Source organism: Erpetoichthys calabaricus, chromosome 1 (assembly GCF_900747795.2).
Source record: "Erpetoichthys calabaricus chromosome 1, fErpCal1.3, whole genome shotgun sequence".
NCBI classification, from domain to species: Eukaryota; Metazoa; Chordata; class Cladistia; order Polypteriformes; family Polypteridae; genus Erpetoichthys; species Erpetoichthys calabaricus.
The window spans coordinates 63,187,286-63,307,642 of record NC_041394.2 but is presented as its reverse complement, the minus strand read 5'-3'; the positions used below and the strand labels follow the sequence as shown (position 1 = coordinate 63,307,642).

General features: G+C 36.8%; 2 protein-coding genes across 2 annotated transcripts; one reads left to right on the top strand and one right to left on the bottom strand.

Annotated features, from left to right (window-relative positions):
• Window positions 1-17,485: 17,485 nt before the first annotated feature.
• zbtb12.2 (zinc finger and BTB domain containing 12, tandem duplicate 2) lies at window positions 17,486-36,148 on the bottom strand. Its single transcript, XM_028800915.2, has 4 exons — window positions 35,989-36,148; window positions 29,309-29,549; window positions 21,903-22,346; window positions 17,486-21,691 (listed from the first exon to the last, which is right to left on the bottom strand). The coding sequence occupies exons 2-4, from the start codon at window positions 29,531-29,533 to the stop codon at window positions 20,477-20,479; spliced, it is 1,884 nt and encodes a 627-aa protein (XP_028656748.2). The 5' UTR covers window positions 29,534-29,549; window positions 35,989-36,148; the 3' UTR covers window positions 17,486-20,476.
• An 8,567-nt stretch (window positions 36,149-44,715) lies between these two features.
• Window positions 44,716-113,368, top strand: ehmt2 (euchromatic histone-lysine N-methyltransferase 2). The gene is given in 28 exon segments (XM_051918731.1): window positions 44,716-44,815; window positions 52,600-52,678; window positions 53,045-53,257; window positions 53,431-53,681; window positions 58,062-58,143; window positions 65,002-65,123; window positions 70,993-71,223; window positions 82,869-82,946; window positions 83,360-83,468; window positions 85,385-85,483; window positions 88,862-89,007; window positions 90,636-90,779; window positions 91,276-91,502; window positions 93,830-94,012; window positions 94,844-94,926; window positions 95,630-95,736; window positions 95,884-96,006; window positions 96,104-96,242; window positions 96,315-96,439; window positions 98,776-98,930; window positions 101,327-101,494; window positions 106,891-107,035; window positions 108,483-108,560; window positions 108,878-108,993; window positions 110,562-110,648; window positions 111,464-111,542; window positions 112,221-112,396; window positions 112,992-113,368. Coding segments are annotated over 28 exon segments (3,753 nt in total). The 5' UTR covers window positions 44,716-44,788; the 3' UTR covers window positions 113,173-113,368.
• The last annotated feature ends 6,989 nt before the right edge of the window (window positions 113,369-120,357 follow it).

The following is a 120,357-nucleotide window of genomic DNA, read 5'->3' as shown; positions in this document are numbered from 1 at the left end:
AAAAGCAGTTCTGTTTATAGTGGCAGCCTTTTTTATATAATGTGTCTTTAGTTGAGTTTGTATATTCGCTATCAGCTGTGGAAACCTTCATAATTAAATCTAATATATTTCTAATTTTTTATTTCTTTTTATGATATATGAAATGCTTTGTCCCTTAATATATGTTTTGTACACCGCTCAGTCTTCACACTGATATATCTGGAGTTGCACTAGTTATTTTGAGTGGAAATAACTTAAATAAAGTCATCACTTCATAGAATTAAATTATTCAGTTGCCAACAACAAATTGTTTCAGTAACCTAATGGTTTGAGTTCCAAGATAACAGCATGGTCCGAGACAGCAATTGTATGTTCAAGGCTTAACAGAAGGCAAATAAAGAAATAGTTAATTGACAAAAATATGCAGAAAAGAAGTGAAATTGTCTCAATTAAGAGTAGGAAGCTCTCTGTCCATGGGCACATGAGGTTCTGATCATTGATGAAATGGAAGATTATTGCTGTGGTTTTGGATAATGTGCTGGCAGCCATTTTTAGATGATCTAAAACAGTTTCTAAAATCTCCAGCTGCAATGAGTTTATGAGAGCTCATACTAGGAACTGCAGCAATAACTTTAGTATAACCTTCTTATCATCTGAATTCAGTGTATATGTTGAGCAAAACGTTTAGTTTAGTTTCCCTGTCAATATAATGTAACATCTTTCAGGGTACACTATTGCATCAGTGGATACTGTAGATCAGAATAAAATACCTGCACAATCAAATCTCATTTCAGACAAACCTGATCCCTAGCAGTCAAATGTGTCCTTTGTGAAAATATTATTTCAGGTTTTATGGAACTAAGATCTGAGAGCACTTTCTCCTTTTGAGGTCATGACATTTAATAACTTACTGTCTTTAACGAACATTATGTGTCTTTGACTTCTATGAAGTGGAATGTGAGATTCATATGAAACACAAAAACGTTTCAAAAGTATTTTGTGCTAAAATGAAGTGGACAGGGAAAAACTGTCTAGTAAAAAATATAATTTTGCCCTCAGCTTTTTCTACTATATGATAGAGTCAGAAGACAAATCAATACATTCACTCATTTATTTTTCAAAACCATAAAATTTCAAAGCAGTTCCCAGTGGTGACACTGAAACCAGTGCTTAGCCATCACACTAAAATGGAGAGAAACCCTAAGCTAGTGGTTCTCAGCCTGTGGGGCGGGCCCCCCTACAGGGGCATGAAGTAACAAAAAGGGGGGCGCGAAGATGTGAAAAAAGAAAACAAGAATCGAAAATATGAAAAATCCATCTATTGAAACCAAAACAAATTAACTTAAACTACATTCTGATACTAAGAAAAATAAATATAGAGTTAGATAAATGTCGATAAAAGTTAAGTAGGTATAATAAAATATGCATCTATGATATATCATTAATTAAAAAAGAACAAATTGGTATTAGTGGGCTCCTTTCAAAAAAACATTAGGGGGCGCGATTAAAACTGTTATGAAAACTCGGGTCGCAAATACTTAAAGGTTGAGAAACGCTGCCCTAAGCAAGCACAAATGAGCCAATCAAATTTCAAAGTAAGGTTAATTCTTTTTAATTGTTTGTAAAAAGTAAGGCTATAGAACACATATTGTGAAAATTTCTAAAAACATACCTGCTTATTAAGTGTACAGTACTTATTAATTCGTTATCAGCGAAATAAGGAGATAGTCAGCAACTCAATAACATAAATAAGCAAGCCAAAGAGAGATTAAAAAAAGATGTATATAATTAAACATTAATGTCTGCGTCAGTGTCCAGTCCCTCTGAGGTACTAGGGTGTTGTACTGTGTTAACCATTATGGATGTAATGAGAAGTCAAGCAAAATGACACCTTTTATTGGCTAACTAAAAAGATTATAATATGCAAGATTTCAAGGCAATTCAGACCCCTTCTTCAGGCAGTTTTAGGCAGATTTTTTTATTATTAATTTTATTGATATTATTGAAATCACACAACATTCCATACAAATAAATCAATTTTACAAGAATAGGATTGAAAACAGATCAACCCCCACCACTGAGAAAAAGAGCATGGGCAGAAGAATAAAACTTAAACCTAGTAAAAATAAGTAAATAGATCAATTAAAAAGTGAATATAGATAAATGGAGAAGAAAAAGAAAAAAAAAAGAAAGTAGGGAGAGAATCTGCTTCCTTAGTGCTTTAAAAGCTTATTCTAAAATGTTATTGATTAGATCCTGCCAGGTTTAGAAACATTTCTGCACAGATCCTCTAAGTGAGAATTTTATTTTTTCCAATTTCAAATAATATGAAACAACAGTTACCCACTGACTTAAAAGGGGAGAGTTGGGATTCTTCCAGTTGAGCAAAAAAATTCTGCGTGCCAATAGTGTAGTAAAGGCAATCACAGTTTGTTTGTCCTTCTCTATTGTAAGTCCATCTGGAAGTACACCAAACACAGTTGTTAATGTGTTAGAAGGGATTGTGACACCAAGGCTGTCTGAAAGGCATTTAAAAATTTTGGTCCAAAATGATGTTAATTTGGTGCATGCCAAAAACATGTGGCCCAGTGAGGCTGGAACTTGATTGCAGCGTTCGCAGGTTGGATCTTACCCTGGAAACATTTTGGACAATTTTAAGCGAGACAGATGTGCTTGATATATAATTTTGAGTTGAATAATTGTATGCTTTGCACATATGGAGCTCGAGTGAATTCTCAGCATTGCTACCTTCCACTCCTTTTCTGATATGTTGAGTGAGAGATCCTTATCCCATTGTCCTCTTGGATCTTTGAAAGGGAGGGACTGTAAAATGGTTTTATATATTGCAGAGATGCTGTCTAAGTCCTTGAAATTGATTAATATTTTTTCCAGCATAGAAGGAGGTGGGAGATGAGGGAAATTGGGTAGTTCTGTTTAACAAAGTTTATAATTTGAAGATAGTGAATGAAATGTGTTGCTGGAAAGTTAAATTTAGAATGTAATTGTTCATAGGATGCAAAGGCATTGTCTATGTACAGATCTCTAAGTAATTTAATCCCAAATGTTTGCCACTGCATATATTTGTGATGGTTGAAAAAGGTGGTTCTCGTGCAGAGGTGCCACCAATAGAAGATTCTCTATCTTAAAATGTTTCCTACATTGGTTCCATATTCTGAGTGAGTGAAGCACTATTGGGTTATTAGTATATTGGCGATAATTTGCATTTATTGGGGCGCAAAGCAAGGAATATAAAGATGAACTGCAGGATTCTATTATTTCTATTGCAGACCAAGTCTGCATATGTTCATCTGTTTGTGTCAATGTCCAGGTTTTAATATGTTGTATGTTTGCTGCCCAGTAGTAAAATTGAAAGTTAGGTAGAGCCATGCCACCTTCTGCCTTTGGCCTTTGTAGGGTCGCTCTTTGGATACGTGGATGTTTTGAATTCCAAATAAATGTAGTTATGGTTGAATCTAATTTCTTAAAGAGCAATTTATTGATGTATTTTGGAATATCCATATTACTAACCGAGAATGGTAAACTGGATGGCATGGACGCAGGTAACCGGATGGCATGGACGCAGGTACCTGGCGATGGGGCCATGAGACGTACTGTGCAGGCGCGTACAGCTCAACTAACGGAAATAGCAAATAAAACAAATGTGCTGCTTGGGATTGTACAAACCGCTGAACGCTTTACACCAAATTCAAACACAATACAGCTCAATTAACACACGGCCCCAGAGAACGGCCACAGAACAAACAAACACAACAGGATTCGGCGCCCCGCCCAAAGTCAAACCGGAGAGAGTACGGATGCCGCAAACGTCCACACTACACAGCATAGTGAAACCCGAGATAATACGGAAGGCGCAGGCGTCACCGCCATATTGTGAGTGGCACTACTGCAGAGTGAAGTTAGGAATAATGTGCTGCTTGGGATTGTACAAACCACTGAACGCTTTACACCAAATTCAAACATAATACAGCTCAACGATACACACATGAGCCCACCTGGATAAGATCAATGAACGCAGGCGCCTACAACGCGCTTCTGAAACTGCGGAAGCAAAGCAGGCACGGGTTCAAAACGAATGAGCTCGACTGACGGATATACAAACACGAGCCCGCCTGGATAAACAACGCGCCCATAGCTGAGGACTAACGACACAGCCACACAGAAAAGAGGATTCTGCACTGCACCCCACAGTCAAACGTAAGACACTACGGGGTCCGCAAAGGTCCACAAAGATAGTACGGAATATATAAGAGCACACCCATCAAAAAAAAATCAATCGTGTAAAAGCACATAGTACACACAAATTATCTGCTCTCAGCGCATATAAAGCGTATAAGGACAATACGGAGAATAGAGACCCAAAGGCATTGGAGAGAAAAAAAGGCAGATAAGAGATTATGAAAGCAGTGGAATTCGAAAGGCTCAAACAAACGATGGCGCGATACACATGCAGACAAAGGTACAGAATATGAAAGCGGTAAAATTCGAAAGTATTGTAGCGTCCCAGCCAGGTTGAGGGCTGTTTGGTTTTAAGTGACTGTTAGGTCCGATTGAGGGAAGGCGGAGTACAGCACGGAGGACTGATAGTGGGGTATTGATTTCATGCGGTAAGGGGGGGCGTTGGAGAGGGTGCTAGAAAGTTGTGTTTGGGGTTAGGATGCCAGCGATTGTTCAAGTAAACCTTTTGTGACACTTTATCATGTCAGTCACTACAGTATCACAGAAAAGATAGAAACGATTGCATTACCGCAAACAAAAGGTGATTAATCATCAGAACCAGGTGTAACTGAAAAAATACCAGGACAAATTGAGGTCTGAAAAAAAGAGTAGACAACAAAGTCTTTTCGCATTCGCATCATTCAATGGACAAAACGTGGATTTACACAATAATGGACCATATGCTATGAGAATCTGTGGTCCCAGAACAGTTAAAGGAACGACAAGTTAAATTTCAAAGAGTACACAATTCAGTCGGGTGTATATTGATGATCTCGGAGAAGCAATGCAAATTTTAACAGGCAAAGAGAAAGGTGATGTATATATTCCGCGAATAACATTACACACCAAAGGAGATCGTGATATGCCATTCGTAGTAAAATGTTTACAGTTTACCATGAGAATAACTTTTGCTATGACAATCAATAAATCACAGGGACAAACAGAAAAACTCGGATTATTTATTACAGAAACAGAAACAATATTCACTCACGGGCACTTATACGTTGCGTTGTCACAATGTGTCTCCAAAAAATATTGTTTTTAATGAAGCTTTAAAGTAAAAGTGAAAATAATGAAATTGAAACAATTCCAAAAAAAAATGTAAAATTGTATATCCAATTAACCAAACACAGGGGTTGGCGAGCGAAGCGAGCAGGGGGCGAAGCCCCCTAGTTTTGAAATAAAAAGAGTAGCTTAGGGAGGATATTCATCTTAACTATGTTAATTCTTCCAGCTAAAGTGAGATGAAGGGTTGACCATCTATACAAGTCTTGCTTGATTTTTTCCATACAGACAGCAAAATTTTGTTGATGAAGAGCTTTATGTTTACTTGTGATGTTTACCCCTAGGTATTTAAACTGATCTGCCATGATAAAAGGGAAGGTGTCCAATCTAATATTGTGTGCTTGAGAATTCACTGGAAAGAGAACACTTTCAGTCAAATTAATTCTGAGACCAGAAATCTTTTGAAATTCTGTTAGTGCTGTTAGGACTGCAGGCACAGTATTTTGTGGGCCTGATATATACAGTACCATATCATCTGCATATAGAGAAATTTTCTGTTCAAGTCCTTTATCTCATAAGCATTTCGAAAGTGACCTGCCAGTGGCTCAATGGCGATTGCAAAAAGTAGTGATGACAAGGGGCATCCTTGTCTGGTACCACGATCTAGTATAATTCAAAGAAATATGAATGTAACATCTTGGACATTTTTAGCACTGCTCTATCACAATTCTAGACCCTTGAGTTCAAATCCTAGCTCAGTCACTATCTCTGTGGAATTTACACATGGTGTGGGCTTCTTTACTGGTATTCTGATTTCCTTCCTACATCTCAAAAGTGTGTGTTAGAGACTTTGAACTGGCCCTATGTACATGATTGTATAAAGAAACCTCTCTGCTCATGGATCAGTGTGTGTCCCTGCTTAGAATGGAAAGATTTTGTCTTCCAAGAACCCAACCTCAATTAAGATGGTTTGATGGTGAATAAAAAGGAATCTGGTGTACTTCCACATACAAAAAACATGTAAGTTTGGTTGACAAGAAGCTGTGAATTGTTCGGATGGGTTCCTTTGTGATGAATGAACATGTCTTCTAAGGTTACTTCCTGCCTTGGCACCCTGCAGTCCTGTACTGGAGTATACAGCTTGCAGCATGCAAACCAACAATGAATGACTCTTATAAATGAAACAAGGCTATCACCACCTATTCATCCACTTTCAAACTGGCTTATTCATTCATTGTCAATTTTAATGACATTGGTTTTGTTTATAGCATAACTGGTATTGTACTACTGTCATAATCTGTAAGAGACATTCAAGGTAGAATTTTAATTTACTATGTGCACATGACAATAATTCTAAACATGAAGTTCATTTTGATTGATTTTGCCTTCTGATATCTAATCCTGTTTTGTTTTTGTTTTGTTCAGTTTTAAGCCATGCCATATTCTAAGAGGAAACACAGCTTGTCATCACAAGACCGGGGGAGTTCATCTTAAAAAGGGAATAGTATGTCATTATTTGATACCACTGTTCATGAGTAATTTAGAAAGGTCAGTCACCTTAAAGAACCTCCCTGAAGTGTGATGAAAAGGCTGGAGATACTGGATGAAATCCACATATGTAAAGGAAGAACGTCAAGCTCAATAAAAGCCCAGAATTGTACCTATGCCAGGAGAATTTCAAAAGACAAGATTACGTCATATTTTTCACTATATTATTTGAGCTGTTCAGAGTGTTTACTTTTTAATTTTTTTAAACTTATATAAATGAGAGGGAGGTCAGTGGAATGGTGAGGGAAGGTCTACAGGATGGTAGTGAGACCAGCTATGTTATATGGGTTGGAGATGGTGGCACTGACCAGAAAGCAGGAGACAGAGTTGGAGGTGGCAGAGTTAAAGATGCTAAGATTTGCATTGGGTGTGATGAGGACAGATAGGATTAGAAATGAATACATTAGAGGGTCAGCTCAAGTTGGACAGTTTTGAGACACAAAGTCAGAGAGACGAGATTGCGTTGGTTTGGACATGTGCAGAGGAGAGATGCTGAGTATATTGGGAGAAGGATGCTAAGGATAGTGCTGCCAGGGAAAAGGAAAAGAGGAAGGCCTAAGAGAAGGTTTATGGATGTGGTGAGTGAGGACATGCAGGTGAAGGGTGTAACAGAACAAGATGCAGAGGACAGAAAGATATGGAAGAGGATGATCCACTGTGGCAACCCCTAATGGGAGCGGCTGAAAGAAGAAGAAGAAGAGTACACAAAAAATTAAAAAATAAAAGTTTTAAGATGTGCAAGCAGGTTTCAAACAGTTCTTAAATGTAAAATTTGTGAAGGTGTTCTTATTGGGCCAGTGAAGGACCTGTTCCACACAGCAGTGTTAGAGTGGCTGCCACAAGTAACTGACTGGTAATCATTAATTCTGGAGATGAAGACTCACTCTCAACCATTGGTCAATGTGCCTATAGTCAAGATGGAATGGTGACTGGAAAGCAACAAGAAAAAATTGGAGTTGATACATCTTGTCCAGCACAAATGTCACATGGTATAGCCACAGTAGTGATAATGAGGCAACTATGATGGGATTGCTGGCATATCAGTCACAGTTAAACTCCTGGCCAAGGCTGCCTTCACCAAGAATGAAAACCGTCATTTAGCTAAAGGAATCTCAAGTGGGGTAACTGGTAAGAGACAATGAGTACAGATAAGCAGAGGATCTTCCATGTGGATGAAGGGTATCAGTGGAGTCCATCAGGTGTCTTTCTTGGAACCATTACTTTATCGGATTTATATTAATATTTCGATTTCTGTATAGTTTATAAATTTCTGAGGACTTTCAGCCAACAAATTATTCATCAAAAGTGAGTCAAGAAAAACTACTTGGACTCCTTTACACCAACAGCAGTACGCTTGCATAATGCCTTGCTGTGCCCGCGACTCACAAGTCAAATATTTTCTTTTCTTTCTTTTTATATTTTCGTTCTTTTTAGTCATTCTGGTGTGTGTTCAGACCACAGTGTGTGTGTTTATATTTATTTGTCTACCTATTTATGTATTTATTTATTTAAAGAGCTTCTGTAAGAAGCCAAATTTCCCCCCCGAGGACAAATAAAGTTGTATCTAATCTGTCTAATGAAGTTCTATCTAAATGTGCAAGATGATTCTAAAATTGAAGGAATTGCAGGGACTGAAGAGACATCAGAAACAATTAAAGAAGATTTGTATGAGCATCACAACTGGCTGAACACCTGGAAAATGCAGCTTAACATTGAAAAGTGTAAAGTGTTACACATGGGCAAAAGGAAAGTTAGTTAAAAACAACAAGATGGGAGACATTGTCCTAAAGGCAGCAATATCTGGAAAGGATTCAGGGGTTTATGTTGACACTTTCATCATAAATGCAATAAGCAGAAGCAATGAAAAATGTAAATAAAATGTTTAGTTATATCATAAAAAATGTTAAATATATATACAGTCATGTGAAAAAGTTTGGGAACCCCTCTTAATTCTTTGGATTTTTGTTTATCATTGGTTGAACTTTCAAAGTAGCAACTTCCTTTAAATATATAACATGCCTTATGGAAACAGTAGTATTTCAGCAGTGACATTAAGTTGATTGGATTAAAAGAAAATATGCATCATAACAAAATTAGACAGGTGCATAAATGTGGTCACCCCAACAGAGATATTACATCAATACTTAGTTGAGCCTCCTTTTGCAAATATAACAGCCTCTAGACGCCTCCTATAGGCTTTGATGAGTGTCTGGATTCTGGATGGAGGTATTTCTGACCATTCTTCCATACAAAATCTCTCCAGTTCAGTTAAATTTGATGGCTGCCAAGCATGGACAGCCTGCTTCAAATCATCCCGTAGATTGTCGATGATATTCAAGTCAGGGGACTGTGACGGCCATTCCAGAACATTGTACTTCTCCCTCTGCATGAATGCCTTTGTAGATTTCAAACTGTGTTTTGGGTCATTATCTTGTTGGAATATCCAACCCCTGCGTAACTTCAACTTTGTGACTGATGCTTGAACATTATCCTGAAGAATTTGTTGATATTGGGTTGAATTCATCCGACCCTCAACTTTAACAAGGGCCCCAGTCCCTGAACTAGCCACACAGCCCCACAGCATGATGGAACCGCCACCAAATTTGACTGTAGGTAGCAGGTGCTTTTTTTTTTAGAATGTTGTGTTCTTCTTCTGCCATACAAAGCGCTTTTTGTTATGACCAAATAACTCAATTTTTGTCTCATCAGTCCAAAGCACTTTGTTCCAAAATGAATCTGGCTTGTTAAAATGAGCATTTGCATACAACAAGTTACTCTGTTTGTGGCGTGAGTGCAGAAAGGACTTCTTTCTCATCACCCTGCCATACAGATGTTCTTTGTGCAAATTGTGCTGAATTGTAGAACGATGTACAGATACACCATCTGGAGCAAGATGTTCTTGCAGGTCTTTGGAGGTGATCTGTGGGTTGTCTGTAACCATTCTCACAATCCTGCTCTTATGTCGCTACCTGTATTTTTCTTGGCCTGCCAGACCTGCTGGGTTTAACAGCAACTGTGCCTGTGGCCTTCCATTACCTGATGACATTCCTTACGGTTGAAACTGACAGTTTAAACCTCTGAGATAGCTTTTTGTAGCCTTCTCCTAAACCATGAGACTGAACAGTCTTTGTTTTCAGATCTTTTGAGAGCTGCTTTGAGGATCCCATGCTGTCACTCTTCAGAGGAGAGTCAAAGGGAAGCACAACTTGAAATTGAGCACCTTAAATACCTTTTCTCATGATTGGACACACCTGTCTATGAAGTTCAAGGCTTAACGAGCTAATCCAACCAATTTGGTGTTGCACGTAATCAGTATTGAGCAGTGACATGCATTCAAATCAGCAGAATTACAAGGGGACCCACATTTTTGCACAGCCAGTTTTTCACATTTGATTTAATTTTATACAACTAAATACTGCTTCACTAAAAATCTTTGTTCGGAAAACACCCCAGTACTCAGATGTTCTTAGGAAATGAAAGACATACCACTGTTCTCTTTTTTGTTGAAAGTAGAGTCAATTATTATGCAGGCTGAGAGAGGTGAAGATGCTTACATAGGAAAACAGTTGGCAAACATTGAGTTAGACTACATCTGGAGTATTGTTGTCAGTTCTGATCACCACATTACAAGAAAGACATAGCAGCACTTGAAGGAGTGCAGAGGAAAGCAGCCAAGTGCATCCCAGGACTCTGTACTCCAACAGACACAGAATTAAACTTGTTAGTCTCGAACAGAGGAGACTGAGTAGGGTCCCAATCCAGATATTCAAAATCTTCAAGACAAAAGTAAATGGTGAGTCACATATTCGAGGAGAGCAGTGAAAATTAAGGGGAAGTGCATTTAAGACTGAGGTTCGGAAGCACTTCTTTAGTCAAAGAGCAATGGGGCTCTGGAATAGACTACTGAGACATGTAGCCGAAGGAAGCAGAAACCTTGACAAACTTTAAGCATCATCTGGATGAGATATTGGGACAGTTTAGCTATTAGATAAACAAATGGGCTTGATGGACAAAATTATCTTTTCGAATTTGTCAAGGTTTATATGTTCTTATGTTAAAAAATGTAGCATGTCATATTTTTTAAAAACACGTGGAAGTTCTTTGTAGTGATGTGAATTAGAGACATAAGTAGAATTGATTTTACGGCTGTGGTATGTATTACCTGTGTTAGGCAGCTACAGAAACAGAACACTCAACAATGCAGTGTAAATGAGGCTCCAGGGAGCAATTGGCTTTCAGCCCAAAAAACAAACCTTTACAACCCCAGAGAAACTCTTTAGTGAGTTTTGCATTTCATAATTGCAAAATTGTCTGCAAAGCTAATTTTTGCATCAGTTTTGCGAAACTATGTGCTCTCTGAAACTTCCCTCTTTCACTCACCACTAACCGTGACTTTTTTGTAGATTAGAGGGTCATTACAATATTTTCTCCTTCCTTTGACAAATTTCATTCCCATTTCAATAACCACTGCCTTCTGGCAATTTTCTTGAAAGAATGTCAGTGTGACTTTCTCCTCTGAACTATCAGAACGATAACTGTGTTACAGTGTACTCACTAATGTATTAAAACTTATTGTTTTTTATGTTAGTTATTATGCTATTTTAGCTCTTTTGAGGCTCAATCCCTTTTTCTTCCTCACAGTTGTATGATGGATTTTATTCAGAATAACTTACATTTTGTGAAAAATCTGAACATTCTTTTTTATTTCCCATATTGTAAAAAAAATACAAGTAACAAGTTTATGAGCACTCTATACATGATAATTATGAAGTGTATGATACTGTTCGGGTAGCACTGCTGCCTCACAGTTAGGAGACCTGGGTTCGCTTCCCGGGTCCTCCCTGCATGGAGTTTGCATGTTCTCCCCGTGTCTGCGTGGGTTTCCTCCTGGCGCTCCGGTTTCCTCCCACGGTCCAAAGACATGCAGGTTAGGTGGACTGGTGACTCTAAATTGGCCCTAGTGTGTGCTTGGTGTGTGTGTGTGTTTGTGTGTATCCTGCGGTGGGTTGGCACCCTGCCCAGGATTGGTTCCCTGCCTTGTGCCCTGTGTTGGCTGAGATTGGCTCCAGCAGACCCCCGTGACCCTGTGTTCGGATTCAGCGGGTTGGAAAATGGATGGATGGATGATACCGTTCAAGACAACCAATTGCATGCAATGCTACTTGCTTTTGGCAATATGTGCTGCATTGCAGATGCTGTTTTTAGCAGCGCTCTCTTTTGGCTCTATTGTAACGGCTCAAAAACCCGTCTGACAGAGCAGAATTTGAGTCATCAACATTACATAAAACATCTTCTGTACAGGATTTCTTTTGATGAGGGTGACTACCAACATTTGATGCCATGTAAAAGTAAAATGAATGTTGATTCAACTTTACCTTGTAATCTTTGCTGCCATCTAGTGGATAAAAGTAAGTAATGCATTCTAATCACTTGCTTCAACTGCTCATGTTACATTTTAGCTGTTAGGTTGCAGCCTTTGTTTTGTTCCCAGGCATATCTTTCCTTTCTGTTTTATTGTTATTTTTGCTGTTTTTAATTATTCTTTTATGTTCTGCATTTTTATGTATTTTTCTTAATATTGCTATGTTTATTTTTTTCTGATTGAATTTCTGATTTGCTTTTAGTTATTAATTTTGTTTTTGCATATTCTTATTAGTTTTTGCAGATGCAAATTGTCTTTGCATTTTCTAACTTGCATTTGTGTTTCTAATATATTTTTGTGTTTTCTGGTTTGTTTTTCAATGATTTAACTCTTTTTTGGTTTTTGCAAATTGCACTTCAGGGTAATCTGAGTTTTTGCCATTTGTTGTGCTCATTTTACTACAAATAAATTCTTAATTTACAAAGATTCTTCATTGACACTGTTATTTAAGGCAGATGTCCTATGGTTTTAGGCCTAATTTATAGTGTTTTTGTGCATTTTCAACATTTAAAATATTTTTAGCATTGGCCACCTATTGACATGAGTTGACATTTTTTTTCCTGCCCATCACTACAAATGAAATAGAGTAAGAAACATTTTTGTTTTAGAGAAGGATAACTAAGGAAAACTACAGAGGTGATTAAACCTTATTTTTGTTTTGTTTTCAGAACTTTGAGTTGCCTATTAAATAGTCTGGTACCCCAACCTTTATCCTGTGTTCGAGACAACACACTGCACATTTAATTATACATTATGCCAGTAATAATATTGCAGAGTATCACTACAACAGCATTAATAAAAAAATAACAAAGACCAGCATCTTGCCATCCTGGATTTCATGAGCACAACCATTTATTCTGTTGCTATAATGCAGCTTGTTTGTTAGGCATGCAGTGCTCATGCCATGTGACTCTTGACATTATGGTGTCCATTATAAGATGGCCAAATTTGTTAAACAACATCTGGACATTACACAAGAGAGGGACAGATTTCTAAAGAGACTTGCAATCAAGTGGTTTTTGCTTAACTTTTGTTTTGTTTTACCTTTGACTTTGGTTCTGATCTTAAAATTTTGGTGAGTGGTCAAGTGACTTTTGTGCACTAACTTTGTTAACATCAACAACATTCCTTTTGTTTTAAATTACTTCTTTTGATCTCAGAATGAAAATGTATCTAATAGGACATACAAAACGCCTTATTCAAACATCCCAAATAGAAAACAGAACAAAGCAGAGCCTTAAATTATTAGAAATAAGAAACAAGAGTGCCAAAGCAAGTCTAAAAAGTCCTCGCTCATGTTAGAAACTGATCTGAAATATTGTTCTACTTTTTGCATTTTAACTTGGAAAAGCTAAATTGTGAATAACTGTAATTGTTTATTGGAAAATTTGACATAACAAGGTGATCGCAGTGTGATTACAAAGTAACTATGAAGAAAATTTGGGGGGATTATGGAAGAGGGAAACTAATATTCAGTAAGTATTTCATAAGCAGAGATAAAAACATGGTTTGTGACACTGAAAAACACCCTGGTCAGTGATAATAGACTGTCCATCAATCTATACATCTAGATAGATAGATAGATAGATAGATAGATAGATAGATAGATAGATAGATAGATAGATAGATAGATAGATAGATAGATAGATAGATAGATACTTTATTAATCCCCAAGGGGAAATTCACATACTCCAGCAGCAGCATCTATTTTGTTACGCCACGTAATCTAGTGCAAGGGTTGTGACAACCACAGTCGGTCCCAGGAGTGCCAGTCAAAAAGCATTAAGCACATAGTAAACAGTTCATTAATATACTTCACTATCATATAGCAGATTTATTCTAAAAATATTATTTCTTGAATCCAAAAAGTACAGACAACAAAGCAGGATAAGCACTAAGCTTTAGTACTAAGTGTACTAACTCTTTGTGTCTTAGTATCACCCAATCATTTATGCATAAACGAACACAGGTTACAACAGAACAACATGAAGGAAATTTGGAATGGGATAAGAACTATTACTGGCTACAAGTAGGCTGTAAAATATGCAGAGAAAAGGAGCTATAGGTATGGCTATAGTGGTAAGTGCATCTTGCATTATTTTAACATACATAAAAATGAAAGTACCAGATGAAAACCCATACAGACACGAGGCAAATGTGCAAACCTCACCCAGGCAGTGGAAGGGGCCATGATAAAAATAATCATAATTCTTTACATTTATATAGAACTTTTCTCACTCAAATACTCAAAGTGCTTTATATAGTGAGTGGGGAGCCACTTCAACCACCTCTAATGTGTAGCGTGCACGAGGATGAAGTGACGGCAGCCATTTTTGAGCCAGTATGCTCACCACACATGAGCTGTTAGGTGGTGAGGTGGTGAGAGAGATAGCCAATTAGAGACAGGAGATGATTAGGGGGTGCAGAATGACTAGGCCATGGAGGGGAGTTTAGCCTGTCCATCGGGATGCACCCTGCTTTTATGAATGATGTCCAGGGATCTTTTATGACCACAGAGAGTCAGGACTTTGGTTTTGCATGTCATCTGAAGGATGGCGCCATGTTTACAGCACAGTGTCCCTTCCCATCACTGCACTGGGGTATTGGGATCCACATTCTGACCACAGGGTATTCAAATCAAGAATTCAAACTCAGGCCCTTGAAGCCATGAGGCAGCATACTTACTACTGTACCATCCAGCCACCCAACTTCAGTTTAACATTGAAGTAAATAAATGACTGTAAAATTATTCATCCATTATCCAACCCGTTATATCCTAACACAAGGGTCACGGGGTCTGCTGGAGTCAATCCCAGCCAACACAGGAAACAAACCAGGGGCAGGGTGCCAGCCCACCGCAGGGCACACACACACACACACACACACACTAGGGACAATTTAGGATCGCCAATGCACCTAACCTGCATGTCTTTGGACTGTGGGAGAAAACCCACGCAGACACGGGGAGGACATGCAAACTCCACGCAGGGAAGACCCGGGAAGTGAACCTATGTCTCTTAACTGTGAGGCAGCAGTGCTACCACTGCGCCACCGTGCCACCCGTGTAAAATTATTTTCGTTTTCGAATCATTTATATGGAAGAACTGCACCAAGCCTTTGACCCTGATATCATTAAACATTTGGTTTGTTCTATTAAGATGTTTGACCAAGTCTGTATTGCAGCCATTTTAAGTTGCTATTCGTTTCAAAGAGTTTCTGAATTTGGCTTGTCTGATTTGTATAAGTGGGATAAATTAGCCCTGCTATGATTCTTCTAGTTTTAATCCTTGATGAACTCCATCGATGTGACAGCTGCATGTTTTGCGTCAAACGTAATGCTGCATGATAATGCATTTGGATACATTTTCTCATACAAAAGTAAGCAATGTGCTTGTGTACATTACAATCATTATTTGTATAAAGTACATCGTAAAGTCAGCCAGTTCCTGGAGTGGGCATACATGAAACACCCTCCATTATATTACACAAAAGAAACAGTATGTTTGGGAAAGTCTACAGTTCATTACTTTAACAAAACCTTCCCCTTGTCACCTTGTACAGTTTTATCTTTCTGTAATCTGACCATGGCACTTTGTTCTAGAAATCTCCTGACTCATTTTGTTTAATTTCTTTTTTTTTTTTTCCATTCGGTTTCCAGCACGGCTTTCCTATTTTTAATGCTGTTGTGAGGTTTGCATTTTATGGTGTAAGCTTAATAATTCTGTTGTTGAAGTTGTCTAGAAACATTAAGACATATGTGGTGAAGAAACTCTTGGATTTCTATCATACTTTGGTCGCCATCCTAGAGAGTGGCAATTGTTCAGTACACCATTAATTTCTGAAATATTTCAAATTGTTGATTTTTACTTTGATTTGTTTCAGTGAGAGGATTCTGAGTGGAGGTTTGAACTGCAGCATCCATATTAATTACTTTGCCTTTATTGGTTCTCTAAGGCTGTGCTCACACTGCAGTGACTCAAATCCAATTTTTTTTTAGTGTTTAGCTGTTCAAATTAACCTTTGCAAGCAATCCAGGTTCTTTTAACATTGTCCTGAATCTGCCCCATATGCACACATTTTATAAAACATTATTATGCAATAAATGCATTTTTGTTGTTTTTTTTTTATTGAGCCTGCACAACCAGTTTATTACATTGCGTTTCAATGTATAAATTACTAAAAGTCTGAAAATACACTGAGGTGCAGCAGATCACACAATAATGCAGATCATTAAGAGAAAATTGAATATTGTTCGTTGTTTATTATTATTGTTATTATTATGGCCGGCGCAGTGGGTAGCAATGCTGCCTCACAGTTAGGAGACCCGGGTTCGCTTCCCAGGTCCTCCCTGCGTGGAGTTTGCATGTTCTCCCCGTGTCTGCGTGGGTTTCCTCCCACAGTCCAAAGACATGCAGGTCAGGTGCATTGGCGATTATAAATTGTCCCTAGTGTGTGCTTGGTGGGTGTGCCCTGCCCTGGGTTTGTTTCCTGCCTTGTGCCCTGTGTTGGCTGGGATTGGCTCCAGCAGACCCCCGTGACCCTGTGTTCGGATTCAGCGGGTTGGATAATGGATGGATGTTATTATTATTACCACGCTTTACATTAACTTCACCTGTTTGTTGTCTAGTACAAATCTTGTAATCGATATTTAACCCACTTCTTATTGTCCAAATAACTTGAAATTTTCATTAATTGATCAATTAATCCATGTTAATTAAGAAATGAAATTTTCATATGAAGAATAGTTCAAGATTTCACCAAAAGATGGCACTAGTAACGGATAGAACTAAAACAAACCCAAGACTAAAAAGTTGAAAATACTATATACTGTATATAAAAAATACTTTTTTAAAAACTACGCTTATATTAAGTTAAAAAGTGGACTAAAAAGTAAAAAATAAGTCTCTCGTATATCACTCGTAAAATAAAAGTGTGGGCGCTTTTCATCAATCAACATTCAAAAAACACTTATTAAAGCCCACACTTTTATTTTACGAGTGATATACGAGAGACTTATTTTTTACTTTTTAGTCCACTTTTTAACTTAATATAAGCGTGGTTTTTAAAAAGTATTTTTTAATATATATATATTTGGATAAAAATTAATTTAGCCTTGTGTTTCTATGGCCTGGTCCATTAGAGCTGCTCATTGTGAAATATTCTCAGATGAATCCAAAGCTTGCAGACAGGAGGTGACAATTTAGAGGAAGATTTTTAGAAAAACAAAAAAAAACAACTATGGGTCCAACCAGCAACTTTAGCAATGTGTTCAATAAAGAAAACGAGGTGAAAAAAATGACAAATTGAAAAAAGTTTTATTTTATGAAATGTTTGTTAAAAGTATATTTACATGTTTAAGAAAAATAAGTCTAATACTGTAAGTTTTAATACATAAAACAAAAACAACAACATGAGAACAGCTATTTTTCAGGGAGTTCAAAAGAAAAGGCATCTCCAGCACAAAGGATCAGACGGATTCTTTTAAAGATGTCTCAAAGGCAAGTAATCATGAATATGTAAAAATTCAGGATATGTTAAAATTAGCCAGTCCGTCCAAACAACACTATAAAGATAATACAAATAACATTAAAATTACACAAACAAAGTGTTATTTCAAAATTGATTCATGTGGACCTTTCAAGGTGTACGTACTAGTGGCTACAGACTTTAATTTCGAAATGGCTCATCCATTGATCAGTTAGACAGATTACATCACTTCAATAGTTTACATACGACGTGATTTAAAAGGCCCGGTAACTTGACATGTGCTCTGAATTTCATACAGAACGTTCTTACCAAACACAGGTTTTGGATGTTAGAAGTAGTGAGCCATGCTGTACCGAGATTTCGAGACCACTATATTTGCATCTTAACAGAAAAAAATTAAAAAATCATGAGAAATACTACACCTGGGCTCATCCACATACCAGCTAGTGGCAAATGGGCTTTACAGTTCTGTTTTTGGGTTAACTTTGAGCCTTATCAGGTTGTACTGGAAGACAAATTCACTACAGACTGATAAGCGGTTTATAAATGTTATGTTTACAACATAAGTGGCAAGATCGTTGTCAACTGTTGCATTTCACCTTTTCCAAACCTATGTGTTTTCTTAAAAGTGACTTTATTTCACTTTGCAAAGGAGAAAGGTTTTGGTTAACCAGCTTCATGGTTGATCGATTGTTGCCTAAACAAAATTTGTACGTTTCTTTAATATACAAAATAGGTTGATACAGCAATCTCCATGTCATAGTACTGGGATTTCATCACTTAATATATTAGAAAATCTGAGACATGCAACAGTAATTTTTATGAGAATACACAAAAACTTATTTTTTTTAATTTACATTTCTTAAGCAAGGCTAGTGTTTTAGTGATTAACACGATTAGTAGTGTTATGGAAACCAGATTTTCTGAATGATATCTGATCTGTAGGTTTTGTTCTGCATATAAAGATCCTTTACATTTTCAAAAGTCATTTCAGTGACTACGTATTTACATTTTGCATTTAAGATTCATTGGTTAAAGCTATGAAACACACAGTATTAAGCACTCCATCAACAGGGTTTGGCATTGAAGAGTTTGCTCTATGAAATCTTTATATCTCTTCCCTTCAGGCTTTATTCCTCAATTCCGTCCTATTGTTGACAATTAAGGGGAGCTGTGTCTCTTCAACTTCAAACCGATCAAACAATAAATGGTACCCCTAAAACTGACATAGCACAACAGAATGTTGGCTGAACAATATAAAGAAGTATCTTCAATTACATCACAATTTCTACTGAAGAAAGGGTTAGTACTACAATGGCCATCAAGGCTACTAAAAGCAAAGTACTTGCTTTACAAACGTAGATAAAATGAACAGCCAAACCAGTGAAAAGTGAAATACTGCAACTTTTTTGTTCTTTTGTAGCTTAGGTATCAAGTACTGAAACAAAAGTTGTTTCAAAAGTTTCTTATGGCTGAAAAATTTTTTACATTTTAAAAATTGCCTTACTGTAGTGTCATGTTATCTATCGTTTCAAATCTGTTTTGATTAAGTTTATTTTATAATGATGAAAATGTATGATCTCTAACGAGCCAGCCTTGATTAATGTTAAGAAGAAAGCGATCAAACAAGGAGACCACGGACTGACCATGATTCCGTGCCCTGCTTGGCCCTGAAGAAAATCAAACAACTGACATATCGTAGACATCTAGAGACGAGTGGGTTGAGGGATGGTGGTGGGAAGAGGGCGTACCAAAAACAGAAAAATGTAACAACATCTTCAGATGTTTTTTTTCAGATTCCTTGAAGTTCTGCCCTAGAATCACCACAAGATTGAATTCCAAGCAATAAGCTGTTTTTAACGGTCAAACCAAACCTGGGGAGAGTGTTCACTGGAGAAACTGTAGTGATTACGGCCATGTGCTGCTCCTCCCGCAAGTCACTGCCATCACCAGACCATGCATCTAGCTCTGTTCACCTCCATTGTTCTATCTGTTGTATTGTTTTGATAGCGGTCTTAAAAAAACAAGCATGCAACTACTCCTGGATTTCTGTGAATCTGCTGGATGCTTTTAGATGGATCAGTAAGACATGCTTTGAGAACAGAGCTCTCACATGCGAGCCTGTAGTCCACTACTGAACAGTATCTGACAGTAATATCCAGGTCAATACTGGAGGGCTGCTGAATGAATTATCATTTTACTCATTACTGAATAGAGTTCTTTGTTATCCAGTTGTTGTAAAATGTGTAGGGTTCTCAATATCATATGCTGAATTTGCCTGCCATAATGAGGGCAAGCACATCAGACATCCTAGTGGCATGTGGCAAATAAATGATAGGTCCCCAGCTGCCCATAAAAAATATTTTCATACTCGAGTATGAAGGCTACATCTCCTCTCTTTTTTGTACTATATGTAATTGTTAAGCATTATTTACAATATGTATGAATTAGTAGGATGTTGTGATGCCTTTCATTCAAATAGTCTCCCTTGAAGGCAAATAATCAGCACTCAAAGATGGTGTTCATCCATATTGAACGAAGTTCCCTAATTATACTGACTACTTATCAAAATATTTCTCCCCACTCCACCCTACCTCCCCAATAAAATCAGAAACACACACACAATATAATGGAAGTCAGGTTTTTATGGTTCAGTTTCTGATGTAGGCTACATTTTCTGTTTTGCTTTAACTAAACTGACTTATTCCAGAGTATCTGATTACTCGGTCAGTCCACTGTAGTGTATAATGAATAGCCAGGTGCAGTTGTTTTGAGGCTTATTCATCCTATACTTTAAATTTAGCGAACAACTACACTTATCTCTGCCACATTGTTTGCATCCATGCAGTTTTCTGCTGTGGTCTTGCCATGTTGTTCTTTGAGATGACGCCGGATGGCTGGTTTATGAGCAAACCGCACATCACAGTATGAGCAACGGTAGGGCCTCTCACCACTATGCAGGTTCATATGGTCATAGAGTGTGGACTTCTGTGTGAAACTCTTCCCACAGATGTGGCATGAATGGGATTTTACTCCACGGTGCACGTTCATATGACGGTTAAGGTTGCTACTATGATTGAATTGTTTTCCACATCGTGGGCACATAAAGATATAGTGAATAGATCGCATATGGGTGACCAGCTTTTCAACACTCTGGAAGAACTCTTCACACTTATTGCATTTGATTGTCTTAAGCCCTAGACTGCTAGCAGCAAGAGCAAGTTGCATACCAGATCCGCACGTTAATCTAGACAAGCTGGCAGCTGAAAACAAATCCTTAGAAGTACTGAAGCTGTGCCTTATCTCTTCATAAGAAGAAGTGGAACCAACCTGTACCGTGTCAGTTGAACCCCTATCTAAACCAAGGTTGCTACAGGTATTTTCATCAAAGTCATCCTCATCATCCCTAGAGAACTGACGTGGTATAACAAGCAAGCCCTCAGAGTCTTCAGACAGACTGTAATGAGCTTTCACCACTCCCTGCTGATGGTACACTCCTTTACTAATGTAACCCTGCTGGTGTTGAGGACGGTCTTTTTGGTCTCCACATTCATCTAAACCTTCATCTGGAAGGTGACTTAGCACATTTAAATGATCATTACTAGCCTCCAACTCTTCACCACCCAAACCCTCGCCAGTTGAGTGAACATTATCACCCTCTTGATTAGATTTCTCTTCTCTACTCGCCAGAATGGATTGCTGAAGACTGTATGGACGCCTGTATTGCCACGAAGAAGCTTTCTGGTTGTGAATCTTGGTTTTGGTTTTAGTACTTGTAGTTTGAGCTTCAGTAGTTGTTAATCCTGCATCATCTTCTAGAATGCCTCCCTCCATTTCAACTTCTCCATCTCCATCTCCTTCTTCCCTGTCCCCCTCCCCTTCCTGTTCACCATCTGCCTCTGGACCTCCTGCTACACTTCCGCCATCATCTTCCACAATGCAAATGTCTGATAGGTCTTCATAGTCTTCATCATAATCTTCTCCACATTCTTCAGCAAATTCTTTAATCTTTACCTAAAATAAAAAGCTAGATAAGTAAATAAACTGAAAAGCTGCAAAACTATTACAAATCAAACATTTCATAATATTAAATGTATCCTGTGAGATACACATTTTAGCACCCTTCTTCAAAAGTCAGACAAAAACATCTGGATGGATCAGAAATTAGTTACCTAAATTTGTGGTTTATTAATAATAATTATATTAGAACTTGCTTGGCTACTACCTTAATATCTTCATCATCCTCTGTGGCCACCACTGTCTGCTGAAATCGTGACTGCTGGTGGGCATGGTGCAGATGAGGCAGCTGCAGATTTGGCTGTGTTGGCATTTGGCTTGAAGGTTTTCCCGAGTGCATCAGGGGCTTGCATAGTCCCACTCCCTTTCTGCTACGATGACTACTTGTACCTGCAACATTACCCTTGGCCCTGGAACATGAAGCTGCAATTCCTATAGAGCAAGAGGCTCCACTTCCCTCTTCTTTTATTCCAATTTTTGGTTCAATGAACTGTGTTAAAGCATTGCGACACTTCTCCACCACATGTTCCATCTGCAGGTAGCTAGCTGCTGTGAGGTAGTTGACAATGTCTCGCACTGCAAATTCCAAGAATCCAGTGTAGCAAGACAGCAGTAAATCTGCCACAATCCTAGAACTGTGCAGAAGAGACACCTGTAAGAAATGTAAACAATTAAATTGGCTATACACTTTGACTTGCAATTAATTCTTTAATCTGCCACTATCTACTCCATGAATAATATAATGGGATTTAACAGTAGTGTTAGTACAATTTCAAATACATTTATAAAACTAACTGTGGCAGAAGTTGGTTGTAAAGTTTTTTTTAATCAAGGTTAATGATGTGTGACAGGAAATTTACAGTAAGTACCATTTCTGAAGAATAGAGATGATTATAAGAAAGAAAGAAAGAAAAGACTTAAGTTCCAGAAGAGAGACTGACTTAGCAGAGCTGTCTTAGGTAAGAAAGGTATTTAAGAAAAAATTGAAGTTCCAGGTGCAGTATTTTTTGTGAATTCTAAAATGTTTTACCACATGTTTCTTTGTAAGTGGCTTGGGTTTTCTAAAAAGGTAACAAATGTGCCAGAGAAAAACAAATCTTATTTTACTCAGTTAACTGAAAGTAAAGTTACACACGTTCACATAGGGAGTATAATCTGCTTTTTGGCTGTATTGCTAATTTTAGAGGCTCTGAAAACAAACTGCATAAGCACATAGGTTTGTTTATAACTTGTAAACTCTAGCCAAATGACAATGTGATCAAGTTGCCTCAATTATAGAATTTAGACTAATTAGATGAAATGTCATTTTATAGTGAACAGCTCAAGATTTGTAGCTGTGCCAAGGAAGACCATATAGCAACAAATTTACAACATCCAGTACTGAAAACAGACATTTGGAAAGAGATGACATAGCGATTTAGGATACAAGCTCTAATGAATATACTGGAAAAATCAGAAAAGTGAGGATAAAGAAGTTGAAAGCATCAGAAGAGAAACAAAAACAAAATGAAAGAAGATGAAGAAATAAAAAAGAAAAGGCTGAAAATATGCAACATGTACAGTAATTAAAAACAACAATATGAAGAACGAATAAGAAAAAGTAGATCAAAATAAGAAATAAACAGGAAGTAGCATTAAAGAGGAATTATGAAGAAAAGATGTGACTTCCAAAAGACATGTGGTATATGATTACGTAAAAATAATCATCTTATAAAAGTATGAAGTAAAGGAAAAAAGTTAAAGAACTAAGAAAAATGGAAAGGAATAAATGAAACAAGAAAAGGTACAGAACAACCTAAAGATTATAAATGGATACACAATGCACAAGATAGATATTAGTTAGCTGATGATATTAGAAACAATTTAAAAGGTAAGAGTGAATAAATATTTACTACAGCAAAACAGGCAGTAGTGGAAACCTCCAATCAAAAAATGGCAATTGTTTATAAATTGGATACAAAGAAATTCTACATTATGGGAAAATAAACTTTAATCCCCTCAGATATTCAAGTAAGGAAAAAAGATTAGTCATTTGTAATTTCAATGCCAAAATATATGTCATTGATACTAATAATTAAAACACCACAGACATGTTTTAAAAGCCACTGGCAAGATTAGAAGTATTATTTGAATACCACAGAAAGAATGAATTCAATGTTTTCAGGAAATAGTAAAATTGCTGGAAAAAAACATTTTAGGAAGGAAACAAATAAATGACAAGAAAAAAAAGCTCTAGCAAAGTAAAACATACAATAAGGAGAAAAGAAAAATCACAAAAATGAAATAAATTCACATAACAGAAAATGTCAATGGACAAGGAAAGGATCAAACTTAAACACAAGTTATTCTAAGCATGGGTAATAAAAAGGAGTTGACAAGGAAGAAAGAACATAGAAAGTGAAAAAGAAGAAAGTCGATCAGACTATAAAGCGTCAAGGTACAATCGGAAAAATGTGGAAAATGAGGCAACAACAACCATGAAAGTGTCAACAGAACATAAAATAATTTATCAAGGAATGGGTAGCGTATACACAGTAAATAAAGAATATATATCAACTCATTTCAGAAAATAAAGAAATTGTTAAATACTGTTACGTAGAAAGAAACAAAAACATATGATGAGACAGGTACACATATAAATGATAAAAATCTACAAAGCATTAATAAAAAAGAAAAAGGAGGAAAAAAGTGGTGTAAATTGGGGGGGAAATGGCAGCAAATATGGTGCACATCTACAAATCCACATACGGAGAACATGCAAACTGCATAACTTCTTTGTAGACATCTATATGAAAGCAGCTTGAGCGTGTTTTTACATTTGTTGGAGTTTTTGCCCTATTTCTTAGTTCCAAATCTGACTGTCAATGTAAATTACATGCTTGTTATTACTACTTTCAGTGTCATACTCTAAGCACTCCCAGACATTTTACAGTAGATACATTTCTTTCATTCATGTCTATGTTCAAAGACATTTTCTTTCTAGGTAGCGGACAACTACTATTTTCATTAGGCTTAGGTAGCCACAAACTGGGTACTCAGATAGTGAAATTAGAAGGACAGTCAGTCAATGGCAGGCTACCAGCAATTGGTTTATTTAAAAAATAAAAAAAATTTCCATCTATTTTCATTTTTTCTTTCAAATGGGGTTTTAGTTTTGTTTTTACTTTGATTACTGAAATGATTTTTCATACATTGTAGTTACAGTTTTCATTAACTATAATAACCTTGGACAAAGGTTTAACTAGCAAGAGCAAGTGAATCCAGAATTGTGAAGTGGCAGGTATGGGAGATGAATACGGAAGTGTTTTGGTTAGTATGGTGTTTGGTAAGTGCATAAGAACCCAACCTGGTTAGTCAGGGGTTCAAGACTTATTAATCTGATGATCTGAGGGGCAGAAATGTATCGCTTTCTTCAGTGTATTGTGTATTTTGATTTTCCCCTTTATTTATTCTTTCCTAGTTGTATTATTTTGTCAATAAACATCTTCTTGTTACATTTATTTAGCCCCCTTGGCATTATTTGGGTTTAGGGACAATTCAAGATCACACCCTAGTGTTCACATTGAAAATATCAAAATAATTAATGAGGTAAAAGAAGCCTTATATTGGTTAAGACAGTAGAACGATTTTAACAAGAACAGGCTATTCAACACCAACAAAGTGTGTCAATGCTATTCACCTAAAAGAAAAAGCACCACAATAAGAAATTGAGTTTTGAAGGTCCCCAAAGTATTACTAGAAGTTAAATCCTGTTACAGTGAATACTGAAATAATGACATTTTCAGAATACTTTTTGTTGGCCCAGACAAACATTCATACAACATCATGTTTAATGGATTTCATTTTAATGAAATATATATTTAAGTATAACAAACATTTTTTCGACCAAACATGCCCACCAAAGATAATAATGAGGTAAAACAAATACTTCATGCCGAACCTACACTTTTGCCACGTCTCAGGAACCCTGCAACAGGCTGCCTCTTTCTTGTTATATCAAAAGAAAGGGACAGTCTGTTGCAAAATTTCCAGTCTTGGGCAGTCTCAGAGAGGCTCATCAATAGTATAAGTGCGACATCATACACATAGCCAAATTCTGAGTCAGTGCTACACTGAGTGTCCATGTGGGCAGTTGCTTTGTGTGCAGATATGTACTGTTCTGAGTTTCATAGTGCTTCTCAGTTTTCTTTGCAATGAACAAAAAAAGTGATAAACTCAGTTTAAGCTGAAAAAAGTTACACCTAATGTCTCATTTTCATTCTGTATACATACCTGTGTTTCTATTAAAAAAAAAATCTAACATCTCATTTTCAAATAAAAGATTTTTAGCAGTTTAAGAAGTGTTGTTTTTTTTATACAGGTATTATCAAGCTTGGGTCACAGAGTTACACAAGAAACAGGAATGTAAGTCCAAGTTTCCAAGGAAAATACAGGTGCTTTATTACTGTATAGAGTAGGCAGGTACAGCCTCAAGACTGAACTCGAAATAGAGGCTGTTACTTAAGCACTCAAGCACACAAGATAGGAGCCTCAACACAGTGATCATCCTACTTTTGCTGTCATCTTCAGATAAGAAAAACACCAGCAACTTGGAATCATCGCTGTGGCAGACCAGGAAAGTGCAAGGAAGAGAAGGTCTAAGCCTGTTGTTAAATGTTCTAAACATCATGTGCCAAGCATGTTGCACAGTAAGCCTGATCTTGCAGAGGACAACCAATTGCGTTAACCTGGGTTTACTGTTTTCCAGGCGCAGCAGAGCAGCTAGGGAAATATCCTTGTGCTGCTCCCATTAGAGATGGCAAATCACCAGCGACCCAAGGTCACAGTTGTATACATATTTTCCCCATATTCATTATAATGAAATTTCTGTTATAATAAAATATTTTATGGTCCCATTAATTTCATTACAATGGGTTCACTACTTTGTAAATTTATTCCAAGTGTTCATGGTCTTCTGTTCAAAGAAATTTACCCTTAACCATTTTCTATCTGTGTTCAAATGTTTTTGTTGAAGAATTAATTTTAAAATTGCATCTGCTGGGATCCATTGTATCAATTTCCTTCATAGTTCACTTCTATCCAGTCGCCTGCTAATATCTGTTTGCTTAAACTGTAAAGGTTTAACACCTACAGTCTTTCCTCATAATTCATACTTTGGAGTCCTTCAATCATCTTAAGTTATTTTTCTCTGGACTTTCTCTAGCACCTTCATGACTTAGAATAACGAAGTAAAATTAATAAGAGAGGTATTTTACAGCTGCTGGGCTGGATACAAGAAAGGTAACAGTCAAGAGAATAAACACTGCATAATAAACAAATGGAACAGTGGACTGCTTAACTGAGTGAAAATTAGTAGCAATAGACTAAGAGGAGAAAAAAAGAAGAAAGGGTATAGATTGTAGATTAGTACAAAATGTTATTTAAGTGGTGATGTTTTGATAACTGGTGCTGTTACAACAGTAGACAAAATGATACTATATATGTTTTAAAAGGAATAAGAGCTTGTGAAAGAAGACCAGACAATACATATCAGGTATCCAATGTGATTTACAGTAAACATTATCACACACATCTGCATGGGAGGAAGCTAAAAGGACCAATAGAAGGTAACTCCAAGCCAGGCCAGGGGGTGGCGGGGTGCGCTAAACCTTTCTCTGCTATCCCTACCGGCCAAACACAGGAAATGTTGCCCGATTCTGGCCCCAAAGATGTGTCAAGGCTATTCATTTCACAAAATAAAAACAAAGATTTCCTATCTCCGGACAGTATTGAAAAATCCAAGATATCCATCTCTTTAATGCAGGTATTTGCACCAGCTTTATGTAGTGTAAGGATGGGAGGGTTATTGTGTATCCAGGAAGCATCATAAAAATTTGTGTGTCTATATTTATTTTTTCAGACACTAGTCCTTTTATTAAGGTAGATATGTATTTATTAACACTTACATCAGCAGATCTAAGTCTGATTGGCGATACTAGGACTCCACATTTACAAGTGTTCATACACAGCAAAATAAGACCTTCAAGTTCAACATTTTGACATGGCAAAATCCAACACTTTACACATTGAGAGAGTGTTGTGCATTGGATATAGCTAAAACTAAAAAAAGATGAGTCACCTTGGTAGACTATTTGAGCATTCATTTGTTTAATTAAACAATCAGTGATCAGGATCCATAGATCAGAAGTACAGTATAAGAGTAAGGTGAACTACACATTAACATGCTCTTTGTGTGTAAAACTACACATTTGCCTAACCTACTGTAATCATCTCTATGAAAATGTGTATGGTCAGCACAGCAGGACAGTGATTAACACAAGTGTCTTAGAGCTCCAGGGGTCTGGATTCAAAATCTGGTCTATTCACTGTGGAATCTCCACATTCTTCATGAATCTACATGAGTTTTTCTTCAGGTATGCCGGTTTTCTGACACCTCCATAAGATTCACGTATTAAGTTATACGTAGCTGCTCTAAGTAGGCCTCATACAAGTGAGCATAAGCGTGTGAATGAGGCTGCCCTGCGATGGAATCGGTCGATTCCCGTGTTGTGCACAGTGCTGCTAAGACAGGCTTCAGCTCTCTCCAGTCCAGGTCTGAGCCAGATATGAAAATAAACAGACACTGAGATGGATAGACAGGCACAAGTGTATCACTTCAGAGACTAGTTTGGCAAGACTTCTTTATTAAGCTACATGAACACAGAAGTAAAAGAAATTCATGGCTCGTGTGAATCACTGTTTCAAGCAGACAAGGAAAACTTTATTATAAGTTCCTAAATATCAGAAAGGTTTGGAGCGTCAATGGTTGCCATAACTTTGTGGCAGTGCATGATTTACATCTAGGCTGATTCAAGTATATCAAGGGGTTATATTTGTTTACTTATTTGTAAAAATTGCATTTCTGTGGAATGGAAAATGTTATTTTACCATTAACCAGTTTTAAATGTTCTTGAGACTATCTAATAAACTTAGATAATGAAAGACAGCCTGATTTTTTTTTTCCCAGTAATACTTCCTTCCATCCATCCAGTATCCAACCCGCTATATCCGAACTACAGGGTCACGGGTGTCTGCTGGAGCCAATCCCAGCCAACACAGGGCACAAGGCAGGAAACAAACCCCGGGCAGGGTGCCAACCCACCGCAGGACACACACACACACACACACACACACACACACACACACACACACACACACACACAAGCACACACACTAGGGACAATTTAGGATCACTAATGCACCTAACCTGCATGTCTTTGGACTGTGGGAGGAAACCAGAGCACCTGGAGGAAACCCACTCAGACACGGGAAGAACATGCAAACCCAGGTCTCATAACTGCGAGGCAGCAGCGCTACCCACTGCGCCACCGTGGAATGGAATCCAGTAATACTTCATGGGAACAAATTAAACCCTATATATTTAGCAAATTACAGTAACAGTTCACATACATGAATTACTCAAGGTATTTTGCCTAATGAAATCACTGCATATTTTTTGCCTTTATGTATAGTAACTAAAAAAGGATATCCAAAATAAATAACTGTACATCATCTCAGAGAATTTATTAAATCCTAAACTTAAAAGCAAAAGAAAAAAAAATAAAGCCTTTGTACCTGCAGCTCTGAGGAAGGATTGAGAAGAAACTGGTCACGCAAAAAAGGTGAACAGGCAGCAAAAATGACTCTGTGGCCACGGAATTTAAGGTTGTCATTGGCAACAATTGTGATATCACAGAAGCGCTGATCAGAACGTAGCTGGTTCATGTTCCTTAGTGTGGCAGCTCCATGACCAGGAAGTTGGAAACGCAGAACCTCAGTAGGACCACCAGAAGGCATCATTATACTTTTAGTTTTACTGTTGAGAAAAAAAATTAAGTTAAAAAAAAAAAAAAAATCACTTCTCCCTTCAACTCATCTACTCAATAAAAAAATTTTCAAAAATTAAAGATAAGGTAATATCAACAGAAGTCTGAAAAGTCAATTAATCAATGTCATATTGTTTTCAGTTTGCACTCTTTCTGGTTACTTACTTAAAGCAGACAAGTGTTATGTAAAAACAGCTAGCATTAGTGCATGTACAGTATATAGTGCGAGTCTTACTGGACACAAAGAACAGATGATCTTATACCTAACAAGCCCTGTTCACTTATTAGAAGAGCATTCTAATTGTTTGTGTCCCTTTGTTTTTTGTTAACAACCACCAGATTATGAGTTTACATTAATAATGGATTTGACACAAGTCAGGGGTTCTCAGACTCGGTCCTGGGGACTCACTGTGGCTACAGGCTTTTCTTCCAATCAGCTTCTGTTTTTAATTAGACTCCTGGGCTTATTAAGTGAAATATTATTTCCCAGATTCTGTGTTTTGGGGACAATATAGAAATTAGAAAACTAAGCTTGGTTAAAAAAAAATTTAAAAAAAATGTACTAAGCAGTTATATGGGAATAATGTTTTTTTTTTTTTTTTTTTTTTTTGCTTTTTAACGATATTTTCATCTTGATTGTCATTCTACTTTTCCAGGTGTTCTAATGGTTTAATTAATCCATTATTTATAATTATTTACTAATTAGTGGATCTGATGCTAAACAAGTTGCAGCCTCTCACTATTCACTGTTGTTTGCCTGGGTATCTACTCTGCTAGTTTTAACTGAAGGTGTGATAATGAATGTTGTTAGTGCATATGCACCGCAAGTTGGGTGTGCATTGGGTGAGAAAGAAGATTTCTGTGATGAACAGTGTACCCAAGGGACAGAAAGTGGTGATTGGAGCGGATTTCAATGAACATGTTGGTGAAGGGAACAGTAGAGACGAGGAGGTGATGGGTAGGTATGGTGTCAAGGAGAGGAATGAAGAAGGTCAGATGATAGTGGATTTTGCCAAAAGGATGGACATGGCTGTGGTGAATATGTATTTTAAGAAGAGGGAGGAATATAGGGTTACGTACAAGAGTGGAGGAAGATGCACACAGGTAGATTACATCCTATGCAGAAGAGTTGGTCTGAAGGAGATTGAAGACTGCAAAGTGGTGGCAGGGGAAAGTGTAGTTAAGCAGCATAGGATGGTGGTCTGTAGGATGATGTTGGAGATTAAGAAGAGGAAGAGAGTGAGGGCAGAGCCAAGGATCAAATGGTGGAAGTTGAAAAAGTTGAAAAAGGAAGACTGCAAGGTTGAGTTTAGGGAGGAGGTGAGACAGGCACTGGGTGGCAGTGAAGCGTTACCAGACAGCTGGGAAACTACAGCAGATGTAGTAAGGGTGACAGCAAGAAGGGTGCTTGGCGTGACATCTGGAAAGAGGAAGGAGGAAAAAGAAACCTGGTGGTGGAATGAGGAAATACAGGAAAGTATACAGAGGAAGAGGATGGCAAAGAAGAAGTGGTATAGTCAGAGAGATGCAGAAGGTAGACAAGAGTACAAGGAGATAAGGCACAAGGTGAAGAGAGAGTTGGCAAAGGCTAAAGAAAAGGCGTATGATGAGTAGTATGAGAGGTTGGACACGAAGGAGGGAGAAAAGAACCTGTACCGATTGGCTAGACAGAAGGAGCGAGCTGGGAAAGATGTGCAGCAGGTTAGGGTGATAAAGGATAAAGATAGAAACATACTCACAAGCGAGGAGAGTGTGTTGAGCAGATGGAAAGACTACTTTGAGAGGCTGATGAATGAAGAGAACGAGACAGAAGAGGTTGGATGATGTGGAGATAGTGAATCAGGAAGTGCAACGGATTAGCAAGGAGGAAGTAAGGTCAGCTATGAAGAGGATGCAAAATGGAAAGGCTGTTGTTCCAGATGACATACCTATGGAAGCATGGAGGTGTTTAGGAGAGATGGCAGTGGAGTTTTTAACCAGATTGTTTAATGGAATCTTGGAAAGTGAGAGGATGCCTGAGGAGTGGAGAAGAAGTGTACTGGTGCCGATATTTAAGAATAAGGGGGATATGCAGGACTGCAGTAACTACAGGGGAATAAAATTTATGAGCCACAGCATGAAGTTATGGGAAAGAGTAGTGGAAGCTAGGTTAAGAAGTGAGGTGATGATTAGTGAGCAGCAGTATGGTTTCATGCCAAGAAAGAGCACCACAGATGCAATGTTTGCTCTGAGGATCTTGATGAAGAAGTTTAGAGAAGGCCAGAAGGAGTTGCATTGCGTCTTTGTGGACCTGGAGAAAACATATGACAGGGTGCCTCGAAAGGAGCTGTGGTATTGTATGAGGAAGTCAGGAGTGGAAGTGAAGTACGTAAGAGTTGTGCAGGATATGTACGAGGGAAGTGTGACAGTGGTGAGGTCTGTGGTAGGAGCGATGAATGCATTCAACGTGGAGGTGGGATTACATCAGGGATCAGCTCTGAGCCCTTTCTTATTTGCAATGGTGATGGACAGATTGACAGATGAGATTAGACAGGAGTCCCTGTGGACTATGATGTTTGCTGATGACATTGTGATCTGTAGTGATAGTAGGGAGCAGGTTGAAGAGACCCTGGAGAGGTGGAGATATGCTCTAGAGAGGAGAGGAATGAAGGTCAGTAGGAACAAGACAGAATACATGTGTGTAAATGAGAGGGAGGTCAGTGAAATGGTGAGGATGCATGGAGTAGAGTTGGTGAAGGTGGATGAGTTTAAATACTTGGGATCAACAGTACAGAGTAATGGGGATTGTGGAAGAGAGGTGAAAAAGAGACTGCAGGCAGGGTGGAATGGGTGGAGAAGAGTGTCAGGAGTAATTTGTGACAGACAAGTATCAGCAATAGTGAAAGAGAAGGTCTACAGGACGGTAGTTAGACCAGCTATGTTATATGGGTTGGAGACGGTGGCACTGACCAGAAGCAGGAGACAGAGATGGAGGTAGCAGAGTTAAAGATGCTAAGAACTGGGTGTGACAAGGATGGATAGGATTAGAAATGAGTACATTAGAGAGTCAGCTCAAGTTTGGACGGTTGGGAGACTAAGTCAGAGAGGAGAGATTGCGTTGGTTTGGACATGTGCAGAGGAGAAATGCTGGGTATATTGGGAGAAGGGATGCTAAAGATGGAGCTGCCAGGGAAGAGGAAGGCCTAAGTGAAGGTTTATGGATGTGGTGAGAGAGGACATGCAGGTGATGGGTATAACAGAACAAGATGCAGAGGACAGACAGATATGGAAGAAGATGATCCGCTGTGGCAACCCCTAATGGGGGCAGCCAAAAGAAGAAGAAGAGTGTTATCAGTTGTTATCTCAGATTATGAATCTGGTTGAAAAAAATCCTGAAGCCCCAGTGGGTTTCCAGGACCAAGTCTGATAACCCCCGACTTATTATATACACATATATAAACAGCACCTTCTGTTAATTCAGAATCATGAAACATAATAACTTAATACACGGTTGTTTTCTGTTTTGTACCAATTTTGAAAATCTGATTATTATAATAAAAGGAATACCTGAAAATAATTGTGATGTCTTTGCTTTAATCTGTCACCCATTTCTGGTGATTAATGAGCTACACAATCATACACTGTGAAGGCTGTTTTATTCCTCCATATACTGTATAAATGTGTACAACTTACTGATACTTACATGTGACTGAATAAAGTAGGACTCTTATGTTCCAGTTCTATATGAGCAAAACATTTCGCAATATTTCACAATGATGGCTCATTCTGAATTTGACAGATGAATGCAGAAACTGGACAAGTGTTTGGTCAGTTGGCAAATTAACCAAAGAATCTGACTTAAAAGATGAATGAACAGCCAGTTAAAAGGCAGGCTGTAACAAAAACCTACATGTACAGCAACCCTGTTGATATAGTGTTATTTCATGGGTTCGTTCATGAAAGTCATTTTCTTTGGTCTGAAATATATTTATCATTTTAAAACCAGGTTTAGTTCTACTGCAAAACTACTACCTACAGCATTTTAAGAATTTGAAAGTTAGACAAAATTATACTCTGTAATGAAAATGTTTTAATTATAAACAAAAAATATTCATTACTTTAAAAGCCCTTAAAACAGCAAAAATAAACATTTACAATATTTTATTTGCTGATTAAAATGTATGTCACAATGCTATGCTTACACCATTCTGATGATGTAGTAAAACAAACTAGAGTAACGAATATTTTCAGGTTCATATTACTGTTTCTGCTTAACAAATTCCATTAAAATTAAGGCCCTCATTTTCCATTCAGTAACCTCATCGATCTCAAGTTTAGGCTTGATACAATGTCAAATAAATAACACCACTGCAAAGATCCATCCATCCATCCATTTTCCAACCCGCTGAATCCGAACACAGGGTCACGGGGGTCTGCTGGAGCCAATCCCAGCCAACACAGGGCACAAGGCAGGGAACCAATCCTGGGCAGGGTGCCAACCCACCGCAGCACTGCAAAGATACTCCTGTAATACTTATTTTGTAATATGCCACCACCACTACTGATGGTACAGGCTTCCATACTTCTGTTTTGTTAATAATCGGTATCCGTATCATGATGAGATACTGGTGTGAATCAGCAATTAGGTAATGAAACCAACTTGATGGTCTGAATGGTCTCCTCTCACTTGTTAAAGTTCTTATGTAAGTTCAATAAAAATCCTAACATCTTGATTTTTAAAACAGTACATTTTCTATTTTTTATTTTTTTAAATAAATGATATATGATTAAATGATATATATCTGAAATGTTACAAGGAGAGCACTAATCGAGATGCATGTCCCTCATTTCTGAGCGCATATTCCACCGTGCAAGAGTACACACTATTATGGGATGTTAGCTGAGAGAAAGATAAATGTGTGTTAGTTTTTATAGTACTTTGTAATAACCATTTGTATTACACAGAATGAAGAAAGTGGACATTTAATAAAAAGAAACTGCACATATAAACACACATACATATTTAATTATATGTCATCCAGTAAACCATCCATAAATTCCTTCCAAGCTGCTGTGTGGAATGCTCCAAATCTTCTACCAGTACTCTGAGCAACACTCCGGCATGAACACCATGTGTCCTGAACTAGTTATAGATATATATTTGATGTGGCAAAGGAGGGACTGTAGAAGAAATGCTCTGCGTATTTCATTATGTACTACAAGCTTCTCATAGCATCTCTCCAAAGACACATTTCACAGCAGTGTGAAAAAGTCACTTTTATTGACCTGAAGGAAAGTTTCTTTCTTTTGCAGCCTTGATAAACCACTTACCAGCTGACCTGGAGATAAGTACAGTAAATGCAAAGAGACAGACATGATGAACAAAAATGAATTATGAATCACCTAAAGGTAAAAGTTAATTGTATTAAACATCGGCCTAGTATGCAATATTCTTAAAACAAAAAAAAGCTATAGATGGAGCTATAATCTCACTAATCAGTATGTTTCCATATTTAAAGAAAACAAACAATCAACTCTATATTCACTTTTAAAAATAAACATTTTTGGAGTGAGTACATTAATACATTGAGTTTTTTTAATTTTGAAAAAGGCATGCAGCCCTACCTGAACAGTGTACAAAAAAGGCCACTGAAAAAAGCAGTACAAATACAAATACTGTATTATATATACACAAATATTTATTATAAACATATACACACTAATTAACACTGCTGATCTACATGTATCTTATCATTAAATCTTTCTGTATTTCTAGAATATGTAAACGTTGACCTACTGTGTGACATCTTGCAGCGATTCTTAATCATGAGCAAAACAACTGAATCATTAACTAAGAAAAGCAGGTACAAAATTAAGCACGGGTTGGGATTAAGGTCGCAAACACTTAATTTTAATAATATCCACACAAGAATTCGCCCACTTCAAATACCCGATCGCTGCCAAGCTGGTAGCTCTGATGTTTTTCTGGCTCGGGACCCTGCAGCAGCGTGAACATGACGCCAAAACACAAAATCGCCCCTACGTGTTGCACACAGCGGCACGCAGTCCATGTTCCGCTTTTTCTGGGGTGCATAGTTCCACACCCGGACAATACGATGCAGTTTTCAGGTACTGTATACTATAAACGAATTAACGCACCCTTGGATTTGGGAACCGTCCGCTCCAGTGGATGGATTTTACCCACCCACAAGGAGCGCCCTTCAGCTCCGTCGCCTCCAAGTAAACGGTGCAGAGCCACTCAGGAATGGCTGCAGGCTGGCTCCGGTATCTCGTTCATCGCTCATGCTTACTGGGACACAACTGGCAACAGTCTTCCCAAACCGGGAGCACGCATACAGTTCATTTATAAGGTACCCACCCACCTTTGCCGGCAGTCCGCTAGCAGCTTCAGGCCTCACGGAAATTTAACGCAACGATGGCCATTCTTACCTTTTTAACGAAGGAAAGTAGCGAATCAAAAGTAATACCAGTCTCCTGCAATCAATGCAGGTATCAATGTATTGATTAGTTTGGCCAGATTGATTGGCTCGTCCTCTACCCGACTTGTAGCCGTGCGCTGCTCTCCAAAAATAAGCAAAACACAACACGCGCCCCTTAAAGGGTTTGCACGCGCGGCGCTAATTTTCTGTCGGCCAATCCCGCCTAAAATCTTTAAGTGAGTCGTTTTAGATCTGCATTGGATGAAGACGGCGAATGAGGAATAAAAAAATAAACGTACTTGGGTTTGTGGTGTCATTCCACCATGTTTATGACTTCAAAAAGTCTGAATTATGCAGCTGTAATGTGCGGTGTTCATATGAAATAAATATGAGGTAGAAGTGCATAATAAACAATATTCTTGTGTTAAATATTTGAAATATTAAAATGTGTGCTTCAATTTATGTTTAAAGTCTAAAAATTCTTTATTGTAACAAACACAAAAACAAAAAAAAAAACATATGCCTAATTACTGACCCTGCTCACAGTGGCTCTTAGAGGGCTAGGACCCTATAAAAAAATGATAATTTTTTTTATCATATTTGTGATCAGCAACCTCAAAGTACAATAACACAGCACTCCACATGCCTATTTTTACTAATCTCCATTTTCAAAATTTTGTCAAAAAGAGTAACGTTTTTGAAAAGGAGTAACTTTGACCCCTCGTATCCCATTAAAGGATGAACTCCTGGGGCTAGATGATGCGACATGCACAAATTCAATACTTCTGATTAATTTTGAAGATTACATCTAGTGGTTTTCTTTTAATCATAATATAATTCCCTGCACATAAATGTCCTAAAAATGTGTTTTTCTTAGGTCTAGATTGTCAAAAATATGAGGGGAACCCCAAGAAGCTTGATGTTTTGCATAACTAGACATCAAGAAAAGTCAAATGGTATACCGTATGTGGAAGTGACTCAGGAGGTGTCGGGCACAAAAAAACTTGAAGTGATCTCAAAGCATTCATAAGTAAATCTTCTTTTCTTCTTCTTTTTCTTCCTTGTCATCTTTTCCCATTTGTATATGGGGTCAATATGCTGTGTCCAAACAGTTCGGCCCTGCACCTCCTCGCCAGTCAAGCCCCTTTTCCTTCACATCTTCTTTTACTTTATTCATCCACCATCACTTTGGCCTCCCTCGCATTTGTTTCACCTGTACTTCCATTCACGTCACTCTTTTGCCCACATATTCATCAGCCTACTTTCCTGTATTTTCTTAGATATCTCTCCCACTATACCTCTGATTGTCTCATTTCTTATTCTGTGCTTTTTTGGGGGCTCCACACATATATCTCAACATTCTAATTTCTGCCACATCTAAAGTCTTCTCCTGTGTTCTCTTTACTCCAGTCTCAGTTCCATACATCATTGCTGGTCTTACCAGTGTCTTAAAAACCGGACCTTTAACCTTTGCCTTAATTTTTCAATTGCACAATACTCTTGATACCTTCTTCCAGTTATTCCATCCACACTGCACTCTATGGGTTATCTCTGAATCTAGTTCTCTATTTCAGGCTACCATTGATCCTAGATATTTAAACCTATCCACTCTTTTTAATAACTCTCCCTGCAGGCTAACTTCTGAATCTTGCTCATCATTAAGCCTATTTTATCTTCAACTATCTATCTTCCAAAGCCCTTCTCCATTCTTCCAACTTCCTTCCCACTTCCTCTTTTCTGGTACTAAACAAAACACTATGTCATCAGCAAAAAGCACCCCATGACTCAACACCTCCAATACAGATTGAAGAAGTAAGAACTTAAAGAAGATCCCTGGTGCAGACCTCCTCTAACTGGGATCTTGTCTGTTACCCCAACACTGCTTTTAACTCGAGTCCTCACTCCCTCATTCATATTCTGGACAATTCTCACATACTGTACTTCTCTGATACTCCTTTCTCTCTCATGCACCTCCAGACCTCTTTGAACACAATACTGTTTCATGGTGGAATGTCAGTTAGGTACTTTTAATACATTTTTTTTTTTTTTTATTTTTGCCTGCAATGCATAATTCATTTATATTTTGAACCGATCGCAATTGTGGTGAAGTATCTTTTGGAAACAGCAGGCCCCTAAAAAATAAGAGACTCTGCAAAATCAATTAAAAGGGGACTGGGGCAACAGACAGCTACAGGTGATGATGCCCTGAACTCAGCCATTCTGCTAGTGTGCCATTAAAGACCTTTGTCCAGATTGCACTGTTATTTTCTGTATGGTGTGTATTGACCTGGCTGACATCAAATTTTAGGACAAAACACTTGCTTATACACTTCCAAACTGTGTTTAAAAAAGAAAACTTAGTGAAATATTAGACTCTTGAGTAGTATGGGTCAAAAAACTAATTAGACTCTTACCCTCTAATTATTAATATTAAGTAAGTCAATTTTAATTTTGCCCTGTAAGTTTGTTTATTTCCTTTAATGCACAATAACAACCCCTACAATCATCGACTGCTCTGTTTGGCTGCCCTTAAAAATCTACCCGCTTGATTTTCTAATCTGTCTCCATCCTGCTTCTATTAAAACTGAAATGGTATGTGGCCTGCATTGGGTGTCTCAAATCCCCAAACCCCAGAAACAACTTCACCACAACAATCCCAAGTTCAAATGAACCATTTTTATTAAAGAAAAATGCCTTGTTACATGTTTCTTCAATTAAACTTCCACAATAACTCCTCCACCATTTTTACCCTACTCTGCTCATAAATCTCACTTCCCTAGGTGAAGCGGCTCATTTTCAAGCTGGACCTGGAAGCACTTCTGGCAAGTAAGCACTGTAGCCAGGAAACAATTCCTTGTTAGGTGAAACCTTCACCTGACAGAGAAGCCTTTCATCGCCATGGACCTCAAAAGGGCTTCCCTCCAGAACTACAATTCCCATACAGCCCCATGAGTGTGCAAACGAGAGGTATGCCATAGGGATGCTGCCACCCTGTGTACTGGGGAAACCCATGGTCCTGGTAGGCAGTCTGCCATCATCCATCCATTATTCTGGCATCCTTACCAGGAAAGTGTACACTGTTCCTTCCATTCTTCCATCTGGGATGCCCATCCATCTAGGCTGAAAATCTATTATGCTGGTCTCCCAATCAGATACAGAACACCATCACACCTGACTGGGATGCCAGACTCTCTATACCTTCTATTATAGGATATTAAACATTATAGGTTAACCTATTCAGAGCTATTTAATTAATAGCATTCAATCACTTTGGATACATTTTAGTTTCTTAACACATGGAAAAGATTATGAACAAGCTTGGAGAGTTGAAACTGCATCAGCAAGTTCCCAAAAGAGCTACAAACAGGTAGATTAAAATGTTGTATTTATAAAAGGACTAGAAAGAGGCCAGTCTGTCATATATTGCTTCAAGAAAGTAAAGTTACTTTGGTCTGTGACTGCCACAGAAACACTACAGAAAATCACACTTCAAAGATTGCACAATGAAGGTAATTTGATTTTATTTTTAAAGAATAAGCACTCAAAATTAACCTTGTCTAGAATAAAGTGTTCTGGAACAGCACAGTGCAAAGTCTTGAACTTCTCAAAAAACAGAAGAATAGATATGACTAAAGATTGTGCCTGCATGATACTCTTAATTGCTGGCCAGTGAAAACGAAACAGATGAACCTTTGGTCACAAGTAGTCCTTACATAATACTGACATAAAACTGTTCATGCTGTTTTTTTTATTAATTCTTGACAATCTACAGTCTCCTGTTATAAATTAAATGCCTATGAAATTCACAGTTTTCATGTCGACATTAAAGAAAGTGGGAGTGTTCATTGTTGTGAATACAGTATCACTTCTTTCACCAAACCAACTGATTTTACCATTGACTATAACAATGAATGTTCCTTGTTCAAACCAAAGGTCCTTGGACAATAAGCTCTGAAGTTGCCAAAGCAAAAAGAGAACAAGACGTGTTCAATAATTCAATAACTTACCAGAAACAAATGTAAAACACTATGAAGCTGCAGAGAGAACAAAAAATCAAGAATGATTCTGTTTGTGTGGACCAACTCTCTGTCAGTGAACTCTCCCAAAACCAAAGTCATTCTTTCTAGAGTAGAAATAACCATTAGTAATCACATTATGAAGAGCCAAGTTCCATACCAAACAAACGAGGTGGAGAGGATGTGCTCTGTTTTTGAAATAAAATAAATATATTTTTATTATGCTACCTCCTGTGGTACAAAGAAAAGTCAGATAGTAAAGAAGTATACAGGTAAACCATCGCCAAATAGTGCATGTCCTTCATTTTCAGGATAAGCCAAGAACAGGCCATCCTACAACAAATGTGATAAGATGACATCTGGTGAGATTCTGTAAAAAGGCACAAACATTGATACTATTTAACTTTAAAGTCTGCTTGCAGAAACTGTGGTCAATGTTCTGTCTTCCTTTGACTTGAATAATGAAACATAGCTCCCCTCGCATTCTCCAAGCTATCCTTAAACAAGAAAAAGATGAATTTGTAAAATTGAAACAGTGGATACCCCATCCTGAAAAAATTGATAGCAGAGGTACTTTGCTGACTTTAGTCTGTTACTCTGCTCAGTGATTACTAGCTCATCCCAAATTAGAAGTCTACCCCAGTAATCCTGCCACTTGAGGCACACTCCATGGAAGAACTCCTCATGCATGAATATGGAAATGAGAACACATACATTATTGCTTTCAACAAAATATGGTGCAAGGTTAATGAAAGTATTAAATGTCATCTTCCTTCTTCTCAGGTGTTTTTACAAATAATTCTGAATCTGAAGCATTGTGACATGCAATATGCTAAGTATCACAGTTAAGGTAACAACCAGAATCAGAAGGAACATATAAATTATTTTTTAAATAATTATGTAGAATGTTCTTTTCTGGGCTCACCATTTTCTTCTGGTTTGTGTTGCTTGAGGCAATGACTGATGTCAATGTCTTCTTGCTGTGTTCTTGATGGAGTAACTCTTGATGGATCAATGTGTGTGTGGAACACCCAGGTTTTCTTCTTGGTAAGAAGGATCTAGAACGTTCACATCCATTTGAAGAGGACTAGAGAGGTATCCAAATCTTTAATCAATATATATTGTCCTGGACCATAGGTATGTACACATTTTTCAGAAAGAGCCCACGCAGTTTTTTACTGTGAGTCTCTAAGTTTAGGTAATATCTTTGCAAAGGGACAACACTGAAAAAGAGAAAATATGCATATTAATTAGCCTTTAGTTCATTGTTGCCTGCATAGTCATACATCTAATGGTAATAATTTCAGAAACTCTTAACCCTGTGGGTATACTACTGTTCTCAGTAGGTGCTATGAGAAGTGCTAGAAATGTTTTTATCCATTTCTCTCAGTCAATGTTTGCTTCATCATTTCTGCTACTTCAGTTCACTGTGGGTTAACTGGTTCATGAACAATAATTTTATAACCCTAGCAAATTAGAAGTTTCTATAGTAACTTTTCAACTAAAGTGGATGCCTTGATCTGATTCTGAATCAACTGTCATATTCCCCATCTTGATATGTTTTTTCTACCTAAAATTTTAGTTGAAGGGTCTATTGTTTATGTGTCTTATCCAGAAAGGCCTCCACCCATGTGGAGAACTTGTCACTAATGACTAGCATACCATCTTTCATGTGAAAGGACTCAATGACAAATAACCTACTTTAATAAAAGGTAAGTGTATACAGTACGTTTCTGTGAGTCAGTCTGGTTGTACCAAATGATATGTAACAAAGACACAGCAACCGGGCTAACACAGTGCACTGTAAACGTTAATGTTTGAAGTCTACGGTAATTGCTTAGATTTCCACCCATCTCAGACAGGTAGCACAGCTTGTTCATCTCTAAATGTCTAACAGAATCTGGGTTCGGCATGTGTACATTTCCCAACTTACAACAAAGGCTTTAATTATAATCACTTGCAGACATATTGAATGGTCAATAATCATTTGTTTTGCCCATTTCTCATTTACCTACAGAAAAAGCCCACACATTTTTTTTTAATGTTAAGACATGCAGAGTAACCAGGGCTAACTGAAATAGGAAGTTCCACAAAGTGTGACTCAAAAGAATGGAGTACTTTGGAAAGATAAGAAACCTGGCATCCAAGGATTTCAATGTCCACATATGATACAATGTTTAGAAGAATACTGTAACAACCCATTGGGTGATAGAGACAGTGGAATGTAATTAAACTCTTTCATGCTGTTTGCTAGTGAGTGGCCCTAAAAAGGACATTGGCTTCTTCAGCGCCACTTCCGTTTTGCCCCTTAGATGTTCTGTGCTCCCAGCTGCTTTGCCCCTTTGTCCACTCACACATGATGCCTGGCTTTGCCTCACTCCGCTCTCCCAGGGTCAGAGGCAACTCACTGGAAGCCATGCATTCAGGTTGATGGGATTTAATGGCCAGGAGGAGTGATTAACGTTCTCTTTAAGTGCTGTGTCTGCATACCCCAACACTATCACAGTTTTTGTTTTTTTTTTATAGCTAGCTTCTCTAGGTATTCCTGGATCCTTGACCAGGTCCTGGCCACCTGAGGAACATGTCCCTCTCAGGTCCAGACTCTGGTTTAGCTACACTATTCTCAGTGCATCAAATTCACATTTAATTGAGACGGCAATACATTTTGATTTTCTCAGAAGAGCAACACAAAACTTGCATTAATCAAATACATCCATTAAATTATTACTAAACAACACACATAACATTCTCAAATCCGCTTACCCTAATTCAGTGTCAGTAGGGTCAGGGGCCATCATGGCAACACAGGCAATGGCAAGGTCATCTCACACATGCCAACATCAGTGTGTAATCAGACCAACTCACATTTGGGGATATGACTGGGAAGAGGTGAAAGACTGTGCAAATTCCACACTGACAACTTCTAGGCTTGCAATCCAAAACGAGAATGCTGAGTTGGTGAGTTGACGGTGGTACCAATAGTGATTTCCTTCTGCTCTTAGCATAAATATTTTTTACAGGGAACTAAAGATTTACAAATAAATGTATAATCCCAAAGATGAGTTTACCAATAAGAATGTATTTAAATCTAACAACATCTTCTGGCCACAAGTAAACCTCTAAGCAGGGACCTTTCTCCAGGATCGAGATATACAGAACAGAGATCGAGTAGTAAAGCAGACGTCTACATCCCCTTTAATTTTAAGGTCACGTGGGCCGTTCTGCGAAAGAAGGAGCGCAAGGCTTATGACGTGGACGAGTAACGTGGAACAAAGCTACTTGAATACCGTTAACAAAAAGAGGAAGAACAGCATTTTGCTTCCCTTGAGCTAACCCCCTTACTCCGACACATCTATTCCCTTGATAAAACGAAACATACGTGTCATCTTTTAACGTGATCACCTAAAATATTTTTCCTCTAGTAGCCCAGGAAGCTGTATTTTCCGAAATCCACGTGTGGTAGATAGGTCACCCGGGAAGCTGCATGATTTATACGCGTAAGGCGTGGACTATTAGGAGGGTGACTGACTGGGGGGTTATTCAGAACATTTAAGGGGGTTTAAAATAAGTACAGTAATCATGGATTCCATCCATCTGTTTTCATAAGACAACTTTGATCACCACAGCCAGTCTTTGTAATCTGGGGAAACCAAGGGAAGAAATAGGGCGCACCCAACTCAGAATCTCAGAGGCTCCAAAATAAGTGAATGGATATAACTTTAGGAATGTTATCAGGTCATGGGTTTAAACTTTGCTGTCGCATTGCACAGATCCTACAGACGAAGGCTTTCGCTGCTCGGAGCCCTGCAGCCATCAACTGACAAAAAACATCCACAGAGCATCGTAAAATTATAATAATTAATAAAACGTACAATACACGTTTACTCCTTGATATATAAAGCGAATTCAGACTGATAACAACGTCCGCCCAACCCTTTAAAATTATACAGATCAGGGGGCACCCTTAGCCGTTCCAATTAATGTATTTCTGTCGATTTTTTAAAGATTCGTATCTTGTACTTTTTTTTTCGTTGTTCTTTTTTTCCCCGTAACCGTGCCCTTGGTAGAAAAAAATGACGCATTGAGCTATTACCTTCAAAAAGAACAGGAAATATTTTTCCCATGTAGGTAGTAATCACTTTTACGACTAAAACACTATTTATGCACGAAGACGGCATACACTGGAAGTATATCTTACTAGTGTACATGGACTACCATCTTATGTGGGGGAAGCATCTGCATCATTGATTATTAAGTAATTTATCAGTTTTATATATATTTGGTATTGTACTTTGAAAAAGTGAATCGGTCGGTGTAAAGAATTAATTAAAATGGTGACAATAGCATGCATACCTTTCTCAGTTACTTTGTAGTACTAGGGTGTTGTACCGTGTTAGCCATTATGAATGTAGAGAAAAGCCAAGCAAAATGACACCTTTTATTGGCTAACTAGAAAGATTACAATATGCAAGCTTTCGAGGCAACTCAGGCCCCTTCTTCAGGCAAGATGAGAACCCTTCCCTTACCCAAAATGGCGATATTTTAGCTTCAGAAAGTGGGCGTTACCAGATTATAATAGGTTATTCTTAACCTTGACATGGAGCGGCAGCGAATGGAGCTTTTCATATGCCTGTAGTACCCCCAGAAATAGGCGGGCTTTATTTTTGTGTCAAGATAGGGATTGGCAGCGCGAGCGTTGGAGGCGTGGTTATTCCCGGGTTTGGGCGGTTCAAAGAATGGGGCGTGGTTATAGTGCAATGACGCTTTTAGAGTGAGACACCCGGCGGACCAGCTATGGCTTCTATACCGCGGTCGGTGGAGGTGAGGAATGGACAATAAAGAAAAAAAAAACAAAACATAAATTATAATATGCTTTTAATTGAAATATGTGATTGCATGTCTGTTTTTGTCTACTAATGAGTGTTGCATGCAAAAGTAAATCGAAGTAAAACAGTTAATATTACTGAGGAGCTCCAAGACTAGTTAGGAGTTTTTGTTGTGGTACATGGCAGCGATGCTGTGAGAGTGGCTGCATTTGCATTTTGGAGCGCTTGCGATTGTGCGCACCATGCCCGCAGTAGCTATCATCAGCACCGTGTAACTGCAGTTGTACTTCATAAGCTCAATGTGTCACATTATAAAAGCCAACGGATTGCAGGATGGCATTCCCTCGTGCGTTACCTGAAGTCAGTCCTGCAGTTTTTTTGGTATCCAGCAGAGTTGTCGTGGAGACGTGTTGCTGATTAAAGCTACTAACGGCATCTTTTATTATCCTGTTATATTTTTCCAATGTACTTTCACTATTAGACGAGTCTTTTATGTGAATCAATATAAGGGTAAAATGTTATTTAAAGTAAGACGAAAGATGCAGCGTAGTGGGCTTTGTTAATGATAACGTCCAGATGTAATGATGAAAATGCAACTGTCCCAGCGATGTAACTTGCCTTTGAAATGAATAAAGAAAATTAAGTTCTCAAGTTAACAATGCATGAACACGCGGTCCTCTTTTTGTATTTTAACAAGAAACGTTCAACCGTCATGCACATTCAATAATTAGACGTAAAAACAGTTTAGCAAGCCTGACTAGTAACATTAAAGTATTTGGAGTTCCTCTAGTAGGTGCACGTGGTTGTATTTTTATTATTATACTGTGGACCAACGTGGTTATTTATTGAATGACTTGTACCTTTTTTTTTCTCGTGACATCTTAGAATTTTTAGTTTTCCACACCTGTGTAATTTATTCAACCAGTGTTTAAATGTAATGTTCTTTTATGTCGGTGTTTTCAACTGTTTGAAACATATATTTATCTAGCTTTCTATGTATGTGTGTGTGTGTGTATATATATATATATATATATATATATATATATATATATATATATATATATATATATATATATATGCATGCGTGTGTGTGTGTATATAATATAATATATATGCATGCGTGTGTGTGTGTATATAATATAATATATATGCATGCGTGTGTGTGTGTATATAATATAATATATATGCATGCGTGTGTGTGTGTATATAATATATATATATATGCATGCGTGTGTGTGTGTGTGTATATAATATATATGCATGCGTGTGTGTGTGTATATAATATATATATATACGCATATATATATATATATATATATATATACACACACACACACACATACTCATATATATACACACACACACACGCATATATACACACACATACTGATATATATACACACACACACACACGCATATATATATATATATATATATATATATATATATATATATGCGTGTGTGTGTATATATATCAGTATGTGTGTGTATATATGCGTGTGTGTGTGTGTATATATATATATATATATATGTATATATATATATTATATAGTTCATCCGGAAAGTATTCACAGCACATCACTTTTTCCACATTTTGTTATGTTACAGCCTTATTCCAAAATGGATTAAATTCATTTTTTTCCTCAGAATTCTACACACAACACCCCATAATGACGTGAAAAAAGTTTACTTCAGGTTTTTGCAAATTTTTTAAAAATAAAAAAACTGAGAAATCACATGTACATAAGTATTCACAGCCTTTGCTCAATACTTTGTCGATGCACCTTTGGCGGCAATTACAACCTCAAGTCTTTTTGAATATGATGCCACAAGCTTGGCACACCTATCCTTGGCCAGTTTTGCACATTCCTCTTTGCAGCACCTCTCAAGCTCCATCAGGTTGGATGGGAAGCATCGGTGCACAGCCATTTTAAGATCTCTCCAGAGATGTTCAATCAGATTCAAGTCTGGGCTCTGGCTGGGCCACTCAAGGACATTCACAGAGTTGTCCTGAAGTCACTCCTTTGATATCTTGGCTGTGTGCTTAGGGTCGTTGTCCTGCTGTAAGATGAACCGTCGCCCCAGTCTGAGGTCAAGAGCGCTCTGGAGCAGGTTTTCATCCAGGGTGTCTCTGTACATTGCTTCAGTCATCTTTCCTTTTATCCTGACTAGTCTCTGAGTTCCTGCCGCTGAAAAACATCCCCACAGCATGATGCTACCACCACCATACTTCACTGTAGGAATGGTGCCAGGTTTCCCCCAAATGTGACGCCTGGCATTCACACCAAAGAGTTCAATCTTTGTCTCATCAGACCAGAGAATTTTCTTTCTCATGGTCTGAGAGTCCTTCAGGTGCCTTTTGGCAAACTCCAGGCGGGCTGCCATGTGCCTTTTACTTCCGTCTGGCCACTCTACCATACAGGCCTGATTGGTGGATTGCTGCAGAGATGGTTGTCCTTCTGGAAGGTTCTTCTCTCTCCACAGAGGACCTCTGGAGCTCTGACAGAGTGACCATCGGGTTCTTGGTCACCTCCCTGACTAAGGCCCTTCTCAGTTTAGATGGCCGGCCAGCTCTAGGAAGAGTCCTGGTGGTTTCGAACTTCTTCCACTTACGGATGATGGAGGCCACTGTGCTCATTGGGACCTTCAAAGCAGCAGAAATTTTTTTGTAACCTTCCCCAGATTTGTGCCTCGATACAATCCTGTCTCCGAGGTCTACAGACAATTCCTTTGACTTCATGCTTGGTTTGTGCTCTGACACGAACTGTCAACTGTGGGACCTTATATAGACAGGTGTGTGCCTTTCCAAATCATGTCCAATCAACTGAATTTACCACAGGTGGACTCCAGTTAAGCTGCAGAAACATCTCAAGGATGATCAGGGGAAACAGGATGCACCTGAGCTCAATTTTGAGCTTCATGGCAAAGGCTGTGTATACTTATGTACATGTGCTTTCTCAGTTTTTTTATTTTTAATAAATTTGCAAAAACCTCAAGTAAACTTTTTCACGTTGTCATTATGGGGTGTTGTGTGTAGAATTCTGAGGGGAAAAAAATGAATTTAATCCATTTTGAAATAAGGCTGTAACATAACAAAATGTGGAAAAAGTGATGCGCTGTGAATACTTTCCGGATGCACTGTATATAGGTGTGTGTGTGTGTGTGTGTGTATATCTCTTATATATATTTCTCTTCTGGTTCGTCCTGCTTCCACTTCAAAACCGGTCCTGCCCACACACAGCCGACACAGCATTTCTCGATTCCTATTCGTCGTCTTCCATGTCATGCACTATACTGGCCTGCTGAGCGTGATACATCCAACAAGTACTCGAGGTGCTGCCACAATGGTAAAGTAGCTTTACCACCTTTGCTGGAGCCACCTGTGTCTTTACATAGCTTCTTACACAGCAAACATCAGAAGCTAAAAATTATCGTGAACACATTTGAGAATACAACTCTTCTCTAGCGTTTGCTTCCATGGGTGCATAGATAACTCAACCTCCTGGCCACGGACCATACTGTATTAAAATACACGAGCAAATTTATCACCAAATATCTCCACTATACATTAACACTTCTACCTCTCCAGGATATGGACAGTTGTATGTTTTTGACACAGCGCAAGCTACTGAAGTACACTTACAAAATAAAGCAAACTCTGCATGCAGCGAAAATGTACTTCTCCAGCTAGATTCCATGCTCAGAACCATCAGCCCCTTCGCTAAATCATACAAACACATGCATGAAATTGCTCAGTCCAATCCAACAGCATCTGTACGAATGGTTTTCAAGGAAAACTCTGGGCAGGATTTACGACGATACAATGCCCCGACATTGCAGCGATTTTTGTTGGAGAAGATGGAGAAACGCCTGCCGAAAGGGACATTTGCATCTATCCCATACGCAACACCTGTAAACAGATTTCCACGCTCAATATGAATTGCGATCCTATGGTTTACCCACTTTTATTCTCTTATGGAGACATTGGCTGGCACAAAGATTTACAACATGTTCCCGATAAAAGAACTGCCAAGTGAATAAGACTTACTCAATACCAATTTTACGCGTACAGATTAGCAATGAGGACTACATTTAGTATTTTGCACTCCAGCGGCAAACTATTCCAACAGTACATCGTAGATGCGTATGTTAAAACAGAGGGCGCACGTCTCAACTATCTCAGATTACATCAACAAGGTCTGTGCGTGGAACAATACAATGTCTGAATACAGACGCACTGCAAGCAAATGCTGAAAATAATGTACGTGTAGGCAAAATTATCATAGTACCATCCACATTTCCAGGAAGTCCAAGATACATGCAACAAAACTATCAGGATGCCATGGCCATCCATCCATCCATTATCCACCGCTTATCCGAGTGATGCCATGGCCATAGTACGTAAATTCGGACAGCCTGATTTATTTATCACTTTCACATGTAATCCTACTTGGTCGGAAATTCTACATGCACACTGCGTCTTTCAAGAAGTATTTATTTCTACTTGATTTCTGAATTCCTTTCTCACCGTTTTCCGTTCCTATTCTTACACCGCCATATGCTACGGCAGGCGTCGGCTAGTATGTATATATAGCATCTATGTATGTATGCAATTCCACAATATGTTGCAGTAATTCGTGATTTTTGTTAGGTTCCCCATTCAGGGTTGGCCTTTGCTTTGTGTTTGATGCTGTTTGGTTAGCTAGTATATTCAGAGGATGGATGGATAGATTAACATTATTGTGCAACAACAGGTATATACAGTGGGTACGGAAAGTATTCAGACCCCCTTCAATTTTTCACTCTTTGTTATATTGCAGCCATTTGCTAAAATCATTTAAATTAATTTTTTTCCTCATTAATGTACACACAGCACCCCATATTGACAGACAAAAAAAAGAATTTTTGAAATTGTTTCAGATTTATTAAAAAAGAAAAACTGAAATATCACATGGTCCTAAGTATTCAGACCCTTTGCTGTGACACTCATATATTTAACTCAGGTGCTTTCCATTTCTTCTGATCATCCTTGAGATCACCTTCATTTGAGTCCAGCTGTGTTTGATTATACTGATTGGACTTGATTAGGAAAGCCACACACCTGTCTATATAAGACCTTACAGCTCACAATGCATGTCAGAGCAAATGAGAATCATGAGGTCAAAGGAACTGCCTGAAGAGCTCAGAGACAGAATTGTGGCAAGGCACAGATCTGGCCAAGGTTACAAAAAAATTTCTGCTGCACTTAAGGTTCCCAAGAGCACAGTGGCCTCCATAATCCTTAAATGGAAGACGTTTGGGACGACCAGAGCTGGCCGTCCAGCCAAGCTGAGCTACCGGGGGAGAAGAGCCTTGGTGAGAGAGGTAAAGAAGAACCCAAAGATCACTTTGGCTGAGCTCCAGAGATGCAGTCAGGAGATGGGAGAAAGTTGTAGAAAGTCAACCATCACTGCAGCCCTCCACCAGTCAGGGCTTTATGGCAGAGTGGCCTGTCGGAAGCCTCTCCTCAGTGCAAGACACATGACAGCCTGCATGGAGTTTGCTAAAAGACACCTGAAGGACTCTGAGATGGTGAGAAATAAGATTCTCTGGTCTGATGAGACCAAGATAGAACTTTTTGGCCTTAATTCTAAGCGGTATGTGTGGAGACAACCAGGCACTGCTCATCACTTGTCCAATACAGTCCCCACAGTGAAGCATGGCGGTGGCAGCATCATGCTGTGGGGGTGTTTTTCAGCTGCAGGGACAGGACGACTGGTTGCAATCGAGGGAAAGATGAATGCGGCCAAGTACAGAGATATCCTGGACAAAAACCTTCTCCAGAGTGCTAAGGACCTCAGACTGGGCCGAAGGTTTACCTTCCAACAAGACAATGACCCAAAGCACACAGCTAAAATAACGAAGGAGTGGCTTCACAACAACTCTGTGACTGTTCTTGAATGGCCCAGCCAGAGCCCTGACTTAAACCCAATTGAGCATCTCTGGAGAGACCTAAAAATGGCTGTCCACCAACATTTACCATCCAATCTGACAGAACTGGAGAGGATCTGCAAGGAGGAATGGCAGAGGATCCCCAAATCCAGGTGTGAAAAACTTGTTGCATCTTTCCCAAGAAGACTCATGGCTGTATTAGCTCATAAGGGTGCTTCTACTAAATACTGAGCAAAGGGTCTGAATACTTAGGACCATGTGATATTTCAGTTTTTCTTTTTTAATAAATCTGCAACAATTTCAAAAATCCTTTTTTTTGTCTGTCAATATGGGGTGCTGTGTGTACATTAATGAGGAAAAAAATTAATTTAAATGATTTTAGCAAATAGCTGCAATATAACAAAGAGTGAAAAATTGAAGGGGGTCTGAATACTTTCCGTACCCACTGTACATATGACAACAGTTTGTCAAGTTTTAACTGTTGCTTTAGGGTGGGCCTGTTATTTCTAAAGCATACTTGAAAGTAACTTTGTTTGGTTTATTCTCCTCCTTGAGGCATATGATAATGTATTAAGATTTATAATAATATTCAAACCTGCATTTTTATTATATACATCAATCTGTTTTTATCAATCAAAACCTGTTTGAAGCCATCTTTAGATGAGTTAATATGGTGTTGTAGACTATGCACAAACAAATAATTTAAAAGTGTTCTTTAGACTTTCAATATGTATTTGGACTAATTTTGCTGCACACAGATTACTTGCCAATATGGAACTGATTCTCCTTGGCTAAAAATGAATAATATTGGCCAAACATTGTGTATCACAAAACTAATATATTTCCTGTATCTTAATTATTCTTTCATTAAAAAATGAGTGCCTTCTACACTTACTACGTTTGACAGATGCTTGGATGCTGAAAGGTGTTGGTGATGTACATTTTCATTAATGTTGCTCATCTTGTATAGGCAAGCACTTCTCTTATAGCAATCACTTTAATAAACTGGTAAGTATATGTGTGTCTGCCCAGTTACAATGTCTCTGTCATTCCAATATATAGCACATCACAAACATTAGCAATGCTTTTACAAATCCCGTACCAAATGGCATACAGTATAACAAATTCATATATGCATTGAATTTGTCATTCTAACAGTTGATACATCACCTACATTTATAGTCATGCATTTTCTTACTACAAATGTTTGTGATATGCCATCAATTGGAATAGCAAATGTAATGCATTTTATTACTACATGCATTACAAAATACATACTAATAGGCGGTGCACTGCGCACCTGAACACTGAGGTGCACATGATTACTTACATTTCTAAGATAGGTAGAACAGCTAGTGTGTCAATAAAAGAACAGCATTGTGGTAGAGTAGTCATGGTTCCAGTATATGTAGGTTGTCTTTTGGGCCCAGTTCTTGTTCATTTGTATTCTGCGTCCTCTCATTGCCTCTGTGTTTCTTTTCTATGGGTTATCCAGCTTTCTGCCTATAACCCTAATGACATACAGGTAAGGTCAGTTGATCAGTCTAAATTGTGCTCGTATGGATGTGTGTACAATCCCAGTGCTGGTTCCTGAATTCATAAGCTCTAGCCCTCCCACAACCCTAAATTTGATTAAATGAATCTATTATATACTTGGTAAAAGCTATGCTTTTTATTTAAAAAAAAAAAAAAAGACATAATACTTTTTCTAGCTTAAAATGTCCAAATATATCACCCGAGTCAAATATGTGTTTGAGTATCTCATTTGCAATTTTGTTTGTTGCATATATCTGTAACAATTTAAAAGCATGTTTTGCTTATTATGTGCTGCTTATTTCACTCTGCTAGGGTGATCATAAAGGATCAGAAGACAGTCCTGTGGTGGATGATTTGACTTCATCTCACCATAGCTCCACTGACGAAACAGGCAAGTGCTTAATGCAGAGTCTACTTTGTGACATAAGGAAAACTAATATTTGATGTGTGAAATATTTAAAGGTTAAATTGATGTTCTGATGATGAGCATCTTTTTGATTTTGTTATGAGAGCTGCAGCTCATGATACAGTGAAGTAGACAGGTAGTATAAGTTTATGGTAGGTGTGAAAGAGTGTTAAATTTGTTTGCAACCCTGAACATGACAGATTCAATACTCAGAAGTTGTTAATTTTTCCTTATACTTTTTGCTATAAAATATATTTTTAAAGGGTATTGACAAAAAATAAAAATCAGTAGGTGGGTCGAGTGAGCAATAAGGATGGTCAACATTCTTTGTTTCTTTCTGTTTTTTTTTAGGTACAGTGAAGGGGGCTGTGGAAACGGTTTGGATGGGAGGTCTAATGTCACAACAGGTTGACTGTACAAAGGATGGGGAACAGCAAACGGTTGATACTGCAGGAGAAGGGAGGGAATTTGACAGTTTAACTGGAAGAAACAATCAGAGAGAGCTGAATGAAACAGGCAGTTTGAAGACTGCTTATGTAGGTGCGCCAAACAGGGGTCTGCCAGGTACTGATAATCTTTGTAATAAATCAGATTAATCAAGTGATAGTTTAATTAGGAAACCAAAAATACAGATATTTGGGAGGTGCACTTTTTTTGTTGTTTGACGTATTTGAAATGAGCATTTTAGGTAAGGTTATTTTGCTACAGGATGAGAAATTCTCTCTGCTTTACTTTAGGTCATGCAACTAAGACCATGGCATTCACTCCCCCTGCTAAAACCAGTATTGGCAGTGCTCCAGGCCGTGCAAAAATGTCTTTGACAGGAACTGGAAAGTCACCCCCTTCAGTGCAGAGCCTGGCAATGCGCTTGTTTACCTTTCCAGGGTCAGGTGGGCCTGGAAGAAGTTCTCCAGAAGTTGCTGAAGCTCCTGTAGCTCCAAAAGTACACCGAGCTAGGAAGACTATGCATAGACAATCTGGAGGACAGGTCAGTTGGGGTTAAATTGTGCTGATTATAACAAATTTTGCATATACTGTGTGTGTGTTTGTGTATGTATGTATGTAAGTGTATTTACAGTGCCATGCAAAAGTATTAAGTCAGTTATGTAATTTTACAGATTGACAAAATCAGATATTATGTTGGAAAAACCCTCAAGAAGAAAAAAAGATATGTTTGCATAAGTATTGGCACCCCCACACTGTAATATTTTGCAGTGAATATGTATTAGCTAAAATAATTTTTAAAGAGTGCATTATTGTAGGCAGATTTGTTCTAGATTGCTGAAGTTAAGCTGATGTCACATTATGAGACTTCTAGTCGTGGGGTATGTCAGATTTGCCAAATGCAGAACTTTAAGCATCTAAAAATCACTGCTCATGTTACATTTAGGGTTCATGTGCTGATTTTCCAGCATGGTCATGATTACCCCTTTTTCTGACAGCTAGTAGCTCTGCTGCTTGACAGGGCTGTGCTGTATGAAGCATTGATAGGTACACCTAGTTCGGCCTCAATCTCTGCCTCTCTTTTTTTTTTTTTTTTTTTTTCTTCCCTCATTCTGTTGTGGTACATAAAACACAAGCTTCTCTTCTGTTTGTGAGATTCAAAACCCCCATATTCCTTGTTGCTGCATTACATGCTTTGTACTTCCAGGATGAGTTTTCATTGGCTGTCAGCTCTCATGCATACAGAGCCTGGCTCTATGACTAAGGACAAAATCAAACCTGTTTAACTTTATCAGAGTGAGTCACAGACTCGTTGGAGTGAGTCACTGGATAAGTCACGTTATGCACTCACCTCAGACTCGCTAAGAATATGTAAATTAAGAAACTGAATTAAAACCGAAAATGTTCTGGAAATGTCCCTAATGTGACTTGGCCTTTATTCTATAGTGTGCTTTTTACACAACAGTTTTCACACTAGTACCACACATTCTCGGCTGGATTGAATTCAGGGCTTTGAGTTGGGCTTTCATCTTTTTTTCTTGAACCACTCCAGGGTAACTTTGTTTTAGATCATTGTCCGGCTGAAAGGTAAACTTTTCCCTAAGCTTTAGTAATGTTGTTTTTTTCAGACTGAAACAGGTTCTCTTGCAGCATTTGCTCGTATTTTCTACCATTACTTCTTTCTTCCAATTGACCCAGACATCCAGAACAAAACACTGTCTCCATTATTGTCCAACCAATATGATTTTTTTTTTATATCAATACCAAAGGAATGGATGTGAAACCAGTAGAGGGCATCACCAATCTCCAAAGGCCAGACATCATAAAACTCAATACAAATACGAGTTTAAATAATGTCTCTTTTATCGCTTAAATACTTAAGTCGACAGTTAAGCATAGCCATACACTCAGACACAGTTGTACAGAATTCTTCCACTCGTTCCAAGAGCATTACTCCTCTGTCTCCTGATGCTGAGTCCCTGGGCAAAGTGAAGTGGCTCCTTTTATCTTTGACCTGGGAGTACTTCTGGTACTAGGACATGTTCTGTTGGAAGTATTTCCGGTTCAGATGAAAGTCTTTCAAAGTAGGTACCATATCTTTCTGCAGCACCCATGAAACTCAACAGGGTCGTACTCTGGGACGGCAACTTCCATCATGCTCTGATGGTATCCAAAGGGGTCCTGAATCTCTGGAAGGCTGCCCCTTAGTGTATTGGGGAATACAGTACTGACATGCTGTTGTTTCTTTCCGTCCTTCCAACATATTGGTCTCCATGCTACATAAGGATTCCTGTTCCCATCCAGTTGGAAAGTCTGTCCTTCCATTCTCCATTATTGTGGCTTCCTGTCCAGGTATGGAACTGCCCTCTGTGACGCCCATCTATCCATTGTGGTATTCGCTGGGTGGCATTTCCCAAAATCAATACATTTTCTGATAGTTTAGCTAGATACCAGTGCAATTTATTTGTATACACTTCACTCTGAAACTTTTTTTTTTTTTTTAACAAAAAGAAATATGTTACTGATTAATGTAATGGTTAATTTAACGAACACAAACATGCTTCCTATGTACCAAAATGTTTGTTAATGTTCTACTACTCAAACAGCTTTGTGTATAGGTGATCGCCTCTCTTTAACTGACAAAAGTACAATTTCATTCTCTCACTTGCTCGCTCACACATCCTCTGCCAAGCAAACGCAGCACAACACATGGCTTCTTCCTGGACTCCTTTTCTTTTTGCATTGATTCACGAATCAGGGTGAACCACACAAAACTCTGGCTAATTCTCTTAAATATGGTAGGCAAACTTATTACACATAATACATGTACATTTCCTTAAATAAACACACTACCTTTAAAACACACATACAACAACACAAAACTTGATTTCCCATTTTCTTTTGCATTCATGTTTTGTGTTTAAAGTTTAAATGTGTTTACAAGTTTTTCCACTTATTTTTAATGTACTGGTAAAACAGTTTTCTCAACATCCATACCAGAAAAGGAATTTTATCCAATACACTGGATCAACCTCTATATCGTCCACTAGAACAATAACGACATTGATATGTAGGCACTAATACAGCTAGTGTATTTAAGATATTTTGCTGGGGCAAAGACGTTTTTGAATGAAAAGAAAGATACTGTTTTAAATGTATGTTGTTTTCACAAACATTTGCATATATTTAAATATTAATATTTAAACAGGTTAAATAGCAGTTGCTAATAACACCGATTGCAAAAATTATAATGGTCCTTAGAAAACACAATACTGAAAATTTACATACACTTTAACATGAACCTTTGACAAGACCTTTCTCTGTCTTCCTGTCTCTGAAAGAAATTTGCTTATATATATAATAAGACAATTCAACATCTCCCTACTCCTAGTTTACCAGTGGTAGGTTATATTCGAGGAAGTAGAGAATTAGGAAGATTGGCAGATATCTAGTGAAAATTGATAGACTACTGAATGTATCAGAAACAGTAACATGACTTTAAAAAAAAAAAACTGTCTAAATCATTAAGTTTCAATATTTATAAACAGAAGGTGATTTTTAAAAATACTGTAGATTTCAGCATTTTTTATTAAAAGAGCAGAAATAAAGTTTGTTCATAAATTGTGGCAGAACATACAACATTTTTTTTAACTTAAGTTAATAAATGTTGAAAAGAAAATACAAAATCACCTATTGTGATTAAGTTGAATTGTTATTCCAGTTTAGAGTAATTTCCCTTAATTAGAATGAATTGCAGATAAACATAAAAAGCATACATACAAAATGTATGTAAACACTATCACACCTGCTTAACCCAAATCAGAATTGCAAGGGATGGAGTATATCAAGCAGCACTGATAATAAGGTGGAAAATAACCCTGGACTGAGTACAAATTCGTAGCACATTCCACTCCACATTTACATCTGCACTTGCGTTGAATTTAAATCTGTATTTGCCATTACCTATATGACTTGATGTGGGAGGAACACCAGGAACACAGGCAGTGAAATAAAAGAAGATACAGAAGAAAGTACAGACTCCATAACGCCCAAAACTTTTGTGATATTTGAATCCCAGATGCTGGGTCTATGTAGTATCACTGCTAACCATTGCACTGTTTTGCTGCTCATCAACATAATATAACTCGACCAAATTTACTGTATTCCTGATGTTTTCTCAGCAAAGAAGAAAAACATGATTATGTACTATTTTTATTGAATTAAAGACAACTTGAGCTTTCTCTCTTCATTTTGCAGTTGACTGCCCTCTGTGAACTTTAATATTAGTTACTGCCTTTAAAGGTTCAGGAAGTAATACACAATATGCATTTTAATATTAGTTACTGCCTCTAAAGGTTCAGGAAGTAATACACAATATGCAAAGTGTGTGTTTTAATTAAAATCATATGTGATAGTGCATTGTAAGTATGCATGACTATATTATTTGGTTTAAAAGAATGGAACCCCAACTTTTGTTTGACAAGTACAACTAAATTCACATTCAGCAAGGCAACCTGGAAAGGTTTTATTTTTTTGCAAATAAAGTAATTGAATACTCTAGTGTACATGTGAGAAACCTTTCCTAATTCTTGAGATGTAATTATAAATATGGATTACCATTTTAATTATACAGTACTTTTTCTTAAAAACATCTACTGTGTGACACACAAACAAATAATAAACACAGTATAAACTTTAAAAAAAAAAAAAACTCCAATCTATCAAATGTTGACAAGATGCTTATCAATAAGACGCAAAGCTGACATACTTAACAAGTTTACAAGTAAAACAGACAAATTTTGTTGTTTAGCTAACCAGCCAATTATTTATTAAGCAGCAAATTCAAAATTTTCTTTATCTCTTTATTATATCTGCAGTAATTACTGTTCTTATATGCATGTTTTTATTTCCTTTCAATCTGAAGGCCCGACGACTGGAATCTTCCTTCGTAATGACAGACAACTCTTCGTCACCTACTAATGACCTTCTAGAAGCGGATAACTCTGGTAGGAAAATGCTAGTTTGATTGCATTTCACTTCTGCATTAATTGTTTTAGAATTTAAGTTTTAAGTAGAATTTTACAGTCTGTATTTGATGCTCCATTCCTTTCACAAAAATAATGGAAAAATATAAAGCAGTGATAAGAGTGCAGTCAATGTAATGCTTTCTGAATTGGTTGTTTTGCTTGACGATAAAACTGTGTCATCTTAGGCATAAATATGTAACTAACATTAAAAGATATAAAAATGTATATTTTTGGAAATTATATAAACGCAGTGAATTAGAAGAGCAATGGAAATGACTAGTGTATGAGAAAATTTGAATTAACTCACCAAATTAATGGTACAAATGTGGTTGTTGCTGTCACAATTTTAAGTACAGGTGGTTGAACTGACTTTGCCAGGGTCTCAGAGTGAGCTAAAGAAGAGTAGTAACCTTATGGAGTGTCTTGTACAGTGCACAAAAAGTCCAGTGCACTAGATACTGTGTAGTGATGATAGCCTGGTATCTCAATCCATTCATTTGTAAACTCCACCTAATTTCTTCGCTACCTTTACTGCTTATTTAATGGTTTCAGCTTTATTGTCATGTGTACTATTACACTATATCCATCACTCATCTTTTTTAAATAGAGAGGTGACATTCCACGTCCCAAGAGCCAGCTTCTGTAGCCGAGGATCGGACTGCCAAGGTCCCCGCCTTCGGCCACTACCCAACTCACACTGCACCCGACCTCCTTGGCCCCTCCCATAGGTGGTGAGCCCTTGGGAAGGGGGACCCACGTTGCCTCTTCGGGCTGTGCCCGGCCGAGCCCCATGGGTGCAGGCCCGGCCACCAGGCGCTCGCCATCGAGCCCCACCTCCAGGCCTGGCTCCAGAGTGGGGCCCCGGTGACCCGCGTCCGAGCAAGGGAAAACGCCATCCAAAATTGTTTTTCATCATAGGAGGTTTTGTTTAACCGCACTTTGTCTCATCCCTCACCTAGGACCAGTTTGCCTTGGGTGGCCCTACCAGGGGCATAAAGCCCCGGACAACAGAGCTCCTAGGATCATTGGGACACGCAAACCCCTCCACCACGATAAGGTGGCGGTTAAAGGAGGGGAATGAATGAATAACTAAATAAACTTAATGCTACTGACTAATTGGAAATGCAAACATGCCATGACAAAATAGACGGTGTTTTAGCATGTTGTATATCCATAGACCACAATGCTTATCTAAATTCTCTTTGCCGCTGTTATGCCTTATAGTGATGCAATAGTTAAAATGACAGATAGATATTGTAGCAGAAAGAGGCACTTTTGAAACTTGTGGAGCCCAGTAGCTGCAGTGGTGTGTGTGTGTGTGTGTGTGTGTGTGTGTGTGTGTGTGTGTGTGTGTCTGTCTGCCCGTCTCCACTGTTGCAGTGCTCATTTCAACGTGCAAATTAATTATTAAGCTTCAATTACCTTGTGCTTCTGAGCTCCTGAATGGATAACAGAACTTTTATCTTTTTGTTTTCCCTCAGAGTCAAGTCTTTTCTTCAGTATCTTTTCCTGTCTTCATGAAGTCTTGGGGGCTTGTGTTTTAGGAAGAAGCCCTGTAGGTGTAGCCTTTGCAGGGCAGGATTGTGCCGCTATTCAGTACACATTTTTTAATGGGTTGTCCCCAGATGTTTCTTCTCATTTGACAATCGCATCTGGCCCTACAAGAGTAATGTTTAAGTAATAAAAGTTTATTAGAAGCTTTCAACTGAGTCATTTACAATCTGATTTTCACAGGTCTCTGAATTTTTCACGATAATGGTTATATCACCTACCATGGGATTTATCACAAAACTTTAGCGACTTGTAATTTGCTTTTTATGAGTGTGGCATTCAAACTTTGCAAAATGCAGTTTAGCAATTTAGATGCATATAGGTAAGGAGCAAAATACAGGCTGTGGAAAGCAACTCTCTTACAGATACTTTCTTCGAAAATGTTTTTCTTCCATGAAGGGTGGCCAGTAATGGAATTAGCTGTTATAATGAGCAGGATCCAATCGGGAAAGGGCAAGGAAAGGATAAACCAATCAAACCGCAGTTAGAGTCTTGTTTTCAGAAAACCTTGTTTACATTCATCCATGCCAAAATGCTGACACTATGTTTTCAGAAGCATATAGCTCTAGAGGGCGTTTTTAAAAGTGTTTGTTTCCAGGGTTTAAAAATGACAGGTTAGTATGGGTGAAATTTGAAAACTTAGACAAATGTATCCATTTTGAAATTAAAATGCATTCATGTGGACAAGGCCTAAAAACACATTCACACTTGCGTGCAAACTCACACTCATAGGTAACTCAAAATGTGTTCAAATCTGTTCAATTGCAGTGAGGTGCAAGTGCCACTGTGCTACCAATTCATTTTTAACTATTAGATATTGTTGGTTTTTTTTATATATATAATTAATCAGCAAGTTAGTCTTTTAATACGTTTTGACATTTTTTTGCTTTTCATTTTCATTAACAAATTCTATTTTGCTCTGTAGTTTTTTGCAGTGTACTGTATGCATTCATTTTTCCTGATCTTAACAATCTTCTACCTTGATGTTTATGTTACTGCTTCTACTAGGGATATATACTGGTAACTGTTAGTCAAATTACTTATTAACAAAAATATTGTAGTAATCAACTACCTAATGCAACAATTACCAGTTAATTTTAAATGAATGACTGTTTTCTACACCAGAAACTGTGAATTCTTTTAAAGGCCATCCACAAACTTCTCAATGATATCTATCATGTTGCAGAAATGGGCGAAGCAGCGTCTTCTGAAAAAACTGCATCTGGCCTTAAAGAGAAAAACTCTTGGCTAACTAAACAGTAAAGTCTTTTCTTCAAAAATACTAAAAATATGCTCTATATAAAAATTTGTTAATTGATTTATTTTTTCATGGTGAAAAAAATTGTAAAGCACCCTCTTGAATGCTACTATATAAATGAAACATTGTTTCTTTGCTGTCAGCAGTATGTCTGAAGCTAATTGTGAGTGGGCTGCATAAATTCAAAACCTAAAGCTGTCTTCCTACTGAATTTAAAAACTACACACACATTACTTTTGATTTTATTTTCAAATGTCTTTGACTGTCTCTTGTAGCATTGCCCTTTTAAAAGTAGGTTGGAACCTTTTAGGCAATCCACAATGCATGCATAGTATCTGAATCAGGATGCTAATTTAAAGACAAAGAACAAAATATACGTTCTGAAATTGTATCCTTTATTGCAGAAATAAAAATAAACAAATAAGAATAAAATAAAACCGCACCACAAATAAAACAGGAAAACCATAATGCCTATGAGCATTAACAAAAGTCATTTTACAGTCCTTCAATATCTTGTGTCTTGCTGCCACCATTGCTTGACACTAATGGCACACAGAGCTAATAAACCTCTGTTAAATCTGCAATTTTGAGATGTTAACCCATTTTTGCAGAAGGGCCTGACAAACCAGCTGACCATTGGTGGGCAGATTTGTCTGGATGTTGTGATCCATGGCATTTCAAGTGCCCTGTGGGGTTGAAGGCCATGATGTTAGGGAGGACAAGGCTGCACCCACACACCAGCATTCTTTACCGAGGATAGTAGTGACTACATTAGCTCAGTGTGGCCTGTAAATATCATACTGTAGAGTCAGGACTTGCGAGCAGAGGGCCTCTAACAGATTGCCTTGCTTTAAGACAAGCAGCATGGTTCCTGTCCTTCACTGTCCTCACACTAAAGCTGGCATTATATCAGATGGCAGTTTCAGCAGCAGTATAGAAGGCAGATCTGAAATGATCTTTGAGATGGACAAGGCTTATTTGTCATTCCTGCTCTGTGGATGATCATGGACGAGCACCTCTTGTGCTGGTCTACTGAAACCTTTCCTGCAGTTGGGCACAGGGGAATGGTATAATCAGTAGTCTTCGGCAAAGCTGGTATATGATATGCCCTACCTAATTGTGATATTTGAGGCATTATGGAATATACTTAAAACTAACCAACTGTGGCATTTGTCATTCTGAGTTAGTCTTTTTAATGGTAACTTGATCAGCAATTGATCCACCTGGACCTTACTAGATAAAAGTGCGACTAAGTATCTATCTATCTATCTAATGAATTGTTTTGCTTTTGGCGGATAACAATGCTTCACTGTAGGAGGTGTACTGCTTTTTCAAAGGCTAAAACTAAACTGACATGTTTTTATGAAGGTACACAAGCTCTTACTGTAGTTTTCTCATTTCAGAAAATTGTGAGTTTTCTACCAGTATACTGTATATTAAAAGATTTAACGAATTAAAGGGGAGAAAGAATATTCTACAGGGGAAAAAAATCAGTCTTTCTTTCTCCAAGTCTTTTGTAAAAAGAGATGAAGAGGAAATCTGAGAAAGATTAATTAGTTAAACCCTTTTCTTACACATAATCACCTGCTTTGTCTCCGCAAGGAAAATAATGCTTCTGCATGTGAGACCTCCTATAGTATCTGTGAGAAATGAAATCACTCCTATGAATACCTCTGATTGAATTTGAGGATGTTAGGCTTTACACTGTAAGGGTAGTGTTTTAGTCCTCATCTTTGATGCAGTGTGACCCTGGACAAGTCATTTTAATCAGTCTTTGCTCTGATTTAAGCATTTGCAGTATGCACTGATTTTGTAGAGTCACTTTGGATAATGGGTTCTGCCAAGAAAATAATTATTTGTTGAATCGGTGTTTAGAGTAATGAGTCTTTGTTTTTACTAGAGTAGTTTCTCTGATACTGTTGAAGAACTACTCTGACATGTCTTGTAGTGTGCGCTTTAGTCTATTTTTCACAGATTTTAGATGCTTATGTTTGAAGTTCTATGAGAATAGATTTTTAACAAATCTAAAAATATTGTTATTCATGTCTTGCACAAAGCAGTGGTGAAGTTTAGCTTTCTCTTGGCAGGACATAGGCAGATGTATTTATTGATCTTTTCATTAAGAATGCCCTTGTATGAAAATGTAAACCCCTTGACCTTAAGTGTTTAATAACAAAAAAAAAAAAAAGATTTCTCATTCACACATTATTAACATATACATTTGTACCTACCTTTGAAATATTTTTACATACAGTGCATCTGGAAGGTATTCACAGCTCATCACTTTTTCCACATTTTGTTATGTTACAGCCTTATTCCAAAATGGATTAAATTCATTTTTTTCCTCAGAATTCTACACACAACACCCCATAATGACAACATGAAAAAAAGTTTATTTGAGGTTTTTGCAAATTTATTAAAAATAAAAAAAACTGAGAAATCACATGTACATAAGTATTCACAGCCTTTGCTCAATACTTTCTCGATGCACCTTTGGCAGCAATTGCAGCCTCAAGTCTTTTTGAATATGATGCCACAAGCTTGGCACACCTATCCTTAGCCAGTTTCGCACATTCCTCTTTGCAGCACCTCTCAAGCTCCATCAAGTTGGATGGGAAGCGTCGGTGCACAGCCATTTTAAGATCTCTCCAGAGATGTTCAATCAGATTCAAGTCTGGGCTCTGGCTGGGCCACTCAAGGACATTCACAGAGTTGTCCTGAAGTCACTCCTTTGATATCTTGGCTGTGTGCTTAGGGTAGTTGTCCTGCTATAAGATGAACCGTCGCCCCAGTCTGAGTTTAAGAGCGCTCTGGAGCAGGTTTTCATCCAGGGTGTCTCTGTACATTGCTGCAGTCATCTTTCCCTGTATCCTGACTAGTCTCCGAGTTCCTGCTGCTGAAAAACATCCCCACAGCATGATGCTACCACCACCATACTTCACTGTAGGGATGGTGCTAGGTTTACCCCAAATGTGACGCCTGGCATTCACACCAAACAGTTCAATCTTTGTCTCATCAGACCAGAGAATTTTCTTTCTCATGGTCTGAGAGTCCTTCAGGTGCCTTTTGGCAAACTCCAGGTGGGCTGCCATGTGCCTTTTACTAAGGAGTGGCTTCCGTCTGGCCACTCTACCATACAGGCCTGATTGGTGGATTGCTGCAGAGATGGTTGTCCTTCTGGAAGGTTCTTCTCTCTCCACAGAGGACCTCTGGAGCTCTGACAGAGTGACCATCGGGTTCTTGGTCACCTCCCTGACTAAGGCCCTTCTCCCCTGATCGCTCAGTTTAGATGGCCCTAGGAAGAGTCCTGGTGGTTTCGAACTTCTTCCACTTACGGATGATGGAGGCCACTGTGCTCATTGGGACCTTCAAAGCAGCAGAAATTTTTCTGTAACCTTCCCCAGATTTGTGCCTCGAGACAATACTGTCTCGGAGGTCTACAGACAATTCCTTTGACTTCATGCTTGGTTTGTGCTCTGACATGAACTGTCAACTGTGGGACCATATAGACAAGTGTGTGCCTTTCCAAATCATGTCCAATCAACTGAATTTACCACGGGTGGACTCCAATTAAGCTGCAGAAACATCTCAAGGATGATCAGGGGAAACAGGATGCACCTGAGCTCAATTTTGAGCTTCATGGCAAAGGCTGTGAATAATTATGTACATGTGCTTTCTCAATTTTTTTATTTTTAATAAATTTGCAAAAATCTCAAGTAAACTTTTTTCACGTTGTCATTATGGGGTGTTGTGTGTAGAATTCTGAGGAAAAAAAATGAATTGAATCCATTTTGGAATAAGGCTGTAATGTAACAAAATGTGGAAAAAGTGATGCGCTGTGAATACTTTCCAGATGCACTGCATTTGAAATGAGCATTTTATTTAAAACAAATTCATGCTGTAAACCTAATGTGAGAATGATATTGTACTGTATATACATTTTCTTGCATTCCAGCTATAAACTTCATAGTGTGTACTTTTTTTATTCTATTAAATTTTTACATTAATATGTTCTTTGTATTTGTTAGTGGCTGTTAAAAGACAAAGACTGGATGTTTCTTCAGATACTCTACAAGTGATAGACCAAGAACCTATAGCAGAAACGGTTGAGTATACTGTTGAAGGAAGCCCAGACCCTTCTTTAATGCAGGTGGGAGTTTTCATGTTGTCTTTTTCAAACTGTATTTCCTTCTCATTTAAAGTAATACTGCATGTTAAAATATTGTTAAAATAATCGATTCTCATATAATTTTCAATAATATATTTACCATTTGTTGATATATTTCCTCAGATTTCAATTATGAGATCCTATCTATCTGTCATTCTGTCTGTCTCGCTTTATTTTACCTTTGATTTCAGTGTTGGGTACAAGCAAAAATAAGTGTTTTTTTTTTTTTTTTGCTGACAATTGTTCCCTGTGAGGTGTGCGAGTGGGGACAACTTTTAAATTTCAGCATCTGACCTTTAGTAGTACTACACAAAAGGTGAGTCAGGAAATCCCCACCACCAAAAGTTTACAAAGAAAGGTCAGCATTACAGCCCTCCCCCTTGAAACCATTTTAGTAAAATATGAAATAGGTGAATCCTTTGAAAATTAAGTTTGTCCTTTGCACACATCGTGCATTTTGTGTTATTTGTTTTGAAATTACCTTGGTTTGTGAAATATGGAATAGCAGACCTTATTCTGAGTGTGATTTTTAGCCAGTCTAAATCAGCTTTGAATGATATTTAAAACGTAAGTTTGGTATTTTTCAAGTCAAAGTTATTTCTTCACAATTATAGTATGTATTCATTTGCCACATAAAATTCTGTGTTGTAAAGTGAAGATTTCTTTTTTTTATAAATTATAAAAATACCTTGTCCGTTCTTGCACCTCACAAAAAGGGTATTAGGAAACCAAGATCCAAGCATATAAAAGGCTTAAACTTAACAAATACATCCATGTTTTAAGGCAAACTTTTGATAAGACAAAACTTTCAGCTATCATGAATCACAGTGTCCTTGAGTAATTTTTCCACTTTCCAAAATTAAATTGAAAGAAATGATCAAAACCTGAAGGACCAAATGGACAGCTTTCAGGTTTACTTATTGATCTTATTTTTTTGCAGTGTTAAATGCTTACTTAGCATTGATGCATGACAGATCTGAGTGACCATATACAGATTGTTGTTATTTATTTGAACAACCAGACACATGATTCAAACACATGGTGCTAGGTACATGAAGCAGCGCAAGTAATGACTATTCCACTTTGCCCTACATAAGAACTACTTATGTATACAATATTTAGTTTGCTAGTGAAAGACATTGCTATTGTTATTATTTTACAGCTCTAAATTTCAGCATGCTTAGTTGGACCTAGTGTGAAAAAACCCACCTGAAATATTTTTAGAACTGCATTTAGCTTCAATATTGGGTAGTCATTAATGCTTTTTTCCCATCCTTGGCTTCAAGTACTTGTCCACAGAGAAATGAGCACTAGAAACTTGCAGATCTGCTTTCAGTAGGTCTTCCATTCGAGTACTGTCATCTAACCTAAGCACTACAAGCCATAACTTTAAGGTATCGTGGTTACCATGAGGAGGTTGATGAAAATGCTTTGCTTTCTAAATGTAGGGTCACATCCTGGATATTTCAAACCATTTTCTCGAAAGACAAAACTGCTCTTAGCAACTTCAGAAATGTATTTCATTTTGTGTTCATAACTTCCTTATTTACGTCTAAATTCCACCCACAATGGTGGCTGTGAGCAGATGAGCGAAAAGATAATGTATTCTTATCTCAAGGAAAACAGGTAAAAAGGTTTCCTTTAGTTATCGCAAGAATGCTTCATAAATGTAGAAGCCAAGTTTTCTTAAATCAAAAATTTTGCTACTTCAAATTGGACATATTTGTTAAATTTATTGCTTTTAACGATTTATCATTTATCAATTTTCTTCTTTTCATAAGCTGTATTATAAAGTGCAAGAAACGACCAAGTATTTTTAAAATTGATAAAAGAAGCTTCATTTTAGGACACAACTTTATGTGATAAATGAATATATACCATGATTGTGAAGAAATAAATTCAACTTGAAAAATACTAAACTTACCTTTTAATAATTTAGTTATATGTAATAAATTTTGAAAAGATACATCGTGAAGCTGTTGATATTTTTTTTCTTTTTTAAACTAATAATTAAAATGTTTGTGTCTGAACAGTTTAAATAAACATGCTACTTTAATAAATACATTTTCTGGTGTGTTCTATAATGCATAGAAATTTTAGATTATTACATACGAATATATAATTATATAGCATAATAGTAAGGAATGCTCACTGTGTAATATAACTGAAATTTTCTGCCCACACCAACCCAATCTTTAGAGTAAATGTTGCAGAATGTCCCTCCATTTTCACTTAACAAGCTGGCTATTCACTGTATGCCAATGTAGTCTACTAAGCATAATGGCTGTTATCTACCAAGGCAGAAAATCTCTTTGAGCATAGAGACATAGCAAAGAGTTGGTTGTAAATGGAAATGGTTGTTCTAAGAGTACTTCAAGAATGATCCTGACAGTAAAAGTAGAAAGTGCATAATTTATGAAATAGCAGTCAGGTTTGGGTAGCTTAATTAAAGGGTAAAAGCCTGACAAATTTAAAAATACACAGAAACAGCTTTAATAAAAATGTTTATAAAGAGGTTGAGGACCGTGATAATGTTGAAATACAGTAGTAGGTAAAATAACGGGCTACACTGGTCAACAAACTTAAAATTTGTGTCTGTAGAAAGCTACTGTCTGGTCACCTCAGTTGTTTGTACTTAGCACCTTCAGCACTGTTTTTCTATTTATAGAGTATATAGAAGGTTGTGTGAATTACCTGTCTTCACAAAGTAATATACTCCTTCAAAATATGGAATCTGTTACAGTATGACTGGGGCACATTTTCTAAAACATTCAAAATATAACACTGTATAGATAGCTGGAGCAAAAAGAGGCCCACTTTTATGGGCATATATGCATGGTCCTACAATTCATTTGATATGTAGGCACACTGTGCATTTCTTAATCTTCATTTTTTTTAAGCCAAAATGAAAACTAAACTGATGTGATTCTTTCTCTCAAAAACTAGTTGAAGTTTCCAAAAATAAAAACTAAAATAGAAATTGTCAGAAGTTCTTAAAACTAAACTGAAAATGAAATGAACATGACAGGTGAAGATAGTATATGAATAAAAAAACTAATAAAAAAGGAACTAAAATAATTGTAATTGTTTGTGTATGTGTATATTAGTATATAGTCATACCTGCTGTCAAACTGATCTAAAAAGTTACCATCTGTCTGTGACTTGCCTCTAGATTAATGACAAATGCTTCAAACTCCTGTTAGCAGCAGGAAATGGAGAAATATAATTTCCTTTAAATAAATGTAAGAAAAAAATGCATAAAATATTGAAAGGGAAGTTTTATTTCATTATGATATGGATATAAACAAATAAAGGATTTCTGTAATACTGATCACTTTTATTTTTCTGATTTGCTTGCATTATTTTTCCCTGTTTTGTAGTATGAATTCTGTTTCACCATATGAAGCAGTTCTGAAAATGTGTCTTGTATATTGTTGTATGCATGTTCCTTATAGTGATGAATGGTAACTTTGAAGAACTACATAAACATAATAGTAGCCACCACCAATGATTTGTGTAAGTTCTTATTTTGCTGCATAATCTTTTTTTCCTCTGTTCCCTTGTTCATACTTTTTTTTTTTGGAACTGCATGCCTCTATTGAAATAGTCTGCAAAACGATTTCTGTCATTTCTTTGGAGAAAGCTGACTTGCGAAGTAGTTCAATTTGTTGTTGTATACAAATATTGAGCAGGTTAGCCCAAAGTGTGCACCTATCAGCATGGGAAGTAACACAAATCAGAAATTAACCTATAACTGTTAATTATTCCATCCTTCTGTTAATTTACTGAATCAGCATTTGATAACTTCACATTAAATTAAGTACAGATTTGTCACTACAATAGGCTACACACCAGTTGGCAGTATAGGTGAGGTAAACCAGTTTGATTTCTAGGTAATGACAAGGTGCGAAAAGTGTCAGTTTCAAATTTGCTTAACATTGGGTAACTCTTTGCTATTTAGTATTTTTCAGGCGTTAAATTAGGTAGATAAATCCACATAATTACAATGTAACATAGTTAGCACTCTATGACTCAGTTCTAGATTTTCTAAATATTGCACAGTTAATGAGCTAAGTAGTTATGGAACCTCTGTAGATGTATAATTGTCATACATCTAGTACCAGTTACATACAGATTAGAGTGACAAGCCAAGTGTCTGATGTTTTTGCCTTGATCTATACTAATAAAAGGCAAAGCACTCACTGCCTCACTCATCACTAATTCTCCAACTTCCCGTGTAGGTAGAAGGCTGAAATTTGGCAGGCTCATTCCTTACAGCTTACTTACAAAAGTTAAGCAGGTTTCATTTCGAAATTCTACACGTAACATGTTAAACTTTCTTATTTATGGCCCCATCTTCACGAAATTTGGTAGGCGGCTTCCCTGCGCTAACCGAAACCGATGTACATACTTATTTCGGTGGTATGACGCCACTGTCGGCCGCCATATTGAACTTTCCAACGGTCTTTGTTAGTTATGGGCCCATCTTCAAGAAATTTGGTACGCGGGTTCCCAACGCTAACTGACTCCTACTTACGTACATATATATGTCCATAGCCTGCAGCTCGTTCGCTGTGTGAGGCGGCATTGGGTCCCCCATCCCCACGCCTCCCACGTAGATGGCTGCCTGCCAATATAAGGTCGTCCGTCGCTCCGTTCTCTTCATTCCCTTCCTTGCTTCGCCACGGTATTCACATCTCCCTGCTGATAACTGCAGCCTTTTTATTTAATCCATGGCTTCTCCGGTGTTTTATTGTTCATTTATTACGATTATAGTTATTGTGTAGGTATTTTGGACTTAGTTTACATTGTTCAGGTACCCATTTCCTTTATCGTTCCAACCGTACCCCCATTAACATGTCTATCGAGGTGATCACCATCAATCAAAGAACTGTCACTTACCGAGTGGTTTCCATGCCCGGAGATGGCGACTGCCTTTTCCATTCTCTGTGTTACATATTCCACGGCCATATCAGGCTCACTCTTGATATCCGGAGGAACATTGTGTCTTATGTATTGAATGACTGGGACAGGTTCAAGGTGTGGACTGATGACGGTACAGGAGATAATTATACTACACAGGAGCACTATAAGTGAAATGCTTAAGCCCTTCACCTATGGTTCTGCATGTGAGTTGATGGCTGCTGTTGAATTGTTCGGTTGTCGCTTTCAAGTGTACCAAAATGGCCAAATATTTTACACCTTTGAACAACCGCCAATGCCTCTTAAACATCTTAGATTCACAGGTGACGATTTGAGTAGTGGACACTTTGATGTTTATGAATGTTTAAACTCTCAAAAGCTGGATGCGAAGTTATCGATGAAACCCATTTCAATTCAAACGCCTCCAATTTCCTGTAAGGCTCTGTTTCACAATGACACTTAAGTCTCAGGGACAGACCCTACAAAAGATTGGCATTGATTTGAGGCAAGATTGCTTTTCACATGGCCAACTATATGTTGCATGCTCAAGAGTAAGCTCAGCGCACAGCTTGGTCATATTACAACCGGAGGGCCGAACTGACAACGTGGTATACAAAGAGATCCGTAACAAATAATTATTGGTATATTTTCCCTCAGTTTAAAAAGGTTTACTTTTCTTCTTAATAAAAATTTTAAGGCAGTACTTCGCCGCTGTGAAGCGCGGGTATTTTGCTAGTTTAAGATAATTCTCTTTTGTTATTTATATTTTACTTGGTTCTTCATTTATTGCTTTAGATAGGTATACATTATTAATTTCATATTTTGACTGATTGATTTAAAAATTGACTTTAAAAAAATGTACTCTTTAAATAATTGTTTTATGTTATCATAAAAGGCCCCTTTAATCAATTTTAATATTTACTTACAGGAATCAGGGCTTTCTCCAAGGGAGGAAGAAGATGCAGAAAATAATTCACCCAATGTGGGGGATCCTGATCCAACAATAACTGGTATGGAAACACTTGGGGCAGAGCCTGCTGAAAATGATCCTGATGAAGAGCAAACTGATCATTTTGAGGACTGGGAAACCGAAGTTGGAGAAGAGTTTCGTCTGTTCTACGACTATTCAATGGATGAGCGAGCTGATTCAGACAGCAAGGTTAGTCTATTAAGATGTATAAATGTCAAGTATTATTTTAGGTAACTCTGAGTTGGTAATTTGTAATCTGCTTACAGTACTTATAAACCTTCCATGTTGTGGGACATATTCCAGTTTACTGTGTTACAATAGGAAATTGTAGTGTAATTACGGCATATGTTTTTTTGTTTTTTTTGTTTCCTCCTAACCTAAAATGGTCAAAGAGAAACCAATTTCTACAACCCTTTTGGTATTCTGTTAAAAGTATCAATCCATTTTCTAATCCACCTAAATAGTTCAGGGATACAGGAAGCTACTGCCTATCAAGGATACATTAAGTACAAGGTGGGATCCAGTCCTGGTTAACATTATGGATCATAACTGTGTGCAGGTGTAGTAAATAATTTTATTAGCATTTGAATAAAGTAAATATAAAAGAAATTAAAACAGAGTTGTTATTTACTGGACTTTATATTAACTGCAAATCATTAACCATTCTTTATATCCTTGGTGAAACTGGACTATGCACTCTTAGATTTATAGATGATTACAGTAATCCCTCGCTATATCGCGCTTCGCCTTTCGCGGCTTCACTCCATCGCAGATTTTATATGTAAGCATATTTAAATATATATCGCGGATTTTTCGCTGCTTCGCGGGTTTCTGAGGACAATGGGTCTTTTAATTTCTGGTACATGCTTCCTCAGTTGGTTTGCCCAGTTGATTTCACACAAGGGACGCTATTGGCAGATGGCTGAGAAGCTACCCAACTTACTTTTCTTTCTCTCTCTCTTGCGCTGACTATCTGTGTTCCTAGACCATATGGACGCTTGTCTAAAAATGCTGAAAGATTATCTTCACGTTGCTACCTTCTGTGTGCAGCTTTTAAGTATGCTGCACAGTGCTTCGCATACTTAAAAGCTCAAAGGGCACGTATTGATTTTTTTATCTGTCTCTCTCTCGCTCTCTCTCTCTCTCTCTCTCTCTCTCTCTCTCTCTCTCTCTCTCGCTCTGCTCCTGACGGAGGGGGTGTGAGCTGCCGCCTTCAACAGCTTTGTGCCGCGGTGCTTCGCATACTTACAAGCCAAACAGCCCTATTGATTTGTTTGCTCCTTTGAAGAGGAAGATATGTTTGCATTCTTTTAATTGTGAGACAGAACCGTCATCTCTGTCTTGTCATGGAGCACAGTTTAAACTTTTGAAAAAGAGACGAATGTTTGTTTGCAGTGTTTGAATAACGTTCCTGTCTCTCTACAACCTCCTGTGTTTCTGCACAAATCTGTGACCCAAGCATGACAATATAAAAATAACCATATAAACATGGTTTCTACTTCGCGGATTTTCTTATTTCGCGGGTGGCTCTGGAACGCAACCCCCGCGATGGAGGAGGGATTACTGTATTGTGAAATAGTAACGTAATGGCAGCTGACACCCAAAAACTACATAAAATACATTCTAGATAAAAGAGTAATAAATCAATAAATCAATCTAGTCTTGTCAGTCTGTTCAGCATTGTGAGTTTAACAGGGTGTAATATGAAAAATATCTCATAACCACCTTGAACCCTGAACAGCAAACAAGAAGGAGAGGATGTGTGTGTTGAGAAGTTATTGTCAGGCAGGCACCTATTCACAGGGGTTAATGCCAAAATGGAATATATAATTATGGATTATATATTTAAGATAATTGTACTATAATTTATAATCTTTTATGATCATTCCATATATCGTATTTTTCGCTCCATAAGACGCACTTTTTTCCCCCAAAAGTGGGTGTAAATGTCTGTGCATCTTATGGAGCCAATATTGCGTCAAAGACCGTGATGTGTATTACCTGACCTGTCAGCGGTTGCGACAGCTTTTAGAAGAGGAAGTGGTAGGCCCACGAGAAACCCCTGGGGACGCTTAAATGTCCCACTTTACTGCTGACTCCCAGGGCATCTGGTCAGTTGCCATCAGCCTCTGCCCATCACCTGGGACCTGTGAGAGTGCAGAGCGCTGCCTTACACTCCCAGCTACAACCGCTGACCCGTCGAATCAGCTGAGGCTAATCTCTCGTTCGCTAGCTAAGCGGGGTTAAGGAACACGCCCCGAAGCTGGCGAGTGAGTGAGTAAGGCCCCTCCCTTCAGCCGGATTCACACAGATAAATCGGTACCACAAGCAAACTGTGATACACAGAGAAATGAGAGAAGTCGCAAAATCAACTGGAATGTTCAAGCAAGTTATAGAAAAAACCCTATCTAAATCCGTTAAGTAGTTCTCTCATGAAAAGCAGACAGACATACAGACATTAGATTTTATATATTCTTAGACAATGACGGTGCACTGCACGAATACACTTGACTTGAGCATTCCTAGTTTTCCTACTCTTTGTATGTTTAGCATTTGTTTGCTCAAAGGTTGATGCGCTTGCTGAGTGGCCTTTTTCTTCTCTTCTTTCGTCTGCATACTTTTGCGTTAATATTAAATATATTAGTACACCATTTTGGTTCAGAATATTTTTTTTTTCTTGTTTTCCTCCTGTAAACCTAGGTGGGTCTTATGGTCAGGTGCATCTTATGGAGCAAAAAATACGGTAGTTCATACATAGTATACATGACAAATTATAAAAATATTGTACCCATTTACTTTTTTCTGATTTTCAGGATTTTAATAAAAAGTGCCCTTCTACCTGGAGGATGCTGTACCAAAAGGAAATAACAGCATGTTTTTCTATTTTGGCATCCATTAGTATTGTAAATGAGATGGTAAGATGTAATGACAAGCGATGTTTCCTAGGAATTAACGAAAATCATGTATGAGGACAGTAACTTACTGTGCTTTTTGTTTTGTTTTTATAACACATTAAAGAGCTTTCTAATTGGGTGTAGTAATCACAAATTTTTAACTCTCCCAGTAACCCAGCTGTTTAACCAAGTCATAAGTAGAAATGGGTGCTGGGAAAAACATAGTTGATTTCACAAAAAAAGAGGTTATAAAGTGAACCAGTTCAATAGTAAAGTCAGAAACTGCAAATGTTTAAATGAATCAAATATGTGTTATTCTTTGCGTGCACACCTGAGGCACATTCCCCTTCATCTACGGGTGTTGTAGCAGTAGCATAAAACACTTTATTTTACCCAGTAACTAAAACAACAGTTATACGTATAATATAATTTTCTATTTTTGTGAAGTAGCAAAAAACACAAAATAATATATGTAACTGCCACAGATTAAGCATCACTCAATCCTGCTTGAGTTTTCAGCCATTGGTTTTGTGGCTGCAGCTGTCCATCTGTTTGAAATGAAAATATGAGGCATTAAACAATTTTTAATGATAATGTGAGTCTTAATAACTGAGAAAAACTTTGTTAAGAAAGCCAGAGTTTATCTCATTAGGATCAGGAGTGAAGTGGCAGTATTCAACCCTGCATCATTATACGACATACTCCTACTCTTGCCTTGTTAATCTGTAGTTAAAAGTCATCCTAACTTTTCACATCCTTTTAATGTGGTGGGAAACCAGAGTACAGGCAGTGAAAATCCACAAGGAGAACATTTTAAACTCTCTACTTACAGCAACAGGATTAGAAAACAAACACAGTACTTTGAAGAATTAAACTACTTCACTACCGTGCTGTAGAGTTGTCAAAAGTACTGGAATATCAAGTATCAATTTTAACATTTTAAAATTACTTAAGTTCTTATTTTTCATAGCATCAATTCTCTAGTCTGCATTACAAATGCACTTCCAGTTCACCATGACTAGAGTTGCTGCCCTGATTTCCACCCACTTACAGGTGTTAATATGGCAACTTCAGTCGCTTTGGAGTCTTTACCAGCACACTTAATTGACAGTGAGGGAAATCGGAGTGACATCTGGAATTACTTTGGCTTTATGGCAAATGAGGATGGAAAAACACGGTATAAGATGCTCAACTTGGGTTTCAGGGTGTCCGTGAAGGTCAGCTAAAAATTAACATTTAGATTCACTGTACAGCCTGGTACTGTTGATATAGAGTAGAGGTAGTGGTAGTGGTGGTGGTGGTGGTGGTAGTAGTAGTAGTAGATCTGTTGTAATTTGCATAAGAGCATTGAATAAAATGAGTGGCCATTACTTTTTGCATACAAAAGGAGTGTTTTTTTTTGATTGTTTACTTTAAAGTTTAATAATACTTTGTGTATATCATATATGTACGAGACAATTGAATTAATTAAAGCACATTATATTCAATTGCACGCAAAGTTGTCTTTATGTGAATATTTCTGGGGAAGGGGGTCCATAGCTTTCATCAGATTCTTACAGTGGTCTGTGACTCAAAAAAGGTTAAGAATCACTGCTCACCTTTATGCCTGACTTGCTCCTCCATGTCTTTTCTTGGTGCCCTTCATGATCAGGCCTCGTAAGACTGGTGACGTGACCAAGTGTATGACACTAGTTATGGATAAATAAGAGTAAAACGTGGCTGTGATTGATTAGGCATATTTTTACATTTATCTTTTTACTAAAATATTCTACTAATGGATTGTAGCTACAATAACTACAGTATACCTAATAATGTTGTGTTAGTCCTTGTCTTGCTTCTTTTGTCCTCTAACAAAGAATAAAGAAGAAAAAAAGAAAATGGCAACAAAGCAAAGTGAATAATGTAAATTGCTGAAACATTTTTAAGGACTTCTAAAATCTGAAGCAAATTAAAAGATCTACTGTTCATTTAGATAGTGCTGGTAAGAGACCCTAATGATGAAGGCCTGCCATGTATTAGAAAATGCAAAGTCAGTTTTTTTTTTCCTTTCTTTCTATGTAGTACTGCGTATGCAGCTCTCATTGTGAAATATAAGACTTGCTGGGAAGTTCTAGCTAAGCAAAATATTTTGAGGGTGGGGAGTTTGGTGCTCACTGGTTAGTATAAAAATCTTTTACATTATAGTGTTTATGGTTTTAAGCATGGGTGTTTCATGCAGTATACACTATCGTGAAAAAAAAAAACCTTCTTTGCCCTTTTGAAGCTAATAGAAATCAACAATTTTTTTCTGATTTAAGGAATTTCCTTTGATTGAACTTTTATGCTGGTAACTTCACTGTAATGTAGAGTCAAAAAAGTTAGGGTTATATTAAGGAGAGCTGGCTGTAATCTAGTGATTCTTATTATTATTTTGATTAGGGTGAAATTACTTTTTCGCACAGTACAAGTTGGTGTTGGATAACTTTGATTATTCAGTAAGTGTCCTATGTAAAGCAAAATCTGCTATTTGTTCTCTCTGGTACCATTTTTATCTAATATTACATTTTGGCTAAAAGTATATTATTTAGTGTCAAAATTTGCACTAACCGAGGAAATCAAATTGTACACACATACCTTTTAAGAGCTCTGTGATTTCAAAAGAGGTTATTAATGTATAAGGATTTGTTTTAACTTCAGTTGTATCTGATATGTAAGCAAACACTGCAGTCAAAAAGAGGAGGAGGCTTAATAGCATCTCTTACAAGTAGTATCTAGTCCTGGATAAATTCATAAAGTTGTAATTAGTATGGAGCTGAATTCATGTGTGGCACACATTGAAGAATAGTGTATTTAGTCTTAATAAAGAAATTATTTGCATTTGTTATCTTAAAACTGTACGGTTCTGTGGTAGTGTGTTATAGGAAAACACTTGTTTTGTTTCATTGTAATTCTTTTTTCAATGATTCTGCCTTGCAATCAAGTGTTTACAGCTTACAGAAAAGAATGGAGTGGAGAGTAAAGTATTATATTGGTAGGAATTTTAATCTTTTAAGTGTTTCCTGTGAAAGAAAGACCATTGTGAAATATTTTGTTTAATGAAAAATTGTAAAAAAAAAAAAAAAAAAAAAAAAAAAAAAAAAGTGCACAAAAGAAGTATTAATATACCTGCTCTGATGGTCTTTACACTGTATGTGTACCAACTATGCTATATAGGATGTTTAGAAAGATGGAGTGGTGGCTCTGAGGCTAAGGATCTGTGCTGGTATCCAGAAAGTTGCCGGTTCGAATCCCCATCACTGCCAAAAGAGATCCTACTCTTCTGGGCCCTTGAGCAAGACCCTTAACCTGTAATTGCTCCAGGGGCACTGTACAATGGCTGACCCTGCGCTCTGACCCCAAGGGGTATGCGAAAAACTAAGTAATTTCCTTCGGGATTAATAAAGTTAAAAAAAAAAAAAAGACGTTTGTTGTAGTAGTAGTAGTAGTATTAGTAAAGCGGGCACTGAAATCAGTTTCTCTGATTTGACGTGCCTTCTGCATTGTTCAGTTCAAGATTACTGTCATGCGTACATAGTAATATGTATTACAATAAAACTTTCTAATGAAATGCACCAGCTTGAGGAGACCTGATTCTAATTTTCGACATTTCATACAATGATAAAGGCAGTGAGTATACTGGAAAATTGCATTTCTATTGATTTTTTTATCAATATGAATGAGTGTAAAATGTTATAAATTTCATCACCTTATAGCAGTATTATTGAAATAATGATCAAATATACAACATATAAAAAAGGCCAAAAAAAAGTTTCATGGGGTGTACTTATTGTTTCACATTAATGTACAATATAGCTGGGGTGTCCCTGCAGATCAGAGTACATGGAGCCACTATATCTCTTAAATGATGAAAATGAATAATTCTTAGGGAGGATCTGGGCTCAGTTGCTATGAAATGGTTTATCAAACTTCTAATGTTGCTACCACAATCCTTGCCATGAAAAATGACCTGAAGTGGCTGGTTATAAATTCAGCTATGTGACTTCTCTTGAGCCCATCATGCCATGAAAGCAGATAGGTTTTTCTTATGTGCTTTCTGAACAAACTGTGTGTTAAGTTAGAATATTTCTGCTTATCAAGCCTCAGAACATTAAATGTCTGCAAGTAAAACTGCTTAAAAGGGACTCAAGCAGAAGTACAGTTATTGAGGAAATAGTCAGCAATATGTAAATTTATTAAAAATGTCCCCAGGAGCAACAGTATACTAATAACTATCAGGTGTTTTTGCTGATAAACACATAGGCTGGTAAAACAACTGATGGGAGGTAAGTTGCAGTCTTATCATGTCAAAGATTATAAAAATACTCTGTTTTTGTAAAGCATTGTTTTCCAATAAAGTGTCATGTTTTACTTGTACTCTAAAAGCATTCAAATACTTGCAAAATTACATATTTATTTTTATTTTAGATTTGTCAATCAGAATAATCATTTAGTACATATATACAGTATATATATGTATGACATTTAACATTCAAATAATATTGTGTTTGTTGTTTCAGACAAGTAAGCAAGTCAGCTGTAGAGCAGTGACTGGAAGGAAGTGTCATTTTAAGGACGAATGGAAGCAAGATCCAGAGTATAGAAAGTGGTTAGCTGAAGTGAAAGGTTGTGCATATGAAAATTTCTGTGATTATAGTACAAAATTATTGATGTTAAAAGCTCAGGTATTTCTTCTGTGTGAGAGCCATATTCATGGACAGATGAATTTTGAATCGGATGATCAGTTAGAAGGATAAGGCAAGGAAAAGTAGAGTCTTCACATTCTAGATACCAAGTTTAAACTGATCTTGTATCACGTGTTTTTCAAGCTAAGGTGTATGAAAAGTAACACAGTATTTCATCAATTTATACTTTTCTACTTTTTCTAATTTTGCTAAAGCTTATTTTGAGAAAAACAATGGCTGTTTTAATTTGTTGCATTATTCAGTTTGTTGTTGTCCACCATGTTTTGATTATTATACTAAAGTTAAAAGTAAGTTGTATATGATAGGTGATATAAATGCAGCAACCAGTAGTGAATACTTTGAACGTTTCGTTCATTACAGAAATGAAGAGCATTCAACAAAAGCAGTACATTTCTTAGATTCACAATACAATGCACATGTAAAAGAAGGACATATACATTTGATGAATTCAAATTGAGACAGTCCTTTGTAAATCCCAAACTAAGTTGATGATCCCAAAATAAGCATAATTTTTCTGAGACTTGTATTAAATGGCATGTTTGTAATGTGGATATATATCCGCATTAGTTTCAAGTTAAACTACATTGCAGTTAACTGTGTGCAAGTATAAACATTTTCTGGCAGTATTATTGTACAGTACATTTAAACCATGGTAAGTTGCAGTAGTTCTCACAACAACTTTCTGAAAGATCGTTCCATATTTCAGAGTTTATGAGCTGTGAATGTTTAAATTGTTCTTTAAAAAATTTACTTAAACATTATTTTTAGTCACTGAAGTCTAACATTAAGCATTCTTCCGCCAGATCATTGAGGTTTATGTAAGCATGCCAGAGCTAAACAATTAGTGTAATGATTTGGATTATTTTTTAATTCTTGAGTTTTGCTCTCCAGAAATACTGCGCATTTATCTTAATGTTCCCTCGTGAGAAGTGTGTAGTGTTTGAGACTATAGACATTACAGTTAAGGTGACTCTGTAATTAATGTTTATGGTACCTTTCGGTTAAAGCATTATTTTAGTATAAGCTGTGATAGTTGCTGCTGATATTAAGTCATTAAAAAAGATTAAATTGGTTAATAAAATATATTTGTAACATATTATAAATTTGATCAGTGACATACAATATCAGATATAATTTACTTGCCTAATCTTCAGATTGATTTGTTTATTCCATTTTAAAGAACTCTTAATGCATCAGTTAATGCTATTTTTTAGTAATAATAACTTAAACTTAAGTGGCATAGTGACAATGTTGTTTATAAAGTTGTGATGTAGTAGAGCCAAGTCTTGAGTTCAGATTTTTTTCCTGTCTTCCACATGCAATGATCTTCTCATGATATTCCTTTGTCTGTATGTTTTTTCTTCTAATAAGTTGGTTACTGCCCACATTCTAAATACGAGCAGTTTAAGATTGAGTACCGTGTGTATGCATTGGCCCAATAGAATTGTAAATAGGTGTGTGTATGTTTACTTTGTGTTGGTCTTACAGATTAACCTGGATGATTTCCTCCTTCAACTCATTGCAGCTCTGATAATCTCTTTTTACCGACATCCTTGTATTGGAATAAAAACACGTACCACCCCCACCCCAATATACGTTATGGTTTGCTTAAATTGACAAGCTTGTAATGTTCCATTTATCTACTGTACTTCTAGATAGTTTTATTAAAATGATTTGAATTGTGTGTATATTGTGCTCATAACATTAACATCTACTTAATTTTTTTAATCTGTATTTATGATTATGTTTACTGTGAAATGCAATAGCAAAGAAGCTATTAGTTACCGCTATCCAAAATCCTTATTATGGAATGATTAATAAGGTACATAAGACTTTTAAACATTGCTCAGAAATAAGACATATTTGTGGTCCTGCTGCTGTATGGTTCAGGAATTTTTCTGTATATCACAAAGCTGTTGAAAAAGCAGCAATAGTTATACATTTACACCTTCACATTTAGCAAAAAATGTTATGTGCCTCAAAGTTCTGAAGACAAAAATGATTTTAAGCAAGCTGTGAATTGAAAGGTTCTTTGCAAAAAGTATTCTCAGAATTGCTAGCATAAACCTCTAGTTTTTACTTGAAGTAAATTTAAATTTAAATGTTTAGACTGTGGATATAAAATAGACTGTGTGAGAATGTTTAAATGATGGCTGGGCCGAATTAACTATTTCCTGCCTTGAGCCCTTTGCTGTTGGGATAGGCTTTGGCTCCCGGTGAACCTGAGTTGAATTAAGTGGAGCTGAGTACATCAAGTATAGAAATTCATACATATAGACATACAGTGGTGTGAAAAACTATTTGCCCCCTTCCTGATTTCTTATTCTTTTGCATGTTTGTCACACAAAATGTTTCTGATCATCAAACACATTTAACCATTAGTCAAATATAACACAAGTAAACACAAAATGCAGTTTTTAAATGATGGTGTTTATTATTTAGGGAGAAAAAAAATCCAAACCTACATGGCCCTGTGTGAAAAAGTAATTGCCCCCTTGTTAAAAAATAACCTAACTGTGGTGTATCACACCTGAGTTCAATTTCCGTAGCCACCCCCAGGCCTGATTACTGCCACACCTGTTTCAATCAAGAAATCACTTAAATAGGAGCTGCCTGACACAGAGAAGTAGACCAAAAGCACCTCAAAAGCTAGACATCATGCCAAGATCCAAAGAAATTCAGGAACAAATGAGAACAGAAGTAATTGAGATCTATCAGTCTGGTAAAGGTTATAAAGCCATTTCTAAAGCTTTGGGACTCCAGCGAACCACAGTGAGAGCCATTATCCACAAATGGCAAAAACATGGAACAGTGGTGAACCTTCCCAGGAGTGGCCGGCCGACCAAAATTACCCCAAGAGCGCAGAGACGACTCATCCGAGAGGTCACAAAAGACCCCAGGACAATGTCTAAAGAACTGCAGGCCTCACTTGCCTCAATTAAGTTCAGTGTTCACGACTCCACCATAAGAAAGAGACTGGGCAAAAACAGCCTGCATGGCAGATTTCCAAGACGCAAACCACTGTTAAGCAAAAAGAACATTAGGGCTCGTCTCAATTTTGCTAAGAAACATCTCAATGATTGCCAAGACTTTTGGGAAAATACCTTGTGGACTGATGAGTCAAAAGTTGAACTTTTTGGAAGGCAAATGTCCCGTTACATCTGGCGTAAAAGGAACACAGCATTTCAGAAAAAGAACATCATACCAACAGTAACATATGGTGGTGGTAGTGTGATGGTCTGGGGTTGTTTTGCTGCTTCAGGACCTGGAAGGCTTGCTGTGATAGATGGAACCATGAATTCTACTGTCTACCAAAAAATCCTGAAGGAGAATGTCCGGCCATCTGTTTGTCAACTCAAGCTGAAGCGATCTTGGGTGCTGCAACAGGACAATGACCCAAAACACACCAGCAAATCCACCTCTGAATGGCTGAAGAAAAACAAAATGAAGACTTTGGAGTGGCCTAGTCAAAGTCCTGACCTGAATCCAATTGAGATGCTATGGCATGACCTTAAAAAGGCGGTTCATGCTAGAAAACCCTCAAATAAAGCTGAATTACAACAATTTTGCAAAGATGAGTGGGCCAAAATTCCTCCAGAACGCTGTAAAAGACTCATTGCAAGTTATCGCAAACGCTTGATTGCAGTTATTGCTGCTAAGGGTGGCCCAACCAGTTATTAGGTTCAGGGGGGCAATTACTTTTTCACACAGGGCCATGTAGGTTTGGATTTTTTTTTCTCCCTAAATAATAAAAACCACCATTTACAAACTGCATTTTGTGTTTACTTGTGTTATATTTGACTAATGGTTAAATGTGTTTGATGATCAGAAACATTTTGTGTGACAAACATGCAAAAGAATAAGAAATCGGGAAGGGGGCAAATAGTTTTTCACACCACTGTATATTTGAAATTTAAATCGCTATTATCACAGGTACTGAATACAGTGAAATTCTTGCTTGCCCATGTGGAAAAATGCAATATGTTATAACTTTAGCTTACCTTTTAAGCCCTGATACATTTTAGGTCTTTTTTTTTTAACTATGTAAAATATATTAGATGTTACAATGCACAAGTTTTCACTTCATTTCTTTTCATCAAATATTACATTCAAAAATTTTAAAATTAAAATGTTCAATGCCTTGTTCAAAGGAACATTATGAAAGTAATGAATAAATAGCGATAATTATTTTTTCCCTCCACTTCCAACATTTTTATAGTCAACAGAAGATGGTGCAGCAGAAGACAGGCTTACAGAAGGAGATGAAGATGAAGAGTCAGAGAACCATTCTGATAGAGTATGTAAAACAATCTGCTAGATAAACCAGTTTCTTTTTCTAAAAACTAAGTGCTAACTGTTGCAGTAATACTAGAATGTTTGTGTAGAAACAATATTTCTATAGTAGTGAAGTCAGACTTGTTTCATGAAGGCGCCAAAGGTGTTTAGTATCTGTTATTCCTTGGACAATTTTTGTTTATAGGTATAGCTCCTTTCAAGGATGTTGAATATTGTACAGCTAAACAAATACACATTTTAAAAACAAAGTACTTTTCTGGAATAGAAATGGTACAAATTATTTTAAACTGGAGACCACTGATTGTTTAGCAAAAAAAAAAGATAAAATGCATTGCTATTAAGGAGAAGAAGTTAATATTTTATGGCTAATCATTGTCCCCGTTATATAGTTTTGTTTTTCTTCACTGTTTTCAGAGCTCAGGTTCAGGTGTAAGAAAGAAGGCAAAGAAAAAATGGAAAAATGAGAACCCCTGGATTAAACCAACTCGTAAACGAAAGAAGAAAGGAAACCGTGTAGTCACAGGTGAATTTTTGAGCATGAGAATGAAGTTTTTTATGTGTAGAGTTTCAACACTAAATGTGTGCGTTTATGAAGAGAATTTTTTTATTTTAGATTTTTATACAGTCTGAAACTTTAATTCTATATATTTGTCTTTTTTGTTCCAGTCAAACTTCTAATGAAAGGCTAATCCTACCTTTTAATTAAAAATAATTCAATCAATCTTCTTGTTTCCATTTCCATATTCTGTGTGTGGGTTTAAAATGGAGGAGTCAGATTATTTTTGTGTAGAACTAGTCCGCTCACGTTAATTACAACCACTCTTTTTTAATTAAAAAAAATGTTTCACATTTACTTATTTAAATTTGCTTGTTTTCCTGCTTCCGTGTGTTGGTGGGCAAATCAATAAAAAATTCTGCTGTGTTATTTCTGTTAAATTCATTAAAGAGTGTTCTGATATTATAAGTTCACCTATATTGGACTATATTGACTGTTACACAACCACTTAATTAGATATATTTTTATTTATTCAAAAATAGTTTATAAACTTTGAGGTGTTTATGAATCTCAGTGATAACAACAACAACATTTATTTATATAGCACATTTTCATTCAAATAATGTAGTTCAAAGTGCTTTACATGATGAAGAAAGAGGAAAAAAAGACAAAATAAAGATTAAAATAAGAGAACACTAATTAACATAGAATAAAAGTAAGGTCCGATGGCCAGGGAGGACAGAAAAAAACAAAAAAACTCCAGACGGCTGGAGAAAAAATAAAATCTGCAGGGGTTCCATGCCACGAGACCTCCCAGTCCCCTCTAGGCATTCTACCTAACATAAATGACCTCAATCAGTCCTCATTGTATTCAGGGTTTTCATGGAAGGACTTGATGATGACGACGACGGTCACGTGGACTTCTGCTCTTTAATCCATCAATGTAGGGACATCACGGTGCTTTGATTAGGTGGTGGAGGGTGCAGGTCGCCACTACAGAAAACCAGAAAAAGAACAGAAGAGAGAGTAGGGGTTAGTATGGATTTTGGAGCCACCATGAATAATAATGATAATTAATTGAATATACAGAGCATCAGGATTAAACTAAAATGAAGTTATAAGAAAGCCATGTTAAAGTAATGTCTTTTCAGCAGTGTTTTAAAGTGCTCCACTGTATTAGCCTGGCGAATTTCTATTGGCAAGCTATTCCAGATTTTAGGTGCATAACAGCAGAAAGCCACCTCACCACTTCTTTTAAGTTTAGCTCTTGGAATTCTAAGCAGACACTCATTTGAAGATCTAAGGTTACGATTTGGAGTGTAAGGTGTCATACATTCCGAAATATAAGATGGAGAGAGATTATTTAAGGATTTATAAACCATAAGCAGTATTTTAAAGTCAATTCTGAATAGGAGCTGATTTATATATTGGAAAGGACCCTATTGTCAAAAGCAGTATTTAAATAGGAGAAACAATGGATAGCTATTTTCAAAGAGTACAAAAAGATGCAGTAAAAATCTGTTTTAATTACAACAGGCCTTTCATCCAAACTTAGCTTGCCAGTCTCTCTTCTGCTGACTCTTAACAAAGAAAAGTTGAGATCTGAAAGTTTCCCAAAGTACCACTTTCAAAATAAGTCTTTCAGTCTCTTTTTAAACCCACATACTGAGTGCAGAACCTGAAGTGGGGGGAACAATGTAAGAAGTCTAAATAATAAAACATTAGCAAGCCTTTCAATTAAAAAGCAAGATTAGCAATTAATTAATTAAATGCAGAATTTAAACAAAAATAAACTGCAAGTGCGGTACTTCAAGTATCAAAACCTTTGCCTAGTTGGTTAAATGGTATGGCTTTATTTCTTATCTTCTAAAATCTATCATATGTATTCAGTTTTTTTTTTTTTGTTGTTTTTTACTTCACTCTTTTATATATACGACTGTCAGGTGCCAATGGACCAAGTCCAGTCACCAGTGAGTACACAGAGGTGCCATTAGAGTCACTGGAGCTTCACCCTGGAGAACACCTATCGCCCCAGCATCCAGGTACTTGGCTGGTTTGGGGATGCCATTTCATACTTTCAGTGATAGCTGAACTTGCATCTACTGCATGACTAAGGATTGGTTTTATCGAAAAAAAATTTTGAAATTGTTTAAAAATTAAACTTCATATTCAAAGCACAATGCTGGTTATATACGTTTGTAATCCTTTATGACAACTCACATTTAAAGGAAAGAGTAAAATATCTTCTTCTTTCAAATTAGAAAGAAGAAAATTGCAAGGTGGAAAGTGTAGATGATGAAGAATGTACTTAAAATTAACCAGCCTGCATTAGCTTATTAGCATAAAAAGAAAGAAAGAATCAAGAGTGGAAGAATGCTAACAGATTGTCATTAATTAATTAATTAGCACTTTTTATCTATAGCCATTATAAAATTACGAAATACTAGTTTAGAAGTTTTTCTAGCTGCAAGTAATGCATTATCTCTGTGCCCCAACTCTATTTGTAACTGTGTTCACTTATATTGCAATAAGCACTTATTGCAGCTGGCATTTCCTTGTCTGTCTGACCGCATGAAATGACTCAGTTTTTTGTAGAGATATGTCAAATAGAGCGCAATGTACTAATTTTTGGAATTTCAAAATCTCCAGTTGAAAAGCATTAGTGAATCTGCGAACTTGCTTGTTTTCAAACTGAGAATTGCTTTGTGCAAATTCAGTTAAGGATTAGTTTACTGTTGCAGATTTACTTGTATATTTTATATGTATGCAAGCCACAACTCTTCTACACCAACTCACTTCTTTTGACACTTGAGGTAAGTTAACCGTAAAAGTAAAAAAAAAAAAACTAGAACTGATAAGAGGAAACAAATTATGTTAGTGTTACTCTTTAAGCACAGAGTTAACAAATACTGTATGTACTCAGCATTTCTGTTGCAGCTATAATGTTTAAGAAATGTTGAACTACACAGAGCCTCTACAATCACTAACAACAGAACATCAACTGGTGCAATTCCACCTGAATTGGAATCTAATAATCAAATACAGTGTAAGTTGAGATGTTGGTGCTGGAAAGCAGAAAAGAGTGCAAAATGGCATCTCAACCTTGGGGACTTGATTACCTAGGGAGTGAAGCACAAATGCTAGGAGAGCAGGTGAAAGTCAATATATATTTAAAGTTACGTCATTGCAGATAGTCTATAAAAACATATAAGCTCCTTCTTAGACAAGACAGACCCAGAAAAATCTTACTACTTTAATGTTTTGTGCAATTAGAGTTACTAGTACCCAAATAAATAGAATTCTCTTATTTGATACTGGATGCACATTTACTTTTAGTATGTTTGAGCTTAACGATTTTTATAACATTAATTTCCAAAGAAATTACCCATTAGTGTGGCAGTTACTGCTTCATTTGAGGATTAATGTATATTTTTCCTTTTTTTTTTAATCAGTGGATAACTGGTATAAAAATGTGTTTTTAAATCCAGCTTGGGCAGTTACTGCAGACAAAACTACTTCTGGCCATAGAATTGTAATTGGTAGGAAATCTAAAAGGCAGCAGATCACATTTAATATAATAATGACTTTTATAGGTAAATAAAAGCCATTAACACTTTTGCATGCTTCAGGAAATATAGAATAGAAAAAGAGGGGAAAAGAGAGTGTAACACAAAGCTTTGATGAATGCTCTTTCATTGTGTTGGGAAAGTAGTATGAAATAGAAGCCTTGGTACTCATACCTGAACATTGACTTGCAACTAACATTTACTTAATGCAAATTATTTTTAAAGTCACATTCATTCATTTATTAGATTGCACATTTCATTTATCATTCTACTTGTACAAATATTAACAATTAATTTTCTCACAAAGTAAAACACAGTAATCAATATGAAAGTATTTTTAATTAAGTCAAGAAGAAATTTTTGAATGTATACTAAGATGGAAACTAAATAATTCAAAACAAACTCTGTTGAATGTGACTAAACATTTCTTTCAAGGGATATTACCTGGTAAATGTTTGTTGCTATGTTTATATAAGGTTTTATTTTACACTTTTATTAAAGACTCACTCTCTTACATTTATTACCCCATATTAATAGATTAATTACATTTGACTCGTATGGTTTGAATTTTGGAAGTCTCTGGACATTTCCCTATCAGTTTGTTACATCAGCCTAAAGTAAATGTTCTATCATTGGCTTCATGTCTTTTAGGGTACCATGTCACTATGTTTTTACTATGCAATATTAAAGTTGCTAGTAAACTGCAAAATCAGCCTCCATGCCACATGTTGAAACTCTCTTCCTACTTTACCACTTAACTTTGTATAATGGACTTTGCATGTTCAACATAAAACAACTTTTAGTGATACCTAGACTCACTATACAACTGTAACACTACAATGTGCCTTGTAAAATGTGGTTTCTGTGAATGCTGTTGTGTAGAAGAGCTGCATAATAAGAATTTTAACTACTAGTTAAGCACAGTTTTATTGAGATACTATTTTTAAAAATAAACATTCAAGGGTCCACAGCCCTAGAATCTATACAGGGCTGTAGGTTTTGTATGTAATAGATTTTTTGTCCATTGCTTCTCAGATTCAGTTTTGGGAAACGCATTGGGCTATAGCTTTTTGTTCCAACCAGTTTTACAATCGGCAAGTCATTTTACCTCTTAATTCAACGAGATGGTATTTTTTGTCTCCTGTCTTATACTACATTAATAAAAGCATAGCAGTGTGATTTTTTTTTTTTTTTATTTATAAGTCATTTACAAATATTTAGTATTTTTGATATAGCTTTAAATCTCACTTTTTTTTTGTTTGTTTGTTGTTTTCCTAATAATCTGACCTTTTTCTGTGTAGTTTGCTCCCTTAATTGCACCCTAATAATGACAATTAACAACAAGAAAATTAGACACCCCAACAGACAATTCTTGAAAGGCTACAATTATTTTGGCATCAGATGCACTAAGGTGCTCGGTAGTAAATAATACATTAAATAACTTGAACGCCAGGATAAAAAAAAATGAAAATCATGATGATGAAAGTCCTAAAAACCACAGAAACAAACAAAATTATCCCCATGTAGCATACATTAATGTGTTGTGCATTATAATAAAAATGTACTAAATTTAGTGTATTGATTTCTGCATTTTCTGCATTAACCTGAAATTGGGAAATAACAGCTTGCTTTTGCTAAGAGTCCCAAAGCAGAAATTGATTGAAACGAAAACCTACAGCCACATGGGAACCCCAGGAGTGACCACTGCCTTAGACTTTTTTTTTGCCTGCCCTACATTTGTAACTTATATTGCAAATGGATTCTTTACTAGTTTACTGCTTCTCCTCCAGTAGTTACTGCTGGGACCTCATTTGGTAAACTCATCTGGTTTGGCCTTTTTTTTTTTTTTGACAGGCGTGTCCAATGATGCCAGTTCAATGGAAACAGACAAACTGGAGGAACTGCCTCTTTGCAGCTGCCGAATGGAAGCTCCTAAGATTGACCGTATCAGTGAAATGGCCAAGAACAAATGCATGGCAACAGAAAGCATTGATGGTGAGGTCAGTCCATTATGCTTACTTTCTGACTTGAGAGAGGTTGGGAGCATGTACTGATAGTGCATTGCCACACCCACCACACGACAAAGCACCTGGATTGGGGCCTGAGTGCAGCAGGTGACATCTCAGCACCACACTGTAAGGACTCGTTTATACTTCATGCTTAGAACGCGTACGCACCCGCATCATGGCTGCCACGCATTCCCAGTGTTCATTTGATGTGTCCTCTGAGCAGGTCCTCAGAAATTAACACGATGCGTGTGCGAGTTGCAGTACCAGCAAAAAGTCGGGGGGCGCAGTGTGCTAAAAGTTGGAATGTGACGTCAGAGTCTCTGTTTACTATCTACATGTGATAGAAAGCCGCTTTGCGGATTCTACGAGATCGGTGTGCGCACTTCGATGTTTGATGTATGGTTCGATGTGGTGAAGCAAAATGCCGACATACAGATGTATTCGTGGTGCTTTTATATTCAAGTGTTGCATATTCCCAATTCGTAATGACACGATACATTTTAAAAGACTCGCATGCCGTCTTCTATGCCATCTTTTTTTCTAGGGCTTCTTCTGGTCCTGACAGCAGCGGATCGCCAGCAATAGATTGCCACACTGCGCACATTAAATGTGTGATCTTCCAACTCTCTGCACATTTATAGATTATAAATCTATAAGGATCTATAGATTTATACTTGATATCACTTTCATGATGAAGTGCATTCAAGTATGCAGAGTATGTTACATTTTACGGATAAAATTGGTAATTTCATGACACGGTGGCAGAGCGTTAGCGCTGCTGTCTTGCAGGGAGTCACGTTGCTGATATTCCCTGCCTGGAGTTTACATGGTTTCCTGCTGGGTTTCCTTTCAAAGATATGCAGATTTGGTTACACTAAAATGATGCTAGTGTATGTGAGTGCTTGTTTTCACCTTGCTGATGCCTTGTCCAGGGATTGTTTCAGCCTCGTGCCCAATGCTAGCTGAAATGGACAAATCCCTGGACTGATGGATTTAATCATTAAACATCCTTTTCAGACATATTACGGTAAGGTGTCATCGGAATTTAATGGGTGTTCCAGGCAATTCAGGACACAGCGAAGCCGAACCTGTTCTCACCGTGATAATATCTCGCACTGCCACCTGGTGGATTCCTCCAGGGTTACGTAACGTACGTGCGCAAGTATAAACAGTACAACGCTTGCATAGCAGGAGCGTCAGCTGCAGCATGTGTCGCGTCACGTGAAGTATAACCCCGGCGTTACAGTGATTTTTTTTTTTTTTTTTTTTTTTTTTTGGTACCAGTCCTGCCACCAACCTGTTTTTCCCCTAAAGCTGGAGGACCTGCTTTTAGGGCTGGATGCAGATTAACATCATACCCAGGATGAAGCAATTACAAGTTAAGGGCCTTGCTCAAAGGCCCAACAGAGTAAAGTCATTTGTGACGTTTACGGGATTCGAACTAGCAACCTTCCGATTGCCGGCACAGATCCCTAGCCTCAGAGCCACCACTCCATCCATATCGTGCAAATTTATATTTTCTGAAATAAACCATGCTTGTGGTAACTGAATTTGGTGGGGGTGATGAGACAATAGTTTACTAGTAAATTCAGAAAATTTGTTTTTTATTTCTTCTGTAGCTGAGTGGTTGCAATAACACTATTGTGAAAAGAGAAACAATGCGTCCTTCTAGCCGAGTTGCCCTGATGGTTCTCTGTGAGCAACACCGGGCAAGAATGGTCAAACATCATTGTTGTCCAGGCTGTGGCTACTTCTGTACTTCTGTAAGTATAATATTGCCAGAATGTGACATTATTCTTCCATTCTGTTGATGTACACACTTTTTTTTATAATTTAATATCCAAATCAGAATGTGATATTCTGTATGTGTGAATTTGTATTGGCTTCACTTAAGAGTTTAATCTGTGTGTTGTTCATCACCACTTTCTTAATTTCAACTTTATTTCTCCATTTAATTTAGCCCTAGGTGCAGTTATTTGTTTTTAATTATAATGGCTTCAAATGAATAATCAATTGCTTTACAAGGTTTTTATCATGTTTTAGTATTGTTTAAAGTCAGGGAGCTGATACAGGACTTAAATGTCAGTGGCGTCATATTAAAAGTATAAAGCAATAATTCTAGGACAGAAAGTACTAGAGTTGAGTTACTTGGCAATACCTACTTCTTTTCTGTAATGAAAATCTAGTACAAAGTAAGAATGTTAAAAATTCTAAGCAATGAAGAGGTGTAAAACCATTTTTATTTAATTTTTTTAACAGGGAACTTTCTTAGAGTGTCATCCAGACTACCGCATTACCCATCGGTTTCACCGCACCTGTGTGTCCCAACTTGGTGGGCTCCTTTTCTGCCCACACTGTGGAGAAGATGCCTCCGAGGCTCAAGAAATCACCGTGGCAAAAGCCGATACCTCTAGTGCTACAGCAATCAGTGCTCCACCTCCTTCCAGGGCAGAAGGGGATGGACGACCAGACTCCACACAAACCAGGTCAGCCTACTGAGAAGTGATTTTTCTATACTCAAACTACTATTTTATGCAGTGTGACCCTTTAAATTCTAAGAAGCTAACAGCAAATAGTGTTTTACAAATGAAAATATAACCTTATATAGTGAATTGAGTATTGGACATATCAGTTTTAGAATCATCAATTAGTTTAGCTCTTTTTGACTATCCACAAAATAAATACAAAGAAAGAGTAGGCTGCAACTGAAAAAATTAATTCTAGGAGCACCAACATGTGTCTTTTGATAACCAAGACCTTGGAGAGTAGAGAAATGCAGTAGATTTGCGGGTGTTTAAGTTGCTTAAATAAAAACTAAACTAAAGATGGAATCTTTTACTCTGTTATATTCCTATTATCACAATTCATGTGCAGATGTTGATTATTCAGTAGAATGTTTTACAGTGGCACAGTAGTGGGTGCTCATGCTTTGTGAACTCATCATCTGGTATTCATCAGTGTGGAGTTTGAATATCCATCCCCAACTCGGAAGTTACGTTAATGATTAATCAAAATCTATGTGGGTATGCATGATGATGCCCTGCACTGGGCTTGATGCATTGTTACAAGTTGTTTTCCACCTTAGAACCAGAGCTGCTAAGATGTCATCCAGCATTCAGCAACTTTAGAATAAATTACATAAGCCTGAGAATGTATGTACAGTTTGCAGTACTTTTTTTTTTAAAAAAAGGAATGGTTTGGTGTGAAGTAACTATGGATGCACTTTATTTATAATCTGTGTCATTTTTATGAAATGTCTGATGTAAAAAATTTTGAATTTGTGCAGGCTTGTATTATTGGGGATTTGATATTTAGGTTATCAGACTTGGCCTTATTTAGTGTACTGTCTTTAGTTTTTAACTATGTAGTTTCTGCATTTTTTAAGGCAGTGCCCTATAGTTGGACATTTGGAATAGAATCACGAAATGTCCATACAGCAAAAGCATGTTCCACAGTTGAAACTGTTGAAAAGCTGTTAGTTGACAAGTTAACTGTATACTAATATACTTTCAATTTTAAGATTTTAGCCTTTCATTACATTCACAAATTGTACATCAATGTGCATTCTGAGACTCGAATCACTATGCTTACTTTTAAACTATACTTAATTTTTATTTGTTTGAAACACAAAAAAAGGTAACATTAGATAAATTATAGGTTTTTTACATAGCACCTCTGAGTTTGTAGTGAGACATTTATAAAAACAACACAAGACGATAATTGGTAAAAAAAAAAATACACTTGGTGAAACCTATGGACAAATTTTACATTTTTCAAATTATATTTCAAATCAGCACATCAGAGAACTTAAAGGTGAAGCAGCATGTTCTTCATTTTGATGAGTTTTATGTTTATGAAAACTGTTGTAAGTTCAGATTTAGACACATCATAGTTAAATTTTTCTAATGGAAGGATTCTCAATATCCACTTTAGTGTACTAATTTGGTTGATAGTTTAGTGATACTGTGGTATTGCTGTCATTATTTACATTAATATTTCAAGTGATCATTTTTATTTCCTTTATAATGACTTTTCAGCAGGAAAGCATAACTGTTAATTTATTTTTATTTATGCTCTCCTATTACACATAGCTAGAATGTTTCCTTTATTTTCAGTGTATATGTTCTTATTGACAACTACCTGATATCACTGTCATATTAATGCATTATGCTGTAGGACAACATTCAGACAATCTTCAAAATAAATTAACAAATGCGCAAATGAGCAAAGCTCTGTTTCACTTGCAGTATGTAAATTCTGCCTCCATACTTTTCAAACATTCATTCATTGTTTCATTATCTGTACCCTTTGTATTAAGTACTGTATGAATAGCTGGTGTCTATCTCAGTGACATCAGACATAAGGCAGAAACCAAGTTTTGATTGAGTTCAGATCCTTCGCAGGGCACACTCTCTCACTCGTATACTCGCACTAACTAATACAGGAACCATTTTCTAAGAAATGTAACATGCATGTCTTTGAAATGTAGAAAGAAAAATGGAAACCTAAGATTAACCAAAGATAACTCATGCACATACTAAAACAGTGTACCAAATGCCAAATATACAGAGAATATGCAAACTTCACATTGAAGGTGACCACTCAGTTTCAAACCCTAGTTTCTGTAGCTGTGGAATATCTCTGTTAACTATTATGCTGCTTTCATTTTTGATTTTTGGATCAGAGCTTCACCTAAATAAACCCATCCTTTTTTTTTTTTTTCTTTACAGATGTGATATAGGGTATTTGTTTTGTTACATTTTTAAATTTTACTTCAGATACGCTAATATGTTTTATTTGGCTTCTTACAAAGTGCTAGGATGCGAGGTTGTGGTGAACTTCGGAAAGGTCCTGCTCTGGTTACTCCTGACAGTATTGATAGCTCAGGTCCCAGTGTCGCACTCCCTTCAACTCTAGTATTATCAGCCAGTGGACTGCCCCCAGGACCTAGCAGGATAGCTCTGGAGAGAGCACTGGTCACTCAGGAAGCAGAAAGGTAAGACCTGAATGGGGATTAACAATGGCAAGGAAAGACTTTTTGGTGGTGTTTAAAATTATATGTTTTATTTTTATGTATTTAGGTGTGTGTATATATAACAGAACAGAAGCACACACACACACACACACACACACACACATATATATATATATATATATATATATGTATATATATATATATATGTATATATAAAATATATAATATATATGTGTGTGTGTGTGTATTCATTTTATGTTTTGTTCCACTGAAATGTAATCATCTTTAACTCAGAATCTTTGAATTAAATACATAAATGTATTCTATAACAATAAAGCATAAAAAAGAAATTTATCAGATAATTCTCTGCTGATAGAATAAGAAACGATAATCAAGTTAGGTAGGTCCAGTTGGTAAGAACCACATGCAACTCCAGCAGCAGCGGTTAAAATTTAGTAAAACAGTTGCTTTGCTGTAGGGCATAATCAGATTTGATTACACATTGACTCACACTTGTAACATGTACACTTGACGTTTCACATAACACATGTTTTTTGGGTTTTTTTTTTGTTAGTTTTTTTTGTTTTTATATACTGCTTTTGAAGTAAATGACTATCTGTTAAGTTATTGTTGCTTGTTTGAGTGAGTAATTTAAAGTAATTTAAGTAATTTTAAAAAAGCATATTTTGGATGGTTAGTTTAAATCAGCCTTCACAGTGAGTACTTTCTTAAACACTTGAAATGAAAATTGTAAAAATGAAACCACTCTGTCTAGAACCAAACTTGGGGTTGACTGTACAATGCAATTGCAATACCTCACTCTGAAAGCTCTTAATGCCTTCACGCCTTTAGGAGGAAGAAACTACGTTTTCATCCAAGACAGCTTTACCCAGCTGCCAAACAGGGAGAACTACAGAAAGTTTTGCTGATGCTGAGTAAGTGCACAGATATGTCATGCATGCATATACATTATTGTGGTATTGTGTACATTTATTCATTAACTGAATATTAATTTTAGGTGCACTTGTAGATATTAACTTCAAAAATAATGTACACATAAAAGCAGTAATACTAAGAAACATCTGAATACCATCTTTTATTTAAATGTACCTTAGCGTTTAATAATATAGTTAAAATACATATGATGTCTTAAGCGAAAGAGAAACATAATATTTTCTTAAAACAGAAATCATTGCATCAGTGTATACTTGTATAGTTTAATGTAGTACAGAGTTAAACACATACCTTAACTTCCTGAGGCACATTAGCAATGAAAAATGACTGGAAACCATGTGGTTCACTATATTGCATTTAATTGAATAATTTGGTTACCATGCATCTGCACAGCTTAGTCACTTTTGTACAGTTACATCAATGTTTTATATTAAACCTGTCGTTTAGGTAACCCTTGTGTTTAATTTTTTAATATAACCTTTTGCTTCAAACTGATTACGCATATACTATGTATTGTGCAGGTATATTTTAGACTGAGAAAAGAAACTACACTTGGATGTAAAACTTCCAGTCTTCAGTATAAATAAGAGAAATGATACATAGTTGAGTGGAAAGGCTGTTTTGGAATGGTTGTGTTTAATCTATATTTATTTAAAATATAAACTTCTTCCTTGGCTTTTCCAGTTGATGGCATTGATCCAGGTTATCAGACTGATCAGCATAGTAGAAGGACGTCTCTACATGCTGCAGCACAACGTGGCTACTTAGCAGTTTGTCATATTTTGGTGCAGGTAAGGCACCTCCATTTATTATTGCTTTCACGTGTACGCATTACTTTGTCTTTATATCTTACAAATGCTGCTATCACATGTTGTAATAACTGTCTTTCTGTTTTACTTTTTGACTGCAGAACCGTAACTTTGAGAATTTTCTTGTAGGCAGGTGCAAATATTGATGCTAAAGACAAGTCTCTGAAAACTCCTCTTTTGGAAGCTATTGCCAACAACCACCTGGAGGTTGTGCAGTATCTGGTACAACATGGAGCATGTGTCTACAATGCTGTAAGTCATTTTAGGACATTTGCTATATGTTGCAGTTCACTCTCTTCGTATTAATAGAAACTAGCCTTACATGTTTGAATATTCTTTTTTTGTTTAGGAAGAAGATGGCTCGACTGGTCTTCATCATGCTGCTAAACTTGGAAATCTGCAAATGGTTAACCTGCTACTAGCCACTGGCCAAGTGGAAGTGAATGCTCAGGCATGAACTTTTTCATATGAAAAATTAATGCAGAAATGTTTGAGCATCATCATTTTAAGTTTACATGTTTTTATATGTTTAAAAATCATGTTTACTGTATATAAAATAGTTTTCATTTTATATTGACAGGACAATGGTGGTTGGACTCCTATAATCTGGGCTGCTGAGCACAAACATATTGATGTAATACGTGCTCTTTTGGCCAGGGGAGCTGATGTCACCCTTCAAGACAAGGTTAGTGGCACGTTTTAATTAAAATGTGCTGAAAAAGTAATGTTACATGTATAATGATTGAAACATACAGTTGTATTTGAGCACTGCATATTTTTATTTTAATTGATCCCTTCATTAATTTATTTTTTCCTAACAAATCAGAAATATGCCATACAAAACAAGGTGGTCTTCAGGAGAGAGACTAACCTGGCCATATTTGTGTCTCTGTGTGTTCATAAAGGACATGTATAAATACAGTTTTGGTAAAGAGAAGAACATTTGTGGGATTGAGCCATATTTAATCCATTTTAGTTTATCACATATCTGATGTAGTTGAATGAAAACAGGAAGAACAACACATTCCATCAACAAAAAGAGCTGACTTTTAGTCAATATGCAGGTTTTAACAAAAACCTGTATCCAATGTAGTCAACCAAGAACTGAGTTAGAGACACTGGCTTGTACACGGTTTCAAGCACCTGGGAGCACTGTAAAAAATATTGCACCTTTCAGTCTAACTCTAAGCATCATCTACTTTTATAAAGGGTTCAAAGTTGTTTTTTCATTTTAAAAATGCTCTGTTGATAACATTAAGAAATTTCCTCCCATTTGCTATGAATTAACTTTATATACTGTATTTCTGCTTGTAGGGCCAGAAATGTAATAGCAGAAAACTATTAAAATATAACATTCAAATTTCTTCTGTGTTTAATTAGATGTATCACTTTGTAAATACCACATTTTTTTATTACACTTTATTTGTAATTCTCACAGGTTTTTGTACATTTAAATAAGAATGAAATGAACTGAATGGTATTTTCTTGAGTTATTGGATAACCTTTAATCCAAACTAGCTGTAGTACTCATCTAAGAAAGCTAAGTAATCAACGTAAACCTCAGCATTAACAATTGTAATACACTATCTGTTGTAATGCATGTAGTAATAAAAAGCATTGCTTTTTTCAGTCCATCAGATGGCACATCACATACATTTGTAGTAATAAAATATATTACTTCAGATGTTTGTGATGTGCCATTTGTTGAAATGACAAAGGTCATACATAATTTTTGTTACATGTTACTTGGTATGGGATTTGTAAAAGCAGTATTAAAGTTTGTGATGAAATGACAAAGGTAATTCATTTTATTTTTTTTTTTTTTATTAAATATGTTTTTGATATGCCATCTGTTGAAATGACAGAGACAGCAACTGGACAGACACATAAATACACAGACACTTATCCTTTTATTAAGGTAGACTAAATCTTCTACCCTTCAAAGATGGGCTGAAATCTAAGTAATCAATGTAGACCTCAACATTAATGTTTGCTTTGCACCATGCAGTGCACATGTCTCTGTTATATGCCATTTTGTACCGGATTCTTTAAAGCAGTGTTAATGTTTATGAGGTGCCATCCGGTCTAATGACAAATGCACTTCATGTTATTACTAAAAATGTTTGTGATGTGCCATCTTTTGGAATGTCAAAGACTTAGCAACCGGAATGATGCGCTGACAGAGTCATAGATATTTATGCTTTTATTAAGGTGTCAACTGTTCAAAGTTTCTCCAGTGTCACATGAAGTGCATTTCTGTTTACTAAAACCAGCTTCTTTACTCAATACCCATTTTTTTCTCTATTACTTGTCCTTTTCTCTTCCTCGATAATTCTGTACTTGTTGCACATTTAGTGATTGGCTATAGTAGCTCAATAAAAAAAATCAGCCAGTACAACTATATTAGCTATCGTATTAAATGAAATGTATGTGTTCTTTGCATTTTTGAAAGAAAGAATAATAATATTCAGCAGGCACAAATAAAGTAATTAAAGTGCAAAAAAAACAATATTCAGATAAATATGCCTTTTCCGTTTTTCAGGTGTGTAAATTAAATTCTGTTCAATTTGAAGTTTGGTGGTAGTTGTAAGAAATGTGTCTCTAGATGGAAACACATGTAATGTTTTGAAAATGCTCTTTTGCGTCATGAAGAGTGTGAGTCTAATTTTTATTTCACAAGAATAATGAATTCTATTGGGTCACAGAGTAAGTTTAACAGGCAAACTTGTGATTTCCAGCACCTCGGCTGATGAGATAAACTGAATGGCCACGTGATACCTTCACTGATGAAGACAACATGAAAATGAAATCTATTTCTTGAATGTATATGTTTCAAAATTTGCATTTTTGTGTTTGTCAGTTGCCATTGTAAGTGCTTAAATGGACAGATAGTCCTTCAATTTCACTTTTAGGTTCTGAAAAAAAAGAGACACGTGTTGCTATGTGGTTTTGTTTGTCTTGTAAATGGAGATGTTATACTGTATCACTTTATTTAAATTAAGATGGTGTCTCTCACTGTAGGAAAGGAACATTTGTCTTCACTGGGCTTCATTTGCTGGCAGTGCAGACATCGCTGAGCTCCTCCTTAATGCACAGTGTGATGTACACTCAGTCAATCTTCATGGAGACACTCCACTCCATATTGCTGCTCGTGAAAGTTACCTTGAATGCGTTGTGTGAGTATAAGTATTTTTGGTTTGGATTAAATATTAAGTGAAGTACCAGATGTTTGTTTTGGTCTGTTAAAGAAAACTTCTTTTAAGGTCATTATTCTTGTTTTATTATTGTATATTTTCTTGCATTAAGAAAAATATTATAAAAGATGATATATACTTAGTAAATAAATATTGGTGACCTGCATATTAAGTAACATGTGTTTAAGCCAAATAAATCTTAAAAAGCTAAATTGGAAAACAGCTGATTTAAAGAAAACGTGTGATTTTGTCAGGGATTCTTGTTATTTCTTTAGGAACCCCATTAATCTTTCGTTGTTTTGCCAAATGTTTTACTTAATGAGGTAAAGAATGAATTTAAAATCCAGTATCTTGTGTTTTGTTCATGCTATAACAGATGTACTTCAGGTGGGGAAATAGAGCTAAGGTAGTAGGGTTTTATTTTTTTTTTTGTTCCCTCAGTCCCCACGTAAGAAAACATTTTACTGTTTTGCCACATATAAAGCCTGTGGTTAGTTCAAAAGAAAACATGCTGATATGAGTAATGGGAAAATAAGGCACTGACTCTCCTCTTGGTGTAAAGCTTGTCTGTTTTTTACATGTGTGATCTAAAATGCATGTAAATATGTAGCCAGTTTAAGTACTCGGCGTCCAGGATTTTTTTTTTATGCTTATTTCTTAAAAGTAATAGCAAAGTGAAGATTTGATAAAGCTGTTTTTCTTCATTTTACACAGGAACAGATACAAGGGACAACCTTAATTGAGATACATTGAGTATGACCATTTTCTAATTTATTGATAATGAAATGTAAATTCAGTTCACCATGTAGCATAATTTCTGTGCTAATCATCATTTTTATTTAGTTGTGATAAATGATGAATATAAAAAGAGTGCAGTACTACAGTCCGGCATTCTGGGTTCATAGTCCACAATCAGTCAGTGTCAATATGGAGTTTTCCTGTTCTCCATGTTTCTAAATGTGTTCTCCTATGGGTACTCCAGTTTTCTCCAAATTCACAATTCCAGATTTTTTCTGTTTGAATGTGGGGTATATGTGAATAGGCCTGCAGTGGATCACTGCTGTGTCTAGGGTTGCTTCCCCATTTTGTACCAAGGAATACAAGAGTAGGCTTTAGCCTCCAGTAACCCTAAATTGAGTTCACATTTGGTTTGATCATATCAAGTAAGTCTGCTTAAGTCGATGTCACATTACATGGCTACTAGCTGTATGTTTTGTCAGACTTGCTGATCTAGTTATTGGACCATGTCGATTTGACTGAAAATTGCGGTGTATATCAAGTTTTGTGACTACATAATGACTTTCCAGCACAATGTTTCTTCCCCCTTTAACTAATAGCCAATGGTATGCTGCCTGGTGGAACTGGTGCTGTACAAAGGGTTAACAGGTACAAACACAATCTCTGCCCTTTTTTGTCCTTTCTGTCATGGTATGTAAAACAGGAGACATTGTACAGAAGAGTTGCTCTTCTGTTTTTGAGATCCAAAACACCTGCATTCCTTATTCCTTGACACTGTATATTATATGCAATATGCATTGTACTTCCATATAAGCATTCATTGGTTGTCAACTTTCATGCACACAGAGACCACCCCTGCGACTAAAGATTTTGTTGGGTGAGTCATGGACTATCCATCCCAAGGAAAATAATTAAAATATTTATGTTCATCACTAATGGCTTTTTGCATAAGCCATGCCTCCAGTTTTGGTGAATGTGTAACATGTTATTAATATGCAGGGAATAGCCAGTTTTGGCAATAAATTTCAGCTTCTCCTTTATCAGGCTTTTCGGCAGACCCTGTGGTAAGCTTTATTTTTGCCCGGTCCTCAGTTTTTGATGAATGTTGTAATATTTGGATTGTCCTGGTGGTGCCATATATCCTACACTTTTTCCTCCTCCTAATCTGTGGCTGTGCAGATCATCTCTGCACCATGCAACTAAGAATCATACAAAAGCTACTGATATTATTAGGTGCTAATCAGAATTGTTTCATGTAATTATCAGAAGAGGGCAAATTACCTTTTCTACAAGATTTGCAATGTAATTTGTTAAGTTTTAAAACCATCACAGTATGGTTATCTATTCATATGTTAAAAAAAAGTATGCATTGCTGAACTCACTTAATACTTGTTTATAGTTTAGATCTTTGCTATCTTGTGAGGAGTGATGATATTTAAATTTAATTTGTTAGCAGCAATCACCAAAAAAGATCATTGCATCTTTTTTTTGTTTTTGTATTCATGAATGCCTGTCATAGAGATTTTCTTCACTCTGCTTAACTAACGTGGGGATTAAAAATGCTTCTTTTTATCATATGAAAAAAATTGTGCGTCTTTTAAACATTTTTAGAATATACTTTGTGTTTATTTATTTCCAAGTTTGTTCCTATCACGAGGAGCTAGCATCAATGTTAAAAACCAAGAAGGTGATACACCTCTGGACCTTACATTGGCCAACACACCTGTGTGGTTCGCATTGCAGTTAAACAAACGACTTCATCAGGGTATAGCCAATCGGTCTGTACGGACAGAGCGGATTATCTGTAGGTGAGTATTTCTCTGTGTGTTTGCGTGTGTACAGTATGACAATGAAATCTTGTATAAATCCAACAGCAAATTAAATCAATGTTTACAGGGAAACTGTGATCAATCTTCTAATTAATAGTGTATCTTGTTTAATATACCTTTGAAAATTTGGCTTTATAAACTATATCAGAATGGATGAATTAGAATTGAGCCAGACAGTAGTTAATTATGGTCAGATCCAAAATCCCATTCCCAAGCTTACCATACTGCAGAAAAGAAAACAGAATAACCTTGATAAAAGGATGTTTGTGTACCTTTGTGTTTATCTGTTTGCTATGTCTCTGTTGTTTCAAATATTTTCAGTAATAAAATGCATTGCATTTGCTATTCCGATAGATGGCGCATCACAAACATTAACACTGAGGTCTACTGTGATTACTTTGATTTCAACCTGTCTTGGATGGGTAGCACAGCTAGTCCAACATAATGAAAGGACAAGTGTCTGTTTACCTGTGCATCCATCTAGTTGCTGTGTCTCTGTCATTCCAGCAGATGGCACATCACTGACATGTGACTATGCAATATGGGTAACTTTAGATTTTATGCAAGGACATTTTAATACTGTTCAGCATTAAAGCCCATTATATCACATTGTCTCTGTTGTCCATAAAAACATGAGATTAAAAATTTTTATCGGCCACTGCAAACAACACAGATGTATAATTTAAAATTTTTGGGTGGAGTATTCCTTTAATTAATTAATTAAGAAACTCATTAATAAAATCTTCTGTATTCTAAACTGCTTTGAACAGGCACTTGTAGAGAGAATCAGATTCCACCATAATACCCCCCCCCCCCCCCCCCACCCCCCCTAATTTTAGTCAAATAGGATATGTTATGATAGGTGGATTAGGGTTCATCCAGTTGAGAAAGATAAGGCAATGGGCTCGCAGTGAAGTATAATTTATCACTATACATTGTTCATTTGGCAGTGAAATCCCATCATGTATTACTGCAGATAATAATGTTTGGGGGTTAGGGCATTACTGTGTAAACAAAACTATCTAAAAGATGTACTTCAAAAAGATCTTTCATGTAGGGCATGTACTGATTTCCATTTATTATCTGCATTTTTTTTTTATTAAACAGCCCTTTGCTCAAAATATCCATAGATTTAAGGTGTGCACACTTTGATGAAACAAGAAAAGTTTGTAAACTTGGCTTGGTTCATTTGTAGCAAAATATATTGTACTAGCTATGTAAGCCCGTGCTGTAAAAAGCATGGGGTCCTAGAAACTATTGAAATCGTCAGAAAAAAATTTGAAATGTAAAGATGTCAGGTAATTGAAAGGAACTACTATGGGCATCTCTCTTCTAGGTTTCATTTTGTCGATGTGCTCTCCTCACTTGTGTATTAGTGGCGGGAGGAAAAGTAAAAGGGATACTTCTCACTTCTCTATTAGCGGCTATGTGAGTGACTCTTTCTTCAGAGGTTTCGTTTTGCAGACATGCTGGCCTCACTTGTGCATCCTCGGTGGTGGAGCCCTTACCCCTACTCCACCTGTCACTTCCGGGCCGGACAGACAGACACAAACACTTCCACACATAGACATTTATATATAAGACTAGGGGGTTTCATCCCCCCGGCCTGTGCTACACGGCAGCCGTTTCGCATCTCTGCCGCTCTAGCGTTGTGAAGAGGTGGGCTGAACGCACCCCAAGGAGATGTGGTCGCTCCTTCGAAACCCCCTCTTAAACGGTGATACAATGGGAAACAAATACTTTTATTTATATATATATATATATATATATATAGGTGTGTGTGTATATATATATATATATATATATATATATATATATATATATATATATATATATATATATATACACCTCCTCTTTGCTCGATCAGCTGCTGGCTTGCTGCTGTGGTGCATGATCTGCATCTCGCGCGGTGCTTTGAACATTTAAAAGCCTGTATAGCAGCTGTCCTTTTGTCACACTGCCTTGACTCTCTTCTCCCCCCGACATCCTCTTCTTCTGTTGGGGGTCCCGCTGTGGAGGCGCACCCCTATGAAGAGGAAAGAGTTTCTATTCTTTTCAGTGAGAGACGGAACTGTCCCCTCCGACTACATATGGAGCTTGATTCACTCCTGAAAGAGACTTATGTTTGTTTGAAGTGTTTGAATAACGTTTCTGTCTCTCAAATCTCCTGTGTATCTGTGCAACTCTGTGACCCAAGTGTGACAGCGTATGCATATTTCACTTTCACCAAATAACAAACCTTTTAATTCTTGCAGATATGCCTCTTCATTGGGAAGAAACACTACTTTTCTTGTTTGAAAGTAGGGCGTGACTTGCAAAAGTCACAGTCTCGCAGGACTTTCTTCCAAAGGTTGTATGATGTGACTTGACCGTCTCGCGGGACGTGAAAGTGTCTCTCTTCAAAAGATTACGTCTCGTCACAGGATAAAAAGTCTTGTCTCGTCCCAAGATTTTTTTTTATAATACAGTGATCCCTCGCTATATCGCGCTTCGCCTTTTGCGGCTTCACTCTATCGCGGATTTTATATGTAAGCATATTTAAATATATATCGCGGATTTTTTGCTGGTTCGCGGATTTCTGAGGACAATGGGTCTTTTAATTTCTGGTACATGCTTCCTCAGTTGGTTTGCCCAGTTGATTTCATACAAGGGACGCTATTGGCAGATGGCTGAGAAGCTACCCAACTTACTTTTCTTTCTCTCTCTCTCTTGCGCTGACTATCTGTGATCCTGACGTATGGGGTGTGAGCAGGGGGGCTGTTCGCACACCTAGACGATACGGACGCTCGTCTAAAAATGCTGAAAGATTATCTTCACGTTGCTACCTTCTGTAATATAATTTTTTATAATAGAGAGACAAGAAATGTGTCAATTAAAGGTTATATACTAATGTACAACTGTTCACATGATTACACTGTTAACATTAACAGTTCAGTCTTAAAGTGTCTGCTATATGGGTTGCACTTTTTATCTGCTCATTTGAGAATAATTAATGGCTTATAGTGCACAGAGCAAAACTAAAATTAGATAGGAGTTAGTGCAGGGCTTCTTGTTAATGGCCAACGAAGCTGTTATGTGTGTATATTAATGTTGGGCGGTATGACCAAAATTCTATATCACAGTATTTTTCAATATTGTACCAGTTTCACTGTATTCGATGGTATTTTTTTCCCAAGCATGAGTGGATGTTAACCACATTTTCCACTGCAATTACTGCAGTAGACTGGCTAAGAATAACCTATTCCACTGTCATAAAAATTGTACATTGTACAAAAAACATTTTAATGTGCACACAAGAATTAATACAGGTTTGCATGGCCCCATAATGTGATAGTTTTCAGGGGGGTGGCACTAATGAAGAGAAGGAATCGCATTGCATGACAGTTGCAGTCAAAATTTAGAACCTTTTTATTGAACAAATTTTGCAAACAACTTAAACTATAATTTTGACAACATATTTTCAACCATCCAAAGAAGCATTTAGACTTAGTAAAATATCCAGAGGTGCTTGTCAAAAGTTGTATTGTACTGAACATGTCTTAGAAAAGGAATAAATAGTAAATATTTTTTGTAAACCAACTACACTTTCTGTTAATGTTAATTATCTCTGCCCACATTAGCTATATGGATTGTAAGGGCGTTGGTTATCTCGATCCACCGCTTTTTTTTTTTTTTGTCGTAGGCAGTACCTCTAGCAAATGCGTCTACAAGTGACATCTGACTTGAGTGTCCTCTAGCTTTTTCAGTTTTTTACCTGAGGACGTGTTGGGTGTCAATCTTCGTTCCATACATTCATGGTACTCCAAAGCATGTTTGCAGCTAAGATGGTGCTGCAAATTGCTTATGTTGCCGCCTCCAGCAACAACTTTAGCTCGACAGCATTTGCAGTAAATAGTTGTTTGGTCCACATCCGACCTTTTAGAACCAAAGTATCTCCAGACAACAGACACGGCTCTTTTTTTCAGCAAAAGTTCTTCTGTGTCATCATGTTCAACTTTATCGTCTGATACAGCTTCAGTTTCAGAATGTTCTCTGTCCATTTTCACCGCTCAATACCTCCACTAACGCATGTACTCCGTTGCATGCGTGTTTAGCGGTGTAGCAGTGAAAATGGTCCCCCCCTTAAACAGTTTCCCACTGCACCACGTTTCAAAAGTTGTTTAGGCAATTTAAACCGGTGTTGCGGTATAAGAAAAATCCATATCATAACAAAAATAAAAAACGACTGTGTATATGTATATATATGTATATGTATATATATATGTGTACAGTATATATATATATGTATATGTATATGTGTATATATATGTATATGTGTATATATGTGTATGTATGTATATATATATATATATATATATATATATATATATATATATATATAGTCTTATTTTAAGTGTATTCAATGCCCAGACATATTGTAAATTGGTCGGTGCCATACTTGCTCTGTTTTAGATTTAGTTTTTTTAGCCCTTGGCCTCTTTACGTTCTAAACAAAGTTATAATTTAAGCCAGTTTTTCAAAGAAGGATCTGGTAATATATGCAGGGATACACAGAGAAAGATGCAAAATTTTTGTAAGGGCAGCAATTTTAAAAATTTTACTTTTTCCAGCGATTTTAAGATGAAGACCTACCTAACTAATAATGTATTCTGTAACATTTTTCTTCAGGTTAGTAAAATAAAGCATTAACAGATCTTTCACTCATTGTAATTTCTAAATAGGTTAACTATTGCAAGACTGTTAAATTATAAAATATAAGCAGATGTAAAAAGCTTTCCATTAGAAATAATATGCTTATTCCAATAGATTTTGATCCTTGAAATTGTATAGAATTCTTTAATGCGTTTAGTCTATATGAGGATAATAAGTGTTGGTCAGTCAAGTATAGTGCCATATAGTGCATAGAAAGATATTTTTTTAAAAATCATTTCCTTAAATCCCTGAATGTCTGTTTGTTAGTTTATGCAAATATTGTAGATAGTGAGGGGTCCATTCGAGATGGTCATTAAAATTAGTGACCAGCAACAACCCTGTCTAAAGTTAAATAACCTTGATTTATACAGTGTATACATTAAACTGTAATGTGCTGATTGAACAACACCAGCAATTTATTTTAGTATTATTCAATTTAAAAAGTTTGTATTTACTCTTTTTGTTATAATAAAATTAAATTTTAACATTGTACTTCTGACAATTTTAAAACTGTTTAAAGAATTTCCATTTTCAGTTGCTTTATTTTTGCTATTGCGTCTCATTGTTTGCTATCAAAATAAAATTTAAGAAATGTGGATTTTAGCTACAAGTTCTGTGTTTATTTTTTTCCTGTTAGTGTATGTATTCCTGCTAATGGTTTCTGTTTTCACCTCAAATTACAGAGATGTGGCACAGGGCTATGAGAACGTCCCTATACCCTGTGTGAATGGAGTGGATGAAGAACCCTGTCCCACAGACTACAAGTACATCTCTGAAAACTGTGAGACGTCAGCAATGAACATTGATCGAAATATAACTCACTTGCAGGTAGAGTTCATGAAGTCAAATAGTCTATATAGTAATTTAATATCATATTTCTAAAAATTAAAGTACAGTAATTTCATTGAAACACAAGGGTAGAGTTGACTGTCCATAGCCAGTGTACTTGAGCTGGTTGTAGAGTAGTTGTAGCAGTCACAGGGTTTGCTCCAAGTAATTTCTTGCGCAGTCATAGATAGGCTGACTTTGTGCCAATTGCTGCAGTCAATTTTACATGGTAATATACAGTACACATAGCACATTAATTTTACATCTACATTCTAAACATATAAAAAAGCTACTCTGATTAGGTTCTCTGTTAAAAGTGTAATTGTCTTTTTGTTATCCATGAGTGTTAAAAGGGCTGCAGGCTTTTTTTATTAATTTTATTTCAATCAATACTGTTGATCAGATTTTTTCTTTAACTCTTTAATTCTGTTACTATTGGACTTAACAGCAGAATTGTATGTGGGGTAATAGAAAGGTTTAAATAGCAGTTCAACATTCTTGTATACCTAATGATTAAAAAAATGAATCGTTACTACAACGTTTGAAAATGTGTGTAAAAAAACTTGTTTGTAATTTGCATTTGAAACTAGTGAAACTGAATACTCAATAGTTGACAAAATAATCGTCTATTAGATGATAAAAGTATAAAAAAAAAAATGTTCTTGTCCCTTAAGTGTACAAAAAAAAGCATGCACAGTAGTAGGACTTTCTTACTATATTATATTTTAAAAAGGTTAAATATGAAATAAGCAAACCTGTTTTAACATTTTCTTTTTATATTCCATTTTGTCATCTTTTTTGGGAAACACAGTCATGGATAACCTTCAAAATGTGTAACGCTTAAAAAAAGTGAAAGGACATTTGGTATATATCTCATATTAAAGAAACTGAATAAAGTTGGCATTAAAAGAAAGAGATGCGCAATTATGTAACAATTGTGCTACACGTAATAACACAGCTGTTAGTGCAAGATACAATCCTTTTTGAATACAGCTGTATACATATATGTATATAGGCGGAGTGGTGGCTCTGAGGCTAGGGATCTGCACTGGCAATCGGAAGGTTGCCAGTTCGAATCCCGTAAATTCCAATAGGGACTCTGCTTTGTTGGGCCCTTGAGCAAGGCCCTTAAAGCACTCAGCAACTGCAGGTTGAGTAGTGAGAAAAGTGCTATATAAATGCAAAGAATTATTATTATTATTAAAGAATTATTATTATTACTGTGTGTGTGTGTGTATATATATATATATATATATATATATATATATATATATATATATAATATAAAACATTGGATTAAGCTGGTTCAGAAAATGGATGGACAGAATTCTTCTGCATACATAACCTATTAAATTACAGTAGATTCTTGAACATGTGCAATTGAGTGTATTTAAAGAGAACTGCCTAATAGTACACTCTGACTGTGTAAAGTTTAATTGATTTACAGCACTGCAATTGTGTGGATGACTGCTCTTCAAGCAACTGCCTCTGTGGTCAGCTTAGTATTCGCTGTTGGTATGACAAGGTTAGTGTGCCTATCTGTGATGCTTGAAATAGTGTGGGTTGGCCCTTGGGATTTTTTTTTTCTTTTTTTTTAACTGTTGTCTTTTTTACTTAAGAATAAAGCTCTGAACAGCCAATATACTTAGTAATTTGATGCATATGGCATATAGTATATTTGCTTTTTGATCATACCACATATGCTTGAACGAATGATGCATACTTTTCAATTTCTATGTCCGTTTTCAGTGTGAAACTAAATTAAAATATATTTGAAAATTCTTTTTGTATTTGATCTCTGCTGTCTGTCTGACACTTTAATTTTAGTTTCTGTCTTTGCAGGACCGACGCTTACTGCAAGAATTCAACAAAATTGAACCTCCCCTGATATTTGAGTGTAATCAAGCCTGCTCCTGTTGGCGAACTTGTAAAAACAGAGTGGTGCAAGCTGGAATCAAGTAATCATTGTTTCCTACCTCTTGAAAGTGATGACATTTTAGGACTTAAATAAATAAATACTGTGTGTGTGTGTGTGTGTGTGTGTGTGTGTGTGTGTGTGTGTGTGTGTATGTATGCACAATATGTAGATGTGTACCATACTTTAAGGAAGAGATGACTGGTCAGGCAAAAGATATATTTCATTTATTATTAGTGGAATCCAGATTATACTGTAAGACATCACAGAGCAACACAACCAATAAACAAAACATAGTAATAAGGAAAAATAAAGAGATAGACTAAGTATACCATTATTTTGTAATCCTATTTATTCCCCCCATTAGCATCAATGAAAGCATGTAGTCTGTTGTGATAGTTGTGGATAAGGCCCTTGATTTTCTCAGGTGGTTGAGCTGCCCATTCTTAGCCAAGAGCTTACACACCCCCAGAACATCAGAGATCCATTTCCATACTTCACAGCAGGGATGGTGTACTTTTCATCATTTGCCTTGTTGCATCCTCTCCAAACATAGCGTTAATGGCTGTGGCCATAAAGTTCAATTTTGGTCTCATTACTCTTTGTTTCAGAAGTTTGAGGCTTGTCTCAATGCTGTTTGGCATATTGTAAGTGGGCCGTTTTGTGTCTTTGGCACAGTAAAGGCCTTTTTCTTGCAACTCGACCATGCACCCCATTTTTGTTCTGTGCATCTTGAAACAGTAACACCACTTGGTTGCAGAGAAGCCTATATCTTAGCTGTGGGTTTTTCTTGGCAGCCCAACAAATAATCCTGGTATTTGTGGTTGAAATCTTGGTTGGTCTACCTGACCGTGGCTTGGTAACAACAGATCCCCAAACTTTCCACTTTTTTATCAGAGCTTGAACACTACTGACAGGCATTTTTATATCCTTTTACTGATGTATATAAATCCATAACCTTTTCTTGCAAGTCCTTTGAGAGTTCTTTTGCTTTCCCTGTGGCTTAGTATTCAGCAAAGTCAGTGCAGCTATACATGAAATTAAATTGACTATTTATACACAGACACTGATTACAATCAGACTCTCTCCCTTAATTACCCTTAATTTGAATGTGTGTGTGTGTCAACTTGTGTGTATATTTTCATCCCCAACATTCAAGGGTATGCAAACTTTTGATCAGGCCTATTTGGGTGATTTCAGTTAGTATGATTTTAAAAAGGGCACACACAATTATGTGATAATCAGTTGTGTCGCCTGAGCGCACTCCCTAATTAAAAGGAAAGCTTTCTGCCTGATTACTTATATTTTCCAAGCAATGACCAGCCAATATTTCACAAAGTCTGCCAGGGCATGTGAACTTATGAGCACAACTATATGTATATATACTGTATGTATGTATGTGTGTTTGTTTACATAAATCATTAATAACTGTATTATAATGTGTGTCCTCAAGATCCCAAAACATTCTGTAACCACTCTAATGTATTAAGTTTAATTTGTTCTAAGGTTTCAGAGTTAGGAGAAGAGGGTTGGGTATGAATATGTATAGTCAAATTTTAACATTATAATATGTTTTGATTTAAAAGATCTTTTTTTTTTGCTTTTGTGTAGGGTTCGACTACAACTCTATCGTACTGCCAAGATGGGCTGGGGTGTACGAGCACTTCAGGACATACCTCAGGGGACTTTCATCTGCGAGTAAGATTAATTTTTATTTGTAGAATATAATGTTTCTCTAGTCATTTAAAATATATCTAATTCTATTGTTCTGAACAGAAAAGAAAGATTATACTCTTAGACATGCTAATATGTTTAGGAAATATACAAGTTAATATATGTATAACTTCAAGAGTTTGTGCATTCACAATATACTTTGTACTTTGTCACAAATTGTACCATTACTGTGGAGTCCTGTTTTCCTAGCTGTATGGTTTAAGAAACAATTTATTGAATTTGTTTTTTTTTAATACTCATACTAACGTTATATATATGGTTGTTGTCATTGCCTCTGATAATAAATTTGACCCTGAATGTGTAAATTTAAAATCATATTCCTGATAAAATGACTCCTCAAAAACAAAATTATGAAAAAGAAATAAGCTTATATCCCCTAAAGTCCTGTTGTCATTGTTTTAGAAACTTCGGCAGATTACCTGTCCTTTATAGCCTAGCTTTACAATTTGCTATGAATAGCTAGAAAGACATGGGCAAAAAGGCAACGCAATATTTAAATTCCTATGGCAGTGACTATTTTCAGACAAAGAATACATACATAATTATTTCTCATTCTTGCATTTTTTTTTCAGAAGTGATGATAGTACATCTTCATATTGCAAATAAGATGTTAGTTTGTGTCAAAATGTGTCAAGATTTCAATGATCTTATGAAGTAAAGTCACAGAATGGCCAACCACCACTGCCCTAATGCATTCATTTCTTTTTTTCCCCTTTGTATACTTTGCTTTTTTGTTTTTTTAACTAATTTGTTTAACTGATTATTTCTTTTTGTGATAGATATGTTGGGGAGCTGATTTCTGATGCAGAAGCAGATGTCAGAGAAGATGACTCTTATCTTTTTGATCTTGATAACAAGGTAAGCTTTGTAACTTAGCCACATAAAGGTCCATCACTTTATATGACTTTTCCAGCTATTGTCAGTGGAATATTACATTTAAATAATCTTAATGGTCCAGAGGCAGTCTCAGTACGCGCCCATAACTCTCAGTAGTCTGACTTACCCCGACAAAATCAAACAGGTTAGATTTTATCTTAAGTTCTACGAGTATGCGCTCACTGTGCAAGAGTTGTACAATGCACGCAATGCACAAAGTATAATGCATGTAATGTAGCTACAAGGAATAAGGAAAGCAGATGTTTTGGACCCCTCAAACAGAGAGGTACGTCTGTCTGATGTGTTGTGTTTTATGCATTGCAAAAAAGAGCCAAGATTGCAGCTGAACTTGCCATTTTGTAAAATTTATATAGCACCGGCATAGACAGTCAGGCTGTCAGAAAAAGGGGCAAGCTAGCAGTATTGTGAACAATGTGAAACTGTGCTAGAAAGTTCTCACAGACTTACTAGTCATGTAGTCTGACATCCTCAGGCAACAGGATCAGCAACTGTAGTTGTCACGTTTGACTAGAAGCCCTGCTGTGCGCCACTAGCTTAACTTGCATCCTAGGACTGCCACACTCAACAGGCAGGTGACATTGTTGATTAACGAGTCATACTACATGTGACAATAATGTAACTGTGCCTTTCATCTTTCAGGATGGAGAGGTGTACTGTATTGATGCTCGTTATTATGGAAATATAAGCCGCTTTATCAACCACCTTTGTGATCCTAATATCATCCCAGTCCGTGTATTTATGCTGCACCAAGACCTACGGTTTCCACGCATTGCATTCTTCAGTAGTCGTGACATCCAAGCAGGACAGGAGCTCGGGTAGGTGTGGTGATGGTGAAAGTGAAGGGAATGTATCTTGAAAAAAAAAAACAAATTTGAGCTGGGTGTTCAGTACTTTCTTTTATTAAATTACACATAATAAGCAATTAAAGATAAACAGATTTTTTGTGAAAATAAAGAGTAAACAAAATGTATTAAATGTGGGTGACTTTGCTTCAAATGCTATCCAACCAGAAAAATTGCATTTCTGGCTCAACCGGTTATATTTTTAATTTTATATGATTGACTACAGTAAAAATTCAGCTTTGTTTTCCCCAAATTGTCCGACTCAGAGCACAGAGTTTATAGAGCGTTCACGTGGAATATTCAACTTTGAAACTCATATTTTCCGTCTCTCTGATGGAATGTGAACACATTATTTGTGGATTTCAGTTCTTGCTATTGCAACAGGTAGTAAAATAGCAAAATATTGGACCTGTCGGCCACTTTAATTTTGTGTGTCATTTAGATTGATGCTAATTTGAAACCTTTTTAAAAGTCAGGTTCATAATGTTGTGTTTTAAAGAGAGCAATGCTGCTTTGAAACATTTATGCAAATCTGCTAAAACTGGCGTTCCTTTAAATTATATTTCAGCTTTGACTATGGAGATCGTTTTTGGGACATTAAAAGCAAGTACTTCACCTGTCAGTGTGGATCAGAAAAATGCAAACACTCTGCGGAAGCCATTGCCCAGGAACAGAGCAGACTGGCCCGTCTGGATGCCTTCCAAGAAACTGTGCCTGATTCTGGGGTTCCTGCCCTGGGAACTTCTTGAGGCTTCAGGCTTTGGTCTACCACGTAGGCCTCGCTTGAGGAGTTTTTTTTTCCCACCCACATCTTGCTGTATCTCATGGCATTTTAGATTTTTTTTCCAAAAGTACTTTGTTTAATTTTTACACTGTGATTGTCAATGTTTTTATTGTTGTTGTAAGAAATAGCCTGCCATCAAATCATTAAACTAAGAAAAAGTTTGTTTGCTTGAATATTTTCATTTGGTAAACCATACAGCATTTATTGAGATGTCTTGCGAAATTCAAAGTCTTCATTTTGCTATATAATTAATGCATTCTCTTTGACCCAAACAAGCTGCTAAATAAAACTCAAAAACATGTTTATAATCTTCAGGCGATTAATAAATAATCCAGGAAGTTATCCTGCCTCAAGCCCATGACTGTTTAACGGGGTGAGAAAGGTTTTAACAAAAGATGGATTTTTTTGACAACATTTACATTGGGGTTTTAAGTTTTTTAATTTACAAAACAAAAAATAAGAGCATAACAAATTTTACACATAAAAAGAAATTCCGTCCAGCAAGCTTATTTAGAGGTTCCAATATTTCAGGCAGATACCTTGTAAAATCTGCCACAATAAATTCCCACAATGCTTTGAACAAGTATGAACAAATGCTTCCTGATTCCATTTCCAATGCTTTACCTCTTACTTTTCCACTAGTGTGCTCAAGCACACAATTAACTGTATAAAGAATTATGCTGGCTCTACCTTACTAAGTAGCCTTTGAGAATTTTGTAGGTCGATGTTAAACACCTACATACATTTGGTTTAGAAAGTATTTCAACCCCTTCACTTTCTGAACATTTTATTGGGTTCTAGATTTAATTTTAAATGGATAACTTTGGTTTTTTTTGGTAATCAGTCTAAACTCAGTAACTCCTATGTTTTCAGAAAGTATTGGAAATTTGTAACCAATCAAAAACTGAAGTCTGTCATTCATGTAAGTATTCAGAAGCCCTGTTGAAGTTTAGAACTTTCAGTCATCTTAGGCAAGTCCATACAAGCTTTGCACACTTGTATGTAGGCAGTTTATCCCATTGTTTCTGGCAAATCCTCTCAAACTGATAGGATGGGAAATGTCTGTAAACTGCCATCTTGAGGTCTCTCCACAGATGTTTTATGGGGTTTAAGTCTGGGCTTTACCTCTGCACTTAACAACTGTTGTTGTGACATCTGAGGCTCTGTTAGGGCTCGTTTATACTTCATGCTCAGAACACGTACGCGCACGCATCAAGGCTGCCACACGTGCCCAGCGTTCATTTGACGCATCCTCTGAGCAGGTCCTCAGAAATTAACGCGACGCGTGTGCGAGTTGCAGTACCAGCAAAAAGTCAGGAGGTGCAGTGTGATAAAAGTCAGAACATGACGTCAGAGTCTCTGTTTACTATCTACATGTGACAGAAAGCTGCTATGTGGATCCTACGGGATCGATGTGCGCGCTTCGATGTTTGATGAATGGTTCGATGTGGTGAAGCAAAATGCTGACATACAAATGCATTTGTGGTGTTTTTATATTCAAGCGTCTCATATTCCTGATCGTAATGACACGATACATTTTAAAAGTCTTGCATACCATCTTTTGCGCCATCTTTTTTTCAGTGGCTTCCTCCTGACCTGACAACAGTGGTAAACAGCTATAGATCACCATACAGAACACATTAAATGTATGATATTCCAACTCTCTGCACATTTACAATCCTAAGATTTATACTTGATTTCACTTTCATGATGAAATGCATTAAAGTATGTATATTACATTTTCAGAGATATTGAGGTAAGGTGTCCTCGGAATTTAATGGATGTTCCAGGCAATTCACAACACAGCGAAGCCGAACCTGTTCTCACCGTGATATCTCACACTGCCACCTGGTGGATTCTTCCACATTTACGAAAAGTACGCGTGCAAGAATAAACAGTAAAACGTTTGCGTAGCAGGAGCATCCGCTGAAGCATGCGTCGCATTGTGTGAGGTATAAACCTGGCCTTGGAGTGACCATAAGGGTCTTGGTCACCTCCCTTACCAAACCCCTTCTTTCCTGGTTGCTTAGTTTGGCCAGACAGTCATCTCTAGGAAGAGTGCAATTATTGAGGTCACTATGTTCCTATGAACGCTTAAAGCTTTGGAAATGTTTTATCCCCTTCCTCTTAAACATGCCTCACCCAGTTTTCCCGTTGAGGTCTATAGAGAGTTCCTTGAACTTCATGGCTTGGTTTTTTGTTCTGACATGCACTATGAGTTGTGAGAACTTCTATAAACACCTGTTTTCTTACTAAACAACATCCAATCAATTCAATTTGCTAAAGGTGGACTCCAGTCCAGTTCTAGAAACATCTCAAGGAGAATTAAAGCAAACAACAAAGGTTCAGATTGTTTTTTAAGAATGAGAGTTTGTAGTTTGAGTTTTTAGTAAATTAGCAAACCTTAATGAAACCATGTCATTATGGGTTATTGATGGGAAAAAATGGCAAATTTAAATCTACAACACAATAAAATGTGCAGAAAGTGAAGGGGTCTGAATACTTTCTGAATCCACTGTAAATTTCTGTAATTGAGACTAAAGCGGTTTAATTCACTAAGCCCATCAGAATTGCACATTTCCTTTGTTTAGGGATACACTTGGTTGCTGCACTGATTTCAGCTTCAAGTCCTTCATACATCATATGAAAAACTTTAGGAACCCCTCTTAATTCTTTGAATTTTTGCTTATCATTAGCTGAGCGTTCAAAGTAGCAACTTCCTTTAAATATATGACATGCCTTATGGAACCCAGTAGTATTTCAGCAGTGACATTACGTTTATTGGATTAACAGAAAATATGCAATATGCATCATAACAAAATTAGACAGGTGCATAAATTTGGGCACCCCAACAGAGATATTACATCAATACTTAGTTGAGCCTCCTTTTGCAAATATAACAGCCTCTAGACGCCTCCTATAGCCTTTGATGAGTGTCTGGATTCTGGATGGAGGTATTTCTGACCATTCTTCCATACAAAATCTCTCCAGTTCAGTTAAATTTGATGGCTGCCGAGCATGGACAGCCTGCTTCAAATCATCCCATAGATTTTCGATGATATTCAAGTCAGGGGACTGTGATGGCCATTCCAGAACATTGTACTTCTCCCTCTGCAAATGCCTTTGTAGATTATCGAACTATGTTTTGGGTCATTGTCTTGTTGGAATATCCAGCCCCTGTATAACTTCAACTTTGTGACTAATGCTTGAACATTATCCTGAAGAATTTGGTTGATATTGGGTTGAATTCATCCGACCCACGACTTTAACAAGGACCCCAGTCCCTGAACTAGCCACACAGCCCCACAGCATGATGGAACCTCCACCAAATTTGACAGTAGGTAGCCGGTGTTTTTCTTGGAATGCGGTGTTCGTCTTCCACCATGCAAAGCGCTTTTAGTTATGACCAAATAACTCAATTTTTGTCTAAGTGAGCATTTGCATACAACAAGTGACTCTGTGGCGTGAGTGCAGAAAGGGCTTCTTTCTCATCACCCTGCCATACACATGTTTTTTGTGCAAATTGCGTTGAATTGTAGAACGATGTACAGATACACCATCTGCAGCAAGATGTTCTTGAAGGTCTTTGGAGGTGATCAGTGAGTTGTCTGTAACCATTCTCACAATCCTGCGCATGTGCCGCTCCTGTATTTTTCTTGGCCTGCCAGACCTGCTGGGTTTAACAGCAACTGTACCTGTGGCCTTCCATTTCCTGATTACATTCCTGACAGTTTAAACCTCTGAGATAGCTTTTTGTAGCCTTCCCCTGAACCATGATACTGAACAATCTTTGTTTTCAGATCTTTTGAGAGTTGCTTTGAGGATCCCATGCTGTCACTCTTCAGAGGAGAGTCAAAGGGAAGCATAACTTGCAATTGACCACCTTAAATACCTTTTCTCATGATTGGACACACCTGTCTATGAAGTTCAAGGCTTAATGAGCTAATCCAACCAATTTGGTGTTGTAAGTAATCAGAATTGAGCAGTTACATGCATTCAAATCTGCAAAATTACAAGGGGACCCACATTTTTGCACAGCCAGTTTTTCACATTTGATTTAATTTCATACAACTAAATGCTACTTCACTAAAAATCTTTGTTTGGAAAACACCCCAGTACTCAGATGTTATCTTTTTTTTGTTAAAAGTTGAGTAAATTATTATGCAGGCTGAGAGGAGTTCCCAAACTTTTTCATATGACTGTATATGATTTTTTTGTAGATTGATGACCAAAACTCCACACAAGATTCCAGATCAGGGGTTAAACTGGTGACACTCATTTCAAGTCAAGTCAAGTAGTTTTTTTTGTCATTTCAACCATGTACAGTTAACAGAGTACATAGTGAAACAAAACAATGTTCCTCCAGGACTACGGTGTTACCTAGGCCACAATACTACAAAAATAAAAGCACACATAACAACGTAAAGTGCGTGTGTGCAAGTATGTGCAAACATTACAAAACTGTGCAAAGACCAACAATGATACAAGCAAGACAACGTAGCGCCAAGCAATACATGTTTATGATATGTAAGGATGTAAAAAGTAACAGGTTGTGCCAAATATGACAATATCTTAATAAAACGAACTGATGTAAACATGGCACTGGAAGTGAAAAGAACGTAACAGTATAATAATAAATAAATAAGTAATCTTTATCACATTACAGTGTGTGTGTGTGCATAAAATTCCTTGTTTTTAATTGAACAGTTTTTACAACAGAACCTGCCATTTTGTTTGTCCTTTTTGCTAATATGCACTCCCGTAAATTATTTTCAGAATTTGCTTCATGTTAGGTCAACGCTATCCATATCATTTTTGTAATTAAACTTTTGCTTCCCTATACGAAGCACTATTCAATTACTTTCTTTTCCAGATGTTTGCCCAGTTTTCACAGTTATTCCAGCATTTTAATCGCTTTGGCTTTATCCTCATGTATTTCTTATTCTTCTGTTTCTCAGAAGTGGAGCACGTTTTTGCCATGTGTATTCAGTTTACTGCCTATTAACCACTCTGAAGTACAGTTTCATAGGTTTTGCAGATGGCTTCAGGCATTAAAATTAATCTTGGTGGATGGATGGATGAAACAGAATACAATATCTCTCTATTATAAAAGGAAATCCTACGACAAGACTTTTTGAAAGAGATCATTTTAAGTCCTGCAAGACAAGACTTTGGTCATGAGATTTTTTCAAGTCACGCCCACGGTCCACTCACATCTCATTTGTGTGAATGCTTTTGACAGACACAGTTCCTGCTCTCTCAGCTCTTATAAATTTTTACGTTTTTCTCACTTTAATTTCCCAATTAAAGAAGACGTATTATGTCCAAATCTTTTTGATGAATTTCATCCTGAAGGGATATCAACAGAAGAAATTCGTACACGGGCAATCCTAGCACCAAGAAACGATGAAGTCAAAGGAATTAACGTAAAAATTGTTGATCGGTTACACAGGAAATTGGTTAAATGCGTATCAATAGACTATGCAGAAACAGTGGGTGGTGATCGTGCGGAAGATGAAAACATCAACTTACAATATCCCGTAGAATATCTACAACCGTTAACACCGTCTGGTCTTCCTCCGCACGAATTACTGTAGAAAGAAGGATGTTTCCAAAAAAGGTAATGTAATACATCTCCAGTGGATAACATTAGACAACAAAGGAGATCTTGATATGCCATTCGTATTAAAACGTTAACCATTTCCCATTAGAATAGATTTCGCAAAGACAATTAAATCACAGAGACAAACATTCGAAAAAGTCACTTTATTTATTAGAGAGAAAGAAACAAAATTCTCTCACGGGCAGTTATACGTTGCGTTGTCACGATGTAAGTCCAAACACAGAATCAAAATTTAATGCGATTGAAGAAAAGTTTTGCAGTAAAAGTGTTAAGTTTAAAAAATATTTGCATGTTAATTATAAAGCCAAACAGAATGAAATCATATAATGCAACATTAGTTAGTTCTGTTATGCATCTGTAACAATTCCCATGAAAATAACAATCTGTTTAAATTGTACATCCGCATCCCCATATGCAAGTGGCAGAACCATAAAGTGGCTAAGGCGTAGCGCTGGCCCAGGGGTTAGCAAGCGAAGCAAGATGGGGGCAAAGCCCCCTAGTTTTATAAAAGGTGAAGTAAATACTGTTACATGCTTTACTTTGGCTACTTCTTTTAACTACTTAGTTCTGCAGAATTTTCCCATCATATATTCATGCTGGTTGTTATTTAGTATAAGGTCGTTTGAAACATGGAGTTTTCTAATTTGTTTGTGGTTGCAGTTTAAACAATCTTCTGCAGGCTTATAGGTAAGTTTTATTTAACAATAACCACTGAAGTCCATTTTGTCTCCCTTCTTTTGGGCTGGAGTCATACTTTCAAATTTCCAGTTATTAGTCAGTTTCTCCAATATGATGAGTGTTGGAATATGCAAGCTAAAGCTGGGAAATCAACCTCAGATCTTGGAGTGCCACAGTAGCTGCAGGTTTTCACTCCATCCACTTTTTTAATTAAGTGACTAATTACTAATGCTAATGGGACACATTTGAGGAATCGAAAACCTTAATTGTTTATTTTCCTTGATCAGCAGCCAAACAATAAAGAGATGCAAAGTGAGCCAACAGATGAACAGCTAATTTGAAGTAAAATGAACACCTTGGGTGCTTCTGGGGTCATCATAAAATATACTTTTCCGTAAAATATTTGAAAAGGATAAAAGTGAAGATCTGAGAAATATTTTATCTGTTTTTGTCTACAAAACATTTTGATGTTGCTCCAAGGATAAACCACTTTTAGAGATGTCTGGCATGGCAGAATGAGGAGCTCTAGGCAGGGTTATCCAAAGCATGTGCCCCTCTGTGTCCATAGCAATGGCATTGGGGGGGCATAAATGTATGAAGCAAGCCCTGCTTGAGTTGAATGCACACTATGGACACCAAATGGAGGAAGCCGTTCATATAATATTATTAGACTTCAAGCACCTTCCCACCTCGCAGTCCAAAGCATAGGCACTGGGGGGGGGGCTGACTTTTGGAAAGATCTGGAACACATAGAGCTTGAGTTAAATAATAGACATAGTACACTGCTTTCAGTACTATTAAACTTCAAGAACCTTTTCCACTCAATGCCCATTGCATGGCAAGGGGGGC

Bases quoted from the DNA above. Each gene is read 5' to 3' on its own strand.
- zbtb12.2 (XM_028800915.2), bottom strand. From the start codon at position 29,533: ATGATGCCTTCTGGTGGTCCTACTGAGGTTCTGCGTTTCCAACTTCCT. The intron at 22,347-29,308 runs GTACAAAGGCTT...CATTTCTTACAG, and splicing joins ATCCTTCCTCAGAGCTGCAG to GTGTCTCTTCTGCACAGTTC. The intron at 21,692-21,902 runs GTAGTAGCCAAG...TTTTTATTTTAG, and splicing joins AGGATGATGAAGATATTAAG to GTAAAGATTAAAGAATTTGC.